Here is a 144,179-nt window from a genome sequence, read left to right as displayed (position 1 = left end):
ATGATGTACTCTTGTAGCGTGGTCCAACTGAAAGCTGGATCCTTAAACCTCTTGGGACGATTCCCGCCCTAATATAGCTCTCCAATGATTGAACCTCCCACCAAGAGACAATCTGGTCCCTATAAATCTGGGTTAACTCGTTAAAGGCTGCCCCATAGGACGGTATATATCTTTTCTGAGTAAATTCTTTGTCTGAAAAGACATTTCTAGCTTCAACCAACCATTCATCAGTATTTAGGCCCGTAGATAGGAACCCTGCCATAACTATGTTAGTAGGTAATACAGCAATCCCAATTGATAGATATAGTTAACAGCATTAAAATTAATCCTTTATTGATTATTCTAAAAAGAGGAAACCAATCCCTCTGATTAAATATTTTCAACTCACAAAGCCTTCACCATGTATAGTCATATGCGTGCCCAGATAGCCTAAGGCAGTTCATCCCGCATTTAGAACATCATGGTGGAGGCCACTAGTTCAAAAACAAATAAACAAACCAACATAATAAACAAACACAAAGTGATTATGCCAGATCAACGGACATTGGTCCAATTTGATAGAAAAACTAAGGCATAAAAAACTAAATATACCTAACAGAAATTCATCAATTGTTATATGATACTGACAGCGGTCAGATACCACAATTATAGACATATATTAGGCATATAACAGGAATGGTTCAAAAACAAATAAACAAACCAACATAATATACAAACACAAGGTGATTATGCCAGATCAACGGACAATGGTCCAATTTGATAGAAAAACTAAGGCATAAAAAACTAAATATACCTAACAAAAATTCATCAATTGTTATATGATACTGACAGCGGTCAGATACCACAATTATAGACATATATTAGGCATATAACAGGAATGGTCTCACCAACTCCTTCCACAGATAGGGGGCAGGCAGTCTCTCCTTTGGATTCCTAGGTTCAGCATACTGATCCAGCATTCACTCTCCCTGTCCAATCAGGAGACCATAAAATAACAAATTACCTGCCACCCCAAACTCCCGTCCTAACAAGGACGGTCCACATCTAATGCAAGGTTGGACCCCTAAGCTGACCCTGTTAGCGTCCCGACGCGTTTCGTCCACATCGACTCCTCAGGGGACATATTAGAAACATCAGGTGAGTTGTCCCTCCTGATTGGAGGAGCCACATTAACGCCATGTTTAAAAGACCCCATTGTATACGAGCCAGACTCTTTTGACATCTGAGGCATGTGAGGGCTGGCAGTGAGGACCTGGTGTATTTCTAATATGTCCCCTGAGGAGTTCCAATAGAAGCGGAGGGGCGAAGATGAGCGGGACGTAACATCCCGCCCACCTCCTTCCTTCCTCATAGCGGCCGGGAGGCAGGTAAGGAGAGCTTCCTCGTTCCTGTGGCGTCACACAGAGCGATGTGTGCTGCCGCAGGAACGAGGAACAACTAACTTCGTTACTGCTGCAGTAACGATAATTGAGAATGAACCCCCACGTCACCGATGAGCAATATTGCACGTTTTTGCGACGATGCAAAATAGTTCATCGGTGTCACACGCAACAACATCGCTAATGCGGCCGGATGTGCGTCACAAATTCCGTGACCCCAACGACTCTGCATTAGCGATATCGTAGCATGTAAAGCCCCCTTTATTCATCCTGAACGCAGCAGTCAGGATCATATCCTCTCCCACCACTATGCTAATTCCTTTACGCTGTGCTAGTCATCGCACTGGTTGCCCATACGCTACAAAGTCCAACATAAAATTATCACACTCACCCACAAAGCTATGTATTGTTCTGCAGGCCCTCACATCTCCTCCCACATATATGTCAATCACCCTACACTTGAATCTCCAAGACTTCTCACAAGCTGCAACAATTCTCTGGAATGCACTACCAAGGACAATTTATTTATCTAACTCTTCCCGTTTGGCCCTTACAAAATTCTCTTCCAAATCTGGTTCTTTTTATCATCTGTTTACACACCCTCCATGCACTTGTTGGAGGTCTATACCTGTACTTGTACATACTGGTTTGTGACCAGTTCATGCAGCGTTATGTGAATACCGTATTTATTATATAGATGGCTGGACCAGACAAGACAAGCACTTTTTACCATTTACCTTGAGCAGGACCCTCACTCCTCTTGGTATCTGATGAACTATGTGTTTTCTCTATTATACCTTTAGTGTCTATACAAGTACCCTCTGAATTGTAAAGTGCTGCGGAGTATGTTGCTGATAAGGAAATAAAAAATATTATTATTTTCTCTTATGACAGTTTATTTCAGAAAGATAGCTAAAATCATAGGTACACTAATTACAAAGATGTGGATTTACCTTTATTGTACATTACATTTCTGTATGGCTATAACATCCTTTGTGCCACAGTGTTACACCTTCTTCTGATGGACTCTAAATGCTGCTCTTTCTTCCCAATTATTTTAAACACGTCTTGAATTTTTCCTCCATTTCATTACGTGCATGACCTCGATCCACTATTCCCACTTGGACCACATCTCATAAAAATGCCAGCATGACCCATTTTCAACCATGTATTTTTTTTCCCAAGGGCTTCATATAACATTAAATCCAGATATTCCACTGGTTATTTCGTAACTAAAACTTTCAGCTACAAATAACGACCTGATATGTGGAGACACGGGGGTCAGGTGGTGCTCTCTTCCGCTGGCATGGCTGTCTTTAGCAAAACCGAACTGACTAGGGCTCTTCCCATGCAATGCTCGCACTCTTTCACTGTGGGCAGAACACTACTCAGTCAACACAGGGTGAGGGTACCGCACTCCGGTAAGACTTTGTTGATTCACCAACAGGCCACAGCATATAGTACATTTCCAGCAAGAACACGCGATGGTGCAAGTGACAGAGTCTCACCATTTCATTGGCTTGTCAGGGATTAGAACATCTGCAAATTCGAGGTATCTAGGACCATTACTCCAGACAGCAGCACCCGGCTTTTGGCAGGCACCCAGTGAGAGGAAATAGCGACAAACTTAGGAAGCTAGAATATATACAACCAATTAGAGACGGTGTGGCGCCCTGGACTAGCCAGGTCATCACAGGGACTACAACACGACACCCCCACCCCGAGATAGGCACATCAGTCAGACACAAATCCTTGTTGCCCCCCTCCAGGGGCTGATGTCCACACCAGGTGGGGTGGAGCCAGGCGGTTGGTCCCACCCACTGAGGAGTTCAGTCCTGGAGGCGGGAAAGGAAGTTAGTTCAGCTCGGGCAGAGCTCGAGTGCAGTTAGGGAAGTGGTAGTAGAGGAGCAAACTGACTGTGTCCGGGTACGTGGCCCGGGCATCGAGAGCAAGGTTGGCAGACGGTGGTGGCCGTCTGCAGGAGAGGCAGATCAACGCGGAACCATAGGACCGGGGATGGGCCTTGGCCTGCCGGTACCGAACCGGGGAGCAAAGTGAAGTCAGCACAAACCGGCAGGGCCTGCGGACCCCGACCAGGCTTGGAGTCGCCGTTAAACAGGTCAAATCCATTAGTGACCGGAACCCCAGGGGTTTCCTAACAGCCAAGACCCGATTGAAGGCAACCGTCCAACCAGCAAAAGGGAAATACAGCTACCACCACAGCTAGAGTTCCCAGGGCCAGAGCCTGCGGGCAAAAGGGCTCCTCCGGCACATATACACGCTGGGGAGCGGGTTACCAGTGGGAAGCTATCGGGACCGAACATACACAAAAGGTGCAGGGAAAGGCAGCCACCACCACCCGTCTGGGAGAAACCACAGCAGCCGGCTGCGGGGCCCGTCCATCCAGCCGTTTGTTTTACCAGAGACTTTGCATCCATTTGTGGCTGAGTGAGTGCTACTGTGCCATCCGGCACCGCGCTGCGCAGTCCAAGTGACCCTGCTTCTTGCCAACCCTGCCTCCCCGTCACCTCACCGGGTCCCGGGACCACCAACCCCTTACCCATGGAGGGGAGAGAAACATCCCAGCTGCTCCCTGCCATCGCTCCTGGGATCCCCGTCAATAGCAGCGGTGGTGCCCAACCTCACCACAACCCGTGGGTGGTGTCACGGACCAAATCCCCAAACCGAACTACCCCCCCCCACTTTTCACTCACGGGCGAGGAGCGCCGCTCGAGTGCCCGGATCCGGCCCACCGCTCGAGCAGCAGCAGCGCCGGACCCGAGCGTGGTGAGCGCAGCGCCCCGCCGCCTGCGACAACGGCACCACCAAAATCAAATAGAAGCGTGCTACCACCCATAGATAAACAGACAAATGGCACACAAAATTTATGGGAAATTGGGCACAGCTTGACCATAAATACACTGGAAATCCAGAATTTAATGGACAACAACAAATCTTGTTGTCACCCATTAAATTCTGGATTTCCAGTGTATTTATGGTCAAACTTAGGAAGCTAACCGACAAGAGCGAAGTAGACTGATGAGCAAAAAGAAAACTTTTGACTGTCAGGCTCCATATCTCATCAGTCACTACAGCTTTGAGTGTGAGACGAGAACCGGGTTTTGGCCGTTACAGCCGGAAGGAAGACTTCTGAAAGCCGCGCGCCTAGCGGCGCGCGAATTTTAGCCAGTCTTCTTCATTGTGAGCGTGAGTGAGCAAAGTGTGAGCAAAAGTAAGTGTGAGTAGAATTGTTTGTATTTAGTTGTTTAATTACTTAACATTTGTTTAGTGCTATCCCCATTAGAAAATGTGCTCCACTATTGCTAATGCGATCCAGTGTACATCTTGTCTCATGTATGCAGTCCTTGAAAAGCCGTTCGAGGGTGCATACTGTTGTTCGAGATGTGCGCAAGTTGCACGTTTGGAAGCCCAGATACTGGATCTAAATGAGCAGCTGGCAACTCTGAGATGCATTAGCAATATGGAAAGGAGTGTGCTGCTCACTGAGCAGCAGCTTGCTGGGTCAGATGTGGGGGAGGATCGTAGTAGGGAGCGGCAGGACGGTGAGGTAGGTAGCTGGGTGACAGTTAGAAAGGGGGGTAAAGGGAAAAGTGCTAGGAAGGCTAGTCCTGAACTGACACACCCCAATAGGTTTGCAAACTTGGCAGATGAGGGGGATGTCATTACAGGGGTAGCATTGCTGCAGCAAGGCATGACCTCTGAACGCCAGAGGAGTGTCTGCTCCAGTAAGGGGGGGAATAGGAGTGCAGGGCAGGCAAGACAGGTACTGGTAGTGGGGGACTCAATTATTAGGGGGACAGATAGGGCAATCTGTCACAAAGACAGGGATCGCCGAACAGTGTGTTGTCTTCCTGGCGCTCGAGTTCGGCACATCGCTGATCGGGTTGACAGATTACTGGGAGGGGCTGGGGAGGACCCAGCGGTCATTGTACACATTGGCACAAATGACAAAGTTAGAGGTAGGTGGAAGGTCCTTAAAGATGATTTCAGGGAATTAGGTTGTAAGCTTAAAGCATGGACCTCAAAGGTGGTATTTTCGGAAATACTACCTGTGCCACGAGCCACACCAGAGAGGCAAAGAGAGATCAGGGAGGTTAACAGGTGGCTCAAGAATTGGTGTAGGAAAGAGGGTTTTGGGTTCCTGGAGAATTGGGCCGACTTTTCAGTTGGCTACAGATTCTATGCTAGGGATGGGCTGCATCTTAATGGGGAGGGTGCAGCTCTGCTGGGGCAGAAAATGGCTAGAAGGTTGGAGGAGTGTTTAAACTAGGAATGGGGGGTGAGGGTATTCACTTTATGGAAGGGGAATGTAGTGCAGATAGTGACCAGGGCACAAGTAATGAAATTGGGGGTGGTACGGGGGGAAGGGTTAGGACAGTCAATACAGTAAGCAGGAATATAGGTACAGAGTCATACGTAACGTGCATGTACACTAATGCCCGAAGCCTCACAAATAAGGTGGAGGAATTAGAATTAATATTGTTGGAAGAAAATTATGATATAGTGGGGATATCAGAGACATGGCTGGATGAGAGCTATGACTGGGCTGTTAATTTACAGGGTTATAGCCTATTCAGGAATGACCGTACAAATAAGCGAGGGGGAGGTGTGTGTCTATATGTAAAATCATCCTTAAAACCCATCCTGCGTGACAACATATGTGAGGGTACTGAGAATGTAGAGTCCCTATGGGTGGAGATAAGGGGGGGGAGAATGAATAATAAAATACTGATAGGGGTGTGTTATAAGACGCCGAATATTATGGAAGAGGTAGAGAATCTCCTCATAAAGCAAATTGATAAAGCAGCGAGTCTCGGAGAGGTAATTATTATGGGGGACTTTAACTATCCTGATATAAATTGGGGAGCAGAAACTTGCAGTTCCAGCAAAGGAAATAGATTTTTGATAACAATGAAAGATAATTACCTTTCACAAATGGTACAGGACCCCACAAGAGGGGGAGCACTACTAGACCTTGTACTAACCAATAAGCCAGACCGCATATCAAATATACAAGTTGGGGGTTACTTGGGGAATAGTGATCACAAAATAATAAGTTTTCATGTATTCTTTAGTAAGATGTATAGTAGAGGGGCTACAAGGACACTAAACTTCAAGAAAGCAAATTTTAAACGGTTGAGAGATGATCTTAGTGCAATAAACTGGGATGATGTACTAAGTAATAAAAGTACACAAAGCAAATGGGAGACTTTTATGAGCATCCTGAATAGGGCTTGTGCAGAAAATATACCCTATGGGAACAAACATTCTAGAAATAGGAGGAAACCCCTATGGCTAAATAGAGCTGTAAGGGAAGCAATAAAAGAAAAACAGAAAGCCTTAAAAGAATTAAAGAGGGTAGGTAGTGATGAGGCATTATATAATTATAGAAAATTAAATAAAATATGTAAAAAGCAAATTAAGTTAGCTAAGTTTGAGACAGAGAGACTCATTGCGAGAGAAAGTAAAAATAATCCTAAAATATTCTTTAACTACATAAACAGTAAAAAACTGAAAAGCGATAGTGTTGGCCCCCTTAAAAATAGTCTTGGTGAAATGGTGGAAGGGGATGAGGGTAAAGCCAACCTGCTGAATGACTTTTTTTCTACGGTTTTTATACAAGAAAATGCCATGGCAGATGACATGACCAGTGATGCCATAAATTCACCCTTGAATATTACCTGCTTAACCCAGCAGGAAGTACGCCGCCGCCTCGAAATCACTAAGGTTGACAAATCTCCGGGCCCGGATGGCATACACCCCAGAGTTCTACAGGAATTGAGTTCTGTGATAGATAGACCATTATTTTTAATCTTCTCAGATTCCTTAATAACAGGGTCGGTATCGCAGGACTGGCGCATAGCAAATGTGGTGCCAATATTCAAAAAGGGGACAAAAACTGAGCCAGGAAATTATAGGCCGGTAAGTTTAACCTCTACGGTTGGTAAAATCCTTGAGGGTTTCTTGAGAGATGCTATACTGGAGTATCTCAAGAAAAATAACCTTATGACAGAGTATCAACATGGGTTTATGAGGGATCGATCCTGTCAAACTAATTTGATCAGCTTCTATGAAGAGGTAAGTTCAAGCTTGGACCAGGGAAATGCAGTGGATGTTGTGTATATGGACTTTTCAAAAGCTTTTGATACGGTGCCACACAAAAGGTTGGTACATAAAATGAGAATAATGGGGATAGGGGAAAATATGTGTAACTGGGTTAAAAACTGGCTCAGTGATAGGAAACAAAGGGTGGTTATTAATGGTACGTACTCGGACTGGGTCTCAGTTCATAGTGGGGTACCACAGGGGTCAGTATTGGGCCCGCTTCTTTTCAACATATTTATAAATGACCTTGTTGGGGGCATGCGGAGTAGAATTTCAATATTTGCAGATGATACTAAACTCTGCAGGGTAATCAATACAGAGGAGGATAATTTTATATTACAGGGAGATTTATGTAAATTGGAGGATTGGGCTGAGAAGTGGCAATTGAAGTTTAATGTAGATAAATGTAAGGTCATGCACTTGGGTAGAGGAAATAACATTTATGATTATGTACTTAATTGTAGAACACTGGGTAAAACAGACACAGAAAAAGACTTGGGTGTATGGGTGGATGGTAAACTTCACTTTAGTGGACAGTGTCAGGCAGCTGCTGCCAGGGCTAATAAAATAATGGGATGTATTAAAAGAGGTATAAGTGTTCATGAAAAAAATATAGTTCTACCTCTGTACAAGTCACTAGTGCGACCGCACTTAGAATACTGTGTACAATTCTGGTCACCGATATATAAGAAGGACATAGCTGAACTGGAGAAGGTGCAGAGAAGAGTGACCAAGATTATTAGAGGAATGGGTGGGCTGCAATACCAAGACAGATTATTAAACTTGGGGTTATTTAGTCTGGAAAAACGAAGGCTTAGGGGAGATCTAATCACAATGTATAAATATATGAGGGGACAGTACAGAGACCTTTCCAAAGATCTTTTTACACCTAGGCCTGCGACTGGAACACGGGGGCATCCGCTACGTCTTGAGGAAAGAAGGTTTAATCATAATCACAGACGAGGATTCTTTACTGTACGAGCAGTGAGACTATGGAACTCTCTGCCGCATGATGTTGTAATGAGTGATTCACTACTAACATTTAAGCAGAGCCTGGATGCCTTTCTTGAAAAATGTAATATTACCAGTTATGTATATTAGATTTTATGACAGGGTATTGATCCAGGGAACTGGTCTGATTGCCGGATGTGGAGTCAGGAAGGAAATTTTTTCCCCATTGGAACTTGTTTGCCACATTGGGGTTTTTTTGCCTTCCTCTGGATCAACATGTTAGGCTACGGGTTGAACTAGATGGACTTAGAGTCTCCCTTCAACCTTAAAAACTATGATACTATGATACTATGATACGACCTTCATTGTATAGACAATCATCTTGCCTATCTCATACATAAATTTGACTTGCAATTTTTAGCATATGATTAGTTGTTAGAGATGAGCGATCACTAAAATGCTCGAATGCTCGGTACTTGATTTGAGCAGATTGGATGCTTGGACGTACTCAATTCGAGTAATTATATTCACACATAGCATTTTTTTCTGTGTTTTAGTGCTTTCTCATTGCTTTGTAATCACCTCTAACCAGGGCCAGATTATAGGCGGGGCAGGCGCACGGCTATTTATTTGTATCTGCGGGCACAGGCAAACTGTGGGCACAGGACGCTGATTGACCCCGGAAGTACCAGCGCTTGCACTTCCGGGGTCAGAGGTGTGCCAATAAGCTCCCTGCTATGTGCTGCGGCCGTCATGGGCGTACCCAGCGAGGGGCGGGCACGGTGTAGTGGGTCAATGTATCTGCTGTCCCCGCCCCGCTCCTCAGCACTGTGTACATGCCAGGCACACTAGCAGGAGCAGGAGGCAGCGCACTGTGCTGTGCCGGCTCTGCTGTGTGCTGTGTGCATGTACACAGTGCTGAGGAGCGCGCCGCTGCCGATGACCGCAGCTTCCTTCTTCCTATTCAAATGTATTTGCGTCTTTCATGGTGGTGCTGTGGATCCCTCCCTTCTGTGCTGCTGTCCTTGCTCGGCATTCCACCTTCTTAGGTTGGGTCGGGAGGCAGTGGAAAGTGGAAATTCTTGGGATTGAGTGGAAAGTGTTGGTAGAAATGAATAATGGAGATTTTAATGTGCTACTTTAAATAAGAAATCAAATTAACTTGTAAGAAGTAGCAGAAGAGCAGAGAATGCAGTATCTTCAGCTTGAGCTGTAATTTAGAAATATGGTTATGGCAGATCAGTAATTATACAATCATATCTCATACTACGTTTATATTATTTTCAGAATACACTAATAGAGGAGAACTAATGTGCATATTTTTTTACTCAGGGACCATGGTCTGTAAATCTTCATACACTAGATCTCTGTAAGAACCATTTTCTTCTTCATCTAAACAGTTACATAGTAGAATATTGTGCAAGAGATGTCAATAGTGTTGAGTGAGTAGCTAACTATTCGTACTCGCTATACTCATAACAAATAATGTCTGATGCTCGCGTATTCATCCCGAATAGCGTGTGCAATACAAGTCAATGGGGAATACTCGCAAAGTAATGAGTAATCCAAATTCCGCACTATTCGCTACTTGCACGAATAGTACGTCATTCGGGTTACTTGTTACTTGGCGAGTTTTTCCCCATTGACTCACATTGCACATGCTATTTGGAACGAAGATGCAAGTATTAGACAATATTCGTTATGAGCATAGCTACTACAAATAGTTAGCTACTCGCTCATCTCTAGTTGTCGATTTTTGTGCTATTATAAAAATCTCAGTCCTAGACCCCTCCTTTTCTCCCTATACACAGCTGATGACAGATAATTGTACACATCATCTCCTGACATCACCCCTGAATTACTGCAAAATATCAGTGATTATCTGTCCACTGTCTCTAACATCATGTCTTCCCTCTATCTAAAACTGAATCTGTGAAAAATTGAATTTCTCATGTTTCCCTTCTCTACGAACCTACCAAAAGTTGAAATTGCCATTTCTGTTTGTGATTCTACCATAAATCCCACGGACCACACCCGCTGTCTTCAGATTAGAGTTGACTCAGATCTCTCCTTCACTCCCTACATCTGATCACTTGCTCACTCATGTCATCTCCAGCTCAAGAACATCTCTACAGCTCGACCTTTTCTCACCTTCGACTGTCACTCTTACTGTCGCTCTTACTCATTCTCGCTTTGACTACTGCAACTCTCTACTAATTGGTCTCCCTCTCACTAAACTCTCCCCCCTCCAATCTATTAGGAATGTTCATATTTCTGTCCAACCACTGCACTGATGCCGTGACCAATTGTTAATCATTGCACTGGTTGCCCATCCGCTAAAAAATCCAATATAAACTATCACTCGCACCCACAAAGATCTCCATGGTTCTACACTGCCCTACATCTCCTCCCTCATCTCTGTCTATATACCACCCTACATATCCTGTCTATTCAGCTAATGACCTAAGACTAACATCCTCTAACATCCGAACCTCCCACTACCATCTCCAGGACTTGTATGAAGAAGTGTTGGGCCAATATACTGTATGTAAACCTATTATACTACATGGAGGGCTGTGTGGGGGTCACAGTTGGGGATCATACTGTGTATGAGTCACCATACTTTGCCGGTGTGGTTGTAGGTCAATATAGTAAGGCCATAATACTGAGGAATTCACTGTGGGGGTATCATACAGTATTTGTTGGGCACTTTTGTTGACATCATACTCTATGGGTTTAATGAAAGGGGAATCTAAGGTGTAACATTACTTTGTACGGGCTGTAAAGTTGTAAGATATGTTCTTAAGTGACCCTGCCAAGTATTAACAAAATATATATATATTTTTTTATTTTGGATGCGAAGGGGGGCAATTACAACTTTTGCTATGGTGCCCCATGATTTCTATGTACGCCCCTGGTGTCAGAATATACTGTACCTGCAACCGAGAGGTGAGGAAGAAGTAACCAGTAACTACATAAGAGGAGATAAAAGCCCATTGAGACCGGTAGGAGAAGTCAAAGAATAGATTCCCAAATAGTAAAGTACAAAATACACAAAGGTACAGGAAATAGGAGTTCATTTTTATAATTCTTCTGACCTTTCAATTTAATATTGTGATCTTAGAGTGAGCAATTACTAAAAAAATCCAAATACATCTGGATGATAAGAATTAGGGGTACTTTGCACGCTGCGACATCGCAAGCCGATGCTGCGATGCCGAGCGCGATAGTCCCCGCCCCGTCACAGCTGCGATATCATTTTGATATCTGCCGTAGCGAATATTATCGCTACGGCAGCTTCACATGTACTCACCTGGTGTGCGACGTCGCTCTGGCTGGCGACCCGCCTCCTTGTTAAGGGGGCGGGTCGTGCGGCGTCACTGCGACGTCACGCGGCAGGCGGCCAATAGGAGCGGAGGGGCGGAGATGAGCGGGATGTAAACATCCCGCCCACCTCCTTCCTTCCGCATATCCTACGGGAGCCGCGGTGACGCCGGTAGGAGATGTTCCTCGCTTCTGCGACTTCACACACAGCGATGTGTGCTGCCGCAGGAACGAGGAACAACATCGGACCGACGCGTCAGCGTAATTATGGATTACACCGACGCTGCACCGATACGATTACGACGCTTTTGCACTCGTTAATCGTATCATCTAGGATTTACACACTACGATATCGCCTGCGATGCCAGATGTGCGTCACTTTCAATTTGACCCCACAAACATCGCACCTGCGATGTCGTAGTGTGCAAAGTGCCCCTTAGAGGTGGTCATGCCATTAGTGCAGCCAGGGGCTAAGAGGTAAGAGGGCCACATCTACCTTCAAAGCAGGTGGAATTGTGCATTATGATCTATTGGACTATAAAGGGCCCATAGACTGTTCTTACACAGGGGCGTCTTCAGTCTGTGTCCGCTCCTGATAAAATACTTATACTCTTGGAAGTCTTGGACTGGAAGCTTCCAGAATAACTCGGGATGATGTCCTCCATGGTGCTGAGAGACAGGCCCTGAGTCATCAAGTGTTTTTGGCACAGTTTGAAAAGTTGCAATACGAAGTTACGCAAAAATATTGCTGCTTTTGCTGTTTTCAAGGCAGTTTTGGACACCTCTGCCAAAGTGAAGATCTTCCGACAAATTCTTCAATAATAACACCACCTTAGTGATGTAACTAATGCCAGATATGTACTCCAGAACCTGACTGGAGTGACATTTCTGGCGAGGCACACCTTGTAGGTGCGCCTTACTCATTAAAGGTTACTCATTAAACCCTCAAAGTTTATTTTAATCAATAGATCTAGGAATAATAAGAATTTCCACAATTGCATGTGTTTAAATAAATGTTCCTGTGCTGAGATAATCTTATATATGTGTCCCTGCTGTGTACTGTGTAATGGCTGTGTCTGACCGTACAGAGACATGATCTGATCATACCATAGGTCCTTGGCAGGGGAGGAAGCATTGTTGACAGGTTTAGGCTTTCCAGATGTTCATCATTTATGAGTTTCCGTAAGTTTACAACATTTTGTGTGTGATGTGAGTTAGTTTTATTGCACACAATTTTTGTGACTTTTTCAGTAATGGGCTTCCTTTTTGCTTTAAAGTTCAAAAACTCGTCCTTTTTAATTAAAATTTATGAGCAACAGCTGCCATTTTTGTAGCAAGAAAACGACAATGTAAGAAGAAATAAGAAAAATGGCTTAAAAAAGATGCAAACGATGAATCCAAGCCAAAGTATATATGAGTATTGTCTCTGTACATTTAGGCAGCAGAAATCCTCTTGTCTCCAGTAGAACAGGTCCCTCTGATATGTGTTGGGTCTTTGAAATAATAATAATAATTAATAATTTTATTCATTTATATAGCGCTATTAATTCCACAGCACTTTACATACATTGGCAACACTGTCCCCATTGGGGCTCACAATCTAAATTCCCTACCAGTATGTTTTTGGAATGTGGGATGAAACCCACGCAAACACGGGGAGAACATACAAACTCCTTGCAGGTGTTGTCCTTAGTGGGACTAGAACCCAGGACCCCAGCGCTGCAGTGCTAACCACTGAGCCACCGTGCCGCCCTTGTGATGTAAGACTTCAGCCGGTGACATCACAGACGAGGTTCTGGGAGAAGTCTTGTCTTGTGATCATTGCTTTACTCACTGTCAGTTGTGATAGCCACAAAGCGCTTTATTCTATCATATATTTTTTTTAAACACTTTGGCAATGTCTCGCTTTGGCTTCATTGCCCTAATCCTCTTATTGCCCCTGATTAAAGTCATTGCCAGAACGCTACCTACACTGAATGCAACAAATTCAACCCAGGACCTGAAGAATCCCAAGGGCGATAAGTTGGAGGTGTCGATCTCACTGATTGAAGAAGTACATGAGAACATCCCTACACCGGTCAAGTTGGTCCTGGCTGCCCTGGCTGCCTTTGTAGTGGTCAGCTGTATTTTCCTGAGTTATTGCCGGGACTGCTATGATAGGGTTAAACAACGAAATTTGTTTAAAAAACCTCAAGCAGAAGACAAGTGATCCTGACCTGAGGTAGCATTACCATCATAATTATGTAGGTCAGAAATAAAAAAATGGACAATATTAACCCCTTCTTGTCTTTTTTCTTCATTTATGAATAGTCGTGATTAGAGATGAGCGAACCCGAGATTCTGTGTTCGTATGAAACACAGACTTTACTAAAAAAAATAGAATTTGGATTGTGAGTTCGGGTGCTTTACATATGAAAAACACGTGAGCATTGCTGTGCTTGGGTACGCTCGATGCTCAGCCCAGTGCGAACCGGTTGCAGTGTTTGAACGGCTCACACTGGGGGTAACAAAAGCGTTATCGGGTGTAGTGTGCACCCCCCAAAAAAATGGAAATTCCTAATAATGCTCACCCGGAAGTGATATGTTTATGGCTGGCTGCAAGTGAGCGGTGAACCAAACTGCCCAATTAGTGACTTCCATCGGGGTCAGGTCAAGTTCAGGTCCCAAATCAAACAGGGTGAACCCACCGAACCAAACTTCCATAGGACCGGTCATGTCTAGTCGTAATAGTTTGCATCTGTTCACACTTGTCTTATTCTGTTAGGAGGTGTTGGTCAATTTACATGATATATGTAGTACACTCCTTTCTGACTGAGCTATCCTTCAAACAATCCAGGACATTTTTAATTAGATATGGATTCTGAGTGCACTAAAAATTTTAGCCTTTTCGCCCAAGAGAGTCATATAAGGTTAGGGATCTATCAAAGGGGTATGCCTTACCATGGCTGATTGGCTCTCATTAATTGGCCAATTTGTGAGATAAAATACATTCATATTTTAACATTTTCTATAGCAAATATGCATTTCCAATTTCATATATTGAATGTTTGCATGTTATAGCATTTCAAAGTATTTTCCTACTCATTGGTCTTATTGGTCAAGATATTTGAAACTCATTTTTGGATATTACCCCCCCCCCTCCGATCCCCCAAATTGTTTACAGAATCTGCAGATTTCATTAATTTAAAGGAGTTGTTATATATATATATATATATATATATATATATATATATATATAATATATTTATTTTTTTTTTTTTTTCTGGAGCGCACTGGTTTTCTACCGCCTGGATAAATGATTGCCAGGGGATGGTGGGCTTTGGCAGCATGGCTGAGCTGCCGACCCAAAATGTACACTCCTACATGATACAAGCAGAGGCGTCTTTACTTCAGAAAGGCAGATGCGATCTGTCCAATGTCAGAGCTGATAAGATGCATAGTCAAAGCGCTTCACTTCTTGTTCCGGAGTTGCCTAATCTTGGCAACGAGCTGTGCGCTACAGAATTGAGTTTTTTTTTGTTTCTTGAGAATGAAGAGGGTATTTCAATGTAAATTGCAAGTTGCTTGTTTTTAATCATTTGATGAACTGAGACCACCCCATAAATTGATTTATTTATTATTTATGTTTTTATTACAGGATTTGAGTGGAACAACCTCCTTGTCCAGAATATCAAAAGCAAATATCAGCATCACTCATTGTAAGAACCGACTCCGTGGCCGTAATATATTACTTATTACATGTATTTACTGAACAATAAAACCAAATGCCGATCTTGAATTTCTAGTTGTTTCTGATTCTTTCCAAAGTAGATTATAGCGAGAAATCACAGATAAGAAAACATTTGCTAAACCCTGAGGTGGTTATAGTCAGATCGAATAGTACTCATTAATTAGCTAGAACACATGGGGGATATGTGCACAGGGGATACTCACCCAGAATGGTCCTTGTCTCTAATACCTTTCACAATCCCATTTCCACATATTCATATTTGGGACAATTTAAGAGACATTTTAAAGGGAACCAACCAGAAGAATTTTCATGTCTGAAGTAAAGCCAGTGCTATACTGGCGCTAGGATGCTGAATTCAGGCATATCTTCAGTTCTGAAATTGGATGTTTTATTGCAGTAATATTTGGAAGTAAAGTTCCAGCAATGCACTTCTATTTGATTGACAGGAGCAACAGGGGTGGGGATATATGGGTCAGGTCTTTCTATCTATTCTTGCCCCTGTTTGCCTGCCTGGCCTTCCTCCTCCTGTCTCCATCTTAGACTTTAATTCCGGTGCCTGCTTAACATTTATCATTATTGTAGCAAACTCTTCACTAAGATGGCGTCGGAGTCGGTGCATAGCCTTATCTCCGGCGCCATCTTCATTGGACTGATGGATGCACGATGCATTGGCTGGCGCATGTGCCCTCGCATCCTCAGATCCTATTGTGACCGCAGGAACAGAAGTGGAGACCGCCCACCCCCAAGAACAACTCCCTGCACCTGAGCGCAGAAAGGTACCCAGAAGACGAGACGCACACTTCTCAGGAGACCAGGGAGTTGATTTTTGGGGCAGTCTCCCGTTCTGTTGTGACCACGCACGCTTCCGTGGTCAGAACAAGAGCTGGGGATGCGACACTGGCATCGCACATCAGTCAGTCCAATGAAAGAAGACAGAGTTTTGACAAAGATGGCACCGGAGATAGCATTATGCGCAGGCATCGACTATGACCGCATCTTAGTAAAGAGTTTCCTACAATACTCATCCAAAGGGAAACCTACTTTCCTTGCAAAAACTGACACACCATTCCAGCATACCAGTGGTGAGGAGACTTATAGCTGCAATGCTCCTCTGGGAAATATGCATGTTGTCCCTTCAGTGAGGAAGTAGACAAATTCTAGTGCCACCTATTGGAGGTGGCAATCCTAAAAGTCAAAAGTGACCCTTTAACTAGCCTTGTCATATGACTTAGGAGTTATGCCAGATCAGAACCAGTCAGAAAACAGTTCCACATTGCGTCCTAGACACACTGTGCGGAGGAATCGTGACAATAATATAAATATAAATTTTGTTATATTTTTAGTAGCAAAACAGTAACAATGCAGTGACTTGACAAGGATCTGCATAACTAATCATATGCTAAATAGTTGCAAGTCAAATTTATATATGAGATAGCCAAGTGTCACATAGAGTTTTGCACAAAATTTGCTAACTGTAATGATGGCATTTCGCGCTGTTCAGTTTACAGATTCTGACACTCCGCCCGATGGTTTCTCTGGTGTCTGGGATCAACACAGTCCGGCTTGGGTGTCAACCTGCTGTGTGCTGATTCATAGGCAGGCTTGCAAGACTTAAGGTCCAGTCACACTAAACAACTTACCAGCGATCCCAACAACGATAGGGATCGCTGGTAAGTTGCTAGGAGGTTGCTGGTGAGATGTCACACTGCGACGCTCCAGCGATCCCACCAGCAACCTGACCTGGCAGGGATCGCTGGAGCGTCGCTACACGAGTTGCTGGTGAGCTCACCAGCAACCAGTGACCAGCGCCGCGTGGAAGATGCTGCGCTTGGTAACTAAGGTAAATATCGGGTAACCAACCCGATATTTACCTTGGTTACCAGCGCACGCAGCTACACGTGCAGAGAGCAGGGAGCAGCGCACACTGAGCGCTGGCTCCCTGCTCTCCTAGTTACAGCACACATCGGGTTAATTACCCGATGTGTGCTGCAGCTAAATGTGCACAGAGCAGGGAGCAGCGCACAATGCTTAGCGCTGGCTCCCTGCTCTCCTAGCTACAGCACACATCGGGTTAATTAACCCGATGTGTCCTGCAGCTACATGTGCACAGAGCAGGAGCCGGCACTGACAGTGAGAGCGGCGGAGGCTGGTAACAAAGGTAAATATCGGGTAACCAAGGACAGGGCTTCTTGGTTACCCGATGTTTACTGTGGTTACCAGCCTCCGCAGAAGCCGGCTCCTGCTGCCTGCACATTTAGTTGTTGCTGTCTCGCTGTCCCACACAGCGATCTGTGCTTCACAGCGGGACAGCAACAACTAAAAAATGGCCCAGGACATTCAGCAACAACCAACGACCTCACAGCAGGGGCCGGGTTGTTGCTGGATGCAACACACAGCAACATCGCTAGCAACATCACTGCTACGTCACAAAAGTTGTTCGTTAGCAGCGATGTTGCTAGCGATGTTGCTTAGTGTGACGGGGCCTTTAATCTCTCCTGGTATGTTTGCTCCTTAGGCCTCCCCACAAAATGTGACTAATCACATCTGCTCCTCTCCTATTTATGCTGGTGGAAACCTTCTGTGATGCCCTGTACTATTCAGGTCATCACAGGGTACTGCACGCTCTTTCTCTTCAGTGCAGGATTCAACCCCTCATGGTTCTGGGTCTCCATCATGCAGTACTGCCTCCACCAGCATTCACAAATCCTAGATACACCTTGCACCACACCCTGTCAGGCACACCAGTGGGCTGCTTAAGCAGGAATAGGGCCGCCCACCCAGGGGTCAGGCAGGGAGGTGGGAGGTCTCAAGTGAGTTAAGTGGTATCCCTCGAGCTGTGAGGAGCTCTGAGGAAGCTGGGAGTTGTAGCTCCCAGAGGAGAAGAAGACTAGGTCGCAGATGGTGGTCTGGACCTAGAAGAGTCGGACCCCCGGTCACAGGGGATTGAGGCTAGGTGCCTGGGACCTGTCTTGGATGACGGTCAGCAGCCTGGGCCTAATCGCCGGTCCAGGACCGAAGGCACGATGGGGTACACGGACCCTAGGTCAGGGAGAAGCTTCAGGCGACCTGGCAATTAACCTGCGGAGGACAGGACCTTTATGAACTGTTCCCACTAAGCTCAGAGATCGGGGGCACTAGCGCAACGAGGGGGATAGGGCTTTCCAAAAAAGCGGCCCACTGAAATCCCAAGCGTGAGATCCTGAGAGCAGGCTCCTTCACTTAGCCATAGTGGGGAGCGGGGCCCGGAAAACTCCAAGCTGATGGGCCACAAAAGACACTCTAAATTTGTGCCAGGAGGCAGGTCACGGACCACCAGGCAGTGCTGCAGGGGACTGGACCCGGACGAGCTCCCCTCAAGAGACAGCAGCAGTCAGAGACTTGGTTTACCCTGTTGTCAGCGTCTGCTTTATTGCTGAGTGAGTACCCGTCTGACCCCTGCAACCAGCGAGCCTGCACTCCCCCTGTGCCCCACTCCACTGGTCCAGAGTCCCGGGGCCTACCTCTACCCGGGGAGGGTAACGTCATCTTGCTGCCCCATTCCAACATCCCGGGTACTCCCAACACAACCGCAGCGGCTGTACTCCCAATTACCGTACACCATGGGTGGCATCATAAACTATATATACCTCCCCTGTAAATACCTCCTTTTTCATTTGAAGGCGAAGGCGGGGACATAAAAAATGTCAGTGATTGGTCATCTTCAAAATTGTAATGGATAGAGCTTTTGACAGTTTTGACGGATGGTAATAGCCGAAGATGGTATCGCTTCCCACAGGCGGGACGGCTCCCGAGAAGGATGATGAGGGGAGTAGTGATGGCGATGGCCTTTGGCGCAGAGGCGCGGGGCGGCGGCGCTGGTAATAAGAGTCCAAGTCAAATGCTGCGGTTCCAGGTGACTTTACTCACTCTTTGTGCTGCTCGCCCGGGTAGTACTGGTTACCCGCTGTGATGTGCCCCGTCGACCTCAAATAAGTTAGAAGCAGTCAACGGTGTTTGAAATAAGAATGTTCTATGTCAGAGTTGACTTTCCAGCCGTGAGGAACCTGGGCTGAGTGCTCCGCTCCAAGCCGCAGGCCCCGTGAAGAGAAGAAAGTGGTGATGGTGTCATGTCCCAGAACTGGTGTCCCGGGTAGACTGGCTGAAGATTGTGTGAGTTTGCTCCTACTTCTACCCCAAGTGGAAGCCCCCCCCCATCCCCAGTCTCTGGCTTCAGTGACCGGGGAAGTCCCATGCCTCGTGATGGCCACCCCCCTATCTACCCTGAGCCATCCCTCTCTGTGAAAAGGCTCCTAAGCTGTATGTAAAGAGTGAATGTAGAACACCTGTGGTTAAACCCCTCCTTACCCGAGGCGAATATCTCACCTTAAATAAGGTGCAATACTCTGTGGTGACTGAAACCTCAGGGGCGCCACACATACAAGAAAGTCCCTGAAGAAAATCTGATCCAACAAACTAATTTTAATTGTTCTTTTTCTTCATTCACGAGGAATAAACAATGTTATATTTACATATGAAAGAAAAAGGCTCAATGCTTTACAATTAAAACAATCGGTTTCTTTATTTTTTACTTTTTAAGGCCTATATGTAACACAATAAAAAATGTAATGGCATTAAATATTACCCAACAAAATCACACAATGTGACATTTAAATATTGAATGTACATAAAATATATACAAAGCCATTATGTAGAATCCCATCCCTGCTTCCAAGGAACAATAATAACATGTTACTTTTTCTTCTATCGAATTAATAAAATATGAAAAATAAAATTAGAATGGAAAAATAATTTTGTGTTTCTACTTTTTATTTTTTTACACATTTGGTATGAATGTTTAAATTTATATCAGTGAGTGGAATCCACACGATGGTAAAGGCCAAAACCTACATGTATCAGATAGTGGTCAAAATGCAGTCCAGTTCGGCCCATGAAATGACTGCGTCCAGCATGTCAATATAAAGCTCGTATATTTTTTTTTATCTTAGGGAGACAATATGTACAGGACTAGTGAATTTTAAAGGCTTCAAAAGTATAAAGTTATTATCATTTTTTAGTACAAAATAACATTTACCCTTAAAGGCTATGCATACCTTTGGTTTGATTAAAAATCTCTTAAAATAGTCTTCGTTAAAATTCCAAAATAATTTTGTCTTTTACCCAGACAGCTGGTCAGTAATATCTGCTCTTGGAGGTAATTGTGTTGGAGGTTATATATAGTAGGAGAGAGTGAGGAAAGCATTCACATTATTATGGAGGGCAGAGAAAACTGTTACAAGTGTGTCACGGCCTGATATGATCTTGGGGGATCTGGGATCAGAAGGGTACAGCGCATTGTGGATCGCAGATCCACTTTAGTGCCCACTCATCATTTACACTGAGTTGGAGCATCGTCAGCTACTGAAGGGGTTAAGGTTCATTTCTATCCTGCAGTGATCTAACAGGTACTGTGGTTGTAACCTCAGCTGCATCCACTCCCTTCTGCTATAAATAGCTACTCCTCACTCCTCGCTATGCCGGCTATAGCTCATTCCTAAGCTGACCATGTTGAAGGCATGATATGATCTTGGGGGGTCTGTGATCAGAAGGTCACAGCATACTGTGGATCGCAGAACCACTTTAGTGCCCACTCGTCATTTACACTGAGTTGGAGCATATTTCATTCTATCAGGTACTGTAGGGGTTAAGGTTCATTTCTACCTTGCAGTGATCTAACAGGTAGTTGTAAACTCAGCTGTAGCCATTTCCTTCTGCTATAAATATTTGCTCCTCACTCCTCTCTATGCCGGTTATAGCTCATATCTATGCTGTCCACGTTGACGAAGCTTGTTGCTGCATAGCTGTGGTGTCATTTCTATTGCAGCTGTCGAGGTTCCTACAGAAGAAACCTAGGAATGCTTTTTGTTGTGTCTTTCCCCACCTGTTTGACTTACCTACCTCATGTTATCTTATTGTAGCGGCAAGACTAGTGTCTCTCTGGCCCTCACTAGTCAGGATGAGCTCAGGGCCAGTGAGGGTCTAGGAATGTGACAGGGGAAGGACCCATCTAGGGACATTAGGGTGAGTGTTAGGAGGTAACCCCGTTCCTCTCTCCCTAGCGCTAAGGCTACCCTTCATCTTGCATCGCTTGCCTGAGGTTTTCCCCTCCCCCGGTGTAACACTATTCAGGTGTTGCGACGTCCACGGGGCAGGACACTTGGAGTCACATTGAGGCAAAAATAAGCTAGAATAACAGCTGTAGAGGGGAAAATTGCTCCAGGAATGAAGCTGCATTAATACATGGGAGATGGGAAAGGCAGCAGCGTCCGGGATATATTAAGGAACAGATGCACAGCATGATGTAAGATCAGCCTGCAACCTACTCATAAGGGGGTATGAAATGAATGAAGACCTACAAATTGAAATCTAAAATTTAGTGCAATTTTATGTAAATAGTAGTCACCACTAATACAAGTAAAATGAACTTCCAAAGGCGTCCATAGGCTTTGGAGAGAATTTTAACATCTCTTTCATCAGGTGGTACTCACATTGTCAACCCAAGGAGTAAAATTTGCCGTATTTTACCTTTGTTTGATAACTATGTTATATTTTCTTGCAAATCTTTTGTCAATTTTCTGTCTCATTGCGGCAGGCATTTTTGGAAGAAGTGACAGAAGAGGAAGTTGAGTCACGTTGATCATCACCGTCCAATAAACTTCTCAAAAAGGAACGATCGAGGGTTTTATCAAGCGTTTCGCCTATGATTAATATTTCCGTAGGTAAAATAAAGATTATTGTAGACGCTGGCTGCTGCTCTAGAGTCTGATCGTTTTGGCTGTAAATCATTTTTGAAGGCTCAGAGTTATTTTTTTTTTATTTATGGCTTTTTTTTTCCTTTTGTTGAAAATCGAAACACTTTTTTTTTCAAGATGATAAAAAAATAGAAACTTATAAAATAAATATTATTCACTCATTTATTTATAAAGCTTTGCACCTGGGGAAATGTATTAAAAAATAACTGTATTATTATTATTATTATTATCATTATTATTATATGTATTTATCTATTTTTTTCTTCATGAATCAATAATGCTTTGTAATATATCTTATGGGGAGAATCTGCTTCTTTCTTCTCATGGATTGAGTTTTTATTCCCAAAATTCTCAATTTTTGGGTAAAATCTGATGTTGCAGAACTGATACAAGCAGAATATCTATTGGACTGCCTCTAGCTCCTCCGCCTACTCCTCCATAGAATTTTAGAAACACCAATTGTCGTCTCCTATCTCAGTAATGGGAAAATCTGTCTTCACTGAATACAGATTTTATAGCTGACTTGAGAGCAAAACATCAATTTAGGAGCAGAAAGAAAGTAAATTTCCCTGATAAGATATATTACCAAGTTTCTTATTTTTATGTGTACTATTTATGAAATAAAAATTAAAACAACAGCTTCTCTTCAAATTGTGCTTGTTAAAGATGGAAAAAAAAAATATTGTCCAATATCTTAATGGAGAATTCTGAATTATCAAGAGTGAAGTCCTGAACTAATTTCTTAGCCAGAAACAGAGAAATCTTACAAAGAGCTACTTGGAAACATAAAGTTGAATAAAACTGTGTAACATGTCATATTTGTATTGTGGGTTTTTTTTCCATACATTTTTTCTGTGGAGTGTTATAGTACCAGCAAAGTGAATGAGAATTTTTTTCAGTCTCCTGCACACTGTGATTATTTTTTTTCTGCAGATTTCAGCTTTTAGAGTGTTTTTTTTTAATCTGCAGCATTTTATTTTTTTTCATAATTTTTGCAGCTTTTTTTTTCTACTCAGTCAAATGAATGGGGGTAAAAAATGCAATTAAAAAAGCATCAAAAACATTGCAAAAATTCATATATTTTACACAGCATAGTTCCTTCCTAGACTTAATACTAAATGTGTGAACACAGCCTATATCATTCATATATTTAGTAAGATATTCATCTTATAACATCATCTTTCTTTATGACATGGCTTTGTCCTTGGTGGCTTCTATGTAAAGGAATTTTCCAAGATTAAAAAATCATATAAGTTTTTCTCTAAAAAAAAAAAAGTACTGCCCCGTTCACTGGTTCAGTGGTTTTAAAACTCAGCTCCTTTCACTCCAACTAAGGTGCGAAATCAGTCAAAAATTCACATTGCATTTTTGTTCTTTTTTTGGGAAAAAATTTAAATTTGTTTTTCCAATGCTGGACATGAGTTTTGTATATTTTCAAAATACACCATTAAAGAGAATCTGTCACCAGATTTTTGTTATTCCATCTGAGATCAGAATGATGTAGGGGCAGAGACCCTGATTCCAGCGATGTGTCACATACTGAGATGTCAGCTATCATTTTCATGATATCACAGCTTTCTCTGCTGCAGATATAGCAGTTCTCTGAATGCTGAGCCACCGATTGTCAGCTTTTTCCCCACATGCTGCATAGGCAGAAATTAGTGGTGGGATTATACAGAGCTCATGATTTTGAAGTACTACGTGGCAGCAGGTTCAGTCAGCCCATCCATCCGTCCTTTTACCTATCTATCTATCTATCTATCTATCTATCTATCTATCTGTCTGTCTGTCTGTCTGTCTGTTTGTCTATATATATGTCTGTCTGTCTATACGTCTGTCTGTCTGTCTATACGTCTGTCTGTCTGTACGTCTGTCTGTACGTCTGTACGTACGTACGTCCACCATGTTTCCTAAAAAAATAAATCACTGTCTTATATTATTTTTGACCCTAAAAAATGCGCTAGGGCTTATTTTTGGGGTAGGGCTTATTCTTGGGGAAACATGAGTTGAGGATAAGTCCCCCCCCCAAAAAAAAGCAAAAAACGCAGACCCCGCCTTCTCAGGAGAATCATAATTACCAGACCCTGGACGTATGTGTCACTCCAAGGTTCTCCTGCGATCTTTGGCGGGCGCTACCAATAGGTATGCTCCACAGTGGTCCTCCCCTGTTTCCGGCTGGAACTCACACACAAACATCAGATTGCACACACACACACACATCAGATCACACACACATCAGATCACACACACACACACACACACATCAGATCACACACACCAGATCACACACACACAATCACACATCAGATCGTCACACACACAACATCTGGTGATACCTATTGCTTCCAACCCGCAGGGGAACTTGGGACGCAGTGCCTCGGAGTGCGAAGACCTGTGGTGGAATACAGAGGGAGTCACTTCCTGGTTGTTGAGCAGAGGGAGTCACTTCCTGGTTACAGTGCAGCTGAGAACAAGTTTTGCAGAAGGCTTTGAGTAAGAGATGATGTAGCACAGTGTCAGGCACAGTCAGGGAACCCTGAGGTAACCTCAAGAGGTCCGGGGCCTACGGCTCACTCCGGTGGGCTGAGTCGTGCACCATCAGGGCCATAAAGCGGACGACAGTGGGTTGAAGAGGGGGGCAGATTGAGGATTTGTTCCAAGATAAGAGGGGACAGGTCAAGAAAGAGTACCCTAGAAACAGAAGAACTAGAACCTTGACGGGTGAGGCCGTGTCTGTCATAAGAACGTGAAGAATAAACTGAGTAAGTTTGGTTGTCAAGTGAAATCTGTTGTTGCGTGGGTCTGTATATTTAGTCTATGATGAGGACAGCAGCTGGGTGATGGACAGCAGCCTGAAGAAACCAATAAGTGTTGTGCACCCCACCCGAAGTCACACCCATACACGACCCAATGTCTGTACCTTCCTTCATATCTATCATCTATCTAGATATATATGATAATCCCCGTCTGATAAAACAGTGATTTTATAAAAACAACAGCAAGTAGCCCAACAAGTGACACATCATAGGAATCAGGATCTCTGTCTGTACACTATGCTGCTGTCAGACTAAGGGGTACTTTACACGCTACGAGATCGCTAGCATTTGCTGGCGATGTTGAGCGCGATAGCACCCGCCCCCGTCGTACGGCCGATATGTGGTGATCGCTGCCGTAGCGAACATTATCGCTACGGCAGTGTCACACGCACATACCTGCTCTGCAACGTTGCTGTGACCAGCGAACCGCCTCCTTTCTAAGAGGGCAGTTTGGTCAGCGTCACAGCGACGTCACAGCAGTGTCACCGAACCGCCGCCCAATAGAAAAGGAGGGGAGGAGATGAGCGGCCGGAACATGCCGCCCACCTCCTTCCTTCTGCCTTTTCCGGTGGACGGAGGTAAGGTGATGGATGTCGCTCCTGCGGTGTCACAAACAGCAATGTGAGGTGCAGCAGAAGCGACGAACCACATCGCTACTGAGCAAAAAACGATATTTTGTTTTAGGACGACCTCTCCATGACCACCGATTTTTCCCTCTTTTGCGATCGTTTACGGTCGCTCAGAGGAGTCACACGCTGCGATCTCGCTAACGAGTCCGGATGTGCGTCACAACCACCGTAACCCCGACGATATCTCCTCAGCGATATCGCAGCGTGTAAAGCACCCTTAAGAGGGAAAATAATGGTAACAGATTCCCTTTAGAGTTGACACCACTTCCCCTTTGTACTGGGGACTCGCACAAATAATCGGGTAGTCCCTAGAGATAGGCCATCTAGGTATATTCCACATTTTAAAAAACTTTACAAAAATTACACCGATTTTTTTTTACCAACCACAAGGAAATTGACTTCAAGTATATCCAATTCAATATTCTACTTTTTTTGGTAGTTCAAAAATACTATAAAGGTGAGTATGTACTGTACATGTTGTAATGCGCTGTTACATCATATCATGTATTTTACTTTATTTACTTTTTTTATTGAATTATAAAATAAATTAATCCTCTTTAACATTAAAACAAGCCATCAAAGTCACGCAGGAACTATGGGCTTTTGCCTTCTTCCATGGGCACTTTTCAGTGGTCTTTTGAACATGCCATGGGGGCCCCAGGACAAAGACCCTCAACAATCAACAGGCAATCTAAGTGCTTGAAAAATGTAAAAAACTGATCTAAGATTAGTTTGCTCCCACAAAGGAGTCTACATTCATACATAATTATCGAAAATTGAAATAAAATTGATTTTACCAGAAAAAATCATGCAACCAATTCCCAATCCATTGGAAAATCACAGTCACTGCATGATTTTGGCGTGTGGAGCTGTACCTGAAATGTTATAGCTGATCATTTTAATTTACATTAGGGTTCTTTATTATTTATCTTCTTTTTTATGTTTATTTTATATGGTGTAAATCCATCAGGCTATATAGTTAAAGGGGTAGTCTGTTTAAAACAAGTAAACAATAAAAGGCCATCAAAATGTGACAAAATAAAAAAAATCCTAATACTCCCCTCTCTGGCCATTCCACTATTCACCTCCATCCATCTGGTCCTCGTTGCACCTTCAGATCAGTATTGGCAGTGCTGAAATCCCTGAGGTCTTGGTTGCTAGGTTGAGACTTCCAGATTTGATAGACCCCAGAGTGTTCTGCACATGAGCCCACAAACGTTGCAGCCCATGACGCCAAGGAGTGTGCCGCAACACATGTTCAGAACCCTTCATGTCTAGCAAATCCAGAAGCCTCAGCCTAGTAACCAAGGCCCCAGAATTTACAGCGCTACCAGGCCTAGCAAATCCAGAAGCCTCAGCCTAGCAACGAAGGCTCCAGAGTGTACAGCACTCCCAAGCCTAGCAAATCCAGAAGCCTTAGCCAAGCAACCAAGGCCCAAGAGTTTACAGCACTGCCAGGCCTACCAAATCCAGAAGCCTCAGCCTAGCAACCAAGGCCCCAGAGTTTACCGTGCTGCTGATGCTAAACCGAAGATGCGACAAGGACAAGAAGGGTGGAGGTGAGTAGCGGAGGGGCAGAAGAGGTGAACGGTGAGTATAAGCATGATTAATATTTTTTACTTATTACAGTTATTGAAGAGATCCCAGAGCACAATAAGGGGCTTTAAAGGGGATTTCCACTACTAGGACAATCCTTTCCCATTCCATATATTTCCTCCACTCAAAATAAAAAGGCTTATAATCATCTCCTGTGCCATCGCTGTTCCAACAGTGCTGGTGCTCAGGCTCATGTGAGGTTGTGATGTCACGCGAGCCTCACGCCCATTCACTGCCGGCTTCTCTCTCCCTGCCTTCAAATGTATGAGTACTCATCAGGAAGTGAGAGTTGCGATTGCCACTCACTTCCTATTAATTACTTATATGTCTGAAAGCGGGGAGAGAGAAGCTGGCGTGAGGCTCGCGTGACATCACAACCTCACGAGTCCCAGGAATGCAAGCACTGACTGCTTGAACAGCGCCGTATGGGAGGTGAGTATAAGTCTTTGAATTTTAATAGGTGGAACCATGTGGAACGAGAAGGGGTTGTCCTAATAGTGAACAACCCCTTTAAATTCGCAAAGAACAACTTCTCCGTGAATTGAATTTCCCAGAAATTATTCGAACAAATGAATTCAAAGTTTTCCTGATGCATTCATCTTTACTGAAAATCCAGATAACCATCCCAAAATTTCTTTTAGGTAGTCCTCTCTGATGGAGAGATCCATGGTGGTTTCTTGAAGGTACCCTGAAGGTTCCGGCTTGTATCTCAGATCTTGTGTTGTTCGTATGACCTATCCGAGAACCTGTGCAGCAGGAGGGCGCCTTTAATGTGGCCAAAAGCTGGATTGATCACCATCACCAAAGCGAAAAGTGCAGCCTAATAAAATCCCGAAAAAATAAAATGACCAATGCCTGCTATATCTGCATGCAAAAAGCCACATCCAAGTAAAGCAAAATTGTAATTTAGACACAAAAAGTTAAAAAAACAAACAAAAATAAACCAAACCCCAAACACTCCAGAATTACCAGAATTCATCTCCTCCGCTGCTTCTTGTACTCGCTCGTTCTCGGGTTTTCAGCCGTAACATTTCCATTACACTTTTAGCATAAATGTCCCTTAGATTTACGTTTATGTCGGATTCAGTACTGATGTTTTTCATTAGCTTCTTTAAGGCCTCTCTTTGCCTCAGAGCTGCTTCCTTCATTTTTAACGTGAAGTAACAAGCAGCAAATCGGTCATTGATAATAGCTATTGGCAATGCTAAAACTAAAATCCCAGATAAAATGCACAAAAATGCCACGATTTTACCAAACGTGGTGTCCGGTCTGATATCTCCGTAGCCTACAGTTGTCATGGAGGTTGTCGCCCACCACCAGGCACTGGGGACACTTGTGAAAGTTGTGTCCGGGACGTTATACTCAACGGCGTATTCCAAGGCAGAAAATATAGAAATGCCCACCGACAAGAAAAGGAGGAGAAGGCCGACTTCTTCATAACACTGAGCGATGGTCATTCCTAAAGACTTTAAACCTGAAATGTGAAAAGACAAAAATCAGCTATTATCATTCATGTTATCATAAAAATCTTAGGGTTTTTCAGGATAAGAAAATATATAATGCTACACAGAGTTTTGCTCAAAACTTGCTGAGTGTCATGGTGGAATCAGACGTTGTTCACACTCCAGATTCTGACACTCTACACTATGGTTTCTCTGGTGCTTCTGAGTTACACAGGCAGGCTCGGGCATTGACCAGCTGTGTGCTTTTTTAATGGTCAAGCTAGCAAGAGTTAGCCTCTGCCAACCTACTGGTTACCTCTGGGATCACATGTTGTTGGAAACCTATCACATTTACTCCCCTCCTTTTTAAGATGGTGGAATCTGTCTTCCCATGCCGACTATAGTTTATTGCTATGTTAGTCTGTGAGCTGTTGTGTCCCAGTCCTGCTGGTGATTATATAGCGTGGTGCTTGGAGTTGCTGTGGTGTTCTCTTGTCGTCTTGTTGTTTCTTCCCTGCACTTATTTTGCTCCTTACCTCTTATTGTCTTATGTAAAGTTTTGGTTTCCCCTGTTTGTCTATCTGTGTTGGTTTTATCACACTCCTGTCATGGGCCTCTTCTGGAGTAGGGGGTATAAGATCAGGGCTGGTCTGGAGCAGGGTCAGGAAGGCGGCTCAGATGTCCTCACCTTTAGATGTAACGCTGAGATAAGGAATAGTTATGGTCCCACTAGTCTGAGGGCCAGTCTAGGAGCCCCTGCCCCTCCTCTCCCCAGTCACTGTCACACATAACTGCACAAACTGAATCTGTCTAAAATAAAGTAAAGATTGTCATCAATCCCCCATAATACCGCCATACAGGATATATTTTTCACTAACCTGTACCCTAGATTAATCCCTGCTCTGACTGAAATCAGTTCTCCATGTACTGAATTACTGGCACTCCTGTGATAGGCTGGTGTGCAGGGGAGCAGACAGTGGTGGTCTGGACCAATGATGAGAGGGAGGTGTGTCTCAGACTACTGTAGACTCCTTGTAGACGATCAGTATTTACTCATAAGGAAGTTATCAGCTATTAGAAAAATACTAATGTGGTCCCAAAGTGTTTCCAATTAAGAATCCATACTAAACACTTCAAAAGACCATGTTTAAACAAATGTATCAATCATTATTAACATGATTAAAAACATAAACACTAGACATAATAGACATATTTAAAAATTGACAGAAAACAAGGTGCAGGATAGAGGGTCCACCATAGTTCATTCATTTATAGCATCACAGAATATTTAGTTCATGATAATATTCTCATTTATTTATAGTATCACAAAGCATTAAGTTCATAATAGTGCTTCACTAATTTATGTGTACCAAATATTATAATCTATATATCTCCTCTTGCTCCTCAATATTTAAAGGGTTAAATCTCTATTTCATCACTATAATATTCAATACATCAAACCAAGAGGATATAAATTGTTTTCCTTTATAGTATCACAGAATATTTAGTTCATGATAATATTCTCATTTATTTATAGTAACACAGAACATTGAGTTCATAATAGTGTTTCACTGGTTTATGTATACCATATATCAAAATCTATATGTCAGGAGTCCCCTGACGAAGATACGTTGAAACGATCGTTGGAGTGGTGTGGGGAGGGTCTGCCTAGGTAAAGTATCCTAAAAAACTAACCAACTGCTTATTTGTTCCTTCCTCTTGCCTGGGAGGTCTCTGCTAATTCCTCTCATGGGAACGGAGAGAGAGGATTTCTACTTTTTTCATATATCTTAGATCTGGGAATTCATATCCTCTGGGTTTGATGCATTGTATACTATAATGAAATAGAGATTTAACCCTTTAAATGTTGAGGAGCAAGAGGAGACATATAGATTTTGATATATGGTATACATAAACCAGTGAAACACTATTATGAACTCAATGTTCTGTGTTACTATAAATAAATGAGAATATTATCATGAACTAAATATTCTGTGATACTATAAAGGAAAACAATTTATATCCTCTTGGTTTGATGTATTGAATATTATAGTGATGAAATAGAGATTTAACCCTTTAAATATTGAGGAGCAAGAGGAGATATATAGATTATAATATTTGGTACACATAAATTAGTGAAGCACTATTATGAACTTAATGCTTTGTGATACTATAAATAAATGAGAATATTATCATGAACTAAATATTCTGTGATACTATAAATGAATGAACTATGGTGGACCCTCTATCCTGCACCTTGTTTTCTGTCAATTTTTAAATATGTCTATTATGTCTAGTGTTTATGTTTTTAATCATGTTAATAAAGATTGATACATTTGTTTAAACATGGTCTTTTGAAGTGTTTAGTATGGATTCTCCTTGTAGACGATGTTGCTAAATTGTAGTCACAGATCACAGCTCTGTCCTAATGGAACGATACTGCAGCCAAACAAAAAAAAAAAACTGAGGACATATATCACAAAACTTATATGATAGATTTATAATATATTGTATTATCTCACAAGTGGACATTCAGTGTAATAAGTTCCTACAACTGTTGCACAATAAACCATCAGAAGACTTAAAGTGAACCGGTCAGATGCAATATGCGCCCAGAACCACGAGCAGTTCTGTGTGCATATTGCTAAGTCCTGCCTAACTGTCCCTGTATCTAGTAGCATAGATAAAGAGATCTTTAGAAAAGGTAATTCTAAATATCTTTTATCATATGCTAATGAGTGCAGGGACTAGAAGTAAGGGCGTTCCTTCCCTTGACTAGTCTGCCCTCTTAGCATGGTAGTACGCCCACAGGGGCGTGTTAACATGCTACTCAATGCAGCATCACCAGTGGTGACGTGCGTACCTGACAAACAGCTGAGTGGTGTGGCAGCTCACATATGAAACAAATTATCAATGATGAGATTAAATTCTTAAAGACGTGATCCCCAACTTTTCTTACCTTAAGAGCCACATTCAGTTCTGAGAGAGGGTCACAACATCAAGAACCCCAAGAGGTGACATCCAGTTCCTGCCTCTTTTTCTTTTATAGTATTATTATACAGAGTTCCCATAACTGGTTTATCAATTGCCAAAGTCTTCCCACAGAAATCACACAGAGGCAGTATACTTACATCCAAAGGGTTGTGTCGCTACCCCCATCCAGCATTGTCGCATCACTCACTCCCACCATGCTGTCACATCCAGCTTCAAGCATCATTCAGCTTCAAGCATCATTCAGCTTCAAGCATCATCCTATCTCCTGCCTAAACCCCTAAGGAAAGTATATACTAATCCAGATCTACCCTTCTCTGCGGGACTACTCACAAAAGTCACCATAAGGAGTTCTTAGCTGTTTGCTAGACCTATTGATAATGCACCAAGCTGGCATGCAGCCACAAGACATAATTCACAGGCCCACAAGCCAATTGTGTCTTCTAAGCCACAGGTTTGGGACCCCTGCTTTAAAGGGTTGGTCTAAAATAGCTACAGTGTATATCATAATTGTCGGATTGCTGGATGTCCACCTCTGATACCCCCACCAATCAAGAGAACAGGAACTCATGTCCACCAGTTGAGAAGAGTGGTGGTCTCACATGCACACTAGCACTCCATTCAATGTCTATGAGACTTACAGAGATTGTTGCATACTCAATTCAGCTATTTCCATCAGTTTCATAGACTTTAAATGGCCCATCGCTCCATTGAATATCCTCTGGAATGGGTGCTCAAGTCTTCTGTTGTAGTGCTTGTTGGGGCCTCAGCAATTTATCACCTACAGTGGCATTCAAAAGTTTGGGCACCCCTGATTAAAATTACCTCAACCATTAAACATGGGAGTGGATCAATCATGCTTTGGGGTTGTGTTGCAGCTCATGGCACAAGAAACAAAAGGGAAGAATGGATTCAGTGAAATTTGAACAAATTCTTGATGCAAAAATAACACCATCTGTAAAAAAGCTGAAGCTGAAGAGAGGAGAAAAGAGGATGGATTCTACAATTGGATAATGATCCTAAACACCGGTCAAAGTCCACAAAAGACTACATTAAACGGCGCAAGTTGAAGGTTTCACAATGGCCCTCACAGTCCCCTGATCTGAACACTATTTAAAATCTGTGGCTAGACCTCAAAAGAGCAGTACATGCAAGACGAGCCAGAAATCTTACAGAACTGGAAGATAAGCCAGGAATCTCACAGAACTGGAAGAGTTTTCCAAGGAAGAATGGATGAAAATCTTTCAAACAGGAATTGAAAAACTCTTGGCTGCTGCAAAAAGCATTTACAAGCGTGATACTTGCCAAACAGGTTGCTACTAGATACTAACCATGCAGGGTGCCCAAACTTTAAAAATGGCCCATTTTCCTTTTTTGTAAATTTAAAAATGTAAAAGATAAAAAAAAATTTCCCCCTAAAATATAAAGGGAATGTGTCATCTTTAAGTTTGGCTTTTCAGAGATCATTTAATCTTCAACTTGCCTACTTGACCAGGAGTGTCCAAAATTTGCATGCCACTGTACATTATGCTGTGCATGGGTGCTAAGTGTTAAGGCCCCATCACACGCATCAATATATCATGCGATCGCATAAGCGATCGCACCCGCCCCCGTCGTTTGTGCATCACGGGCAATTTGTTGCCTGTGGCGCACAAAGTCGTTTACTCCATCACACGTACTTACTTCCCGAATAACCTTGCTGTGGGCGTCGAACAACATCTTCCTGAAGGGGGAGGGACGTTCGGCGTCACAGTGACGTCACACAGCGGCCGGTCAATAGAAGCGGAGGGGTGAAGATGAGCGGGACGTAACATCCCGCCCACCTCCTTCCTTCCGCATTGCCGGCGGGACGCAGGTAAGCTGTGTTCGTCGTTCCCTGGGTGTCACACGGAGCGATGTGTGCTGCCTCGGGAACGATGAACAACCGGCGCGCAGAAGGAGGAATGAAAATGAACGACGTGTCAACGAGCAACGATAAGGTGAGTATTTGTGCTCGTTCACAGTCATTCGTAGCTGTCACACGCTACAATATCTCGAACGATGCCGGATGTGCTTCACGGAATACGTGACCCTGACAACATATCGCCCGATATATCGTAGCGTGTGACGCCGCCTTAATTTACGAAGCTCCCTGACCCCCAATCCCTTTAATACACTGCGTTACAGACAACCAATTACATATTTTATGATTTTGTGATGTTTTGATATCTTTGCCCTTTGGTTGTTTTTTTTATCCTAATCCCAACAAAGTATTAGGTATAATGAGTTCTGGATTCTAGGTGGGTCAGAAACTGTTTGCAATATCTCGTGGAGTGGAATGGTTATGGTCTTAGGCTATGTGCCCACGCTAGAATGTCCCTGCGGATTTTTTTGCCTGAAAATCCGCGACTTTCGCGGCAAATCCGCACCCGCGGATTTGCCGCGGATTTACCGCGGATTTGCCGCGGATTTTGATGCGGATTTTTTTTTTTTTTTTTCCCCATTCAAAGCCAAAAATCCGCACCAAATCTGCACCAAACAATTGACATGCTGCAGATTTTTCCGGATCAAAATCCGCGGCAAATCCGCCGCGGAAAAATCCGCAGCATGGGCACAGCATTTCCAAAATGCCATTGAAATGGCTTGGAAGTGCTGCTGCTGCAGATTTTCGGCAAATCCGCGGTAAATCCGCGGCAAAATCCGCGGTAAATCCGCGGTAAATCCTGTAGCGTGGGCACATAGCCTTAAGGATAACTCTTGGGTTAATTCTTAGGATTTTCATGTAGATGACCTGGTGAAAGAGTTCTTTCTATTCGTGATGTTAGAGAATGAGAGTTTCTGAGGGTTCGGTGGCCCTTCATAGAAAGGGGTGGTACTCTCATGCCCTGGTGTTGGACTCGATTTGCTTGTGGGTCAACAAGGAAGGAAACTAACCATTCAGCAAGAGGTCACCAGATCGTGTCTTAAAACCAAGGCATGACGGTACCACCCCCTTCTATGAGGTGCCACTAAACTCTCAGAAACCCTTATCATCTGACTGTCAAGGTCGTCTCTCTTTGACAGGCTCAGTACCAGAGTCTCTTATTACCATCGTTGACTCAACACATTAAATGTGTCTTTTTTTCCTTTCGGCATATGCGACGTTAATGTCAGTTTTCTTGCCGGCAGCAAGCTGATTACCTCGGCTAAGGTGTTTCCATTTATTACCACTCCCAACCTGGAAAAATACCCTCTGCTCCTAACAGAGGGTGCCGGTTGTTCAGAATTCATTCTGGAGCTTGGTCTGGAGCATTGAGGGTTTTTCCTGCTGCTGCTGTGTACTGTCGTTTGGTGTGGAAGTTACCCTCATTTCTTAGTTACAATCTCCTTACCTCCTTGTTTGTTCTTGTGTGAGTGAGCATGCTTGTCATCCCTGTCTGTCTTATTAGTCGTTGGGTTTTTTTGTGACCACAGTCCTGGCCCATCCCCTGGGTGGTGGGTGTGGAGGGAATTACACCAGGGCCTGGACAGGAGTCAGGGACATGCTGGGGGCCCAGACCCCACCACCTTTAAGTGTACGTCTGGGTTGAGAGAAAGCTCAGGGTACATTTAGTCTGAAGGCCAGTGCAGGTCTCTCCTTCCAGTTACCACTCTTGGGTCTACTGTGACACTGACATCGCTGATGGAACTCTTCCACTGCGCGATCTCCATGAAAATCCTATGAGTTATCTCAGGACTTATCTTCAGGACCATAAGCATTCCACTTCATGAGATATTGCAAATAGTGCCTAACCCACCTGGAACCTAGAACTCGCTCTACCTCATACTCCCAACACAGTATTGTAAAGTTCGTATGGTGACCCAGTGATTACCATGTAGGACCATGGGTTAAAATCTAACCAAGTATATGGAGGTTTTATCTCTGTAGTCACAAAAAATGCAGTTTTTGGATACCTTTATGGCATCATAATATAGAGGAATAAAGGATAACCCCGGAGAGAAGTTCTGCATTTGTGATCATCCGAACTAGAAATATGCATAACCTTACGTCAAGAACTTTTTTTTTTTCTTTTTCGTTTTCTTTCATGCTCTGGTGACTATTGATACATATGTATTTCCTTTTGACCGTGTTCTGCCACAGACCTGCTCCTCTGGGAAGCTGCTGAGAATCTTAATAACCGAGCGCCGGTGGCATCAGCGCGGCAATAACAGCCAAGGTTAAAGGACGAACAAACGTATTTAATAATAATTATTTTCTCATATATTTATTCATTGCGTTTACATAAGAGAAAACTGAATATGCTTTAATTATTCATGTTTGGGGCCATACGGAATCTAATATGAATTAGCTTGAATTTCATTCTGCAGGTTTTTCGTATTAATATCTATTGGACATTTGTTATTGAAAATTATAATTTTCTTAGTTGGAATAATATTAAACAAAATTAAGTTTTGAAGACAGATGTATCTGGGCACAAGGTATATTTTCTCGTAATCTCTAAAATCCTGTGGTTAATTATTGGATCCGGATTTCAAACAGTTTCCTCTGTAGTGAGGATCTATCAGAAGAATTTCTCTTATGTTCCCTACCAGACTGTTCTCTGCAGTAATTAAAGGGGTTTTCCCCTATAATGAATACATTTAATGGATCCTGACTACAAACAGTCTTCAACAAACAAGAAAATAGCCCCCAAATTAAAGGGGTTGTCTACTTTTAGAACAACCCCTTCTGATTCCACATGATTCCCCCAGGGAAAATAGTAAAGCCTATACTTACCTCCTGTACCGGCGCCGTTCTAGTGGTGCCGCGGTTCATGTTCCCGGGGCTCACGTGGAGTTGTGACGGAATGCAAGCCCTACATCCATTCAGTGCCGGCTTTTGTCTCTCCGCCTTCAGAACAAATGAGTAACTCAACAGGAAGTGGACGTTGCGGCTGTGTTCACTTCCTGTTGATTGCTCGTTTGGTCCGAAGGTGAGGAGAAGGAAGTCTGACTGATTGGACGCAGGGCTCTAATTATGTCATAACCCCAAGGGAGCCCCGGGAATGTGAGTCCGAACACTGCTGGAAGGGCAGCGCTATGGGAGGTGAGTATAGGCTTTATTATTTTACATGGTGGAAATATGTGGAATCAGAAGGGGTTGTCCTAGTAGTGGACAACCCCTTTAAGAAAGTTTAAGACTACTGCACTTCAAAAACAGCTTATCTGTGTTTGGATCTGAAACCTTTTAAGGGACTTTCCATTAAATCCTGTATCATTAATACTTATCCTATGGGTTCGCCTATTCAAGCACATTAATCAGAAAAATGTAATCCGATATAAAAAAGGATAGCACTCGGACCAATGTTATTCCATGAGGCGGTGCAGACCTGTTTTTTTTTCTCAGGTGTATTCAGCATGAGTAATCACATCATGCGAGAAAAAATCTGATGCCATATTGACTATTAGTATCGCATCCGATTTTTACAGATAAATTACAATTCTGTAAGATATTAAATTGTAAATGTGTCCCAATTTGACTGTAGGAAAGTGAGGGACAAAGGCTCCTGTGTTGTCCCTCATGCTAGGGATCTCAAGGATATCCCTAATCTCAGGGTTACCCCTAATGGTGGAGATGACTGAGTCTCATGCCTGGCTATGCTCCTGCTGAGAACTGATCTTTTTCCCCCACTCACCAGGGAAGAAAGGGGCAGGAGTGAGATGGAAACACAGTTAAAGACAGACAGGGGAAAGCCAAAACTCTGACACACTAAAAACACACAGGAACTAACAGTGAGCGACTCAGGAGAAAAGCAAGAGCAGAAAGGTAGCGACAAAAAGTCAACAAGGCTTAACTCCACAACTGCACACAACACTGAGTCCTACAACCACCAGTTAGTCTGGATCACAACACCTCACCAGACCAGCTAAGATATACTATAGCTGGCACTAATGGAGGTGTCCAGCCAGCATACATAGGGGGAGAGCCAATGTGATTAACTCCCACACAGCATGCGATCAAACATGATTCACAAGAAGATCAGCAGAGATTAACTCTTGCAAGCCTGCCTATGAACTACTAATCTGTTGGTGGACCCCTGAGTCAGCCCACGCTCATTACTGATTTCATAGAAGTTATCAGGCGAAGTGTGACCCTTGCCTAAAGGGGGCTTTACACGCTACGATATATCTAACGAGATGTCGGCGGGGTCACGTCGTAAGTGACGCACATCCGGCATCGTTAGTGATATCGTAGCATGTGACAGCTACGTGCGATGGTGAACGAGCAGAAATACTCACCTTCTTGTTCATCGTTGACACGTCGCTCATTTTCAAAAAAATTGATTGTCCGGTTGTTCATTGTTCCCGAGGCAGCACACATCGCTCCGTGTGACCAGGGCCGCCACTAGGAATTTCAGGGCCCCATACTGGCAACATTTTCGGGCCCCCTTGGGACTCCGCCCAGGCTCCACCCCCAGCTCCGCCTCCACCACGCAAATTTCCTACAGTCTCACTGCCACTTTTGCAAAAACATGTATGTATGTATGTATATACAGTATAATATATATACAGTATATATATATATATATACACAGTCATAGCCAAAAGTCTTAGCACCCTTGAAGTTGTTTCCCTCAGAAAATTACACAGACAGACTGCATACACAGACAGACTGCATACACAGACAGACTGCATACACAGACAGACTGTATACACAGACAGACTGTATACACAGACAGACAGACTGCATACACAGACAGACTGCATACACAGACAGACTGCATACACAGACAGACAGACTGCATACACAGACAGACAGACTGCATACACAGACAGACTGCATACACAGACAGACTGCATACACAGACAGACAGACAGACTGTATACACAGACAGACTGTATACACAGACAGACTGTATACACAGACAGACAGACTGTATACACAGACAGACTGCATACTTTGACAGACTGCATACACAGACAGACAGACTGCATACACAGACAGACTGCATACACAGACAGACAGACTGCATACACAGACAGACTGCATACACAGACAGACAGACTGCATACACAGACAGACAGACTGTATACACAGACAGACAGACTGTATACACAGTATACATAGACAGGCAGACAGTATACACAGATAGTATACATAGACAGCTACATATTGCACACTATACAGGACACACATATCTTATACATAACACATACAGGCAGCACATAACACATACAGGCAGCACATTACACATACAGAGAGCACATAAAACATACAGAGAGCACATAACATATACAGACAGCACATAGCACATACAGACAGCACATATAGACAGCACATAGCACATACAGACAGGACATAGCACATACAGACAGCACATAACACATACAGGCAGCACATAACACATCAGACAGCACATAACACATACAGGCAGCAAATAACACATACAGGCAGCACATAACACATACAGGCAGCACATAACACATACAGGCAGCACATAACACATGATTCACATTATACTCACCTGCCCGTGATGTATTTCAGCGCCCTCCCGCACATCTGAGCTGAGGCAAGGCAGGGGTTGGGGTTGGCAGGCCCCCCCCAGTCTGAGATCAGCTGACCACCCCCCCGGTCTGAGATAAGTGGGCCCCCTTGGGTTGAGATGAGTGGGTGGGCCACCTCACCATCTCACACACCTCCCGTCGAATGTCTTCAGCTGAGCTCACAGCGCTTACCTGTCCCCGCTGGCTGCCGCGTCCTCGCCAACTCTGCCGCTGTTACTTGCAGGAGTGTAATGAGGTCGCAAAGTGATGACCTTACCACACAGCTGCAAGGCCCAGCGATGACGCGCTCTGCTCTGCTCCACTGACCCTGCCTCTACTACAGCACATGGCTAATTTGCATGCTCCGCCCCGTCGCATGAAAATTCATCATGTAAGGAGGTGAAGCGACACCGTCAGGCCCCTCTGCTGCTGCTGTGACTGGGGCCCAGTGAAGAGAAGGGGCCCGTCCTGCCGGAGGCTTAATAAAGATAAGTATTTACCCCAGGCCTGGCCGGGCCCCCTCTCTTCAACGGGCCCCCTACACCAGGCAAAGTAGTAATGCCTTGATGGCGGCCCTGCGTGTGACACCCCGGGAACGATGAACACAGCTTTCCTGCGTCCCGCCGGCAATGCGGAGGGAAGGAGGTGGGCGGGATGTTTACGTCCCGCTCATCTCCGCCCCTCCGCTTCTATTCAAACAGAGCTGTGGAGAAGAAGCGCAAAATAGGGTCTTATCTGATAGACAGGTGGGTATAAAGAGTAAGACAGGTACTCACCTGTTATGGTTGTGACAGGCACAACTCCTTATAGGCATAAAGCAAATTAATGCATGAAGTGGCCAGCCGCAGCCCCGATGTTGCATCCTCCACATCCTCCGCTTCTATTGCCAGGCCACTGTGTGACGTCGCAGTGACGACAAACGCCCCTCCCACTTCAGGAAGTGGATGTTCGCCGCCCACAGCGAGGTCGTTTGGAAGGTAAGTGCGTGTGACGGGGGGCCACGACTTTGTGCGACATGGGCAACAAATTGCCCGTGCCGCACAAACAATGGGGGCGGGTGCGATCGCAAATACGATCGCACAACTAATTGCAACGTGTAAAGCAGCCTTAAGAATCGGTGATAAATAAGTGATGATTTATCCCCCATCGAACAGAAAAATGGGACAATGAGTTCCTCTTTTGTATGAATTGGAGCAAGTCTGAATGAAGTGGTGGTCACATGCAAATTGCCCCTACACTAAGAGTCTAAAGAACGGACAGAAACAGCAAAAATAGAAAATCTTGCACAATTAATATGATTCATTGCTTTATAGAAATAGTTCATATAATCATAATGTACATAGCTACAACGTTGGTGATGCATTACAACACAGAAATAAGCAAGCCTGGAAGCCTGGTCCTATAGTTAGAGTTGTATTAAATATTTAGGATGAAGCCTTAGTATATTAGGAAGTAGCCTTAGGCTTGGACAACAGCGAAGAGTCTTCCACTAAACTTAACACGACGGCACCAACAATGATCCTCAGCTTATTAGTTCTTATAAATCAACACATTGGGTGACAAGAAATTTTTGACCAATCATTGCTTTCTTCACTGATCTGCAGTTAGATAGTCTATATCATTTCTTATAATAGGATTATTATTATTATTATATTATTATAAGGATATAGAGCGAAGGAATTCTTGGGAAAATTCTTTTTTTTGTGTAAATATTTTGCTGTTGCGGCAATTTTAATCTAATTCCATGTCTTTATAATTGTGAGCTAAGGAATCATGAAGAATTTTAATGGCAAGGAAGGATAAAACAATATGTACCAGAGGTGGGAGAGAAGAACACTTTGGTAAGAAAGAAGCATCTTCAAAACCAAGTCCTTTAAGGGTCTTCTCAACTTCCGTTTTTTTATGCTATTTTTTTTATGAAGTCATTCTTCAGAAATCTCTACTGATCAGCTTTTATTGAAGCTTCCATCATCAATATATCTTCGCAATAGGAAAAATGTTCTATCACATACAATTTTATCTAATGAATTACTTCCAAGGAATTCATAAATTGTTTTGGTTTCCTGAGAAATAGAGGGGTTCCAACATTGGTATTAAACTAGGCCAGACCTGGGAGCCACCTCTGGTCCTTTGGTTATTTTGGTCCAACCCATAAAGATTGACATGAATGGGTTTTAAACATTGGCATACCAACTATGACTTTGTGGAGACCAACGACAGATTCCTGTGATACTTAGCCTGTGTCTCAGCTTAGCAGGTGTGATGATGTCACTAGATTGTTCTTTCCAAGAGTATAGGTGTAGACTGAGGCTCCATGAAGCAGGAGCAAAGTTCACTTTCTCCCGGTAGCCATGCTTTCAATAAGGTGGCTGGATAGCAATCTAACAGTACTTACCTGCAGATTAACCCTGTATGAGGGTTAATAATGTTTGAGGACTTGACAGGTTCTCTTTAATGTTCTGCAGTGTCTATTTATAGATACAGTTAGGTCCAATAGGTGGACGGTGACCGAATCTTTGTGATTAAGACTGATTAATGAATTGTATCTTGTGGTGAGCCCTCTGTATTTGCTCTCGTGAAGTCTTCTCCTCCTGGTAGACTAGATGGTCAGCCTTTTTCTTCCCCTGAGGAAGCCTCCTGTATGGAGGCGATACGCGTGGGGTAACGCTGCCAAAATAACCCACCCTTCTTTACACAATTTGTCTGTACCCTGCTATGCTTGCGCCTTTACCTTTTGGGATAGTGAGTATGGGCCTCTTAATTCCCACCGAATAGGGCATTTTTTACCACTGCAAGGTTAGCATGCACAACTACGGCACTTTGTGCCTGTGCAGTTTCCTTATATGTATGCGTTAATTTTTGCTTGCTCCGCATCTTGTGTGCTACGACCAGGACAACTGACCTTCTGGTCTGACAGTGTCACTTTGTGTATACAGAGGCTGACCTACAATTACTATCTGCACCGGCTAAATATAGACTTTGGCTACCATCCTGCATAATAATTGTTATACTTCGGCTGTACCTCCCTCCGTACTTTGCCTAGATATTGAATGTTTAATATTGATTAGCTCACTTGGTGGATACAGGGGCTGACCTATACATACTGATTGCACTGGCTAAATATAGACATTGGCTACCATCCTGCTTTATAATAATAATAATAATAATAATTTTATTCATTTATATAGCGCTATTAATTCCATAGCACTTTACATACATTGGTAACACTGTCCCCATTGGGGCTCACAATCTAGAGTCCCTATCTGTATGTTTTTGGAGTGTGGGAGGAAACCGGAGTACCCGGAGGAAACCCACGCAAACACGGGGAGAACATACAAACTCCTTGCAGATGGTGTCCTTGGTGGGATTTGAACCCAGGACCCCAGCGCTGCAAGACTGCAGTGCTAACCACTGAGCCACCGTTACAATTGTTGTACTCTGGCTGTACTTACTCTTGTATTTTGCCTAGGTATTGAATATTCAATATTGATGAGCTCACTTCAGGGAGTCTATATTTGCCACCCATTTCCACACCTTGTGCATATGCCATAACATGCTAGTCCTGGGTCGGATTCATACCCCCTGGCTCTAGTGGGAGTGCCCTTCTATCTGTGACCTAAGGGGCCCCATTGCCTTCACTCCTTCCTTATCCGCCACCGGATGATGATAAAATGTGCTTACTTTACGGCGCCCTAACCATATCTAGATAATATTTCTGTGCATGTTACATAGCAGGCCGCATTGAATACAAGAGGGGTTTAAATATTTTTGATACATTTGTATAACCATTGTCACTGTGTTTTTTTGGCTTGGGGACACATGTCTGTTTTTAGTGTTTTTAATAGTCACTTTGTGTGCCTCACTCCCAGTGTGGAGATCCATGTATTGTCTTTCTGTAATAAAGATTCTATTTTTATATGATACAATCTTTTGGTGATCCCTTTATAGGTATACCTTTCTCTTTTCTTTGATTCATGTAACTGTATACCTGGAGATCCCATAAGGTGGTGCCCTTCCCTCCTATATACTACCTGTATGAGGGTTAATAATGTTTGAGGACTTGACAGGTTCTCTTTAATGTTCTGCAGTGTCTATTTATAGATACAGTTAGGTCCAATAGGTGGACAGTGACTGAATCTCTGTGATTAAGACTGATTAATGAATTGTATCTTGTGGTGAGCCCTCTGTATTTGCTCTCATGAAGTCTTCTCCTCCTGGTAGACTTAGATACTGAAACACCCACTTCCTGAAGAGTGTCCTTCACTTGGGTCTATGTAGTGAAGGGTTTTTTCTTCATGTCACGGGGTCCTTCTCCCATATCACACAATAAACAGAGCGAAAGATGATTGAAGAATCCAAAGAACATTTATTCCAAGCAAGTCATAAGGTCCATCAAATAATACACCACACAGATGGTAAAGTAGTCCAGTAATGCGATAAATGTCCCATGGATCAGTCACAATCCTCCAGCAGGCCTTTTCCAGGGAAATTGGGGTTTGTCAACGGCTCTCTGGGGTGTTACCTGTAGCCGCAGCTTCTCCCCCTGAGGATGAATCTTCCAGCTTGTCTCTTGTCCTTCCCAGCCTGACTGAATAATCTCTCAGGTAAGCAGAGAGTTTGGGTGGATCCCAGGCCCCCCTTCCCCAGACTTAGGGACAAAAGCCCGGCAGAGGGTGATTAACCTGCAAACAGGAGAATGTACACAGAATGGACAGAGCACCACGCCTAAAATACGAATCTACACAAAATTTTAACCAACCCCCCCATATTCCACCATCACACTTCACCATGGAAAGGATTTGGCAATTATCCATGACTGTGGTCTTCTTTGGACATCCAGGCATTTTTGAGTGTACTCTTTTTTTGCAGAATGTACCAAATTTGGCCACCACTAAGAGTTCTGATACCTGATGGATTTATTCTTTTCTTTCAGCCTTATGGTGTGTTTCTCTTCCATTGAGAGCTCCGTTGACTGGTTATTGTTGGTTCAGGGAAACATATTCTAAATTCAAATGCCACACCTGGAATCAGCTCCAGACCTTTTACCTGCTTAACTGATGATGGATTAATGAGGGAATAGCAGATGCAGACCATTAGGAAGCTGTTCAGATAATCGTCTAATTATGTTTGGTCTTTACATATTAAAGAGCTGTAATTCCTAAACCCTTCTTCCAATTAGGATGTGAATACCCTCAGATTAAAGCTAAGAGTCTGCCCTTGATGCCCATATTGATCAGATAACTATATTGTGAATATATTTAGGTAAACAACTAAAATGCCAAATATTGTGTCACTATCCAAATATTACTGGACCTAACTGTATGTCAATGAACCCATTCCTACCCTCTCTGTATGAACGCACGTTGGTATGATAATCTTGTATTGTATCCTTTATTGTACCAGCTTTGAAAATTTGCTCTAAAGAAAAAACAAAAAGTAAAAAAGAAATTGTCCTGATTTATCACATCCATACTATACTTATTAGTCAGATAATCAGAGGTGGAATAAATATTGAACACATCACCAATTTTCTAAGTAAATATATTTCCAAAGATGCTATTCACATGAATTTCTCACCAGATCTCGCTAGGAACCCATCCAATCTACAAAGGCAAAGGGATCAAACAATAGATGTCCATAAATTTAGTGATGTGTAATAATGTGAAATGAAACAGGGAAAGCATATTGAACACGCTTAGTGAAGTGTTATAAATACTTTGGAAAAAAGCCTTTATTGGTGATGACAGATTCAATACACCTCTAGTATGGAAAAATTAGTCGCCTGCATTGCTTAGGTGAGATTTTGGTTAATTCTTGCACACAAACATTCTTCAAATTCTGAAGATCCCTTGGGCTCATTCTAAGAATTGTGAGCTTTGGCTCCTTCCATACATTTTCTATTAGATTTAGGTCCGATGATCGGCTTGGCCATTATAGCAGCGTTATTTTCTTTTTCTGAAACCAATTGAGAATTTCTTTGGCTGTGTATTTAACACTAGAAGTCCCAGAGAGGGATCATTTAACATTTCTACCTTTGGAATCCAGAGACGGGTCGAATGACCTGAAGGATTTTAGCTAACATCCTTTGTTGAGGTGGATCAACACAATTGCCCCCTGCAGATTCCTCAGGCAATGGCCACATTTACGAATGAAAGGATGCTAATTGGAGCCATCAGAGTTGTCAGTTTGGACTAAGGGTCATTTGACCCTCTTTCGGGACTTCAGGGGGGGAGCTCGAAATTTCTGGGACTTCTAGTGTTAAGATCATTGTCTTGCTGAAATGTCACCCTCCTTTTATCTTCATCATGGCAGCAGAGTTTTATCAAGAATGTGAAGGTACATTTTTCCAATGCCGTATGCAGAAAAACAGCCCCACACCATGATGTTACCTCTTCCAAATGTCACTGTTGATGTTTTTGGGGTGATATGGTGTGTATTATGGCATCCCAAAATTTCAATTTTGGTCTCATCTAACCAGACTATGTTCTCCCAATATTTCACATGCTTGTCAAAATGTTGTTGAGCCAACGTTAAATGCTCTTGAACATACTTTTTGTTCAGCAATAGAGTCTTGCGTGGTGAGCGTGCATACAGGCCATGGAAGGTGAGTGCATTACTTTTTGTTTTCCTTGAAACAATTGTACTTGTTGATTCCAGATATTTCTGCAGTTCTCCACAGGGGGTTTTTAGCTCTAAAGCCCACTTTACACGTTGCAATTAGTTGTACAATCGCATTTGCGATGTGACACGCCCAGGTTGCATGCGGGATCTTATGAGATTGCACGTAGGTCGTTCATTTGCTGTCACACGTGCGTTAGTAGTCTATGTTAAATTGGTCAATTTTGTGTGCGATCCTTTAGATCATGTGTTCTGTGACGTATGCATTGGGCACCTTTTTTTTTTTTTTTTTTTTATTTATTGACTTGCCAAGCGTGTGTAATGTGTAGGGATGCGTTTTTACTATGTCATCTGCCATTCAGCTCTGCTACATGGCCGCTAACAGCAGACACAGACAGCCATGTAGCAGAGCTGAATGGCAGATGACAGCAGACACAGACAGAGCCGCACTGTCAGAATGAACTCGGGTGAACTTCACCCGACTTCATTGTCATGCTGCGGCTCTGTCTGTGTCGCGCCCTGATTAGCGGTCACCAGTGAAGGACTCACCGGTGACCGCTAATCCCCCGAGTGACTGAAGTTAGCAGCCCTCTCTCATATACTCACCAATCCCCGATCCCCGGCACTGCACGGCGTTCACACTGCTCCGGCGGCTTTTACTGTTTTGAAAAAGCCGGCCGCCCATTAAACAATTTCGTATTCCCTGCTTTCCCCGCCCACCGGCGCCTATGATTGGTTACAGTGAGACACGCCCCCACTCTGAGTGACAGGTGTCACACTGCACCCAATCACAGCAGCCGGTGGGCGTGTCTATACTGTGTAGTGAAATAAATAATTAAATAATTAAAAAAAACGGCGTGCGGTTCCCCCCAATTTTAAAACCAGCCAGATAAAGCCATACGGCTGAAGGCTGGTATTCTCAGGATGGGGAGCTCCACGTTATGGGGAGCCCCCCAACCTAACAATATCAGCCAACAGCCGCCCAGAATTGCCGCATACATTATATGCGACAGTTCTGGGACTGTACCCGGCTCTTCCCGATTTGCCCTGGTGCGTTGGCAAATCGGGATAATAAGGAGTTATTGGCAGCCCATAGCTGCCAATAAGTCCTAGATTAATCATGTCAGGCGTCTATGAGACACCTTCCATGATTAATCTGTAAATTACAGTAAATAAACACACACACCCGAAAAAATCCTTTATTAGAAATAAAAAACACAAACATATACCCTGGTTCACCACTTTAATCAGCCCCAAAAAGCCCTCCATGTCCGGCGTACTCCAGGATGGTCCAGCGTCGCTTCCAGCGCTGCTGCATGGAGGTGACAGGAGCTGCAGAAGACACCGCCGCTCCAGTCACCTCCACGCAGGTAATGAAAACAGCCGCGCGATCAGCTGCTGTCACTGAGGTTACCCGCGGCCACCGCTGCATCCACCGCTGGATCCAGTGACAGCGGGTAACCTCAGTGACAGCAGCTGATCGCGCGGCTGTCTTCATTACCTGCGTGGAGGTGACCGGAGCGGCGGTGTCTTCTGCAGCTCCTGTCACCTCCATGCAGCAGCGCTGGAAGCGACGCTGGACCATCCTGGAGTACGCCGGACATGGAGGGCTTTTTGTGGATGATTAAAGTGGTGAACCAGGGTATATGTTTGTGTTTTTTATTTCTAATAAAGGATTTTTTCGGGTGTGTGTGTTTATTTACTGTAATTTACAGATTAATCATGGAAGGTGTCTCATAGACGCCTGACATGATTAATCTAGGGCTTATTGGCAGCTATGGGCTGCCAATAACTCCTTATTACCCCGATTTGCCAACGCACCAGGGCAAATCGGGAAGAGCCGGGTACAGTCCCAGAACTGTCGCATATAATGTATGCGGCAATTCTGGGCGGCTGTTGGCTGATATTGTTAGGTTGGGGGGCTCCCCATAACGTGGAGCTCCCCATCCTGAGAATACCAGCCTTCAGCCGTATGGCTTTATCTGGCTGGTTTTAAAATTGGGGGGAACCGCACGCCGTTTTTTTTAATTATTTAATTATTTATTTCACTACACAGTATAGACACGCCCACCGGCTGCTGTGATTGGGTGCAGTGTGACACCTGTCACTCAGCGTGGGGGCGTGTCTCACTGTAACCAATCATAGGCGCTGGTGGGCGGGGAAAGCAGGGAATACGAGATTGTTTAATGGGCGGTCGGCTTTTTCAAAACAGTAAAAGCCGCCGGAGCAGTGTGAACGCCGTGCAGAGCCGGGGATCGGGGATCGGTGAGTATATGAGAGAGGGGGATAGACTGACATGGACAGAGAGTGAGGGACAGAGATAGTGACGGACTGACAGAGATTAGTGAATGACAGACATTGTGAGGCGCTTCAGAACGCAGCTTTTCAGCTGCGCTCTGAAGCGGACCTTTTTTAAGCTGCGGTGCAGAGCGCACACCTGCGCACATAGCATCAGACACCAAAATCGTATGAGGGATGTCACACGTTACAATTGACTAGGTTCGTGCAACAAAACGCTCAATTCTAGAGAATGATACGATGTGTTTGCGATCAACGGTTTTGCGTTCAATCCTGATCGCAAGTAGATGTCACACGCAGATACCTCACAAACGATGCCGGATGTGCGTCACTTACAACTTGACCCCAACGACGGATTGTGAGATATATTGAAGCGTGTGTAGCGGGCTTTAGACAGCTCTTCTAATAATTTTTTTCACTCCTCTGTCTGAAATCTTGAGGGGGGCACCTGGCTGTGTTCAGTTTCCAACATTCACTGGAACTGTCAATAGTTTATAGATTCTTCTGTAACCAATCCAATGTTTTGCAACAATAAGATTGAAAAGTTATGAAGACAGCTCCTTTGTTTTACCCATCATGAAATGTTTCTTGTGGTGTGGCACTGTCATTGTCATCTCCTTGTTTTTGGAGACTAGTTACAGCCTCTTATCTCTATCGGGTTATCCACATTTAAATGTGGTTTTGTTTCCTTCAGTACCTAAATGGTTAATGTCAGTTTTTCTGCTGGCTGCTTCTCCAGCACTCTGTAGCTGAGCGTGTCAGCTGCAATAGCTTTGTAGTCATGCCCTTCAGGTTTAAATAGAGGTGTGTTAACATGTAATCCCTGCTGAATCAACAAAGCCATTTGTTCTCTGGCCACATTGGTGAAAGGACCTGTGAATTCTTTTTCCTGCATTTGGACTTTATCATTTTGTTGTTTTCCCCCGTTCGTCTTTCCTTTTCCTGTGTGTATTAGTGCAGTGGTGGAGCTAACGTCTGCCACCAGCCAACACACTAGCCAGGACCACCACAGGGTTTTTCTTAGGGTCTCAGGTTCCTGTTCGGCAACACTTGAGTAAACTGTATAGGGCCTGGTTAGGAGCGTAGGGTCAGTGGCCGATGAGTGCAATAGGTGCCCATCTACCCCTTTCACTAGAGTTAGGGGCCGCTTTTGTTATTGTGTCTCCAGTGTTTCTCCCTACCTGTTGTACTGTTGTTTGTATTTGTGTTGTGCGTCCAGACTTCAGTTGGTCTGAACGTGCCCCCCACACGTCAAAGTATGACAGGCACCTTGGTAATGAGATACCGTTTTATATGCCATCAGTTGAACCACAAAATATTATTTTTCACAAAGTAGCAGGATTGCTTCTAATTACTGATAGATTTTATGTGCTGTCATGGCGTTCCATAGCTTTTTGCACCACTCTTTCTACATTTATTAATTTATTTTTTCCCTGTGTCATTTCTCATTATTACACATCACTTAGTTTATGGACATTTATGGTTTGATTTATTTACCTGTGTGGATTGGATGGGTTGCTACTGACGTCTGGTGAGAAATTCATGTAATCAGCACCGTTAGAAATATATTTACTTAAAAAATTGGTGACACATTCAATACTTAGCTTTTTATTTAGTAATTATGTATTTTAAGTATTCTCATACAGATTGTTAATTTTTTTATTTTCAAGGAGGGTGGGGAAGTGGAGAGGAGGGTGAGGGTGTTTTATTGGACAGAGTTGAAGGACTTTCATGACCTGATTACCACTGAGGAAGCAGAGACCCGAGCGTATTTCAAGGATGAATTTATTTTCTTAAAACATTTGCAGAATATTAATGCAATCTTTAGGTGTTCTGTACGGAGCATGTATTCACTAGAGACATTTATATGCTGGATTCTGGGTTCTAGGTTCTTGTGGGAATACGTTACACATTTTTCAAGCATACAGATCACTCCCACAAGGGATAACTGGCATTATAATAATTTTTAGAAGTAAATGAGATACATTCAAAGAATAGAATCTGCTTAAAATCACATTTACAAGTGGAACACAAGGAATGACTGTAGCCAGACTCGAGAGATTCATTGTTAAAAATTAGGGTGGCTTTACACGCTACGATATCGCTAAAGCGATCTCGTTGGGGTCACGGAATTTGTGACGCACATCCGGCCGCTTTAGCGATGTCGTTGTGTGTGACATTTATGAGCGATTTTGAATCGTCGCAAAAACATTCAAAATCGCTCATCGGTGACATGCCCCCTATTCGCAATTATCGTTGCTGCTGCAGTAACAATGTTGTTTGTCATTCCTGCAGCAGCACACATCACTATGTGTCACACCGCTGGAACGACAAACATCTCCTTACCTGCATCCACCGGAAAAGGAGGAAGGAAGAAGGTGGGCGGCATGTTCCGGCCACTAATCTCCTCCCCTCCTTTTCTATTGGGCGGCGGTTCAGTGTCGCTGCTGTGACGTCACTGTGACGCTAAACGAACCGCCCCCTTAGAAAGGAGGCTGTTCGCTGGTCACAGCGACGTCGCAGACCAAGTATGTGCGTATGACGCTGCCATAGCGATAATGTTCGCTACGTAAGCGATCACCACATATCGTGCCACCGACGAGGGCGGGTGCTATCGCACACGACATCGCTAGCCGATGCTAGCGATGTCGTAGCGTGTAAAGCCACCCTGAGCAAATTGAAAATATCAAGGCTTTTCTTTTTCCTAAAGATAAAAAAAAAAAATATGGATATAATTTTTTTGGTTTTTACACAGGTCACTATAATTGCTAATATAGCTAACACTGAGAAAATAGGAAGTTCCTTTTAAAATGCATTTACAGCCTCTCAAATACCACTAAATTTGGCAATGTGAAAATCTTCTTACATCTGAAATAATATACAGCTCTGGCAAAATTGAGAGACCACTTCCGTATTTTCAGTTTTTCTGATTTTTCTCTTTATAGGTATATTTTTGAGTAAAATTTAAATTGTTCTTTTATTCTATAAACTACTGACAACGCCTCTAAATTTCCAAGCAATACATTTTGTATTTATTTTCTGAAAATGAGAAATGGTCAAACTAACAAAACAGTGCATTGCTTTCAGACCTCAAATAATGCAAAGAAAACAAGTTCATAATCATTTAGAAACAACAATACTAATAATGTTTTAACTCAGGAAGAGTTCACAAATCAATATTTTGTGGAATAACCATGATTTTTAATCACAGCTTTCATGTGTCTTGGCTGCTTTCCACCAGTCTATCACACTGCTTTTCGGTGACCTTATGCCACTCTTGGCACAAAAATGTAAGCAGTTCTTTGTTTGATGGCTTATGACTATCCATCTTCCTCTTGATTACATTCCAGAGGTTTACAATGGGGTTCAGTTCTTAAGTATCAGCTGGCTATGACAGGGTTTGATGTGGTGGTCCTTCCTCCACACATTGAGTGACTTAGCTGTGTGGCATGGTGCATTGTCCTGCTGGAAAAAAACAGTCCTGAGAGTTGGGTAACATTGCCTGAGCTGAAGGAAGCAACTGTTTTTCCAGGATAACCTTGCACGCGGCTTGATTCATACATCCTTCGCAAAGATTAACCTGCACAATTCCCGCCTTGCTGAAGCATCCTCAGATCATCACCGATCCTCCACCAAATTTCACAGTGGGTGCAAAACACTGTGGCTTGTACACCTCTTGTGCCGCCCCGACAGCGGATCGAACCGCTCGGGTCTGTGCAATGATTTGCGGCTCAAGGGTCTCCGGACCTGGGGGCTCGGGGCCACTTCTTAAAACATAAAGTGGGTATGTACAGGGGAGGTATAGTTTGTGATGTCACCCGTGGTGCGCGGTAAGGAAGGGATACTGCTGCTGCCGTTGGGAGCACCCGGGGTGATGGAGTGGGGCAGCAAGGTGTCGTTGCCCTCCACGGGTAGGGGAAGGTCCCGGGACTCGGTGTGGTGCCGTGGAATGCAGGGGGTCACTCAGGTACTCACTCAGTCAATAAGCAGACGCTGACAACCGGGTAAACCAATTCTCAGGGTATCGTTGCTGCTTGAGGGGAGCTCATCCGGGTCCCGTCCCCTATAGTGTTGTCTGGTGAACCGTGACCTGCCTCCTGGCACTATGTTTAACTTCAACGTGGTGGCCCAGTAGTCTGAAACTTGCGGGGCCCCGCTCCCCACTTGGGCTAAGTGTGGGAGCCTGCTCTCAGGGCTCACGCTTGGGATTTTCTAGACTGTATGGTTGGAAGACCCTATCCCTCTCGTTGCGCTAGTGCCTCGATTCTGGAGCGGGTGGGAACAGATCATAAAGGATCCATTCTCCTCAGGTTAATTGACGGGTTGCTTGAAGCTTCTCCCCGACCTAGGGTCCGTGTACCCCGCCATGCCTTTGATCCCGGACCGGTGACAGTGCTAGGCTGCTGGCTGTCCTCCTCAACAGGTCCAGGCACCTTGTCTCAATCCCCTGCAACCGGGGGTCCGACTCCTCTAGGTCCATACCACCGTCTGCAACCTAGACAGCTTCTGTTGGGAGCCACTACTCCTAACACTACTCCTAACCTCCTCTCAGCTCCTCACAGCTCGAGGGCTACTTCCTGACTACCCACTACCAACTGACTACACTACTCACCTCCCCTTCCTGACCCCCCCAAGTCGGCGACTCTATTCCACTCAAGCCATCCACTAGTGTGCCTGGTGGGTGTGGTGCAGTGTGTATCTAGGATTTGACTTGCTGTTGGAAGCAACACTATAGGATAGGGACCCAGAACCATGAGGGACATGGAATATTGCACGGGAGGACAGGGTCGTCACACTCTCCAGGTCTCCTTCCCCAAACAGTCCTCAGAGTTGGGGGAACATTGCCTGAGCAGAAGGAAGAAAACATTTTTCCAGGATAACCTTGCATGCAGTTTGAGTCATACGTCCTTTGCAAAAATGTTTATGAATTTTCTTTACCTAATTTTCAGCTTTGCCAAACACTTTGTTATCTAATGGTTAGACGGAGACCTGGAGAGGCGTACAAGCCATGGTGTCTTGCACCCACTGTAAAACTGATGTGTTGGTGTGACGTCTCAGGTAGGTATGAGTTTGTAGACGGCAAACATGTAAGTTTACTTTTATTTAGGGGTTAAAAAAAATTCAGAAGTGTGTCCAAAAAAGTGGAAAACTTTTTGCGCCATTTTCCGAAACTCGTAACATTCTCATTTTTCGGGATCTACGGCTCAGTGACAACTTATTTTTTGGGTCTTGAGCTGACGTTTCTAATCATACAATTTTTGTGCAGAAGCTACATTTTTATCGCCTGTTATTGCATTTTGCGTAAAATTTGTGGCGATCAAAAAACGTAATTTTGGCGTTTGGAATTTTTTTTGCCACTACGCTATTTACCGATTAGATTAATTGATTTTATATTTTGATAGATCGGGCGTTTCCGAATGCAGCAATACCAAATATGTGTATTACTTTTAGGGTTTTTAATTTTTTTCAACTTTTTTTTCAACTTTTTTTTTATTTTTCTAGTCCCCCTAGGGGACTATAATGATCAGCTGTCTGATCGCTCTTCCATTTGTCCAGATCACAGCTACACAGCTGAGGTCAGGAGAAAAGCTGCTTTACTCTCACACTCGGCAGTCTGCCGGCAGTGAGAGGAAGTGACTCATGATAGCTATAGGAGTCATCACATGACCCTGTGCTACCATGGCAACCACCGGAAGTCACGTGATCACGTCATGTGACTTCCGATAGGGGTGGGTAAGTTAAGCTTTTGGCGGCGCACAGATACATCTCGTTATCAGAATTTGACAGCGAGATGTAAGGGGTTAATAAACGCGAGTGGAGCGCGATTCCACTCGCGCCTGGCAGGCACACATGTCCGCTGTTGAAATCAGCTGATATGTGCGTGGATCGACGTGGACTGCTCACGGCAGCCCGCGGGTATTAACCTCACACGATCCATGACGTACCCAGTACGTCATGTGTCGTGAAGGAGGTTAAAGAGGTTGTCCACTACTTTTACATTGATGGCCTATCATTAGGTGCTGCTGAAAAGGCTGCATGGGTAATTAGTGCATAAAATCTCCATGCATTAATTATTCTAACAAAACTGCTGTTAAATGTTTAAATTGTGTAACAATACTATTAGTATCAAGTTTCTGGTGATTATGTCCACTCATTTAGTGACAGAAAGGTAGTTAAGTTGTTGCTTGTGGACATAACCATGGATACCTAATGTCCTGCAATGCCCTGCACATGAGGTAAGAGACATGGCTATATCTGGAGAACTATACTACATTTCTAATTGGAGGTATTTGCTAATACAGTGGAATCTTGGATTAAGAGTAACTTGGTTTGAGAGTGTTTTGCAAGACAAGCAAAGCTTTTTACAAATTTGTAACTTGGTTTAAGAGCAATGCTTTGCAAGAAGAGCAAATACTCATCGTGTACACTTCCGGTTCTGTCCATTCAACGCGTTCTGACCCGCGCTGGAGGTAAGTTTCTGTACATACTGTATGTACTGTATACTGTACACAGTATACCATTGTACAGTACAGTATATACTATATAGCATATCTATCAATTTGCATTTGTGGATACACTATTGCACTTTATTTCTGCTAACCAGTGCAGCACATTGCTTATACTGTACCTCTCGCACACCAACAATTCTATTGTAAGCTAACGTGCAGTTCAATTTGCTTTATATGTCTTTTACGGTACAGTATTTTGTATTAGTGTATTATAATAATTTTACAGTCAGGGCCAGAAATATTTGGACAGTGACACAAGTTTTGTTATTTTAGCTGTTTACAAAAACATGTTCAGAAATACAATTATATATATAATATGGGCTGAAAGTGCACACTCCCAGCTGCAATATGAGAGTTTTCACATCCAAATCGGAGAAAGGGTTTAGGAATCATAGCTCTGTAATGCATAGCCTCCTCTTTTTCAAGGGACCAAAAGTAATTGGACAAGGGACTCTAAGGGCTGCAATTAACTCTGAAGGCGTCTCCCTCGTTAACCTGTAATCAATGAAGTAGTTAAAAGGTCTGGGGTTGATTACAGGTGTGTGGTTTTGCATTTGGAAGCTGTTGCTGTGACCAGACAACATGCGGTCTAAGGAACTCTCAATTGAGGTGAAGCAGAACATCCTGAGGCTGAAAAAAAAGAAAAAATCCATCAGAGAGATAGCAGACATGCTTGGAGTAGCAAAATCAACAGTCGGGTACATTCTGAGAAAAAAGGAATTGACTGGTGAGCTTGGGAACTCAAAAAGGCCTGGGCGTCCACGGATGACAACAGTGGTGGATGATCGCCGCAAACTTTCTTTGGTGAAGAAGAACCCGTTCACAACATCAACTGAAGTCCAGAACACTCTCAGTGAAGTAGGTGTATCTGTCTCTAAGTCAACAGTAAAGAGAAGACTCCATGAAAGTAAATACAAAGGGTTCACATCTAGATGCAAACCATTCATCAATTCCAAAAATAGACAGGCCAGAGTTAAATTTGCTGAAAAACACCTCATGAAGCCAGCTCAGTTCTGGAAAAGTATTCTATGGACAGATGAGACAAAGATCAACCTGTACCAGAATGATGGGAAGAAAAAAGTTTGGAGAAGAAAGGGAACGGCACATGATCCAAGGTACACCACATCCTCTGTAAAACATGGTGGAGGCAACGTGATGGCATGGGCATGCATGGCTTTAAATGGCACTGGGTCACTTGTGTTTATTGATGACATAACAGCAGACAAGAGTAGCCGGATGAATTCTGAAGTGTACCGGGATATACTTTCAGCCCAGATTCAGCCAAATGCCGCAAAGTTGATCAGACGGCGCTTCATAGTATAGATGGACAATGACCCCAAGCATATAGCCAAAGCTACCCAGGAGTTCATGAGTGCAAAAAAGTGGAACATTCTGCAATGGCCAAGTCAATCACCAGATCTTAACCCAATTGAGCATGCATTTCACTTGCTCAAATCCAGACTTAAGACGGAAAGACCCACAAACAAGCAAGACCTGAAGGCTGCGGCTGTAAAGGCCTGGCAAAGCATTAAGAAGGAGGAAACCCAGCGTTTGGTGATGTCCATGGGTTCCAGACTTAAGGCAGTGATTGCCTCCAAAGGATTCGCAACAAAATATTGAAAATAAAAATATTTTGTTTGGGTTTGGTTTATTTGTCCAATTACTTTTGACCTCCTAAAATGTGGAGTGTTTGTAAAGAAATGTGTAAAATTCCTACAATTTCTATCAGATATTTTTGTTCAAACCTTCAAATTAAACGTTACAATCTGCACTTGAATTCTGTTGTAGAGGTTTCATTTCAAATCCAATGTGGTGGCATGCAGAGCCCAACTCGCGAAAATTGTGTCACTGTCCAAATATTTCTGGACCTAACTGTATATGAATACAGGACATTACATTGTATTACTGTAATAAGTTTGTATAAATGCAGTAAATTTTTTTGGGTTTTGGAACGAATTGTCTGTGTTTCAATTATTTCCTATGGGAAAATTTGCATTGTTATAAGCGTAACTTGGTTTAAGAGCTCAATCCTGGAACCAATTATACTCATAATCCAAGGTTCCACTCTATTATCATTATTACACCTACTACATATTAGGATAGGATCTTGGAGATGGGATTAACCCTTTAAAGATGGATTTGAGCAGACATACAATTGATGCATCCTGCACAGTGGCTCAAGTGGAACCTGAACCCCCTTTACCTCCAAAGTTGCACCCAGGATCTGCTACAGATACATAATGGGGTGGATAACGAATTATTGGAATGACCAATATAAGGGCACATGTAATGTTTTTTTCACCAGGAGCCATCTTCTGCCTGTGTCCACATATTGTTTCCCAAAAGTAAATGTCATTGTCTTGGTAAATTAATAAGCAAAATTATTCTCCAGCCTCACAATGTGCGGCCTCTGTTCTGCTTTGTTTCTTGCTTTTCAGATTCACACCTTGTTGACACTGAGAAGTGATTTTTACTTACTCCTGAATAAAGCAAATTTAGCAGATTTTAGTATAAGCATATAAATCAGGTCTTCTGTGTGCACACAAAGAAGACATTACACATCGCCTCCGTAAAATGTGGCGACAGAAGTTATAAGATTGCAGAACAGAGAATGATTGAAACGCTTTTTACCCCTGGTTTAGGATGAGAAGAACATTATAGACAAAGTACAACGTAGTGTCGTGCCCAGGAGTATGGGGTACTCGGTCCCAGGCGGTATATGTCTTGGGAATGTCATTGGGGTGGCCGTTGCCTGGGTACGTGCTCTGGGTGTTTTTTGTAATGGGGTGTATTTACAGGGGATTTAGGTTAGTGTTCATACGTGACACCACTTACAGCGTTGTGGCTATATACATATGGAGCCGCCGCTGCAGAATGTCACTACTGGGGCTGCTGGTAATTGCAGCCTGGATGGTAGACCCTCCGCAAGCAGGGCCGGGCCCCAGAGGATGGGTGTTGTGATGGGCATTGGAAGAAGGTAGCCCACACAGCGGTATAGTGCAACAGGTTTTTACTCACTGCTGGTAGGTGGTAACAGGTTAATCGAGGCCGGCTGGTTTCACCTCCAGGTCCCCTTCATCCCAGTGCTAATTTAGTACTCTGGTATCTTCTTCCTCTGCACCTGTCTCTGGTAAATAGAGCGTAGAGCAATTGGGGGTCCCCGTCCGGTGGTTTCTCCACTTCTGTTTACCTGACGGTAGCCTGAACCCTGTGGGATTGGAGTCTCTGGTCCTGTCCCCGGTTCTTCCTTTGCTACTGAGTCTTCGGATTCTTAGGGTCAACAAGGGCCTCGATGGTCCCCTCGCTGTGCAGGTGTTAACAGGTCGGCCTGGAGCTCTTTCCTGTCCTAGAGTCCTGTACCCTGTCTGTTCGTAGTTCCGGGAGTACTCCACCGTACTTCACTGACAACTACTCTCCTGGGTACCAGCTTACCAATAACCCGGGTCAGAACATCTCCTCACGTCCACCTTCACTCTCAGACTTTCTCTGACTACTCTCCTCAGTCTGCCCCTCCCACCTAGTCCACTAGTGGACTGGTTTGGCTCCACGTCTAGGCGGCCATCCATTGGTCCGACCCTAGCTATGTACCATTGTATGGGGGATTGTTGGGGGAAAACTGGGATTACCTGGGTTTTTGTTGTTACCGGCACTGGTCTCCCGGGGCCCTAGGGGGTAGGCCCTGCATCCTTGAGGGGATGCAGAACATTTTAGCACCCTGATGGCTTCAGGGCGCTACAGTAGCAAATATACAGGGCTTAGAAAAATATTCATACCCAGAGAACTTTTCTACATTTTTTCACATTATAACACAAATTTCAATGCATTTTATTTTGATTTTATGTGACATACCAACAAGTATTTGTGAAGTGTAAAGAAAATGATCCCTGTTTTTCAGAATATTTTAAAAATATAAATTGCATTTGTATTTAGCCCCCCTGAGTCAATGAACGGCCATGTGCAGTAACTGCTTCAGATCTTTCGGGGGATGTCTCTACTCTATACCAGCTTTGATCATCTAGAGGTGACCTTTATGTCCATTGTTCATTGCAGAACAGCTCTAGATCAGTGAGATTGCATGGAGACCTCTGTGATCAAAATTTTTAATTCTTATCACAAATTCTCAATTAGATTTCGGTCTGGATGGTAACTGGGCCATTCACACACACACACACATGAATATGATTTGATCTAAACCATCTATTGTAGCTCTGGCAGTATGTTTAGGATCGTTGTCCTGCTGGAAGATTAACCTATGCCTCAGTCTCAAATGTTTTGCAGCCTAGGTTTTACTCCAGGATTGCCCTGTATTTAGATCTGTCCATCTTCTTATCAACTCTGACCTACTTCCCTGCCCCTGCTGAAGAAAAACCTCCCCGCAGCAGGATGCTGCCACCACCATGTGTGACGGTAGCAGTGGCGTAACTAGAGTGTGATGGGCCCCGGTGCGAAAGTTGGACCTGGGCCCCCCTCCGGACGTTGGTCAGATGAATGGGCACCTGTAGCGTTTTAAATCCTGTCCTGTCTCTAATGCATAATTAAAAAAATATAAATAATTTTAAAAAAATTCTACTCATCTTGCCTCTGCTCCCACATCACCAAGTGTCCTCTGTAGCGAGCGCGGAGTGGCCTGCAGCTGACATCGGAGTGCGTGCTATAGAGCATGACAGTACTACCATGCTCTGCCCCCAGTCACGGTATGGACGTCAGCTGCCAGCCACTGTTTGCCCGGCAGCGTGTATCGCAGTGCAGGGACCTAGCGGGTCTATGTGCTGTGATGCATTTTAGCCCTCAGACGCTCATCCAGCTGAAGTAGGAGCTGGGGTCGGCTGGTCCCCTGTACCTTTGGGCCTGGTAACAATCTCTGCGTCTGTGATTGTTAGGCCCCTGCCTGCTCTCCTCACCCCAACCACCAACTATTGGCTGCTGAAGTCAGCTCACGTATTGTAAAGATAAAGCACCCTCCCAGGACACACTGCATCAAATCTATTTTAGGCTATGTGCTCACATTGCGTTTTTATGTGCAGAAAATCTACACATAAAAACGCATGTTTGGAACAAAAAAAAGCAACTGAAAAAAATGAGCATTTTTTATTGCGTTTGCGTGTTTTTTCACCTACTTCTTTTTGAGCGTTTTTTAGTCATGGCAATCATGGGGGTTCAAGCGCTGTACCCCCGCGGTCGCCAGGTCCTGGCTCTCGCTGCTAGGAGCAGTACCCGTGCCGCTCTCGGCAGTTTAACCCTCTAAATGCTGCAATCAATGTGATTGCTACATTCAGAAGGCAGGGAGAGGAATCGCTTACCCCTCTCTGGTGATCGGGTCCCTGTAGTGCAATCACAGGGATCCGATCACTGCCATGGCAACCCTGGGTCATCACCATGATGACCCCGGTTTCCTGAAGTATGGATCGCCTCACAAACCAGGGCACCTACGTCACCAGAGTTCCCTGCAACAAGGTCCCGTGGTAAAGATCATGAGGCCTAGATGCAGGAAACCCTGGTGACATCACAAGGTGAACTGAGTTCATGGCGGCGGATCTGCAGGACTCCCCGGTGATCCGCAGGCATGAACTCGATTCACCGTGTGATTTCACCAGACTTCCCAGAAGCAATGTCCTGCAGTAAAGACTGAGATAAGGAAATGGCTGCAGGGAGCCCCAGTGACGTCAAATAAAGCATATAACACACAAATATTCAACGTGGGCATTACACATGCGTTTTTTCCTGCATTTTTCACTGACTCCATTGAAGTCAATTGGTTAAAAAGCAGGAAAAAAATGCAGAAACAACTGACACACTGCTTCTATTTTCAGCAACAAAAACTGCAAAAAACAGCGTGGGCACAGCAAGTCAGGATTCTCAGACTTTGCTGAGATGATTTTTCCTTGCTTTTATAGATTAAAAAAGCAAGGAAAAACGCATGAAAAAAGCCACATGTGCACAAGGGCATCTGTGTATGTAGCAGAGCAGTGCACAGTAATTTAGCTGGATTTAGATACAGGACCTGGCTGTGCGGCTTTCATCAAACTGCTGCAAACACTCCCCCCCCCCCCCTCTGCTCACATTGTGCCTGATTCTGTGGGCTGGCCCCCATCACCTGATCAGCCTCATCCCCCCCCCCAAATCCCAAAGTGTCCAAAGCAGCATACATTATTACATTAAGATAACATAGAACGTAAAGAAGGTCAGATGCACTTTCCTGCCACAGCCCACCCCTCTCCACATGATCGCACATCAGTAAATAAATAATCAGACGCTGTCGGTGACTGCACAGAGCGATGGAAGGGAGGCAGAGTATATACAGCCTGCGCTGCTGCCCTTACCTGTTATATCTCCTGCAGAGGCCGGCAGCACAGTGTATAGTACTCACGTGCAGAGACTGGAGGGGGCAGAGCTCACGCTGCCCGGCCGCTGCTACTGAAAATGCAGGAACCGCTCTCACTGACAGGAGCGGCTGCTGATCTGCAGCGCGGGCCCCTAACCTGCGGGCCCGGTCGCAATCGCGACCCCTGCGACCGCGGTAGTTACGCCCCTGGACGGTAGGGATTGTGTTTTCAGGGTGATGTGTAGTGTTAATTTTCTACCATACATGCATCTTGTATTTAGAAAAAAAAGATTCACTTTAGTTTCATCTGACCAGAGCACCTTCTTCCACAAGCCATGTAAGTGACAGCTAGTATGTGGAAGAAGGTGCTCAGGTCAGATGAGACCAAAGAAAATATTTTTGGGATAAATGCAAAAAGTTAGGTGTGGTGGAAAAGTAACACTGCACATCACCCTGAAAACACCATCCCCATAGTTAAACATGGTGGTGAAAGCATCATGCTGTGGGGAGGCTTTACTTCAGCAGAGGCAGAGAAGCTGGTCACAGTTGATGAAAAGATGGATGGATCTAAATACAGGGCAATCCTTGAGGAAGACTCGCGTACAGAGCATTACATTTAAGAACATGGGCTTGTTATGAACTCTATGAGAGTTGATGCATCAAAGTGTTTACAGCATAAAACTGGCATTTTTATTATTATTATTTATTTATAGAGCACCATTAATTCCATGGTGCTGTACATGAGAAGGGGGTTACATACAAAATACATATACAAGTTACAATGAAGAAAAAACAAAAAGCCAGCACCAAATGTGCACTACAGCACTAAACATTCCAAACTGTACTTATTATAAAAAATTGCAATTTTTTGCCAAAAATCTCAAAAATTTTTTATTTTATTTTTTTTTTCTTCATTGAATTGGTCGGTGGTTGACCTCCACCTTGCTATGCACCCCAATTTGGGATGTATTCCATCTGTCTGGATTTTGGCGGTTGGTGACTGTTCACATTAAGTCATCAGGCTTTGTCCACAGGCTATTTACTTCATGCAGCATTTGCTTGGACCTGTCCCGCCCACAGCCATGACTCAGTCATGGGTACGGGATTGAAATAGACCAGGTGAGTGCTGCTAAGAGCAGTTCTACTATTCATATGTGAGGCCGTATGGCACATTTTATAAAAATATTTTAGTGTAGGACTGCTTCAAATGAGATTTGCCGTGACGTGGCGAAGCAGCTCAAGAAATTGCAATTTTTTGCCAAAAATCTCAAATTTTTTTTATAATAAGTACAGTTTGGAATGTTTAGTGCTGTAGTGCACATTTGGTGCTGGCTTTTTGTTTTTTTTTTTTTATATACAAGTTACAGTAGACAGACTAGTACAGAGGGAAGAGGGCCCTGCCCTTGCGGGCTTACATTCTATAGCATTATGGGGAGGAGACAGTAGGTGGGGTGTAGATTGCACGGTGGTGGGGCGGCAGCTCCGCACGGTGGTCGGGCGGGAGCTCTGCACGGGGGTGGGGCGGCAGCTCCGCTCGGTGGTCGGACGGCAGTGAGTTCATTGTAGATTGTAGGCATTTCTGAACAGGTGGGTTTTCAGGTTCCGTTTGAAGTTTGCAAGGATAGAGGATAGTCTGATGTGTTGAGGCAGCGAGTTCCAGGAGACTGGGGATGCTCGGGAGAAGTCTTGGAGTCGGTTGCGTGAGGAGCGAATGAGAGAGGAGGAGAGAAGGAGATCTTGGGAGGACCGGAGGTGACGTGTTGGAGTGTAGTGGGAGATTAGTTCAGAGATATAGGGAGGAGATAGATTATGCACAGCTTTGTAGGTAAGTGTTAGTAGTTTGAATTGGATACGGTGGAAGAGTGGGAGCCAGTGGAGGGACATGCAGAGAGGAGAAGCGGGGTGGTATTGAGGAGAGAGGTGGATCAGTCGGGCAGCAGAATTAAGGATGGACTGGAGAAGGGCGAGCGTGTTGGCAGGGAGGCCACAGAGGAGGATGTTACAGTAGTCGAGGCGGGAGATTATGAGGGCATGCACTAGTATTTTTGTAGATTGCGAGTTGAGGAAAGGGCGGATTCTGGAAATATTTTTGAGTTGAAGACGGCAGGAGGTGGTGAGGGATTGAATGTGTGGTATGAAGGACAAGGCAGAGTCAAAGGTCACTCCGAGGCAGCAAATTTTTTGTACTGGCGAGAGCTTGGTGTTATTTATTGTAATACATAGATCAGGCGGAGAGTGTAGGTGAGACGGAGGAAAGATGATCAGTTCAGTTTTGGCCACATTGAGCTTTAGGAAGCGAGAGGAGAAGAAGGAGGATATAGCAGATAGACATTTCGGGATTTTGGACAGCAGAGATGTGACATCTGGGCCAGAGAGGTAGATCTGGGTGTCGTCAGCATATATGTGGTATTGGAAGCCAATGGACTTTATGAGTTGTCCCAGGCCAAATGTGTAGATAGAAAAAAGTAAGGGTCCTAGGACAGAGCCTTGAGGGACGCCAACAGAGAGATGGCGGGATGAAGAGGTTGTGTGAGAGTGGGAGACACTGAAAGTGCGATTGGAAAGGTATGAAGAGATCCAAGAGAGGGCAAGATCTCTGACACCAAGGGAAGAGAGGATCTGTAATAGGAGGGAGTGGTCAACGGTATCGAAGGCTGAGGACAGGTCTAGAAGTAGGAGTATGGAGAAGTGCTTGTTAGCTTTAGCAGTAAGTAAGTCATTCGTAATTTTAGTCAGGGCAGTTTTGGTAGAATGATGTGGACGGAAGCCGGACTGCAGGTTGTCAAACAGAGAGTTAGAGGAGAGGTGGGAGGAAAGTTCAGCATGGACATGCTGTTCCAGGAGTTTTGAGGCAAGTGGGAGTAGTGATATGGGGTGATAGCTGGTAGTAGAGGTTGGATTGAGGGAAGGTTTCTTTAGGATGGGTGTAACTGTTGCATGTTTAAAGGCAGAGGGGAAGGTACCAGTCGTTAAAGATAGGTTGAAGAGATGGGTTAAGGCTGGAATAAGGATAGTGGTGAGGTTGGGGAGGAGGTGGGATGGGATGGAGTCGAGTGCACAGGTGGTGAGGTGCGCTTTTGAGAGAAGACGTGCAAGCTCTCCTTCAGTGATGGTGGGGAGGACGTTTATGGGGGAAAAACACCTTGGTGCCACCTTCATCACTGCTTTTGTACCTGTTTTGTTTTTCAACTTTTGTGCGTTTTGCACCTTTCCTTTTCTTATTTGCACCCAATTAATTACCTAATACATACCTTTTTCTGTTCTGTTTGGAGTCTAGCAATTCCAGTCTTTTTCAGCCTGATTCATCAATTGTAACTATTTTTGTGCAACATTTGCCACAGCTTGTCTGCAGTCACACCCAGGTGTATTTTTGAGTTCACCATTATTTTAGCACATTTTTACAACAAGATAGACAGGATAAAAATACACTTTTTGACTTTGCCCAAAATTCAAGAATTTTGTGCGCCATTTTGATGAATTTGGTGCCAAATAAGACCACAAGACAAAATGAAAAGTGACTTAAAAACCCCACAAATAATAAAGTGAGTTCTTTGAATAACTGCAAAATTTTTGTGCAGTGCAAAGTTACGCAAAATGTTAACAACTTTTGGCATTTTTAAGCAAGTTTCAAGCATCTCTGCCAAAATTGCCAGAGCTGGGGAGGGGATGGTGTGTGGCTACACCATCCCGTGAAAGTCATAGAAAGTGGCGGTGTTTCTTATGAAAGAAACATTTCTCTTGTCTTAGACAAAATACCGGTGGATATACTCTGGTCGATTATAATGAACAAGCTCTATGAAGACTTGTTTCCCTATAATCTATTGGTCTAAACAGGTTGCCGATCACCAAATGAACAAGCAAAATGCTTGTTCGTCGGGTGAAATGATCTTTTGTGCTGCATGAAAGATCATCGTTTTCAGCAGCACATTGTCCTGTGTAAACGAGACTTGAGCTGCTAAATACAATGGTAACCTACATGCACAGAACAATTTATTGCTGATCGTTCTGTGCGCATCTGAATTGTACTCTGGTTACCTAAGGAGGGTATTAAATGACCACCGCTCAGCAAAATGTTACCGTAATTTGATTGTTTAACACCTTCCTATAGGATGGTGTAGTCCCTGTCGTAAATTAAGGATCATTTGACCCTCATCTTTGCAAATTTGTAATAAAACACCATACACACTGGAGATTAAAATTATCCAGTGACCAATATTTACCTATTTGAACAACTGCACAAATAGAAAATCACACAACATTGTGTCTAAATGACATTGGTGTTGTCAGGCTAGGTACGGGAAGTACCAAGCCAACTGCGAAAGGGAAGGGATACCTTCTGTCTAGGGAAGGGGGACAGGGTGACACCTGACCAAACTTACCTCTTGCGCCTGGCTCCCCTCACCACCTTAGATAGGTTCCGCACCTATGCGCTGAGCAGGAATCCTGACCCTGAAATAGACACTAAGTAGGGAGCAGATGGGATGAGTGCTTAGTCAACACCCACTAAGCTCTAAAGAAGTCACAGGGAAATACACACAGGGGAAGTAAACAGATAAGTTATCTCCAGATGACTCAGGGAGAGGAACTGCAACAATAACAAAGTTTCTTAAGATGAACACAAGCCGACTGCTTGCACTGAAGACCTATAAAGAGTCATTAAACCTATCAGCAAGGAGGAATGAGAATATTTAAAGACACAAAGGGAAGTGTTCATGATTAAGAGCTGAAAAGGTGAGGAAATCCACAGGGTCCTAAAGAGAAAGGGATTAACCACAAGCAGGGAAAAAGGCAAAGCCAGAGAACAGCATGTGTAGCCAAAAGCTGTGACCTCCTACAGTCAGATACCACAGGTCCGTCTGTGAAGCATTACATACCTGTGTAGTCTACTAGCCCAGACTTCATCTTCTGCTGCTTTACAGTTCTAAGCATTACTTATATCACACAAATATGTAGTGCCTAAAAAAAATCAATTAATACACAAACAACAGTGCTATAGACTGACCAGATAATGCCAAGACTGAGGGGCACTGCAGCCAAAATTTGAGATGCTGCCACCTGACTGCAGGCCCCCTATGCTAATTTTAGGTGGTTTCTCCCCCTGGAAAGACTCACCAGCTACCCCCCCCCCCCGGCTCCTGTGGTATGATCTGATCGGATATAAGTCACTGCGCTGCCCAGCTTCCGGTCTCTTTGTTCCTGGACCCGGACCTGTTTGGGCGGCCGGTGGAGTGTACCCGCTTCGGAGGGCGGTAAGAGAGCTATCAGCAGGGAGGGAAGAGTTTTGCCCACAGCGCTTTAGCTGTGAGCGGCTCCCTCCCTGCAGAGGCACAGGTGATATGGCCGGCGGGCGGTGTTTTCAGGGAAATACCCGCTCGCCGGTCTGCCTGTGCTCGCAGGCTGACACAAATCCCCCCATCAGCAGGGAAGGAAGCGTCCGACTCACAACGCTGTTAGTTGTGAGCGGCTTCTTCCCTGCTGAGGCACAGGGGACATGGCCGGCGAGCGGTGTTTTCAGGGAAATACCCGCTCGCCGGTCTGCCTGTGCTCGCAGGCTGACACAAATCCCCCCATCAGCAGGGAAGGAAGTGTCCGACTCACAACACTGTTAGTTGTGAGCGGCTTCCTCCCTGCTGAAGCACAGGTGACATGGCCGGAGAGCGGTGTTTTCAGGGAAAATACCCGCTCGCCGGTCTGCCTGTGCTCGCAGGCTGACAAAAATCCCCTCATCAGCAGGGAAGGAAGCGTCCGTCTCACAACGCTGTTAGTTGTGAGCGGCTTCCTCCCTGCTGAGGCTCCAGCTGGGTGTGCCGGCGAGCGGCGTTCTGAGTGAACTACCCACCCGCCGGTCAGCTGGAGCCCGTCCCTCAGTTTGCAAAGAGCGCGAAAGCGCTCTTTGCTTAAGGCACCGCCCACCCGCCGCCCTACCTCTGCCAGCGGTGGGGGCGAATGCAGACTGTGAGCCGGCGCGGTCCCTGATGCAGCGCAGGTGGAAGCGCTGCAGTAGGGACCCGCCAGCTTTGTGTGAATAAAAAACCCCGTGCCCCTGATCCCTCCACTGCCCTGTCACCGCTGCCCTGTCATAAATAAATAAATTATACATACAAAATAAATAAATTACAGCCTCTGATGCAGCTCGGATTGGAGGTGCTACATTAATGTATGTGCTGACTGCTGAAGTCAGCAGAATCCACATCCCTTATTGGTATCCCCAGACAAGTATTAAAAAAAAAAAAAAAATTATAAATAAAGAATAAATAAATTAAATAAATAAATTATAAATAAAATAATTAAATTAAGTAAATAAATTATAAATTTTGAAAAAAAAAAAAAAAAAAGCTCCCTTACATTAGTGCCAGCTTTTTTCTTCAGAATTAACCCTTGGTGCTGTCCCGCGGCGGGATTGATGAGCATCTGAGGTACATTGGACAGCGGAGTGCTGTGGGAATTGGGCAGGAACATCTGGAGTCCGGCCGCCCCCCTTTTATTCTGCACAATCTGGCAAGCACCATTACGTGGGATTGCGGGGTGGAATAAGCGCCCTGGGGGGGTCACGTGATGTCACCAGGCAGCAGGTTTTCCGCCCTATTCAACATTCTGTATTTAAGTTATCATGAGTCATGACCGGCACTATAGGGGTACTGAGGAAATCATACACCCGCCTTAATAGGTGCTATAGTAGCTGCCATTACTACCTCTTGTGGTCGGCATTCCGCAGTCGGTTTGCTTTTACTGTAAAGAACCCTTCTCATTTAACTGCGGTAGGTGGAAGTAATGTTCCAGTCCTGTATGGTGACCAGACACGATTTATGCATAAAAATGAGATCTCCTCCTCCATTCCTTGCAATAATCTAGTTGTCTCCTTGAACCGACTAATCTCAGAATGTTTACCCACCGCCTTTTGATAATAAAAAAAAAAAAAAAAAAAAAAGTTGAGCAGAACTGGATCCCAGATTTTAGTTGTGGCCTGTCAAGTGATTTATAGGTGGGTTACATTATGTTGGGCGCACAGGATATCACCTCTCCTTGGTATACATTCTAACTTAGGGCTGTAGTTAACAAGGCGTAAGCTATGTTCGTCATTGATAACTTATGGTAATAGCAAAGCGTATTTCTGTGCATTTTCGTGTTTGTTGGAGTTTCAGTTCAACAGACGGAAATGAACAGGTGAGATGCAAAAATTGTCAATTTTACGCAAATGGATAATTATGCCCGCTAATATTTCCTGAGCAATTATGTCCACATAAATAGCCTCAAAAAAAAAAAAAAATACACAATTTTAGTTTAGGTCTCAGGTGTGCACAACTGACAAGTGCTTTCCCATGTGTTAGTAGACAACAATCATTCTAATACTAGATTATAGAGGGTGTCAAGCAGCTTCATTATTTGAAGCACCTATTATGAAATTTAAAAAAAAAAAAAAAAATATGGAAAAGCCCCTCCCTTTTGGGTTTGACTTTGTTTTGGAAGGTTTTGCCGCATGGAAATAGCGTTTATCGGCTATTACCCATCATATGGAGGTTTATTTTTCGGCCCCTGCGGTTCCTTAGGTATGAACTTCAACTTTGCGGTTAAGGTCATTTCTATTGCTGTCATTGTTTCCAAGGCGCCTTTCCTAGGCTTTCCAGTGTAGGACTAAGCGGCAGGGTCATGTTACCCGGTATCGGTACATTGGTCCAACCCTAGGTGCGGTAAGTTTAAACTTTATTTTCCGCTACATGGAATCAGGCACCTGAAAAGGAGGAACTGATTGGTAGCTGAATTTTCTTTAAGCTTCAACGGCTACATTCGCTTCAAGAGCAGTAACGGTTGAATCGATAGGGGGTGTATTTAACAGCAGCAGGTCTGGCTGTTTGGGTTTGTTTTCAACACAACGTTAAAAAAAAAAAAAAAAAAAAAACTGTCTAACCACCTGTTTACAACTTTCCTTTTCAGTAGAGGGCTGTTTAGGCTTTTCGGTTTTTAGAATGCGCATAAGTTAACGAAAGGCTAAAGTCATACCAGGTATCCAGTTGCCGTGATAGTATGGTTTACTCCCTATTGATTTTCCAATTCCAGGTATCCTCCTTAACTCCGTCCGCTGGCAGGTCCAAAGGGTTTTGATTCTTTAAATTCGTAATGGTACTCCCATCAAAAAGAGGCCGAGGACCCGGCCTCTCGTTACAACACAGACATGATGGGCTTATAGTAGGGTATGCAGCGAGTGGGGTTTACCAGGGGGGTGAAAAGCATGATGATTTTCAAGCGATCCCTTGCTAGTGTATAACCGACAGTATTTGGTGATTCTACTTCACTAACGGGTACCATTTTTTCCTGTTATGAGCAAACTGGTATGGGGTTTTTTGCCCTGAAATTTTTTCAGTTGGGGAACTGGACCGGCGTGAACAAGGCCTGGTGGGACCCACGGTATGAAATGGGTAGTGGTTTAGCGGCAGGTGGGTGGATGTCAGGAGGCCTAATACTCCTGGCCGTTTGTTGATCTTATAAGGTATTGGGCTGGGTGGTTACGTCCATTGTGGTCTTGATCTTAAAGCTTAGTCACACAGGTTGAAGAAAGGCCTAGGTCTATCTAGCCAAGCCTGTCTTTCCTCACAGTTTTGGGATCTTTTTCCCCACCTCTGGTTGGTATGCCTAAGGTGTTAGTGATAGCCCTCAGATGAACAGGGATGACGGGGAGCAATTTTTAACCATGAAGATTTTTTCCCATATTTGGCGGGCAATTTTATGGCAGTGAATTGGTGATGGTTGTTATTGTGGGTGCGTTAGTTGTAGTACCTGGGTTGTAAACACCCCCCCCCCCCCAGAACTGGGGTGTTGCTGAAGCTTTGGGGCAAGTGTGTATGAGCGTGGTTCCAATGGGATGGGTTTGGCAACGCAAATGCATTTTGAGGAACGTCCGTACTGAGTTTGTTTTATAAACCGTCACTAGTAGAAGGGCAAGAGGCTACTGACTGTCATATAGGTTAGCGTAACATTACATACGTTTCAGATTTGCGTATTATAAAGAAAAAAACGCGAGTTCTTGCTAAATCAACCCCAAGGGAAAGGGGGTCTGCTGTTTAAGAGAATTTTGATGGTTTCGAGAGTTTTTTCCTTTCTGACAATGTTTTCCTTTTCAGATGTAAGTCGGCCTCGGTTTCAAGCTTAGGTCATGCCCATACTTTTCGGGCAGCGGGAAAAGGTGATCCTCGCTCTGACGGTTGGTCCGTGTTTTCTATTGGCCCGGATGTGCTTGGAGAAGTTGCCGGGAGGTGGTTGAGCTGAGTGTGCTACCTGAGGTGTTCAGGATTGTGGAGCCGCCCTCCACAGTTGACTTGGCGACACAAGTAGATGTCACAGATTTGGTCTCCTGCAACCTAGCTGCGCTTCGCCTCGTACCCTCATCTGATCAGAGATGGTACAACTTTTCCTGTTATTTTCCTAATTTAAGATGGGCAAGGCAGAGGTGATTTTCAGCTCATATTGGAACGTATCCAAGGAAGGATGTGTTACGGGGCTGTCCTTGGTGCACGGGCAACCAGTGCCTACCTAAGCTGATCGTGTAAAATATATATATATATATAAAAAAAAATTGGTGTGGTACCGCCAGCTGGAGGTTATTAACTTTGCTGTCCTTATGAGGGGGCGGGTGCATTTTCCATGATGCGGTTTTCGGATGGATTAATGGTGGGAATGTGTGAGGAGATGGCTCAGGTATTGTGTTTTTTGGGGGGGTCGCAGCTTGCTAGCGCTGTGCTGCTCCTTGGCAGAAGGGGTAGGAAAAGTGGTGGTGAAATACCCGCACCGGATGGCCGGTGGCGGAAAATTTCCCAAAACCCCATGGTGTTGGCTGGTAATGCCTAATTTGAAAGCTGTGACCATAATTTATGCCAAAGTAAAAGATGAGAGTGTTTTTTCCCTATGCCTCTCCATAAGTGAAAAATAAAAGTAATTTAATTTATAAAGAACTGTGTGGTGTCTTTCTAGGGGGGAAAAGGTGGTGTTTGGGTCCTGGCAGTCTTGGGTATCAGGGAACAAGCACTCTCCACTGTGAGCACCTTCATGAGAACATTTCCATTGTACACATTGACAAAAAATGGACAGTATCTGATGGCAATGATGTAAATGGATCCAAATACTGAAGTGCGAAGGTAACAGCTGCAAACGATTTGAATGGCAGACAAGTCATGCTGGGATCACTTACAATGCAGCTAATGGCATTGTGCTACTGACACTGAGCAGATATTACCGGTGAAGTCTAAAAAGACAGCGCAGGCATCATAATTGCATATTTAGATTAGGATTTAAGAACTAATTACAAGTGGGTAACAACTTGAAACAGGAGGCAAATTGTACAATATTTTACAGGGCAAGTCTACTTCTCCATTATTGAAAAATCAGAGTTTAGATTGATATGTCAATGAGGACTACTTGTAGATCTGCAGCTTCTGTCACTTCAGCTCTATTCTCTGCCTCGTGTTGCCCCTCTTTGCTTAAAGGGGTTATCCGGCTTATTTTGCTTTTTTTTAAATTATTTTACTATTGGGCTACATTGGGGCAGGTAAGTAGATAGTGACCACTTACGTGCCCCGCTGTCAGCCCCTCTCCCCCGGCTCAGAGTGGTTATGTGACTGCTCCTACCGTGATTTTGCTGCTTCCCATCATTAAATGTCAACATGGGCTGGACATTGTTGACATGCAAATCAGTGAACAGCAAGATGCCGCCCTGCTGGGCAGGTACAGTGTGATGATCCCCCGCTCCCCTCCCTGTGCGCTGCTATCTGTGCCCTGTAGTGATGGGCAGCTCTTTTTGGTGATCTGGTTCCTATGGTTCCGCTCACCAAAAAGAGCCAGATCTTTCAGATCGTTCTCGGCTCCTTATTAAATATGTGTCCACCTCAGGTGAACACATATTTAAGATTATAGTAACGCTGCCAAAACCCACCCAACCCGTGGCCAAACCCTGCCCACTTACAAGCGACCAATTATAATGTTGAGTAGGCGGAGCGTAGCCATGGGTGGGCGGGGCTTCAGCAGCGAAAAGAGCCGTTTAGAGATTTTAGTGGCTTTCAGTGGTGATCGGCTCCTGTCGGTCACAGAAGAGAGCCGAATCTTTGTGTTGGATCGTTCACGACCAACACGACATTACTAGTGCCCTATATGTGCTAGACAAGCAGGGTTGCCCTCTCTGTCTAGGACACCATGAGTGCTGTTAGCCCGACAGTGTATTCAGCTTATTATGTTGTATGGTGCCCAGGCAACTGTGACCCCCCTCCCCTGTGCACTGTCTCTGTGATGAATGCAGCCTCCCGTGCTCCTCGCTTCTGAATACAGTCAGGGGCAGAGAGCAGGGATGTCACCTGACACCAGCGAACAACAGCACTGAGCTCTGCATCGCTCGGCTGTAAGGACGCTGCAATCATCACAGCATGGAGAAGAGACAGCATGGGTGAAAAGATAAAGCAAGCGGGGGGCAGAGAGGAGAGTGCAGGGCAGACAGAGCAGGGGGGCAGAGAACAAAGTACAGGGGAGTGCTGGGGGGGCAGAGGAGACAGCTCAGGGGGAGAGAAGAGAGTGCATGACGGGGGATTATATATAATATATTATATAACTCTAGGTGTGTGTGTGGTGTGTGTGTGTGTGGTGTGTGTGTGAACTGTGTGTGTATATATCCTATAGACTCACATTAGGGGCTATATATAATTTTCATTACATAGTATCCATTTATCAGGTGCTGGGGCAGAATACTGACAGGAAATGTGTGTGCAGGGGGCGGGGCTGGACAGTGAGGCCGGGCGGTGCCAGCTATGACTGTGAAGTTCGGCAGTCAAACATGTCATGTTTGGTTGAGCTGAATGTAAACAAAGAGCTGTAGAGAATAAAGTGAAAAATCAAGAGGAACAAAAGTTAAAAAGCAAAAAAAATAATGTAGGGATGTTTTATATGACAATACAGCACAGATTAGCTTAAAATGTTTTTTGGAGTTTATGTCGGAGAACTCCTTTAACTCAGGACTCCTTTGCCTGAGCATAAGCATTACAAAGACCATATAAGTTGATATGTTGAAGTCTCACAGCATAGAGGCTGTCACTCAAACAGCAGGAGGCAGCAAAGGGCGGGGAATAGAGCTGGAGTGACAGAGGTTTCAGATCTACAAGTAGCTCTTTAGTTACATTTGCATATCCATGCAAACATTGATTTTTCAGTAACAACAGAAGGGACAGGCCATGTAAAGGTAATGCTGATCTTGTCTGTTAAAGAGCTACATGTACATATAAATAGTTTGGAAGATGAAATCCTGATTGCAGATTTTTTTTTCCATTGACCCAAATTTGCAATTAGATAATTGGAAACTGCTCTGTCATTGTAAAACTTAAAATGACACTCTATCCCTATTGCATAAAAAAGCAAAAAACAATGGCTACATTTAGAAAACAATTTCAATTAAAAAGCTTATTTTTTTGAACATGAGGCTCCAACAAAGTCATATGTGTTTCCACAGTTACCAGTTAGAAGGAAACCTTGTGTATAGCCAAGTATGGAATCATGATTGACCCTCTTCTGCAAAAGTGGGTTCATAGGAAGTAGAATAAAAGCCAGATACCGTATTTTTCGTTTTATAAGACGCACCTCAAATTTAGTGAGGAAAATAGGACAAAATAATTTTTAATATTAAAATGGGGATCCATCTTATACTCCTAGTGTGTTTTAATCCTAATTCTCACCAGTGGAGATCAGTGGTGGTGGAGCAGCTCAGGAAGGTCACAGGAGGCAGGGGATTGTTGCGGGCTCAGAAGAGGGGATATTGCAGCTCAGGAGGCGATACTGTGGGCTCAGGCGTGTCGCCAATGACTTGCCGGTGGGCTGCGAAGGTGACACTGCAGTGGAGTGATTCTGGAGGGTCACAGGACGGGGTGTCTCGGCGGCAGGTGCCATTGATCTGACGGAGGGCTCCATTGAATTGCCTCCAGTTGACGAGATGGACTTCAAGAAAATGGCAGCGGAGGTGGCGTGTGTGCAGATAGGACCCCATGGGCATTTTCTTGAAGTCCATCTCATCAATCTGCGCACGAGCCACCTCTGCGACCATTTTCTTGAAGTCCATTACATCAACCGCAGTTGATTCAATGGAGCTTAGTCAGCTCAATGCACCCACCGCTGAGAAACTCCGTCATGTGACCTACCTGAGTTGCTCAACTGCAGTGACACCCCCGCAGCCCGCTGGCAGATCAATGGCGCCTGCCGCGACACCCCCACAGCTCGCCCGCAGATCAATGGCACCCGCCACGACAACTCTGAACCCGTTCTGGGACCCTGTCTCTTATGAAATTCAGTAGTTAATAGTTACATAGTTACATAGGTTGAAAAAAGCCCTAGGTCCATCTAGTTCAACCTTTTACATTACGTAACTAAATCATTTATAACCGACAATGTTGTGTACTGAGGAAATCATCCAGCCCTTTTGTAGTACCTCTTGTGGTAGGGCGTTCACCAGTCTGACTGCTCTAACTGTAAAGAACCCTTTAATATTTAGCTGTCGGAATCGCTTTTCTTCCACTCGCAGTGAGTGCCCCCTAGTCCTTAGTACTGTCTTTGGAAGAAATAAGTCATGTGCCAGTCCTTTATATTGACCACACATGTATTTATACACATAAATGAGATCTCCTCTGAGACGTCTTTTTTCTAAGCTAAACATATCTAACTTTTCCAACCTCTGATCATATGGGCGGCCTCCATTCCTTGTAGTAGTCTAGTTGCCACCTCTGAACTGACTCCAGCTTCTGAATGTCCTTTTTAAAACATTGACCCCAAAACTGGATCCCATATTCCAGATGTGGCCTTACAAGTGATTTATAGAGGGGTAACAATACATTGGGATCACGGGATCTAATCTCTCTTTTTATACACCCTAAATTTTTGTTTGCTTTAGCAGCTGCTGCCTGACATTGAGTGCTGCTGCTCAGCTTATTTGTAATGAGAATACCCAAGTCCTTCTTGTTTGCTTTTGCAGCCCCTTTTTTATTTTAAGTCACAAGTCTTGCATGCAAAAGTGCTCAAAGTTTTTAAAGTTGATGATAAGATCCAAGAAGAAATAGAAGATTAAATTCTGTTTAACTTATATATTCTCACTTTCGTTCTTTTTTGCAAAGTCATTATCCCATGTAATATATACAGAAAACATTTTCAAAGCTTATAGACATTGGACATGGTCTGATCTACTTCACAATCCTCCCCGGGGTGCGATCACACGATAGTTATAAATACTTGGATGTGCTGAGAAGAGATCATGTGCACCATAATATGGAGAGCTCACATTATCAGAAATAGTTCATTCTCTGGCCGCGCTTTCTCTGAAATTCCAATGTTCATTTCTAAATTTAAGACTCAACAGAAAAGACAAGGGGTTAATCTGTTCTGCAGTGGAAGAAGTGACAGGAGTGCAGGAATTAATCCTTGGTAGTGATTTATTAGTCTAGACTAGTCTAGTCTTCTTCAGGAGTAAAATCACACAAAATAAAATGTTTGAGTTATTGTCCTGATGAAGGAGATTGTCATTGTCTGAAATGCGTAGACTAATAAGTCACTACCAAGGATTCATGCACTCCTGTCATTTCTTCCAAGGCAGCGCAACCCCTTCTCTTCTCTCTATGGGTCCTTCCTCCCGTCACAGTCACGTGCCTTTGTGACGCCCCTGGACTGTCAGGTCGTCACAAGGTACTGCACACACTGCCCTTCCGTGCAGTATTCCAAGTCCCTCATGGTTCTGGGTCCCTAGCTTATTGGTGTTGCCTACAACAGCAAATCAAATCCTAGATTCACCCTGCACCACACCCACCAGGCACACCAGTGGACGGCTTGAGTGGAATAGAGTCGCCCATCTGGAGGGTCAGGGAGGGGAGGTGAGTAGTGTAGTCAGTGAGTAGTCAAGAGTAATAGTGAGAGGAGGTTGGGAGTGGTGGCTCCCAGGAGAAGCTGTCTAGGTTGCAGACGGTGGTCTGGACCTAGAGGAGTCAGATCCCCGGTCGCAGTGGATTGCAGCTAGGTGCCTGGACCTGTCAAGGAGGATGGTCAGCAGCCTGGCACTATCACCGGTCCGGGACCGAAGGCACGGCAAGGTACACAGACCCTAGGTCGTGGAGAAGCTATAGGCAACCCGTCAATTAACCTGAGGAGAACGGAGCCTTTATGATCTGTTCCCACCCGCTCCAGAATCAGGGCACTAGCACAACGATTGGGATAGGGCCTTCCAAACAAACGGTCCAGAAAATCCCAAGAGTGAGTCCTGAGAGCAAGCTCCCACACTTAGCCACAGTGGGGAGCGGGGCCCGGCAAGTTTCAGACTACTGGGCCACCACGTTGAAGTTAAACTAAGTGCCAAGAGGCATGTCACAGATCACCAGGCAACACCATAAGGGACGGGACCCGGACGAGCTCCCCTCAAGCGGCAGCGATACCCCAAGATTTGGTTTGGCCCCACTCCATCACCCCGGGTACTCCCAACGGCAGGGGCGGTACTCACAATTACCGTACACCATGGATGGCGTCACGAACTATATGTCCCCTGTAAATAGCCCCTTCATTATTTGAGTGTGGCCTCTGGCCCACCGGGTCCAGAGACCCTCGAGCCACAAGTAATCACCTCCCCCCGGATCCGAGCGGTTCGACCGCTGCAGGGGTGGCACACCTTTGTCCTTGCTTGCCCTGAACTCACACTATTGTCACCACTACAATAATACAACACAAGGTGGGGGAGACAGAGAAAAATAGACACAAAAAGGAAAAACACTCCAAACTACTCCCATGGCGCTAAACAGCACAGCTTCAATTGTCACGACTCCTCAGCTTCTTCCAGAGACAGGCTCCTTCCAAAGTGATTGCCAATAGAATGAGAATCTATAACCAGCATCAGATGGTAAGACTCGTGTTTTTTTATAGTGAATAGGAGTGGTCAGAAAAGAGCTGCACCTGAGATTAAGGCTCCAAAGGAAAGCCAGATAAGAAGAGTCTTTAACCCCTACAGCACTAAAGAAAAGTAGATTCACTCAAATACAAGTTGTAGACATGCACATAGTCAGGTGTTGTGACCTTCTGGTCCCAGACTCGCCAGAGGTCACCCCAAAGTGCGACATACACAGGAAAGAGCATTTATACCAATGTTTTCCTCGCTGCTCCTGCCAGGTAAGACCCTATTGCGGCCTTTGTCTTGGAGCATTTACATGTCCCATACTTCAAAATCTGACTTCCACTCTGCAAGGACGTATATATGTTGCCACGTCTCACTAAACGTCATCGCTAGCAACATCGCTGCTGAGTCACGGTTTTGTGACGCAACAGCAATTTTGTTAGCGATGTCGCTGTGTGTGACATCCATCAATGACCTGGCCCCTGCTGTGAGGTCGCCTGTCATTGCTGAATGTCCTGGACCATTTTTTGGTCGTTGCTCTCCCGCTTTAAAGCACACATCGCTGTGTTTGACAGCGAGAGAGCAACGATCTGAATGTGCAGGGAGCAGGGAGATGGCTTCTGCAGACGCTGGTAACCAAGGTAGACATCGGGTAACCAAGCAAAGCGCTTTGCTTGGTTACCCGATATTTACCTTGGTTACCAGCATTCGCAGCTTCTAGAAGCCGGCTCCCTGCTCCCTGCACATGTAGCTAAGGTACACATCGGGTAAGTATAAGCAAAGCGCTTTGCTTAGTAACCCGATGTGTACTATGGTTATCAAGCACAGCATCGTTACATGAGTTGCTGGTGGCTGATCTCTGATTGCTGTGGAGATCTGCCTGATTGACAGCTCACCAGCGTCCATGTAGCGACACTCCAGCGATCCCTGCCAGGTCAGATCGCTGGTGGGATCGCTGGAGCGTCGCTAAGTATAACGGTACCTTAAAAGCCCCTTTACACGTAATGACGGATTTAACGATATATTGCCGGGGTCACGGATTCCATGACGCACATCCGGCATCGTTAGCGACGTCGTTGCGTGTGACAGCAAGGAACGACCGTTAACGATGGAAAATACTCACCTTATCGTCCATCGCTGACACGTCGTTCCTTTTTAAAAAATCGTTGATTTTTGCAAGACACAGATGGTTCGTCGTTCCCAAGGCAGCTGTCACGCTCCCCGGGTCCCCTGCTCTGCTCCCCGGCTCACCTGCCACGCTCCCCGGCTTCCCTGCGTCGCTCCTCGGTTCTTCTGTCCGGTCTCCGCCGCTCCCCGGTCTCCAGCCTCCATTGCCTGTGGTTCCCAGGCGTCCTGGTCCCCGCTCCCGGCGCCCGTCGGCTTCCCAGCCCCAGCCCGGCTCTGCTGCTTCCTCCTCACCGCTCCCTGCCCTGGCTTCTGGCACCCGGGCCTCGCGCATGCGCATTAGGGCGCGCGTGCGGTCATTGACCCTTTCTTAAAGGGCTAGCGTCCACTAACAGGAAATTGGGTACACAGGTACAGGGTATAAAGGGGTTAAGTGTCCAAGTGGGCGGGGCCTGTTCTTCGTGTTTCCCAAGCTAGGAGTCAGGTCTCCTTGTGTTCCTGTGAGATACTCACCTCTCTCTCTTCTAGAGCCGATCCTGCCTCGCCATCCGGTCCTGCCGAATCCCGAACCCCGAACGCTGCCTATCTGCCATCCTGACAGTCCGTTCCATCTCTGATCCCTGCGGTGACACGTCTTCTCGCTCCATCGGTTCCGGACTCCGCCTGACAACATCTCGGCTTCCGAACCTGAGCTCCGTCACCCGGACTACCATCAGTGACTCCGTGGTCCCAGGGACTTCTCCATTCTACTCTTGTGCACAGACTGTCCTGCTACCTGTAGTGCTTCAGCTCCCGGACCCCTTACCATCATCAAGGAGTTCGGCCCAGTGGATCCACCTCCTGGGTCTGCCCGTCCACCTGGCCCTAACAGTAAGAACAGGCCATGGATCCCGCTGAAGCACTAGCAGCCTTGCAGGAGGAACTCACACGCCAGCGTGAGACTCAGACCCGCATGCTGCAATTCATGTCTTCTGTGGACGCCCGCCTGAACACGCTACAAGCGTCAGTTACATCTTCAGCATCTCGGGCTTCCACTAGACAATCCACGGCTCCAGCCCCCGTGGCAGCCTCTTTGGATGCTTCCAGACTTCGTTTGGCCTCACCACCCCGGTACGCCGGAGACCCCAAGACCTGCAGGGGTTTCATAAACCAATGCTCCCTCCATTTCACGCAGCTGCCGCATTTGTTCGCCTCCGACCAAGCCAAGGTCGCGTTCATCATGTCCCATCTAGAGGGTGAGGCACTGGCGTGGATGAACCCCTTGTGGGAAAAGGAGGATCCTGTGACCACGAACATCCAGGAGTTCCTGCAGGCATTTCGTGGCACCTTTGACGAGCCCGGACGCGCCTCCGCGTCTGCCTCATCTCTTCTCCGGTTACGTCAGGGGACTCTGACGGTGGGTCAATACGCCATCCGTTTTCGCACCTTGGCTTCGGAACTCGGGTGGAACAACGAGGCTCTAACCGCCGCCTTCTGGGAAGGTCTCTCGGGTCGAATTAAAGATGAGCTGGCTGGTCGTGACGTACCGTCCATCCTGGATGCCCTGATTACCCTAGCGACTCGAGTGGACATTCGCTTTCAGGAGCGATCCAAAGAGGTGTCCCGTGAGAGACGTCCGGTACGGCATTCCTCTCCTCCGCAGAAGCCCGCCGTACTTCAGTCAACGGCATCTGGTGTCTCCGTCCACGAGCCCATGCAGATCGACCGTGTGCGGCAGTCTGAACAACGCCGAGCAGAGCGGCTCGCCAAGGGCCTCTGCTTCTACTGCGGAGAGGGCACACACCTGCTACGCTCCTGTCCAGAGAGGCCGGGAAACTCCAAAGCCTAGGGTTGGTAGGAGAGGCCACCCTAGGTGCTGGGACTCTCTCAGACCCGGTTACGTGGACCGTTCAAGTGACAACGGGAGAGACGCGGTTCACGGCTGAGGCGTACCTCGATTCTGGGGCAGCAGGCAATTTCATCCAGCAGGCCACGGTGGACAAGTACCAGGTGCCTGTTACTCCACTCGACAAACCCCTCGTGATTGCCTCTGTAGATGGGAGACCCCTCTCTGACACCATCTCGTGGATCACCAGGCCGGTCGAACTGCGTATCGGTGCCCTGCACACCGAGAACATCGCTCTCTACGTCCTTCCACACATGTCCCATCAAATCCTGCTGGGACTTCCCTGGATACGGACACACGAACCATCAGTCAGCTGGGGCACTGGTGAAATCACCCGATGGGGCTCTTCTTGCCATGAGAACTGTCTGAAGACCATACAACCCATCCGACGACCTCCGGTTCCAGAGTCCCTACCGGGACTACCCTCGGCCTATTGGTCCTTCGCGGATGTCTTCGACAAAAAGGAATCAGAGGTACTTCCGCCACATCGTCCTTACGATTGTGCCATCGACCTGCTCCCGGGAACTACACCACCTCGAGGACAGATATATCCTCTGTCTCCAGCCGAAACAAGGGCCATGTCTACTTACATCACAGAGAGCCTGGCAAGGGGATTCATTCGGAGATCCTCCTCTCCTGCTGGAGCAGGCTTCTTCTTCGTTAAGAAGAAAGAAGGTGACCTACGCCTATGCATAGACTACCGGGGATTAAACCAAATCACCGTGAAAAACAAGTACCCCCTGCCGCTCATCCCCGAATTGTTTGATCGGCTTAGAGGAGCTCGTGTGTTCACCAAGTTGGATCTTCGGGGTGCCTACAACCTGGTCCGCATCCGCTCTGGGGACGAATGGAAGACCGCGTTCAATACTCGCGATGGGCACTATGAATACTGTGTGATGCCCTTCGGCCTGTGTAACGCACCAGCAGTCTTTCAGGAATTGGTGAACGACGTGTTCCGGGACCTTCTTTACATCTGTGTGGTGGTGTATCTTGATGACATCCTGGTCTTTTCTCCGGACCTCCAGACCCACAGAGAGAACGTGCAGCTGGTACTACGACGACTGAGGGAGAATCGTCTGTACGCCAAGTACGAGAAGTGTGTCTTCGAGCAGTCGTCTCTTCCCTTCCTGGGTTACGTCATCTCCGATACCGGACTGCAGATGGATCCGAAGAAGGTCTCTTCCATTCTCAACTGGCCTCCTCCTTCTGGACTAAAGGCAATCCAACGCTTTCTGGGATTCGCCAACTATTACCACCAGTTCATCCCTCACTTCTCTGCTCTGACTGCTCCTCTCTCCGCCTTGACCAAGAAGGGGGCTAATCCAAAGGACTGGTCACCTGCGGCCGACGTCGCGTTTGGCTTTCTGAAGCGGGCATTTGCCTCCTCTCCTGTGCTCCACCGTCCGGAGTTAAACCGACAGTTCACCTTGGAGGTGGATGCCTCCTCCTCGGGAGCCGGAGCAGTGCTCATGCAGAAGTCCTCCTCCGGGAAGATGGTGACTTGCGGTTTCTTCTCCAAGAGCTTCTCAGCGCCTGAACGCAACTACACCATCGGTGACCGAGAACTATTGGCAGTCAAACTGGCTCTGGAAGAATGGTGCTACCTTCTGGAAGGAGCAGTGTACCCCGTTATTATTTACACGGACCACAAGAACCTGGAATACCTGCGGTCTGCTCAGCGACTGAACCCACGGCAAGCCAGGTGGTCCTTGTTCTTTGCCAGATTTGATTTCCAGCTCCATTTCCGACCCGCGGACAAGAATGTACGCGCAGATGCCTTGTCCAGGTCTTTCATGCCCATGGAGCAGGAGGAGGAGACATCCCAGCCCATCATCTGCCCTAGTAAGATCATTCCGGTGACTCCTGTCACCCTGGCCCAAATACCGCCCGGGAAGACCTATGTCTCTGAGACTGACAGGCAAAAAGTGTTACACTGGGGCCATGCCTCGAAAATAGCCGGTCATGCTGGTCAGAAGAGAACATGGAGTACGATTGTACGTCATTACTGGTGGCCATCCCTTCGCAAGGACGTCGCTTCTTTTGTCTCAGCCTGCTCCTCTTGTGCCAGGAATAAGACGCCCAAACATCTGCCATATGGCCGTCTTCTGCCTCTGCCTATACCCTCTGTACCGTGGCAACACATTGCGATGGACTTTATTACGGACTTGCCATTGTCCTCCGGACACACAGTCATATGGGTCGTGGTGGATCGGTTCTCTAAAATGGCTCATTTCGTCCCTATGGCTGGACTGCCCTCTGCCCAGGAACTCGCTGACGCCTATGTACAACACATCTTCCGGTTGCATGGCTTTCCATCCCACATTGTGTCCGACAGAGGAACTCAGTTCACCTCCCGCTTCTGGAGGGCTCTCTGCAAACATCTGGGAGTGACTCTGGACTTTTCTTCAGCCTACCATCCTCAGTCGAACGGCCAAGTGGAACGGGTCAATCAAATCTTGACCTCCTTCTTACGTCACTACGTCAACGCCCATCATGACGACTGGTCCACGCTTCTTCCTTGGGCTGAATTCTCCCATAACCACCACGTCAGTGAGTCCTCCTCCAGCTCTCCCTTCCATGTCGTTTACGGACTTCAGCCTTCCGTCCCATTGCCTGTATCCTCTTCCTCGGATGTCCCTGATGCTGATGCTGTAGCCCATGACTTTGCAACCATTTGGGACTCTGTTAAGGCGTCCCTTGGACGTGCTTCCCTGCGGATGAAGAGACATGCAGACAAGAGGCGTTTGGACCCTCCGTGTTTCTCTCCAGGGGATCTCGTCTGGCTTGCTTCCAAGTACGTCCGATTGAAGCTACCATCCTACAAGCTGGGACCTCGCTACATGGGGCCGTTTAAAGTCCTCAGCAAGATCAATGAGGTCTCCTACAAGCTGCAGCTCCCGGCCATGATGAGGATACCCAACTCCTTCCACGTCTCCCTGCTCAAGCCGGTTGTCCTTGGTCCCTTCTCCGCTGCTGCCAGTTCGGCTCCTCCTCCTATTGCCGATGACGACATCTATGCGGTAAGGGATATCGTGGCCATGAAAACTGTACGGGGCCGACAGTTCTTCCTGGTGGACTGGGCAGGCTATGGTCCTGAGGATAGGTCCTGGGAACCCCGGGAGAATGTGGGTACTCCTTTGATCCGTGCCTTCCTGTCCCGGTTGCGGGGAGGGGGGCGTGGGGGGGGGTACTGTCACGCTCCCCGGGTCCCCTGCTCTGCTCCCCGGCTCACCTGCCATGCTCCCCGGCTTCCCTGCGTCGCTCCCCGGTTCTTCTGTCCGGTCTCCGCCGCTCCCCGGTCTCCAGCCTCCATTGCCTGCGGTTCCCAGGCGTCCTGGTCCCCGCTCCCGGCGCCCGTCGGCTTCCCAGCCCCAGCCCGGCTCTGCTGCTTCCTCCTCACCGCTCCCTGCCCTGGCTTCTGGCACCCGGGCCTCGCGCATGCGCATTAGGGCGCGCGCGCGGTCATTGACCCTTTCTTAAAGGGCCAGCGTCCACTAACAGGAAATTGGGCACACAGGTACAGGGTATAAAGGGGTTAAGTGTCCAAGTGGGCGGGGCCTGTTCTTCGTGTTTCCCAAGCTAGGAGTCAGGTCTCCTTGTGTTCCTGTGAGATACTCACCTCTCTCTCTTCTAGAGCCGATCCTGCCTCGCCATCCGGTCCTGCCGAATCCCGAACCCCGAACGCTGCCTATCTGCCATCCTGACAGTCCGTTCCATCTCTGATCCCTGCGGTGACACGTCTTCTCGCTCCATCGGTTCCGGACTCCGCCTGACAACATCTCGGCTTCCGAACCTGAGTTCCGTCACCCGGACTACCATCAGTGACTCCGTGGTCCCAGGGACTTCTCCATTCTACTCTTGTGCACGGACTGTCCTGCTACCTGTAGTGCTTCAGCTCCCGGACCCCTTACCATCATCAAGGAGTTCGGCCCAGTGGATCCACCTCCTGGGTCTGCCCGTCCACCTGGCCCTAACAGCAGCACACATCGCTATGTGTGACACCTCGGGTACGATGAACTACAGCTTACCTGCGGCCGCCGGCAATGCGGAAGGAAGGAGGTGGGCGGGATGTTACGTCCCGCTCATCTCCGCCCCTCCGCTTCTATTGGGTGGCCGCTTAGTGACACCGCTGTGACGCCGCACAAACCGCTCCCTTAGAAAGGAGGCAGTTCACTGGAAACAGCGACGTCGCTAGGCAGGTAAGTCCATGTGACGGCTCCAAACAATTTTGTGCGCCACGGGCAGCGATTTGTGCGTGTAACACCCCCTTAAGGGTTGTTTCTCCACCCAGCACTTAGCTTAATTAACAGGTCACTGTCTATGAGATAATGAGCTATCAATCAAGTTAAAGAATCTGTTGCTATATGGAAATACAAAGGCAGAGGCTTGGGAAGTGCTATATCATGCTCAAAGCACTTAATACCTCATTTGCATGGGAATGAAAACACTAATTACTGGAGATTGCACCTGAGAAGATATTAAGGTCTTGGTGGAATTACATTTCAAAGACAAAAATGTCCATATATGTGGTTTACTGACAGATTTCCTTTATATAAAGCCAAGCAACAAACATGGTTCTCATTCATATAATCATATATGCATAATGTCTACCTTGACAACAATGATTAAGTTTTTGGAATATATAAAATTATTATATTAGTTACATAGTACCGTTTAAAAAAAATACATATCTGTCAAAGTCAACCACGGAGCTAGATATGATAAAGGGAATGGTGTAGAGTAGAGGTCCCTAACCTGTAGCTAGGGAGCCACATGTGGCTCACAGGCCCTTGATGTGTGGCTCACGGCTGTCTACCAGCTAGGTGTATTAGCACAAGGTCTAGCAAACAGTTAGGAAGAGCTTGTCTCCAAATGGTGAAGAATGTAAGAAGCCCCACACAGAAGAGCTGATATGGATGGCCATATACAGTGGAACCTTGGTTTACGAGAACAATCCATTCTGGGAGTGTGCTTGTTAACCAAGTTACTCGTTTAGCAAAGCAAAATTTCCCATAGGACATAATGCAAGCTCAGACAATTTGTTCCACAACTTGTTCAATGTCCCATCCTGGTCCCCTATTGTGCCATTCCACACCTGCACAAAAGTGCACAAACACACACAAACACGCACACACCCACATATTATGCTCACCTTACCTTCCGTTCCATCGCCGGCCTCCCTGTTCTTGTAGTTTGCTGGTACAGGTTGTGCATCAGGTAACCATCGCGACTGATGCCGGAGCTTCCGCTGCCAGAGCGCTGACGTCAAAGGCATGAGCCGCTTGCCTCTGATTGGTCAGCGTGCTGCCTTTGAGAAGCGGATGACAACAGAAGTTCCTCCATAGTCGCGATGGTTACCCGATACACATCCTGTACCGGTGAACTACAAGAACCAGGAGGCCGGCAAGGGAATGGAAGGTAAGGTAAGCATAATATGTGTTTGTTTGTTTTTGTGTGTATTTGTGCAGACTTCAAGAGTGGGTCAGAGTGTGGTGAAAGTACGGAACCGGAAGTGTGTGCGGTGAGTATTTGCTTGTACTGCAAACTGAGTTAAAAATTTACAGCAAGCTTTGCTCATATCGTGAAATACTCGCACACCAAGTTACTCGTAAACCGAGGTTCCACTGTACTGGTCTTCAGGGATTTAGAGATAATATAAGTATGGTAGGCTGGAGATAGGATGATACTACCTGTCAGAGTAGGTGATAGAAGCTGAATGACAGTGTGGTGGGTGTACCTGATGCAAGAATACTGAATGAGGGTATTGTGGGAACCCCGGGATCTTCGAATACTTCTTCGATGCGATCTCTATGAAAAAGCTTTGGTTGTCATGATATGTTGTGATATGATATATTATGAGGGCTCTGGTGGGTGGATGTGGCTTGCAACACTCTCTCAGAGGTGAATGTGGCTTCCAAGGTCAGAAAGGTTAGGGACCATTGGTGTAGAGGTACATCCATGATGCAAATTTCAATCCACCCTAAAAGATCAAATTTTGTCTCCAGATCCAGTCCTAAAATGACTGGATCAACATACAAACATACAACATACAGAGCAAGAACTTTACAAATGTACATAAGTATTTACAGTAAATTTAGAAAGTGATGGCACAATTGAAATTGTTCCAGAAAATGAAGTATTTATCCCAAAAATTATTGCAATTACACATGTTTTGTCATACACATGCTTATCTAAGAAGAAATGAACATCCAGCGGACAAAGGCAGGAAATATAAATCTCTGTGTTTATTCACTTCTTTAAAAATAGTCACAGTGGTCCAGGCACCAACAGATCTCACGGGATGAAGGAGCCAACGCGTTTCAACACAAAAAGTAGTTATGTCTTATTCATGAACGATGCATGACAAAATGTGCACCAGGGAAACAATACAACGGATTGCCCTGATTCTAGGGAGAAAGAAGCGGGGTCACCTCCTAAGACTCACCTGAGGCTGATCCCTGCACTCCCTAACGTCACAGATGGGTCCTTCCCCCCATGCGCCGTCACGTGCCTAGGCCCTCGCTGGCCCTGAACTTACCCTGACTAGTGTGAAGGCCAGCACCACTACAATAAAACATTAAAAGGAAGGTAAGACAAACAGGGGAAAGACACAACAAATAGTTCTCAACAGCTACACAAGCAAGATGCTTCTCATCTGAAACAGAAACAACACCTCAGCTTCTCCAGAGCCAGGTTCCTCCAAAGTGGTCAATGAGCTATAGCCGGCAAGAGATTGAGGAGTGAGTTTATATAGACGAAGGGCATGGCTGTGTGACGCCCTGGCCTATCAGGTCGTCACAAGGGTGCTGTGCAGCCTGCCCTTCTGCATGGTACCCGCTCCTCCTTGGTTACCGGTCCTGTCCCTTTGGTTTTGCTAAGAACAGGTATACACAAATCCTGAGGAACAATCTGCACAACACCCACTAGACACCCATTGGGCAGCCTGAGGGGAATAGAGCCACCCAGATGGAGAGATGGTAGAAGGAGGGCCAGAAGTGTCAGTTGGTAGTCAGTGCTCGGTTCGAGTGCAGCGGTGACAGGAAAAGGTCACGCCGCGGAGCTGGGGCTCCTGTACCCGTCCCAGGTGCCAGACGTTGGCCTGGCCTGGAAGGAGCTGGAACCCCAGTCGCAGGGGGTAGTGGCAAGGGGCATGGTACTGCCACGGAGGGCAGTTCTGCGGCCTTGTGCTACAACCGGGCAGGGGCCAGGGCACAACGGGGTACGCGGACCCTTGGCTGGGAAGTAGCTTCACGTAGCCCAGTAATTCACCTGACGAGGACGGAGTCTTCACGAGCCGTTCTCCACCCGCTCCAAAATCGGGGTACTAGTGCAACGAGGGGGATAGGACTTCCCCAAACCGTCCAGAAAATCCCAAGCGTGAACCCTGAGAGCAAGTTCACACCGTTAGCCACACGGGTGAGCGGGACCCGAGTAGTTTCAGGCAAAAGGGATCCACAAAGAGTAAACACAGTGCCAAGGGACAAGGCTTCAGACCAACCAAGAACGCCAAAAGGGCACGGGCCCAACGTGCTCCAACACAAACCTGCAGGGCATTCAAGACTTTAGTTTACCCGTTGTCAGTGTCAGAATTCCTGGACTGTGTGAGTACGTTGTGCCCCTCTTCTCCCGATGGGCCCCCAACCTTCCATTCCCGAGTTCCCGGAACACCTTTCCCCGCCCACGGAGGGGTTAACATCTCAAGCTGCCATCCCATCGCTCCCGGGCGCTCCCCCAAACGCAGCAGCAGTGGTATCCCATGATGCCACGAACCGTGAGTGGCATCACGAACTCTATTTTTCTCTCCTTTTGTAAATATCTTTCCCCCCTTTTTCATTTTGAGTGACCGCGCGACCCTGCCTCGGTTCCGGAGACCCCTCGAGCCCCTGCGGATCCGGATCCGAGCTGTCGCGGGGGTAGCACAGCTGCAGCTTAAACAAGACAAGACCATAATCCCTTCAGCACCGAGTGGAACTAATATGCTCCTAGTCAGGATAAGCGATGAGTGGACTCTTAAACGGATCTGCGATCAAAGAAGGATGCGACCCGCCCGGGGCAGTGAGTAAGTAGAGATGATGGCGCTACACTTAGATTACAATACTGTATACTGGTCTGGACTGTAGAACAACCTGACCGCATATAATAAAGGCAGAGAGATACAAGAATATGCACTGCAATTCCTGTCTTCATGATCAAAAGTGTCCCATTGCAATTGTATTGATAACCATATTATCACAATAAAAGGAACATTTTCAATGCTACAATTTAAGGGTGAATTACCGTGCCTCGATATCAGGATGTTCACATTATCCTCTAGCAGGATTAGCCAGCGGCTGAAACAACCTCTCTGGTGCTATATTGCTAGAAATGAATCACAATAAAACCAAAGGGCTGCTAAGCCCTGTCAGTGAAACTACTGTCAATTATTTCAATAAGTTGAATGAGATTATAGGAAAGTCATTTTTTCACAAAACGCACAACTCTTGTCACTGGCCAGTGAATTTTATTGCAACTGAGCCTTACTTTTAAAGGGAATCTGCTTACAGGTTTTTACTATGTAATCGGAGAGCAGCATGATGTAAAGGCAGAGACACTGATTCCAACAATGCGTCACTTACTGGTGTGTTTTGCTGTTTTAATAAAATCAGTGTTTTATCAACAGGAGATTATCAGTAGAGGACTAGGTGTCTCATGTCTCCTGGTCCAAGCCTTCCTTGCCACTGATTAGCAGCATTCTAAAACAAAAAATGCATGGTGTGACTGTAGGATTGTGAGGGAGAAAGGGCTTCTATACTGTCCCTCACACTAAGGGACACTAACCTATCACTGTCCTCAGCATTACCTCTAATGGTGGAGATTCCTGAGTCTTGTACCGTGTTGTACTCTTAAATAAAGCTAAGCTGTCCCCCACCACAAGAGATGTAAGGGGCTGTAGTGTATGCAAAATAATAGACAAGACAGACAGGAATAACAGAAGGTCAGTCACATTTCACACCCTCAGGAATAAATACTAAGAAACTAAAGTGAAGTGAAGTGCCAGTGAAGCAATGCAACAACACAAAGACACAAAAAGGTTTACACCTAAACCACTCGCAATAATATATGACACAATGACCAGTAAACCTGGGTAAATCCACCTCTCCAGACCAGAACAGACAAGCTATAGCTGGCACTATAAGAGCAGTCTAGCTTGCATATATAGAAGGAGAGTGAATATGACTGGTTCTCCCATAGCATGTGACTAAAGAAGATTAACAACCAGACTAGCAGAGATTAATTCTTGCTACCCTGCCTGGGAAAAACAAACCTGTGAGTTGACGCCCAAATCTACCTGCCCTGATTAGACATCAGGAAAGTTAGGAGGCAGAGTAGAAGAATCTGGAGTTAACACAGACCCTGATACTGACATGACATTTGACGAAGCTTGCAAAAACCTCCTTGTGACATATACATTATACGCAGAAATCTGCCAGTCAGTGGTGTGGGCGGGATATACAGGGCTCAGCATTCTGAGATCTATCAAATCTGCTGCACCCAGTAAACAAAGTGACACTTTGCTGGAATTAAGATCTTTGTCACTGTGACGGGGTCCTTCTCCCATATCACACCATCAACAGAGCAAGAGATGAGTGACAATCCAAAGACCATTTATTCCAAGCAAATCAAACGGTCCATACAATAATCCACCATACTGAGGGTAAAATAGTCCAGAAACAGAAATATAATCCAGAAAGCGATAAATGTCCAGGTCTCTCTGAGAATCCGCAACTTCAACCCAGAGAATCAATCTTCTTCCTTCTCTCTTCAAATTCTCAAACAGACTCCTTCTCTCTTGTGCTCAGCCAGACTGACTAATTCTTCAGGTAAGCAGAGAGTTTAGGTGTATCCCAAGCCCCCCTCCCCCAGACTTAGGGACAGAAACACTACAGGGGGTGATTACCTACAGACAATACAATGTACACACAAGGAATACACAGAATGGACTGTGAACCCCGCCTAAAATACGAACCTACACATGATACACAGCCCCCCATATTCCACCATCATAGTCACTACATCATGCTGGTGCCAGCTTATATAGCAAAAACCTGCTGACAGATTCCCTTTAAACAAAACTAAAACTAGATACAGCCATTTAAGTAGAGTTGCACTACTTCAGGAATACGTATATATTTTTTATCTAATTTCATGCAACTCCTCAAAATAACTATACAAAGTTAACCCCTTCACCCCCGAGTCTGTTTTCCTGTTCATGACCAGACCACATTATTCAATTTTGACCAGTGTCACTTTATGATGTAATAACTCTATAAAGCTTCAATGGATCCCAGTGATTCCGAGAATCTTTTTTCTTCATGACATATTGTACTTCGTGATAGTGGTAAACTTAGGGCGACATTTTTTGTGTTTATTTGTGAAAATATCGGAAATTTGTTGAAAATTTTGAAAAATTTAGCAATTTTCAAACTTTCAAGGTTTACAACCACAGATTTTTGTCACACAACATAGTTAATGAATAACATTTACACTTGTGTACTTCATATCAGCATCATTTTTGAATCATACATTTTTTTTGTTAGGAAGTTAGAAGGGTTAAATGTTTATTAGCTATTCTCATTTTTGCAACAAAATGTACAAAACCAAATTTTTTAGGGACCACATCACATTAGAAGTGACTTTAAGGGGCTTAGATGACAGAAAATACCCAAAAGTGACACCATTCCAAAAACTGCACCCCTCACAAGGCTCAAAACCAAATCCAAGAAGTTTATTAACCATTTAGGTGCTTTACAGGAATTAAAGAAATGTGCAAGGAAAAAATGAAAATTTTACTTTTTCCCACATAAATTTTATTTTAGCCCCTAAATTGTGCATGGTCACAAGAGTAAAGGCCCCGTTACACGCAACGACGTACCTATCGATGTGTCGCCGGGGTCACGGATTCCGTGACACACATCTGGCATCGTTAGCGACGTCGTTGCGTGTGATACCAACGAACGGCCGTTAATGATCAAAAATACTCACCTTATCATTGATCGTTGACACGTCGTTCATTTTCAAAAAATCGTTGATTGTTACAGGACGGAGGTTATTCGTCGTTCCCGAGGCAGCACACATCGCTACGTGTGACATCCCATGAACGACGAACTACAGCTTACCTGCGGCCACCGGCAATGAGAAAGAAAGGAGGTGGGCGGGATGTTACATCCCGCTTATCTCCGCCCCTCCGCTTCTATTGGGCGGCCGCTTAGTGACACCGCTGTGAAGCCGCACGAACCGCCCCCTTAGAAAGGAGGTGGTTCGCCTGCCACAGCGACGTCGCTAGGCAGGTAAGTATGTGTGACGGCTTCTAATGATTTTGTGCGCCACGGGCAGCGATTTGCCCGTGACGCACAAATGACGGGGGCGGGTACCTTCACCAGCGACATCGCTAGCGATATCGCTGCGTTTAAAGCCCCCTTTACAGGAGAAAATGTACCATATAAGTTTTTGTGCAAGTTGTCCTGAGTATTTCATTGATACTTCATATGTGGTGGAAAACTACTGTCTGAGCGCACAGCTGGGCTTGGAAGGGAAGGCACACCATTTGAATTTTGGAGCGCATAATTGACTGAAATCGATAGTGGACATTATATTGCATTTTGAGAGCCCCTGATGTGCCTAGACAGTGGAAACCCCCATATGTGACCCCATCTTGGAAGCTAGACCCCTTAAGGAATTTATTTAGATGTGTGATGAGCACCTTGAAACTGACAGGTGCTTCACAGAATCATGAAAATTAAAAATACATTTTTTTTCTCCCACTAAAATGATGCTTTATCATCAATTTTTTTTATTTTTACAAGGGTAACATGTGGTGGAAAACAACAGTTTAGGTGCACAGCATGGCTCAGAAGGGAAGGAGCGCCATTTTGGCTGGAAGAGATTGCAAACACCATATTACATTTGAAGATTCCTTGACATGCCAAAATAACAGAAAACTAAAAGCGACCCCATTTTTGAAACTACACCTCTCTAGGAATTCATTTAGTGGATTAGTGAGCATTTGTAACCCTCAGGCAATTCACAGAGTTATATAACATTGGGCTGAGGAAATGAAAATTACTATTTTTTCCACTAAAATGTTACTTTGGCCCGATGTTTTTAGGTTTTAAAAGGGGAAATGGAAGAAAATGAATGGTAAAATGTGTTTGGCACTTTCTTCTGAGTACGGTAATACCCTATAGACCGAAAAATTACTTCTTTAAAAACAATTTTTATTTATCAAAGTTAAAATAGTTAAATGAAGCCATATCTCATAATATCATGTATAGCTATATTGGTCAGTGAGCACACACCAAAGTCGTGCAGAGATGAATACACTCTGATAGGGTTAATAATCTAATGTGAGGGATAGCCCGATGTAGATTTATTTATTGATTTAGGGATGTCAATAAGATATTAAGCTAGGGGCCAGGCTGCAAAGCCCTAATCTCACTCCTTCCTGGCCGCGGAGGTTAATACACCATAAGGTTTTGGGCGCCCCCGCTCAGCGTCGGCTATCCCTAATAACCCCTATAACTGACTGTGTGCCAATAAATGTCCCATAGCCCAAAGGGGTGCAGGTAGTGCTGAAGTCAGAGGGGTTCAGTCACACATTGTGCATAGTCAGTACACAAGTTATTATTAGGTATTATTGTTGGTCATATGAACAGTTCCCAATCGGAACTACATATACACAGACTCCCATTTAGAGATATATGAAAGGGGGTCTAGAGTAGGTATTTAAGACTACTAATTAGTACAACCGACCAACAGATTAATTGTGGACCCGTAATTAATTAAGTCCCAGTTAGGGTAAACTTATCTTGCTGGAGAGTGAACTCCCAGAAGAAACCCGACGTGTTTCCCCCACTTTGTCTGGGGTTCATCAGGGAATGTTACCACACTGTGAAAATTCGCTAATTCCAGGTCACCTTATAGTTTTTAGTGTCCTGTAAACAGATCCCTTTTAGGTATTGGAGAGAATCATGTAAGGGTCCTCTTGTCCTGTGCCAAGGGATCTTTTTCAGCCCCGTACTGACAGGGTGGGTTGCTGAAGTCCCCTTGGCACAGGACAAGAGGACCCTTACATCATTCTGGGGAAACACGTCGGGTTTCTTCTAGGAGTTCACTCTCCAGCGAGAATAGTTTACCCTAACTGGGACTTAATTAATTCCCAGCTAATGAAGGGAATAGTGTTCTGTCCCCACTTAAAGGCGATGGAAGGTGCGTAGTTGTGAGAGGTTGTGATAATCTTACCTTCGTTTTTCCTATAGGTGGGGCAGACAGGACCAGAGCGCTCCAGAGTGAAAACATGCACATGCTGAGATGAAACAATGGTGGTTTATTTTCTCCAAAGGTTAGGACATGCAGAGTGCAGTAATCCAAGTACTTGGCATTGTAATTCTCAGTGATGCTTGCCTCTGAAGCTACTACGTGGTCAGAAGACTTTGCTCCTAGTAGCTCCAATCCAATATGGGAAGTTGTTCTCACAAACTCTGCTTTGGAAATGAACATCCCAGGATGTGATGCAAGAGGGTCATCAGACACTCCCATGGGCTGGACAAAAGAAACAGAGGAGCCGAAAGGTCTGACCAGTAGATGGCAGCAGAGACAAGCATGAAAAACATTAAATAACAGTTTTAACGAAGACAAATAGAAACAGCACAAATAGCGCGATCAGCTGTATTCAGCGTTGGCCGCGATTAACCTCAGTGACAGCTCAGCTGATCGCGCTATTCCCTTCATTAGCTGCATGGAGCTGACAGGAGCGACGGTATCTTCTGCAGCTCCGGTCACCTTCATGCAGCACAGCTGGAAACGACGCTGGACCATCCTGGATTACGCCGGACATGGAGGGCTTTTTCGGGCTTATTAAATTGGTGAACAAGGCAATTTGTTAGTGTTTTTTTTCTAATAAAGGATTGTTCGGGTGTGTGTGTTTATTTACTGTAATTTACAGATTAATCATGGAAGGTATCTCGAGGAGACGCCTGACATGATTAATCTAGGACTTATTGGCCGGGTACAGTCCCAGAACTGTCGCATATAATGTATGCAGCAATTCTGGGCGGCTGCTGACTGATATTGTTAGGCTGGGGGGCTCCCTATAATGTGGGGCTCCCCATCCTGAGAATACCAGCCTTCAGCCGTATCGCTTTATCTGGCTGGTATTAAAATTGGGGGGGACTGCACGCCGTTTTTTTAAATTATTTATTTATTTTACTGCACAGTATAGACACGCCCACCGGCTGGTGTGATTGGGTGCAGTGAGACAGCTGTCACTCAGCGTGGGGGGGGTGTCTGACTGCAACCAATCACAGGCGTCTGTGGGTGGGGAAAGCAGGGAATACGAGATTGATTAATGAACGGCCAGCATATTCAAAGTAATTGTTGCCGCGTATTCTCTGCACAGCTGTTCCTCACCGCGCTGGTGATCGGGGAGCAGTAAGTATGAGAGAGGGCCGCTCACTTCTGTCACTCGGGGAATTAGCGGTCACTGGTGAATCCTTCACAGGTGACCGCTAATCAGTACGCGGCACACAGACAGAGCCGCGGCATGACAATGAAGTCGGGTGAAGTTCACCCGAGTTCATTCTCATCGCGCAACTCTGTCTGCTGTCAGCCGACATGTATCAACGACATTGTGCAACACACACACGGACATTCCACACGGACATTCCACGTACACATACACGGGCATTTTACACACAAACACGGACATTTTACACGTACACACGGCTCGCCTTTGCCATCACACGGATGCCATACGTACCGGAGAAACGCCCCAAAAAAACGGAACACTGACCCGAAAAACGGACCGTAAGACACGTACGTTTTTTTTGCGGAAGTGTGTTTTAGGCCTTAGAGATCATTTTATTTTTTAACTTGCTTACCCGTTCACAATAACAGTAATATTGATCAGGGGTGTCCAAACTTTTGCATTCCACTGTAAATATACAATATAGTTATTGTTCCTATGAGCTGTGAACACTTTATGATATAATGTTTACGATATTTCATGTATCTCTGCAAGTAAACAATTGTATAATTTCCTATAATTAATCTGTGTAGACTAGTGTGGGCAGGGGCAGGGGATGCATCCGCTCCAAAATAGACCCCTATGCACATAGCGCTTGTGAACTCATTTTATCTGCTCTAGGTAACTCAGCGACTTAGGAACATTTCATAAAGTAAAGCATTTATTCCTCAGGAGATTATGCTAATCGTCCACATTTTAAATTAGTAATTAACATTGGGCTGTAAATAACATCTGAAGTGTGCGCAGCTGTGAGACACGGGTACAAGATGCAGTAATCTATGCTATGACTATAGGAAGATAATGGCCGGCTATTCACGAGAACTGCATGTGGCAGAATATAAAGGTACAGTATATTTTACCAAGTAAATGAGTATTTCCATATTTACTATTATAGTGCATTGAAAAAGTTTCCATACCTTGTGAACTTTTCCACATTTTTTCACTCTACACCTACAAACTTACATGTATTTTATTGGGATTTTATGTGATATATCAACAACAACTAGTAAGCATTTGTGAAATATAAAATAAATTGTTTTTTAAATATTGTAAGTACTGTATATACTGTATATCTGAAAATTGTGATGTGCACTTGTATTCAGCCCCCTTAAGTCAATACTTTGTAGGACCACCTTTTGCTGCAGTTACTGTTGCAAGTCTTTTGGGGGATGTCTCTACCTACCTACCGTTTACATCTAGAGGCTGACATTTTGTCGATTCTCCTTTGCAAACTAGCGCTAGCTCAGTGAGATTGGATGGAGACGTCTGTGAATAGCAATTTTTAAGACTAACGGGATTTAGGTCTGGACTGTGACTGGGTCATTCACACACATGAATATGCTCTGATCTAAACCATCCATTGTAGCTGTAGCAGTATTTTTATGTTGTCCTGCTGGAAGGTGAACCAACGCCCCAGTCTCAAATCTTTTGCAGCCTCCAACAGGTTTTCCTTCAGAATTACCCTGTATTTAGCTCCATTAATCTTCCTATAAATCTCTGACCAGCTTCCCTGCCCCTGCTGAAGAAAACCCTCCCCACAGCATGATGCTGCCACCACCATGTGTGATGGTGGGTATGGTGTTTTCAAGGCAATTTTCTGCCACTTTGAGCGTTTTACATTTAGCCTCAAAAGTCCTACTTTAGTCTTGTCTGACCAGAACACATTCTTCCACATAATAGCTTTGTCCCCTACATGGCTGTTTCCTAACTGAAAACAATTTTCATATGGCTTGCTTTCAAAAATGGCCTTTTTTAAACATCTTTCTAAGGCTCTATGTTTTGCAACAAATGTTAGTGATAGAAATACCCCTTTAAGGTGCAGAAACTTCAAGTTACTCCTTAAATAGGTTGGCACTAATTATTTTCTTGATAGCCTAGTCTTAGGAAGTGAAGTGAAGAAAAATCTGATCAATGTTGATGCGACGGCATGGCACCCTGTTGATCAGCCGTTACCGGCAGTGGTCGGACGTTCTCTGAAGCTGTTGGAACATAGTAGCTCTGTTATTTCTATAGTGTCCGCAATCGGTTACTACCCCAACTGACCACTATAGTCTAGATGGAGCTTCTTTATTCCAGCAATATGCGAGAACTTTTGTCCACCGCTGGCACCGGTAATGGCTGATCAATGGGTGGACTTGGTGAATATTCCGGGCATCTTTTGAGCTTTCCTTTTAACTTGTATTACAATGTATGGAGCATCTTCTGAGTGGAAAACGCCAGAAGAATGGACAAGTTACTGCTTTTAACCAATTACCAATTTTTTAGAAACCTGAAGTGGTTAACAGATGATCAAAAGCCTGAATATACAGTATAAACAGAGGGTCGTTTTTACATAGAAACATAGAAATGCTATTGGGTATTTTTCTGTGTATATTTTAGTTGGTTTTACGCCTATTTCCTCAGCAGAATCGGCCTGAAAAAGACATTGTGTGCACATAGCCTTACTATTAACAATCGGACAAAATGCAGACATCAGTTGTCCAAGCTGAAATATGCCCTTATGTTATTGTCACACACATGACTTGCAGGGTTCACCTACTACCTGGTAAGCCTCCAGAAGATGTTAAAACACACCGGGAACACAGGGGTCACGATACTACGGGGGACTCTGCCACTAGAGAGAGGGGTGAGGTTACTACGGGGGACCCTGCCACTAGAGAGAGGGGTGAGGTGACACCTCCTGAACTTACCTCGAGCTGACTCCTGAGCTCCCTAGTGTCTCTATACAGGTTCTTTCAACCTATCGCCAGATACCTTAGGCCCTCAGGTAGCCCTACACTCACCCTGGCTAGTCAGTAGGACAATGAGATGACTAGACTCACCACTACAATACAGAAACACAAAGTTAGGAATACAAACAGGGGAACTTGACATACAAGGAAAAACACTCCAGGTTGCATCAGTGCAGCAACCACCATAGCTGCACACAAGACAAACTTCTTCCAGAGCAGGCTCCTTCCAAAGTGGACCACATAGAAATGAGGATTCTGTTTCTATCACAGGCGTCATGTGATCAAATCACATGACATAAATAGGGAAGGGGAGTGATCTCAAAGAGCCACACCTGAGATTGGAAGCTACAGCCAGCAGCCAGGCTGGAAAGGGTGCCTAACCCTTACAGCACAACAAGCAAGGAGATGTTATCAAATAACAGTAGTAAACCTGCCAGTGGTAAGGCGCTGTGACCTTCTGACACCAGATTCACCCAGGATCTCCCACCGAGCGAGATACACTCATGGCAGTTATACTGTATAAAGTAGACTTCAGCCATCGTGCACACACGGATCCGCAATAGCAACAATACATTGATACAGCTCTGCTATAGCCACAATACAGAGATAGAGCTTCACTACAGCTATAGAACACACAAAGCTTTATTATAGCCATAATACACTCATACAGCTCTGCTACAACCAAAGTACACCCACATACATACACACACACATACACAACTTTGTTATAGCCATAGTACAAACACATATACGCACACACAGCTCTTCTACAGCCATATGACACAGATAGAGCTCCATTACAGCCATCGTACACACACAGTTATGCAATAGCCACAATTCACTGAAACAGCTCTGCTACAGCCATAATACACACATGCACGCAACTCTGCTACAGAAATAATACACAGATAGAGCTTCACTGCAGCAATCGTACACACACAGCTCTGCTGCAGCCATAATACACTCATACAGCTCTGCTGCAGCCATAATACACTCATACAGCTCTGCAACAGCCAGGATACATACATGCAGGCAACTCTGCTACAGTCATAATGCACAGATAGAGCTTTAATACAGCCATAGTAGACACAGCTACACTACAGCCATAATACACTTATACAGCTCTGCTACAACCATAATACACAGACAACTCTGCTACCCACAGAAGGCACACAGCTCTGCTACAGCCATAGCACACAGAGCTCTGCTACAGCCATGCTTGGCTGTGAACATCAGCTCATCACACATCTCAGGCTGACCTGCTGGAGGGCAGAGGATACACTGGCAGCCTATGGAGTACAGAAGAATGAAAGTGCAGATGCTGCAGCATTGTAATTAGAGTTACAGGATATGATTCCAATAGCAACAGAAAGATAAATACAGCAGAGAGGTGAAGGGGGAGCTAAGAGGGTAATAACTGCAGTGATCCATATAGAAAAATGTAATGTCAGATCTAATTATATGTATAAAGAATAATTAAGAGGGAAAATTCTGATATCGGGAATCATCCTCTAAGTTATTATGTTTCGATGAGGCTCCAGCATCAGGAGAATCTGAGACATCTGATGTGTAAGGAGCCTGGGGGCAAAAATCAATCATTCAAAGCAGAGAATGGCTCCATATATTCACCTATGGGGACTCCGGGGGCAGGGAGTCTACTTATCTATTGTAATCTCTCTATTATCTATCTATCCATTATCTATCTATCATTGTCTATCTATTTATCTATCTATCAGGTTTCTATAATGTATTTATCTATCTATCTAATATATATCTATCTATCTATCATTAATCTACTGTATCTATTTATCTATCTATCTATCTATTATCTATCTATCTATCTATTATCTATCTATCTATCTATCTATCTATCTATCTATCTATTATCTATCTATCTATCTATCTATCTATCTATCTATCTATTATCTATCTATCTATCTATCTATCCATGTATCTATCTAACATGAATCTATCTATTATCTATCTATCTATCCCTCTATCTATCTATCCCTCTATCTATCTATCTATCTATCTATCGATCTCTCTATCTATCTATCTATCTATCTATCTATCTATCTATCCCTCTATCTATCTATCTATCTATCTATCGATCTCTCTATCTATCTATCCCTCTATCTATCTATCTATCCCTCTATCTATCTATCTATCTATCTATCTATCTATCTATCCTCTCTCCATCTAGCTAGAAAATTGGAACAGCACTTAATAAATGAGAGATAGGTGCAAGCCCTCCCCCCCTCCCCAAATACCATATATCCAAAGGAAGATAATATATTAGAAAAAATAACAGGCAGCACTCCAGAAAAAAAAATAGGAAAAAAGTGGACTTTAATAGCCCATGTGGAGTGGCGATCTTTATCAAGGTCGGAAACTTGTCGCCACTTTTAAATTGTTTCCAACCTTGATAAAGATCGCCACTCCACATGGGCTATTAAAGTCCACTTTTTTCCTATTTTTTTCTAATATCTATCTATCTATCTATCTATCTATCTATCTATCCCTCTATCTATCCCTCTATCTATCTATCTATCTATCTATCTCTCTATCTATCCCTCTATCTATCTATCTATCTATCTATCCCTCTATTATCCCTCTATCTATCTCTCTATCTATCCCTCTATCTATCTATCTATCTATCCCTCTATTATCCCTCTATCTATCTCTCTATCTATCTATCTATCTATCTATCTATCTATCTATCTATCTATCCCTCTATCTATCCCTCTATCTATCTATCTATCTATCTATCCCTCTATCTATCTATCTATCTATCTATCTATCTATCTCTATCTATCCCTCTTTCTCTCTATCTCTCTTTCTCTCTATCTATCTATCTATCTATCTATCTATCTCTCTCTCTCTATCTCTCTATCTATCTATCTATCTATCCCTCTATCTATCTATCCCTCTCTCTATCTATCTATCTATCTATCTATCTATCCCTCTATTTATCTATCTATCTATCTATCTATCTCTCTCTCTATCTATCCCTCTATCTATCTATCTATCTATCCCTCTATCTATCTCTCTATCTCTCTCTATCTCTCTCTCTGTCTCTCTCTATCTATTATCTATAATCTATTTATCATATATTTTTATCTGCATCCAATCTTAAGATCACTCTTTTCTTCCCAGTTCCAGACCCTAGATAATGGCCCCTCAGCACAGTTTATGGTGGTCCTTGCTCCCCATTTCCAGGTGTGTAATTGCACCTGGCCTAGAATAACCACATCCATAATTTACAGCCCATGAATTCTTGATTCGTGACTTTACCTGTTGAGTGTCTTCCCAGCTTCAGCATCCTCAGCGATCTCAGAAGCCGCAGAATCTGCACGATCCTCCCCACGTTCTCAAGGTCGGTACTCTCACCAAAGCAGGATTCCACCACCAGTGTGATGTAAAAGGGCAGGATGGCGATGAAGTCTATGATGTTGACCACGCTCCTCATGAAGCGACATTTCTCTCTCACACATAGAAACCTGAGCACTAACTCCACTGTAAACCAGGAGACGCAGATATACTCCAGCACATTGAGGAGAGGTTGGTCTATGGTGTTGACCTCAGAAGATATCAGAACCATGTTAGCTATGGAGACCACCACAAAAGTCATAGAGACAGTGCCAAAGGTCTTAGCTGCTACAGAAGATCCAGGCTTCTCCAGGACATCCCAGAGCTTCTGTCTCAGGTCTTCACATGCCACCCCTGTGAAGTCATCTTCTTCAGTCTCAATTTCCTCCTCATCCTTCTTAATGTCGAGGGTCTCGATCTTCAGCTTCTTCCTGAAGTACCTGTCCCTGCAGCAGTGGTCAATGCTCAGCTCATCGATCCCCCAGTACTCGATCTCCTGGAGGAAGGACACGGCGCACAGCTGCTCCATCACATGCAGGCGGCCAGTCTTGTAGTAGTTCATGATGTACTCAAACATTTGGGAGCTCCGGTCAAAGAAATACTCATTGTCCATCAGGTTGGCGTCATCACACAGGTCAAACACCTCGTCCCCCCATGAGGTGGCCAGCCTGCCCAGGCGAGTCTGTGGATGGCTGGATAGGGTTTGCTGTGAGAGGACGAATCTGCTGCCCCCCACATTGATTGTAAAGTGGTCTCTGGGAGCCGCAGAGTAATCGCTGCAGAAGACGCTGGAGTCCAGAGATAAAGCAGAGTCGGAGTCTCCGCAGGCGGCAAAGGACATCGGCTTCTTCAAGTTACTGCTGCCAGGATGTGGGGGCATCCGGAGACCCCCGTCATCATCAGATGGGACGTCAGAGCAGAAGAGATGTGGCAGCATCAGTCCTGGAGCAGGAGCGGTGTCTGCAGACCTGCCTGCTGCCTGCCGCCGCTGGAGTCGTGACTACCTGTCTGCTGCCTGCCTGGCGGTCCGCGCTCATGGAGGCAGGGGAATGGCTGCTTTTGTCTTGGCCTCTCCCTCCCTTTAGAGTAGAAAACTTCTGTAGACTCAAGTGCACAAAAGACTCAGCAGCAGCGGATCACATCAGTATGGAAAAGGGGCTCTGAAAGCTTCTGAGCATTGCTGAGGGGACAGTGCTGAGGGCTTCCAGCACCCTCAGGGGGACAGTGCTGAGGGCTTCCAGCACCCTCAGGGGGACAGTGCTGAGGGCTTCCAGCACCCTCAGGGGGACAGTGCTGAGGGCTTCCAGCACCCTCAGGGGGACAGTGCTGAGGGCTTCCAGCACCCTCAGGGGGACAGTGCTGAGGGCTTCCAGCACCCTCAGGGGGACAGTGCTGAGGGCTTCCAGCACCCTCAGGGGGACAGGGCTGAGGGCTTCCAGCACCCTCAGGGGGACAGGGCTGGGGGCTTCCAGCACCCTCAGGGGGACAGTGCTGAGGGCTTCCAGCACCCTCAGGGGGACAGTGCTGAGGGCTTCCAGCACCCTCAGGGGGACAGTGCTGAGGGCTTCCAGCACCCTCAGGGGGACAGTGCTGAGGGCTTCCAGCACCCTCAGGGGGACAGGGCTGAGGGCTTCCAGCACCCTCAGGGGGACAGTGCTGAGGGCTTCCAGCACCCTCAGGGGGACAGGGCTGAGGGCTTCCAGCACCCTCAGGGGGACAGGGCTGAGGGCTTCCAGCACCCTCAGGGGGACAGTGCTGAGAGATTCCAGCACCCTCAGGGGGACAGGGCTGAGGGCTTCCAGCACCCTCAGGGGGACAGGGCTGAGGGCTTCCAGCACCCTCAAGGGGACAGTGCTGAGGGCGTCCAGCACCCTCAGGGGGACAGGGCTGAGGGCTTCCTGAACCCTCAGGGGGACAGTGCTGAGGGCTTCCTGCACCCTCAGGGGGACAGGGCTGGGGGCTTCCAGCACCCTCAGGGGGACAGTGCTGAGGGCTTCCAGCACCCTCAGGGGGACAGTGCTGAGGGCTTCCAGCACCCTCAGGGGGACAGTGCTGAGGGCTTCCAGCACCCTCAGGGGGACAGTGCTGAGGGCTTCCAGCACCCTCAGGGGGACAGGGCTGAGGGCTTCCAGCACCCTCAGGGGGACAGTGCTGAGGGCTTCCAGCACCCTCAGGGGGACAGGGCTGGGGGCTTCCAGCACCCTCAGGGGGACAGTGCTGAGGGCTTCCAGCACCCTCAGGGGGACAGTGCTGAGGGCTTCCAGCACCCTCAGGGGGACAGTGCTGAGGGCTTCCTGCACCCTCAGGGGGACAGGGCTGGGGGCTTCCAGCACCCTCAGGGGGACAGGGCTGGGGGCTTCCAGCACCCTCAGGGGGACAGTGCTGAGGGCTTCCAGCACCCTCAGGGGGACAGTGCTGAGGGCTTCCAGCACCCTCAGGGGGACAGTGCTGAGGGCTTCCAGCACCCTCAGGGGGACAGTGCTGAGGGCTTCCAGCACCCTCAGGGGGACAGGGCTGAGGGCTTCCAGCACCCTCAGGGGGGACAGTGCTGAGAGATTCCAGCACCCTCAGGGGGACAGGGCTGAGGGCTTCCAGCACCCTCAGGGGGACAGGGCTGAGGGCTTCCAGCACCCTCAAGGGGACAGTGCTGAGGGCGTCCAGCACCCTCAGGGGGACAGGGCTGAGGGCTTCCAGCACCCTCAGGGGGACAGGGCTGAGGGCTTCCAGCACCCTCAGGGGGACAGGGCTGAGGGCTTCCAGCACCCTCAAGGGGACAGTGCTGAGGGCGTCCAGCACCCTCAGGGGGACAGGGCTGAGGGCTTCCAGCACCCTCAGGGGGACAGGGCTGAGGGCTTCCTGCACCCTCAGGGGGACAGTGCTGAGGGCTTCCAGCACCCTCAGGGGGACAGGGCTGAGGGCTTTCCGCACCCTCAGGGGGACAGGGCTGGGGGCTTCCAGCACCCTCAGGGGGACAGGGCTGAGGGCTTCCAGCACCCACAGGGGGACAGTGCTGAGGGCTTCTAGCTCCCTCAGGGGGACAGGGCTGGGGGCTTCCAGCACCCTCAGGGGGACAGGGCTGAGGGCTTCCAGCACCCTCAGGGGGACAGGGCTGAGGGCTTCCAGCACCCTCAGGGGGACAGGGCTGAGGGCTTCCTGCACCCTCAGGGGGGACAGTGCTGAGGGCTTCCAGCACCCTCAGGGGGACAGGGCTGAGGGCTTTCCGCACCCTCAGGGGGACAGGGCTGGGGGCTTCCAGCACCCTCAGGGGGACAGGGCTGAGGGCTTCCAGCACCCTCAGGGGGACAGTGCTGAGGGCTTCTAGCTCCCTCAGGGGGACAGGGCTGGGGGCTTCCAGCACCCTCAGGGGGACAGGGCTGAGGGCTTCCAGCACGCTCAGGGGGACAGGGCTGAGGGCTTCCAGCACCCTCAGGGGGACAGGGCTGAGGGCTTCCAGCACCCTCAGGGGGACAGGGCTGAGGGCTTCCAGCACCCTCAGGGGGACAGGGCTGAGGGCTTCCAGCACCCTCAGGGGGACAGGGCTGAGGCCTTCCAGCACCCTCAGGGGGACAGGGCTGGGGGCTTCCAGCACCCTCAGGGGGACAGTGCTGAGGGCTTCCAGCACCCTCAGGGGGACAGGGCTGAGTGCTTCCTGCACCCTCAGGGGGACAGTGCTGAGGGCTTCCAGCACCCTCAGGGGGACAGGGCTGAGGGCTTCCAGCACCCTCAGGGGGACAGGGCTGGGGGCTTCCAGCACCCTCAGGGGGACAGGGCTGAGGGCTTCCAGCACCCTCAGGGGGACAGTGCTGATGGCTTCCAGCACCCTCAGGGGGACAGGGCTGAGGGCTTCCAGCACCCTCAGGGGGACAGGACTGGGGGCTTCCAGCAGCCTCAGGGGGACAGGGCTGAGGGCTTCCAGCACCCTCAGGGGGACAGTGCTGAGGGCTTCCAGCACCCTCAGGGGGACAGGGCTGAGGGCTTCCAGCACCCTCAGGGGGACAGGGCTGAGGGCTTCCAGCACCCTCAGGGGGACAGGGCTGAGGGCTTCCAGCACCCTCAGGGGGACAGGGTCAGTGCAACCAGCAGCCTCAGGGGGACAGGGTCCTGTGCATTCAGCACCCTCAGGGGGACAGGGTCCTGTGCATTCAGCACCTTCAGGGGGACAGGGTTCAGTGCATTCAGCACCCTAAGGGGGACATGGTTCTGTGGATTCACCACCCTCAGGAGGACAGGGTACTAAGCAGTCAGCACCCTCAGGGGACAGGGTTCTGTGCAAGCAGCACCCTCAAGGGGACATGGTACTGTGGATTAAGCACCCTAAGGGGGAACAAAATTTTGTGGATTCTGGGGAAAGGGCTCTATAGATTCAGCACCCTCAGCGGGAGAGGTTTCTGTGGATTCAACACCCTCATGGTGGGCAGGCTACTGTGGATTCAGCACCATCAGTGGGACAGGGTTGTCTGGATTCAGCACCATCAGGGGGACAGACTTATGTGCACTCATCACCCTCGGGGACAGGGTTCTGTGGATTTGTGACGCCCTGGCCTATCGGGTCGTCACAGGGTATTGTGCATTCTGCCCTTCTACACAGTATTCACATCCTCCTTGGTTACAGGTCCCTGGCCTTTGATGTTGCTAAGAACAAGCTAATCAAAATCCTAGAAACACTCTGCACCACACCCACCAGACACACCAATGGGTAGCCTGAAGGGAATAGGGCCGCCCACTTGGGGGGTTGATAAGGGAGGATTAGGAGTGTCAGGAGCAGACAGTTGAGGAGTGACTCTCGTGAGGAGAGGTCACAAGTCAGTTGGAGGAGGTTAATAGCTGGGCTCCTTGTTACTGCTAGGTGGCAGACGTTGGTCTGGGCCTGGTAGGAGCTGGAACCCTGGTCGCAGGGGATTGTGACAAGGGGCATGGAACTGCCGAGGAGGGCTGTTGGCGGACTTGTGCGATATCCGGGCAGGGGCCAGGGCACGTGGACCCTAGGCCGGGAAGTAGCTTCAAGCATCCTGGTATTTCACCCGAGGAGGACGGAGCCTTCAAGATTCGTTCTCCACCCGCTCCAAAATCAGGGTACTAGCGCAACTAGGGGGATAGGACTTTCCCAATACACAGTCCAGAAAATCCCAAGCGTGAACCCTGAGAGCAAGCTGACTCTGTTAGCCATACGGGTGAGCGGGACCTGACTAGTTCTACACTACAGGGGCCAAACAGTAGAAAGGTGCCAAGGAAAAGGCCACAGGCTAACAAGCAACACCAACGGGCACGGGATCCAGGCATGCTCCCTCCCTGCTGCAGCGGTACTCAGAACTTTGGTTTACAAGTTGTCAGTGTCAGCGTCATTGGACTGAGTGAGCACGCAGTGACCCTTTCCTCCCCAAAGGTATCCCTTCACTACAATCACCGAGCCCTGGGGCATTTCCCCTACCCATGGAGGGGTTAAACACCTGACTGTCATCCCATCGCCACTGGGTGCTCCCAACGGCAGCGGTGGTACTCCACCTTACACACACCGTGGGTGGCGTCACAAACTTTAAACACACAGCCCCCTGTAAATACCCCCTTTTTATTTTGAATGGCCGCACGACCCCCGGGTCTGGTGTCCCTTCGAGCCACCGCGGATCCGAGCAGTTCTGGCTGCTGGCGCTGGATTCAGCACCCTCAGGAGGACAGGGTTCTGTGCATTCAGGACCCTCAGGGTGGACAGGGTTTTTGTGTAATTTTTAATCCCATTTACATGCACTGCTCTCTGTTTTCAGCACTGTCACAGTTCTCTACTTTTAGCACCATTAGTATGGACTGTATTCTCTGCTGTCAGCACCATTAGTATGGACTGTAGTCTCTGCTGTCAGCACCATTAGTATGTGTGGCGCCCTGGACAAGCCAGGTCGTCACAGGTACTACACCAACACACCCCACACTCCCGGTCAGGCACACCTAAGTCAAACAAAAACCCTTGTTGCCTTCCTCCAGGGGCTGATGTTCACACCAGGGGGTGGGCCAGGCGGTTGGCCCCGCCGACCAAGGAGTTCACAGTCCTGGAGGCGGGAAAAGAAGACAGTTCAGTTGAGTGTTGGAAGTGAAAGTGGAAGGAGGGAAGTAGCAGTTGAGCAGACAGAAAGTGGTCCGGGTGTGTGGCCCGGAGGGATCAGCAAGGTTGGCAGACGGTGGTTGCCGTCTGCAGGAGTGGCCTATTGGAGCTTACCGTAAGGACCGTGGACGGGCGGTGGCCCGGCGGTACCGGACCGGTACGCAAAGAGAAGCCAGCACCATCCGGCAGGGGCTTGCGGACCCCGGCAAGGCTAGGAATTTGCCAAATCCGTTAGCGAAGGGAACCTCCTGGGTTTCCCAGCAGCCAAGTCCTGACAGAAGGCAACAGTCCAACCGAGAGAGGGAAACACAGTCACCGCCAAGGCTAGAGTTCCCAGGGCCAGAGCCTGCGGGCAAAAGGGGCTCCTTCAGCACCCATCCAAGCTGGGGAGCGAGTTACCGGTGGGAACCCATTGGAACCGTTTACACTACACAGGTGCAGGGAAAGGCAGTCACCATCAACCTGCCGGGAGGAGAAACACCGCAGCCGTCTGTGGGACCCGTCCATCCAGCCGTGTGTTTTACCGAGAACTGTGTCCTTATCATTGGCTGAGTGAGTACCACCGTGCTGTGCGGCACAGCGCTGCCCCCGCAACCCTGCACCTCGCCAGGCCCCGTAACCCGCCTGCCATCCATCCCTACCCCCGTCACCGGGCCCCGGGACAACCAACCCCCTACCCACGGAGGGGAGAACTATCATCCAGGCTGCTCCCTGTCATCGCTCCCGGGATCCCCGTCCAGAGCAGCGGTGGTGTCACCAATCTCACCACAACCGTGGGTGGCGTCACGGACAATATCCTATCCCCACAATCAATTCCCCACCCTTTTCACTCACGGGTGAGGAACGTGTCAGCACCATTAGTATGAACTGTAGTCTCTGCTGTCAGCACCATTAGTATGGACTGTAGTCTCTGCTGTCAGCACCATTAGTATGGACTGTAGTCTGTGCTGTCGCCCTCCATACACAGGACTGGAAGGAGCTCACATAGCAGGAAAGTGGATGCACATATCCTAGGGACGTTCCATCCAGTAATGAATGCTCCGGGCTGTCAGTCTCTATAAACACATGCCACAGGACAGAATGGCTTCATAGAAACAGCTTCTTCTATAATTGCGCAATTGTTTCTGTGGTGCAAAGAGACACGTGAAAATGGTTTGAAATGGCACCAATTGTAATATTTTTGCTCATTAAGAGTAAGAGTCAAATGTTAAAAGGAGGTAAATATTGATTTCTTGTTTGTGTGTTATAATTAATTGATACTTGCAAACAATTCCAGCAGAAGTGCAATATGTTACCTTAAAGGCTTCTTCTAGGACATTCATAGATAGTTATATTAGATAGATCGATACTGTAAAACTGATGTGAAATGAAGAACAAATAATAGAAAAAAGAGAGAGAAAGAAAAATAAATGAAAGAAAGAAAGAAAAAGAATGAAAGAAAAAGGAAGAAAGAAAGAAAGAAAAAACAACACTATCTCTCCAGCATCTGTCCATTAAACTACAAGGAAAAGAAGACGGCAGAATTGATAAATGCACTTTACCTGAAAGACAAATCTATGACTTGAAGATGTTGCTACAATCATCTTATAAGGAAAGTGAATTACTTGCATTTATTGAGTCGTCAATGAAGATTCTAGTTACTGAGGTGGTCTCATCTTTATTATGTCATGATTCTGGACCCCAAAAACAAGCCTTTATAATAAACAAAGGTAGATCTGGCCTGTCCATGTGTTACAGGGGTGACTATTTGAATGGCTTTGTTTAATATAAGCATTTATTTTCCTGTCACAGATGGTAAAGGGGAAATGAGCAGATAAAAGTAACTTTAACATGAAAACATGGCTATTTGTTGGGGATCCTGAGTCCACTGTGACTATTTGTTGGGGATCCTGAGTCAATTGTGGCTATTTGTTGGGGATCCTGAGTCCACTGTGGATATTTGTTGGGTGTCCTGAGTCCACTATGGCTATTTGTTAGGGGTCCTGAGTCCACTGTGGCTATTTGTTGAAGGTTCTGAGTCCACTGTGGCTATTTGTTGGGGATCCTGAGTTCACTGTGGCTATTTGTTGGTGGTCCTGAGTCCACTGTGGCTATTTGTTGGGGGTCCTGAGTCCACTATGGCTATTTGTTGGGCGTCCGGAGTCCACTGTGGCTATTTGTTGGGGGTCCTGAGTCCACTGTGGCTATTTGTGTGTGTGTGGGTGGGGTCCTGAGCCCACTGTGGCTATTTGTTGGGGGTCCTGAATCCAGTGTAGCTATTTGTTGAGGGTCCTGAGTCCACTGTGGCTAAGGTTCTGAGTCCACTGTGGCTATTTGATGAGGGTCCTGAGTACACTGTGGCTATTTGTTGGGGGTCCTGAGTCTACTGTGGCTATTTGTTGAGGGTCCTGAGTCCACTGTGGCTTTTTGTTGGGGGTCCTGAGTCCACTGTGGCTAAGGGTACCATCTCACTAAATGACGTACCAGCAATTCCGACCACAATATGACCTGGTCAGGATCGCTGGTGCGTCGCTACATGGTCGCTGGTGAGCTATCAATCAAGCAGATCTCACCAGCGACCAGTGACCAGCCACCAGCGACTCGTGGAAGCGATGCTGCGCTTCGTAACCAAGGTAAATATCGGGCAAAATGCTTTGCTTGGTTACCCGGTATTTACCCTGGTTACCAGTGCACACCGCTTATTGCTGGCTCCCTGCACTCATAGCCAGGGTACACATCGGGTTACTAAGCAAAGCGCTTTGCTTAGTTACCCGATGTGTACTCTGTCTATGTGTGCAGGGAGCCAGCACTGGCAGCCTGAGAGCCGCGTACGCTAGTAACCAAGCTTAAAAATGGGGTAACCAAGCAAAGCACTTTGCTTGGTTACCTGATGTGTACCTTGGTTACCAGTGTCCGCAGCTTCCAGCTCCTTGCTCCCTGCACATTCAGATCGTTGCTCTCTCGCTGTCAAACACAGCGATGTGTGCTTCACAGCGGGAGAGCAACGAGCAAAAAATGAACCAGCACTGTGTGTAACGATCAGCGATCTCACAGCAGGGGCCAGATCGCTGCTCAGTGTCACACACAGTGAGATCGCTAATGAGGTCACTGCTGCGTCACAAAACCTGTGACTCAGCATCGATCTCGCTATAGATCTCGCTAAGTGAGAATTAACCCTAATTGTTGGGGGTTCTGAGTCCCCTGATGTTCCCCTGATTTTTGCCCACACCCTCACATGCTGTGAATTCAACATTCCTTCTACTATATTAACTGTCATTGGAGGTAACTCCAATGTCCATTTAACGACTTAAGGTGCACATTTACCATAAAGAAGCCCTTAAGTGTTTCATTCTTTAAATTTGTGTATATATGCATGTAGTGTAGTGTGAGTGTTAATATAATCCACTATGTTCCGTGCATGATGAAAATAATTAAAGAGCACCAAAATGAGAATATTTTCATGGAAAGTGTTTCTATTTTTCTGTGGTATAATGACACTCCTGGGCCGGGGCCATGGGGTGACTCGTTACTGGGCCGCCGTTTCGGGGGTTTGGGATGGGACGTCGCAGTGGAGAGACCTGGTTCCGTGACCCTGGCGGTGTCATCAAATAAAGGTGTAGGGGATAATGTTAGGTTCATGACTATGCCACCTGTGGTGTGTGGCCAGGTATTAGCCGCTGCTGCGGAAAATCTCTCTCTTCTGGGGCAGATGGTGATGCCAAATTCCACCACCCGCCCGTCCCCAGGACCAGTCTCCTGCAACTCTCCTTTCTCTCTCCTCAGACTGTCAATTCCTGTGTCCTGTGAGAAATTGTTCACTGACTGTGTGTGTATCGCCTTACTCCCCGTGTCCAGCCCCTCCCCTCTGGGTTTCTGACTAGTGAGCAGAGGGTCCACTACATTAGTGATGGCCACCCTCCAATGTCTCTACCCCGGCCCAGTCCTGGTGAGAGGGCAACTAAAGCCCGCTTTACACACTACAATATATCTTACGATGTGTCGGCAATGCATATGTGGCATCGTAATGTACATTGTAGTGTGTAACAGCTACGTGCGATTGCGAATGAACGGTAAAATGTTCATCGCACGCACGTCGTTCATTCCTCATGAATTGAACTTCAGGTTGTTCATCGTACCCGGGGTAGCACAGATCGCAGTGTGTGACACCCCGGGAACGATGAACAGATCTTACCTGCGTCCTGCGGCTCCCGGCCAGCAATGCGGAAGGAAGGAGGTGAGCGGGATGTTTACGTCCCGCTCATCTCCGCCCCTCCGCTTCTATTGGCCGGCTGCCGCGTGATGTCGATATGACGCCGAACGTCCCTCCCACTCCAGGAAGTGGACGTTCGCCGCCCACATCGAGGTTGTATGGACGGGTAAGTACGTGTGACGGAAAATTATCGTTTGTGCGACACTTTCAACAAAATTGAACGTGCTGCACATACGATGGGGGCGGTTACGATCGCATACGATATCGTATGCAGAATCGTAACATGTAAAGCAGGCTTAACTGTGTATGGTGGTGAATTCTGGTAGTTTACTGGTGATGACCTCCTCCATATGCGAGATGAATACGGCACCTCGGGTAAGGTGCAGTACCCTGTGGCACCTGAAGCCGCAGGGGCACCACAATAACATAAAACAGATGATCTACATCTTCATCCTCTCACTTTTCTTTTGCTCTCATGACTGTCGCCACATTCCCACAGCGCAGCTCCGAGCTCTGCACCTTCTACAACATAAAGATATTATTAGAAGACTTCACCAGATGTCACATTGTATCAGTTTTTCCATTTCAGTCTGCTATAATCAATTCCGTCTGTAGAGCAATGGGGGTCCGATTTAATGCGTAAACTGCAGTAATTCTTATATAACCAAGATTATCATTCAGATCTGTTCATAAAGAAATCTCCATGGAAAGACAGTGAATCACTAATGAAATTCAATATCCGGAGAGACGGTTGGGTTTTCGGCGCAGGTGCTGTCTCCGATCTGTCGAATGGATTGACTTGCTAATCAACTTATTGGAATGAGCTTAATATTCGCAAAATAGACAAAGTAGAAGCCAGGTGCGGTGATAATCCTGGTACTGGGTCAGGTCCCATGTGTAAGGGATGAATTTTACTTGTGCATTATAGGAATGTAAAATTTATAGTAGTTATATCAACACAACACATTCCACTATAAATAATAATCACACAAACATTATGTTGTCAAGTTATAAACTTGTCATATATGGAGATCAGTGGTGCTACATAGGCACTGCTTATCTCTTCCTCTGAAACTTAAAGGGAACCTGTCGCCAGATTTGTAGACTATAAAGCTGCGGCCACCACCAATAAGCCCCTATATACTGCATTCCAGAATACTGTATAAGAGTTCAGGTTGCTCTGTATAACGTAAAACCCCTTTTATAATATTCACCTAAGGGGGGCGGTCCAGTCCCATGGGTGTCGCTGGTCTCCAGTGGCACCTCCTCTCTCCGGTCCGGAGCCTCCTCTCTACAGCGATCACGATCCTCCTTCTGAGGCCCATGTGCATGATGCGTCCTATGTCATGCATACTAGCCGGCATTGAGGTCCTGCGGAGGCGCACTTTGATCTGCCCTACTTAGGGCAGATGAAAGTATTGTAGTGTGCATGCGCGGGTGTTCTTTAACCTTTCCTCATGCCTTCACATTGCAGTACTTTGATCTGTCCTCCGCAGGGCAGATGAAAGTGAGCCTGCGCAGGGCCTCAATGCCGGCTTGTGTGGATGACGTAGACACGTCATCCACACTGGGCTGGGTAGAAGGAGAACGGAGATTGCAGCAAAGAGGAGGCACCGGACCGGAGTGCAACGACACTCATTGGACCGGACCGCCCCCTAGGTGAGTATTATAATGTCTGTTTTACGTTATACAGTGCGGCCTGGGCTCTCATATGCAGTATTCTGGAATGATGTATATGTGGTGGCCTCAGGTTATAGTTGCCAAATCTGGTGACAGGTTCCCTTAAAGAGGGGGCTCAATGGACGTAGTCACAGTGTGTCAATGGGTCTCCGTTCTAGCTTTCCCAGTGCTAAAAGCCCACATTTCTGACATCTTTGTACTCCTATGAAGCCTAGCCACATTTGCTATACTCCCTCCTCTACAAAAAAACAAACAAGCACACAAAATAATAAAAATAAATATAAAAATTGAATATAGCCCTAAAAAGATAAAAAAAAAATGTCAGGCCCTCGTTGCCTTAAGGTGCATCAATGAAAAATTGAAAAAGTTATGGGTCTCAGAAAATGGTGGCGTCAACAAAATTGTTTTTTTTTAAATATATTACTGAATTTTTGAAGCTAAAAATGTAAAAAGGAGAAAAAGTATGTTATCAGCATAATCACACTGTCCTAAAACATTATATTGTCGGGTCAGTTTGATGATCCATTTCAGAAGGCGTTGAGTATAGTGGTTGATGGTGTATGTATCACTGAGGTGGCTTACCTCAGTGATGTAAATCCCAGGAAGTCTGCACCAGTAACACTTGGTTGCGAAGTAGTTTGCTTGTTGTAATTCGGGATTTAGGAGTGACCAGAGAGCCTGGGCGGGGAAGGTCGCTCCCATACTCCTGCCTGGGTCTTGATGGCTTTATGAAAGGCAGCTGGACTAGCTCAGTATGGAAAGTTTTGTGCTGAAGTTGGGGAAATACTCAGTGTTATAGCCTGAGAGGTTCCTGTAAAACTGAGTTGGTGAGATTGTAAGAAGGTGGTCTCGTATGGAGACTCACCCCTGAAGACACCGACCATATTATTTTACTGTAATGTTATAGTACTCTATTTGATGTTAGGTATTTGGTGATCGCTGGTGCTGTCTGCAATGTAGCAGGGCCGAAGCAGTGTGACGGCCAGCACCACCTAGCGCTGAGGTCTGGTAGGACTTTATTATATGTGTAATGTAAATGTTTGTATCTTATGAGCCATGCCTGGACCCAATGAAGCGCCTGCAAGTGTGCAACAGCCGCCATCGTATCTGACGCCACCCGCATCCCCCCGCTTCTACATGTCCTTTTTGGCTTAATAAATGAAGATTTGTATTTGGTGAGTGCCACCATTTTCCTTCTTTTTTTTATTGATGAGTCATATAGTATGAAGTATTACAGTGTAGTAAGAAGATAGAAAGTAGGAATGTTGTATAGAGAAGATGTATCAGAGGTAGAAATGTGGTTAGTTAAATGCTGCTGGTTTGGATGCTGGGCTGGGTACCTCAGCCGCATCCCACGGCAAGGACACCAGGGGTTGAGGAAAGGTTTAGCCCCTGGGAGGAGTCTTAGAGGTTAAGTTCCTGAGACAGGAAAAGGGAGCAGGAAAAGATGGCTGCCTCAGAGAGAAGGTGTGTGTTGTGTCGGGTTTGGACCGGTCCCCCTACAGGCAGGTCCTTGTTGGACGATGGGACTTCTGGGCAAATGTAGGGGTATGTGGAACCCTGAGGATAGGAACAATGTAGAGCTGGGACCCTAAGAAACAGACAGGGCTACGTCAGTCTGCTGTTAGAACACAGCCTATAATAATAATAATAATAATAATAATAATTTTATTAATTTATATAGCGCTATTAATTCCACAGCGCTTTACATACATCAGCAACACTGTCCCCATCGGGGCTCACAATCTAGAGTCCCTATCTGTATGTCTTTCGACTGTGGGAGGAAACCAGAGAATCCGGAGGAAACCCACGCAAACACGGGGAGAACATACAAACTCCTTGTAGATGATGTCCTTGGTGGAATTTGAACCCAGGACCCCAGCGCTATAGAAGAAGAATCAGTGCAGGAGTGAGCAGATATGAAAGAGAGAGAGGGAGAATCTGGATTTGTTGTGACCCGTGTGAGAAAAACCTCTTCAATAAAATTAAAAGTTACATTTGAGAGAAACCCTATTGTGTCGCCTCCTTTCTTGGAACGGAACCCAGGGGGCTGCACCTGGACACAAACCAGGCCACAACTACAGCGTCCCCTGCTATATTGTTAGGCTTAGGCCACACGGGGATTACTGCGAGTCCTCGCATGACACTCTGCTCACGCTGGCAGCACAGCGAGAGCCTAGTGTTATGCGAGGGTTATGCGATTTTGGTCAGATCGTGCGATCAGACCACAGTTGCGGAGGGGGGTTGACGCTGCGGAGGGGAGGGATTTATCTCCCGCTCTCCTCCGTTGCCAGCTATGGCGATTCTCACCCTGTACTCACGGTACACCGGTATAATGCAAGAGCAGTGCGATATTTCTCTCGCCCCATAGACTTGCATGGGTGCGAGTGGAACAGGATCGCATTGCACCCGCAGCATGCTGCGACTGTTTTCTCGGTCCGAGTAGGGCTGAGAAAATAATCGCTCATGGGAGCATAGAGTAATATTGGTCCGAGTGGAATACGATTTTTTATCACATTCCACTCGCACCGTTTTTCTCGCCGTGTGTCCTAGACCTTATAAGATCAGTTGATTTACTTTACCTTAAATAGAGGAAAGACTGTTTTGGTTTTTCATATGTGCAGAAGAATGGACTGTTTCTTGTATGCATTTGTGCTGAAGTAAGCTATTTCATTGTGGAAGTGAAAAGTTCATGAAGACTAATAAACTTTACTCTTGCTTTAACGTTAACATCCACCATACATGTACAGCGCATGTCGGAAGCAGGTGTATGGAGCAGGCTAATGTGGTGAGCTCACCCCATACCCGGCAGGTAATATTTGTTAGTTACAGCTACTAACAATTGTTAACCTGTTATATTTCGCTATCAAACTCTGACAGCGGGATTTAACATGGCCTCCATTTTAAGTGCCCATTGATAGTCCTGTGTCGTAATCGCGGGTCACTGATAGATTGCTATGACAACAGGGAGTGTGCTGAGGACCTCCACTGAAACCTGCCTGTGGCCGGGCTTCAAAGGAGACTGTTATTTCTGCTATGTACAGCAATGCTATGGCATTGCTGTATATAGTACAAGCAATCAGACTATCGCAGGTGATATCCCCATAGAAAGATTATTAAAAACAGTGAAAAGTTAAAAAAAGTTTGAAAAAAATTGAAAAACATGAACGATTAAATCCATTTTTCCCCATTAAAATTAAAGGTAATAAAAAAATAAAAAATATAGTGTTTTCACGTTCAAAAAAGTCCAATGTTTGAAAATATAAAAATAATTGACACGATAGCTAAAAGTTTTAACCAAAAAAATTCAAGCACGCCAAAATTATGTTTTTTTTGGTCTCTGCAATACCAAAAAAATGCTTTAACAAGCGATCAAAACATCACATCTATCCAAAAATGGTATCAGTTGAAACATTGTCTTGTGCCACAAAAAAATAATCCATCGCACAGCTCCAGCGACCAAAAAATGAAAGTATAACGGGCCTTGAAAAATAGCGAGACGACCTCCCCCTCATCAATTTATTTTTTTACAAAGTACTGATTTTTTTTTCACCACTAAAAAATTAATAAAAATATTGGACATGTTTGGTATCGCCATAATCGCACTGATGAGGAAAATCATTTTGCATGGTCATCTTTACCACAAAATGTACACTGTAAAAACAATTGCTCCACATTTGGATTTTTTTTCCCCATTTTATAGTGGGCTTTATGATGAAATGAATGATGTCATTGAAAAGCACATCTTTTCCTGCAAAAAACAAGCCCTCATATGTCTATGTGGACAGAAAAATAAAAAAAGTTATGGGTCTCGGAACAAGGGGAGAGAAAAAATGAAAACGCAGAACCGGAAATTGGCCCTATCATGAAGAGGTTAAAATTCTGGACCTTTACATATTTAAGCAGCTACTAGAGAGCTGAAACCCCATAAACACCATAAAAAACTAAACCCAAAGGAAATGGCAGAAGTTCATTTTTTTTCACAATTTCTGGGTGCATATCGCTAATCCCTGCCTAACCGTCCCTGTATCTAGTAGCATAGATAAAGTGATCTTTAGAAAAAGTATTTCTAAAGATCCTTTATGATATGCTAATGATGCCAGCGACTAGTCGCAAGGGCGTTAGTTCCCTTGGCTAGTCGGCCTCCTTAGGATGTAAATATGCCCCTGTGGGATTGCTACTATGCAAATGAATACGCAGCGTCAGAGGATGGTCTTCTCTGCTGCCACCGTGTCTGAGTCCTGGATTTTAGCTCAGTGCGCATGATCCCTGACTACTGGTCATGCGCACTACATGGGTTTTAAGCCAGGATTCGTACACTCAGCTTCATAGTGCGCATGACCGAATATTCGGGATCATGTCCACTGAGCCGAAATCCAGGAGTCTGATGCAATGGCAGCAGAGAGGTGAGCATGACCATGCCTTTGACGGTGCGCTGCATTTGTTAGCATGTTAGCACACAAACAGGGGAGTGCTTACATGCTAAGGGAGCCGACTAGCCAACGGAAATAGCGTCCTTGCGACTAGTCACTGGCCTCATTAGCATACAATAAAAGATCTTTAGAAATCCTTTTTCTAAAGATCTCTTTATCTATGTTAGTGTATACAGGGACAGTTAGGCAGGGATTAGCAATATGTACCCAGAACTACTCGTGGTTCTGAGTGCATATTGGACCTGACCTTTAAAACTTTCTATAGAATGATCGCAAGCAGAGATCTTGAAAATGGTGGAACATTGATATAAAAAAATATATAAAATTGTATAACTTTACATTATATAGTGAATAAACTTTATTATCCAGAATAGTAGCGCTAAGTGCAGAATAATATCATCTCAGAGTATGGTTATGTCATAAGTCTATGATTACTGCCCTGACACTGACACATTTATTACCAGGTCATTATTACATTATACAATGTAACTTTGTGGGTTATTGAGTTATTTCCAGCACCTAGAGCAGTAGAAACATTGACAGATTTATAAGCGATGTGTCTGGAGTAGAAGTCATGCTTTATAATTGATTTGATTCTGCTGAACCACCAAAGGGCCTGATAACGTGCTCCACCATCTGCAGCGTCAGCTCCGCTTTCCGAGATTTCACATGATGCCCTCAGCGTTCAGGGATCAGACGGAATATTTACTCTCCTAGTGCAGGGGTTATTTTCTAGCTATAGTGGAGTAATGTCACATTTACATCACTTTTATATAATACAACCCAATTTAACATATAGTAGTTAACATATTACATACATTTAACTCAGCAATTTCAAACCTTCAGCAATGACCAGATTAAGAAGATCCTCATACTGAATTATGGAGAAATGGAGCTCAATGGAAGGGGCAAAGAGGATAATTAAAAAAGAGGATGCCATGATTATTTGAAGGGGTAGTATCAATGTAATTATGAATGTGCCAAGAAGAAGAAGGAACCCCCAAACAGTAGATAAGACATGAAGGACGATTTATTATGACGAGTTTAGTACATGCTGGTGTGCCGCCCCAGCAGCGGATCGAACCGCTCGGATCCGGGGATAGTGTCCGTTCATGGCTCGAGGGTCTCCGGACCTGGGGGCTTAAGGGCCACATTCTAAAGTAAAAGGGGGATATTTACAGGGGAGTTATAGTTCGTGACGCCACCCGTGGTGTGTGGTAATTGGGAGTACCGCCACTGCCGTTGGGAGTACTAGGGGTGATTTAGTGGGGCAGCAAGGTGTCGTTGCCCTCCACGGGTAGGGGTAGGCCCTGGAACTCTGGATAATGTTATTTGGTGCCGGTGAAGGGGGAATCACTCAGGTACTCACTCAGCCAATAAGCAAACGCTGACAACCAGGTAAACCAAGTCTCTGGGTGCTGTTGCCTCTCAAAGGGGAGCTTGTCCAGATCCCGTCCCCTGCAGTGCTGGCTGGTGATCCATGACCTGCCTCCCGGCACAAAGTTTAAATTCACCGTAGTGGCCCAGTAGTCTGGAACTTGCTGGGCCCCGCTCCCCACTGTGGCTAAGTGTGGGAGTCAGCTTTCAGGACTCACGCTTGGGATTTTAGTAGGCTGCTTGTATGGAAGGCCCTATCCCCCTCGTGGCGCTAGTGCCCCGATTCTGGAGCTAGTGGGAACAGTCCATAAAGGCTCCGTTCTTCGCAGGTTAATTGCTGGGTTGCCTGAAGTTTCTCCCTGAGCTAGGATCTGTGTACCCCGCCATGCCTTCAGTCGCAGACTGGTGATAGGACTAGGCTGCTGACCGTCCTCTTTGACAGGTCCAGGCACCTAGCCTCAATCCCCCGTTACCAGTGGTCCTTCTCCTCTAGGTCCAGACCACCGTCTGTAGCCTAGTCAGCTTCTCCTGGGAGACACTACTCCCAGCCTTCTCCGAGCTCCTTCACTTTACTCCTCCACTTTGCACTACTCTTCACTCCTCACCTCCCCTTCGTGACGCCTAGGTGGGCGACCCTATTCCACTCAAGCCGCCCACTGGTGTGTCTGGTGGGTGTGGTGCAGGGTGTATCTAGGATTTGATTTGCTGTTGGAGGCAGCACTGTAAGATAGGGACCCAGAACCATGAGGGATTTGAATACTACACTAAAGAGAAAAAGCGTGCAGTACCCTGTGATGACCTGATAGTCCAGGGGTGTCACACTTGCACTATGCCAGTCTTGCTGGAATAGAAGGTGCTGAATTCATTAAAGGTAACCTGTCAGGTGCAATATGCACCCGGTACCACGAGCAGTTCTGGGTGCATATTGTTTATCCCTGCCTAACTGTCCCTGTATACACTAGCACAGTTAAAGAGATCTTTTGAAAAAGTATTTATAAAGATCCTTTATGATATGCTAATGAGCGCAGGGACTAGTCACAAGGGTATTAGTTTCTACTGTCATTATGCCCTCTTAGCATGTTAACATGTCCACAGGGGCGTCCTAACATGCTATTCAATGCTCACTGCCCAGCATCATCATCGGCAGTGACGTGCGTACTGTGCTGCCCGAGCAACAGCCGACGGGCTGCTCGTATCCGGATCCGCAGTGGCTCAAGAGGTCTCCGGACCCAAGGCGGCGTCGCGCGGCCGCTCAAAAATGAAAAGGGGAAGAAAGGGTGGATTGGATAGTGTTCGTGACGCCACCCACGGATCGTGGTAAAATGGGATACCACCGCTGCTGCGTTTAGGAGAGAGGGAGAGCGCCCGGGAGCAATGGGATGGCAGCTGGTGATGTTAACCCCTCCATGGGCAGGGGAAGGTGTCACGGGGCTCGGTGATGGTAGGCTGGGGACCCATTGGAAGCAAAGGGGCACAACGTACTCACACAGTCCAGAGATGCTGACACTGACACCGGGTAAACCAAAGTCTTGAACGCCCTGCAGCTCTAGTTCGAACACGCTGGGTCCGTGCCCTTTTGGTGATGCTGGTTGGTCTGAAGCCTTGTCCCTTGGCACTGTGTTTAGTCTTGGTGGATCTCTTTCGCCTAAAACTAATCGGGTCCCGCTCACCTGCATGGCTAGCAAGGTGAGCTTGCTCTCAGGGTTCAGGCTTGGGATTTTCTGGACGGTTTTGGGAAGTCCTATCCCTCTCGTTGTGCTAGTACCCCGATTTTGGAGCAGGTGGAGAGCGGTTCATGAAGATTCCGTCCTCGTCGGGTGAATTACTGGGCTGCATAAAGCTACTTCCCAACCTAGGGTCCGCGTACCCCGTCGTGCCCTGGCCCCTGCCCAGTTGTAGCAGAAGGCCGCTGAACTTCTCTTCGTGGCAGTACCATGCCCCTTGCCACATCCCCCTGCGACTGGGGTTCCAGCTCCTTCCAGGTCAGGCCAACGTCTGGCACCTGGGACGGGTACAGGAGCCCAGCTCCGCAGTGTGACCTCTTCCTGTCACTGCTCACTGATACTCTCTGACTACAACTGACACTTCTGGCCCTCCTTCTACCATCCCTCCATCTGGGTGGCCCTATTCCCCTCAGGCTGCTCAATGGATGTTTGGTGAGTGTGGTGCAGAGTGTTCCTCAGGATTTGTGTATACCTGTTCTTAGCAACACCAAAGGGATAGAACCCGTAACCAAGGAGGAGCAGGTACCATGCAGAAGGGCAGATTGCACGGCACCCTTGTGACGACCTGATAGGCCAGGGCATCACACGTACCTGTGTCCGTTGCACCGCCTCAGAAAGCCGGGCTTAGGGTCAATGTGCATGATCAGAATGTCCCCAGAACTTCCAGTCATGCGCACTACAGCAGTTTGAACTCAGGACACGGACACTCGGCTTCATAATGCGCATGACTGGAAGTCTGGGGATCATGCCCACTGAGTCGAAATCTAGCATCGGGCACTGTGCCAGAAGACCATGCTGGCATTCATTTGCATGTTAGCACACTCACAGAGGTGTGGTTATGTCGCGGGCGGAGGAGGGGACGCCGCGCTCTCCCTTCTGCTCGGGTCCGGCTGGCACCGCGGCCTGCTGCTGCCGCTGCTCGGTGGCTCGAGCGATGGGCCGGATCCCGGGGACTCGAGCTGCGCTCCTCGCCCGTGAGTGAAAGGGGTTGTTTTTGGGTGTGGGGATTGTTTATTGTCCGTGACGCCACCCACGGTTGTGGTGATTTGTTAGCACCACCGCTGCTCTGTATGGTGATCCCGGGAAGGATGGTATGGAGCAGCCAGTTGTTGTGTTGCCCCTCCGTGGGTAGGGGTTGGTGATCCCGGGGCCCAGTGATGAGTTGGGAGGTGCAGGGCTTGGTGGGCGCAGGGACGCGGGGGCAGCGCTGTGCCTTGCGGCACTGTGGTACTCACTCAGCCTGAGACGATGACACAGTTCTCGGTAAAACACTCGGCTGGAAAGACGGTTCCCACGGACGGCTGCACTTGCTTTCCCCAGTAGGTGACGGTGACGGTCCCTCTGTCCTGCACCTAAGTTGACAATGGTTGCGATGGGTTCCCACCGGTAACCCGCTCCCCGGCTTGGATATGGGCCGGAGGAGCCCTACTTTGCCCGCAGGCGCTGGCCCTGAGAAACTTGTGCCCTGGCGGTGGCGGTGTCTCTCTTCAATGGTTGGACTGTTGCCTTCAATCGGGGCTTGGTTGTTTGGAGACAGACGTCCCCTTCACTGATGGATTTGGCAAATTTACGGCGACTCCTAGCCTTGCCGGGGTCCGAGAGGCCCCTGCCCTGGTGCTGACTGTTCTTCGTATACTGCTCCAGACCGCCGGATCACTACCCGTCCGCGGTCCTTCCAGCAACCTCCGAGCAGCCCCACTCCAGACTGTCACCGCCGTTTGCTGACCTTGCTGACACTGTCCGGGCACACAGCCGGACCAACTTCAGGCTTTCTTACTGACACTTTTACTCTTTTCTTCTGTTCCTCTACTACTTCACTTCCACTTCACTTAACTCTTCACTCCTCTCACTTTTTACTCCTTCTACTTCACTCCCCTAAACTGCACTCTAGCTCTGCCTGAGCTCACTGCCTGGTTCTCCCGCCTCCAGGACTGTGTACTCCTCGGTGGGCGGAGCCAACCGCCTGGCCCACCCCCTGGTGTGAACATCAGCCCCTGGAGGAAGGCAACAAGGATTTTGGTAGCTTTGGTGTTCCTAACTGGGGTGTAGGGTGTGGTGGTTTGATGACCTGTGACCCCTGGCTTGCCCAGGGCGTCACAGTTACATGCTAAGGGGGCCGACTAGCCAAGGAAACTAACGCCCTTGTGACTAGTCGCTGGCCTCATTAGCATATAATGAAGGATTTTTAGAAATACTTTATCTAAAGATGTCTTTATCTATGCTAGTGTATACAGGGACAGTTAGGCAGGGATTAGCAATATGCACCCAGAACTACTCATGGTTCTGGCTGCATATTGCACCTGACAGGTTTTCTTTAAGAATCATGCAAATTTGATTGGTGACTCCAGCAGGACCATTTTTGCTGTACAATACACCAGCACGTTTGATGACTTGGATGGGCAGACATGACCACCCTCTGTCTCACTCTGGGTCCTCCCCAGCTACACCCATTTTGGCAGAGCTGATTAAAACTGGCATGTAAGGGCCAAAAAAAGATACGCAAATTTTTTCGACTTTGCAAAGCCTTTATGTCACATTTCTGGCATAAAAACTTTGATGAATCAGCCTCACTGTGTCCTAAAAAGTTACTGGCCATTATATTGTTATTCCCATATTAGATATTTATAGCATATCCACAGGGTGCTGAACAGGAGTGCAGTCCATGTCTGGAAAAAGTGCAATATCCACACCCAGTCATTGTTTTTTATTTGTTTGAATTTACATTTTACGGTATAAATTTAGAAGTGACCCAACCTCTAGGACCTGCCCCATCAGATGTGTCCTTCCTTACAGTTCCTCTTTGACACCACGAGATGAGTGGTGAGGGATGACTGGCTTTAAAGGGAACCTGTCACCAGGTTTTTCCTATTTAAGCTGCGGCCACTTACAATAAGCCCTTATATACACAGCATTCTAGAATACTGTATATAAGTCCCCAAGCCGAACTGTATAACTTAAAAAAGACAGTTTACTATACTCACCTGTGGGTGCGTTCCAGTTTTATTGGCGTCACTGATCTTGATCCAGCAGCTCCACTCTTCTTGCGATCGTCGCCCTCCTTTCCTGATTTGTGTGGATGATGGATGCTACATCATCCACACAGTGTCCTCCATTGCGCTCCTGCACACAAGCACTTCTCTCTACCCTGCTGAGGGCAGAGCAAAGTATTTTAACGTGCAGGCATTTGAAAATATTGAAGACTGCCCGCACATGCGCAGTACAATACATTTCTCTCAACAGATTAATGGTGTAGGAAAGTGGTGAAAAACAGGCAAGTGACTGCAGAAGTCCTGCAGTAAAATGTGGTGGCTGCAGATACTAAGGCTTCAGTTTGCACACTAATGTGCATACTAAATGCTAAAGGTATCCATGTGTGAATTACAAATTCAATATGCTCAAAATCATATAAATAAGCCACAGATGTTTTGGAATTTGATGAAACAAAATGGTAACTTTTCAGGCACATGGATTAGTGGTATAGCTGTAGGAGTAAGAATGAAGGATAAGCTTAGAAGAACACCATGTCCTGCCTATGGTGAAGCATGGTGGTGGCTCGCTGATGCCCACAATTAAGCACAGTGGTGGCTCGCTGATGCCTACAGTGAAGCATGGTGGTGGCTCACTGATGACTACAGTGAAGCATGGTAGAGGCTCACTAATGACTACAGTCAAGCATGGTGGTGGCTTTCTGATGCCTATACTGAAGCATGGTGGTGACTTGCTGATGCCTACAGTGAAGCATGGTGGTGGCTTGCTGATGCCTACAGTAAAGCATGATGATGGCTCACTGATGTCTACAGTGAAGCACAGTGGTAGCAAGCTGATGCCTACAGTGATACATGGTGGTATCTCACTGATGCCTACAATGAAGCACAGTGTTGGCTCACTGATACCTACCGTGAAGCATGGTGCTGGCTTGCTGATGCTTACAGTGAAGCATAGTGGTGGCTTGCTGATGCCTACAGGGAAGTATGGTGGAGGCTTGCTGATGCCTACAGTGAAGCATGGTGGTGGCTTGCTGATACTACAGTGAAGTGTGGTGGTGGCTTGCCGATGTCTCCAGTGAAGCATGGTGATGGCTCGCAGATGTCTACAGTGAAGCACGGTGGTGGCTTGCTGATGCCTACAATGAGGTATTGTAGTGGCTTGCTGATCTCTACAGTGAAGCTAGGTGATGGCTCGCTGATGCCTACAGTGAAGCATGGTCGTGGCTCATAGATGCCTAAAAAGTGAAGCATGGTGGTGGCTCGCTGATGCCTATAGTTAAGCATTGCAATTGTTCAGTGATGCTATGCAGCTGATTGGCATCCTCTGGAACCAGAAACCTTCAATGTGTGGAAGGCAAGATCATTTCAATAAAGTATTAGGAAATCCTAAGAGAAAACACCATGTCTTCTGTGAAGAAGCTGAAGCTCGGGTATCTTAATATCAGTCAACAGAACAATGACCTTAAGCCACCTCAAAGCTTCTAGGCCCACGAACAGGCTATGTTTTCAGGATTTCAAAGTGTGATTACATGTGCAATACTAAATAAATCCTGAAAACAAGATTTGTTGGTGGTCCTTGAGGACTGAAGTTGAAGAACTCTACTCAGTGCGAAAAACCCTTGTTATGAAGGGGGTGAATAATTCTGAGACTACAATAAAAGTGGCATTTGGTATTGAATTTGGAGAATCAAATTATTATATAAGATTTGTTGAGTTATTTACTTTTTTCTTGTTTCATTGGTTTATTTGAACTAGCAGAAATTTGTACATTTTGTTAATAAAACTATGTGTCATTTATTTTTGTTTAATAAAGTATTAGAAAATTATCCCTTTTTCTTACTTTTTTTAAGATAATTTCTATCTTTGTTATTCTTTGGATGAAGATCAAATATAAATTGAACAATGATTAAACAACAAAACAAACAAAAAGCAAGCGATGTCCTTATATTTGCACATCACTATTTTTAGTGTTCTCCACATTGCGATGTGATTGAAATTGTTATGCAAACTCCCCGAGTCTGCACCTCCAGAAAATGATGAATTGACAACAGCGGAGCGTGGAAGGAATTCTAATTTGTACATTGTGCCCCAAAGAATACTTACAAGTAGCTGAAAAAGCAACATCACCTGCAATGCATAATAAAATGTTCACAAGATCATAGTATCATAGTATCATAGTTTTTAAGGTTGAAGGGAGACTCTAAGTCCATCTAGTTCAACCCGTAGCCTAACATGTTGATCCAGAGGAAGGCAAAAAAACCCCAATGTGGCAAACAAGTTCCAATGGGGAAAAAATTTCCTTCCTGACTCCACATCCGGCAATCAGACTAGTTCCCTGGATCAATACCCTGTCATAAAATCTAATATACATAACTGGTAATATTAAATTTTTCAAGAAAGGCGTCCAGGCTCTGCTTAAATGTTAGTAGTGAATCACTCATTACAACATCATGCGGCAGAGAGTTCCATAGTCTCACTGCTCGTACAGTAAAGAATCCTCGTCTGTGATTAGGATTAAACCTTCTTTCCTCAAGACGTAGCGGATGCCCCCGTGTTCCAGTCGCAGGCCTAGGTGTAAAAAGATCTTTGGAAAGGTCTCTGTACTGTCCCCTCATATATTTATACATTGTGATTAGATTTCCCTAAGCCTTCGTTTTTCCAAACTAAATAACCCCAAGTTTAATAACCTGTCTTGGTATTGCAGCCCACCCATTCCTCTAATAATCTTTGTCGCTCTTCTCTGCACCCTCTCCAGTTCAGCTATGTCCTTCTTATATATCGGTGACCAGAATTGTACACAGTATTCTAAGTGCGGTCGCACTAGTGACTTGTACAGAGGTAGAACTATATTTTTTTCATGAACACTTATACCTCTTTTAATACATCCCATTATTTTATTAGCCCTGGCAGCAGCTGCCTGACACTGTCCACTAAAGTGAAGTTTACCATCCACCCATACACCCAAGTCTTTTTCTGTGTCTGTTTTACCCAGTGTTCTACAATTACATAATCATAAATGTTATTTCCTCTACCCAAGTGCATGATCTTACATTTATCTACATTAAACTTCAATTGCCACTTCTCAGCCCAATCCTCCAATTTACATAAATCTCCCTGTAATATAAAATTATCCTCCTCTGTATTGATTACCCTGCAGAGTTTAGTATCATCTGCAAATATTGAAATTCTACTCCGCATGCCCCCAACAAGGTCATTTATAAATATGTTGAAAAGAAGCGGGCCCAATACTGACCCCTGTGGTACCCCACTATGAACTGAGACCCAGTCCGAGTACGTACCATTAATAACCACCCTTTGTTTCCTATCACTGAGCCAGTTTTTAACCCAGTTACACATATTTTCCCCTATCCCCATTATTCTCATTTTATGTACCAACCTTTTGTGTGGCACCGTATCAAAAGCTTTTGAAAAGTCCATATACACAACATCCACTGCATTTCCCTGGTCCAGGCTTGAACTTACCTCTTCATAGAAGCTGATCAAATTAGTTTGACAGGATCGATCCCTCATAAACCCATGTTGATACTCTGTCATAAGGTTATTTTTCTTGAGATACTCCAGTATAGCATCTCTCAAGAAACCCTCAAGGATTTTACCAACCGTAGAGGTTAAACTTACCGGCCTATAATTTCCCGGCTCAGTTTTCGTCCCCTTTTTGAATATTGGCACCACATTTGCTATGCGCCAGTCCTGCGGTACCGACCCTGTTATTAAGGAATCTGAGAAGATTAAAAATAATGGTCTATCTATCACAGAACTCAATTCCTGTAGTACTCTGGGGTGTATGCCATCCGGGCCCGGAGATTTGTCAACCTTAGTGATTTCGAGGCGGCGGCGTACTTCCTGCTGGGTTAAGCAGGTGATATTCAAGGGTGAATTTATGGTATCACTGGTCATGTCATCTGCCATGGCATTTTCTTGTATAAAAACCGTAGAAAAAAAGTCATTCAGCAGGTTGGCTTTACCCTCATCCCCTTCCACCATTTCACCAAGACTATTTTTAAGGGGGCCAACACTATCGCTTTTCAGTTTTTTACTGTTTATGTAGTTAAAGAATATTTTAGGATTATTTTTACTTTCTCTCGCAATGAGTCTCTCTGTCTCAAACTTAGCTAACTTAATTTGCTTTTTACATATTTTATTTAATTTTCTATAATTATATAATGCCTCATCACTACCTACCCTCTTTAATTCTTTTAAGGCTTTCTGTTTTTCTTTTATTGCTTCCCTTACAGCTCTATTTAGCCATAGGGGTTTCTTCCTATTTCTAGCATGATTGTTCCCATAGGGTATATTTTCCGCACAAGCCCTATTCAGGATGCCCATAAAAGTCTCCCATTTGCTTTGTGTACTTTTATTACTTAGTACATCATCCCAGTTTATTGCACTAAGATCATCTCTCAACCGTTTAAAATTTGCTTTCCTGAAGTTTAGTGTCCTTGTAGCCCCTCTACTAGACATCTTACTAAAGAATACATGAAAACTTATTATTTTGTGATCACTATTCCCCAAGTAACCCCTAACTTGTATATTTGATATGCGGTCTGGCCTATTGGTTAGTACAAGGTCTAGTAGTGCTCCCCCTCTTGTGGGGTCCTGTACCATTTGTGAAACGTAATTATCTTTCATTGTTATCAAAAATCTATTTCCTTTGCTGGAACTGCAAGTTTCTGTTCCCCAATTTATATCAGGATAGTTAAAGTCCCCCATAATAATTACCTCTCCGAGACTCGCTGCTTTATCAATTTGCTTTATGAGGAGATTCTCTACCTCTTCCATAATATTCGGCGTCTTATAACACACCCCTATCAGTATTTTATTATTCATTCTCCCCCCCCTTATCTCCACCCATAGGGACTCTACATTCTCAGTACCCTCACATATGTTGTCACGCAGGATGGGTTTTAAGGATGATTTTACATATAGACACACACCTCCCCCTCGCTTATTTGTACGGTCATTCCTGAATAGGCTATAACCCTGTAAATTAACAGCCCAGTCATAGCTCTCATCCAGCCATGTCTCTGATATCCCCACTATATCATAATTTTCTTCCAACAATATTAATTCTAATTCCTCCACCTTATTTGTGAGGCTTCGGGCATTAGTGTACATGCACGTTACGTATGACTCTGTAGATCAGTAGCACAAAAACTGAGCAGAGAATCCTCCACCTAAAAGTTGGCAAAGACCCTTGGATGTGAATATGTAATTTGTATCTTTCTCCTCTATCTTTGTGTAAGCTTCATATTACGGTCCGATAATCCAGAATATTTGACATTTATGGGGTCCTTACTATACCCGAATATTTTATTATACTTTGTAGCTTTCCTTGAGCACTATAATCACTTTGTCGTAGTCCTAGCACCATTACCAGCTTACGGAGGTCCTGACGTCAGAGAGGTCCACCACCATCTTGGAAAGAAAATACTGTTGCTTCCTTCTGTTTGCCAGTTTGTAGTAAACTGTTTATTGGCAGATAATTCCTGGTGAATTACATTTAGTTAAAAGCTAATAAATAATGAAGTAGAGCTAGAAAGCTAGAAAAGAGCTCTATGTCGAGCTCCACACTTATTGTTATGTAACAAGTGTCTGTCATGATTCTTTCTACCAATTTATCTGGATGCAGTGAGTAACAATTCAGCCATCCAGTCTTGGACGTTGAGCTGTCAGTATGGTGATAGACAAAACAGCCATCCAGTCAGGACTGGGGCATGTCTCCTCCGTGTGCCTCCTGTTTGTGTAATTACCTTGCTGTTTTGCTGCCTCTCTGTTTTCAATTACTGCCAGTCGTAGCTTTCGCTCAGTGGCGTCTGTGTGCCTGTTGTTCCTGTGCTAAGTCTGATATATTTGTTACTCAATCTTGGACCTTGCTTCTGACTATTTATTTGCCTAGCCCCTTTGTCTTTATTAGCTTCCTTTCTGGAAATTTGACCTTGGACTGTGACCTGTCTAAGCCTTTGTCTTACCCCTTTCGTTATTGATAGCCCTTCTGGTATCTGACCACGGAGACTCTTGACTACCCAGCCTCATAGCTAGTCCATGAGTAGTGACTAGAGTCCGCCATTTTTTCTTCCCACCAGTAAGGATTCTATTCCTACACTAGGCTTGGGTCATTGATGATCTGGCCACGGAGCACTAGAGACTTGAAACATTGCTTTCCGAGTTGCAGTGTCTGTTATGTAGTGCAATGAGTGCTTTCCAGAGCCATCCACTGCCGTCAGTAGCTTTGACTCTTGTATCTTCTGATGTGCAGTTGGTTTCTCCTGAATCAGTAATGGCCCTCCCTGACAAATTTTCTGGGGAGAAAGACCAGTTTAGGGTATCTAGGGAGAGCTGCAGGCTATTTCTTACCCAGTGACCCAGGTCATCAGGGAATGACAATAATAGTAAAGGCAATAGTCCAGCTTCTTAACCAAAGACTACACCCATGATAAGTACCACGTGTCTTCGTTTAAATAATTCTTGTCCTTGATTGGAGTGTATATGGTGTTATAAATATATACAGTATATATATATATATATATATATATATATATATATATATATATATACACAGTACAGACTAAACGTTTGGACACACCTTCTCATTCAACGAGTTTTCTTTATTTTCATGACTCTAAAAATTGTAGATTCACATTGAAGACATCAAAACTATGAATGAAAACATGTGGAATGAAATACCTAATAAAGTGTGAAACAACTGAAAATATGTCTTATATTTTAGGTTCTTCAAAGTAGCCAGCTTTGCTTTGATTACTGCTTTGCACACTCTTGGCATTCTCTTGATGAGCTTCAAGAGGTAGTCACCGGAAATGGTTTTCCAACAGTCTTGAAGGAGTTCCCAGAGATGCTTAGCACTTGTTGGCCCTTTTGCCTTCACTCTGCGGTCCAGCTCACCCCAAACCATCTCGATTGGGTTCAGGTCTGGTGACTGTGGAGGCCAGGTCATCTGGCGTAGCACCCCATCACTCTCCTTCTTAGTCAAATAGCCCTTACAGAGCCTGGAGGTGTGTTTGGGGTCATTGTCCTGTTGAAAAATAAATGATGGTCCGATTAAACGCAAACCGGATGGAATAGCATTACGCTGCAAGATGCTGTGGTAGCCATGCTGTTTTAGTATGCCGTTAATTTTGAATAAATCCCAACCAGTGTCACCATCAAAGCAACCCCACACCATCACACTTCCTCCTCCATGCTTCATGGTGGGAACCAGCCATGTAGAGTCCATCCCTTCACCTTTTCTACAAAGACACGGTGGTTGGATCGAAAGATATCAAATTTGGACTCATCAGACAAAAGCACAGATTTCCCCTGGTCTAATGTCCATTCCTTGTATTCTTTAGCCCAAACAAGTCTCTTCTGCTTGTTGCCTGTCCTTAGCAGTTTTCTCCTAGCAGCTATGAAGGCCTGCTGCACAAAGTCTCCTCTTAATAATTGTTCTAGAGATGAGAAGGTGTGTCCAAACTTTTGGTGTGTACTGTATATATATATATATATACATATATATATAATATTTTGTTCTCTCATAATCTAGTTGGTATGATTAAGGGCAATAATTCATCTGAAACGCGTAAGCAATTTTTATGAAATTTTAATGCTTACCAATAAATAGATGTTTTGATTGTTATGGATTTCCTCATTCTACTTACTGCGAGAGCTGGACTATTGCCTTTACTATTCCTGTTGCTACATGGAAGTTGACCCAGGAGTTTGTCCATGCACCACACCCAGGCAGAATACTTGCCTATGTGGACTGTGAGCTGATGACCCCTTTTTTGTTCTAATTTCTTTAGGGAATGAGCCTGAATGAATAATCATAATAACGAATAACGTTTGGAACACCATTCTAAGTCTGAACTGGGTGCAAAAAACCTAAAAAAACATCACTATGGGGAGATAAGGTATGCACACCAGTGACTATGTAAGGGGAATACATGGAATAGCAGAAACTGCTGTGTGAATACTGACTTGAAAAATCCAATAGCTATATGAAGAGTGAAAATGTGAAAAATGGAATCTGCATTACTGCCATGAACATATGAATCAAGAGAAATTTAGCTACTGAATTGATCAATGCAATAGAGCCCCAACACTACGCCAAAGTATTTCTCTACGTTGGGGTCCCTAGCTTGTGTGTGTCCTCTCATGCAGTTAAAAAACTTACCGTGTATGGGACGCTGAGACCCAGGCTATTTATGCGTATTATATGGATTGGCAATAGGTGTGGTGGGGAGGGTTCACAAACGAAAAACTACTAACAATAACGAATAACGTTTGGAACACCATTCTAAGTCTGAACTGGGTGCAAAAAACCTAAAAAAACATCACTATGGGGAGATAAGATATGCACACCAGTGACTATGTAAGGGGAATACATGGAATAGCAGAAACTGCTGTGTGAATACTGACTTGAAAAATCCAATAGCTATATGAAGAGTGAAAATGTGAAAAATGGAATCTGCATTACTGCCATGAACATATAGCATATAGCTATTGGATTTTTCAAGTCAGTATTCACCCCAACGTAGAGAAATACTTTGGCGTAGTGTTGGGGCTCTATTGCCAATCCATATAATACACCACACCTATTGCCAATCCATATAATACGCATAAATAGCCTGGGTCTCAGCCTCCCATACACGGTAAGTTTTTTAACTGCATGAGAGGACACACACAAGCTAGGGACCCCAACGTAGAGAAATACTTTGGCGTAGTGTTGGGGCTCTATTGCATTGATCAATTCAGTAGCTAAATTTCTCTTGATTCATATGTTCATGGCAGTAATGCAGATTCCATTTTTCACATTTTCACTCTTCATATAGCTATTGGATTTTTCAAGTCAGTATTCACACAGCAGTTTCTGCTATTCCATGTATTCCCCTTACATAGTCACTGGTGTGCATATCTTATCTCCCCATAGTGAATGAATAATCATGTCTCTACTACAAGGGGGTCTTTGCACCTTCTTTGCCCACAAACCTCAGAATGGTCATCTGATGATCCACGATGAATCTGACAGAATCCAAGTCGCAGAGGCAAAAATTATGAACCTGACACAGGGGCCACACCACTGAGGATTATAGTACCAAGTTCAGTGGTGCAGTGCAGTGTCGGCATTCTTCAAACGCTAACTTGATCTCCAGTAATTACCTGGTACCAATATTGTAATCACATTCAGCTGAAGAGAATTTCTTAGAAAAGAAGACGCATGGGCGCAGTTTATCAAGACATGGACCTTGAGACAATACAGCACCCGTCCCCACGTCTGACGCACCAACGTCCAGGTTGAGATACATCAGGCTGTATCAATACATGTGCTGACAAGAAGCACTTCTTAAGACAGTCAAAAGCTTATAAAGCACCCTGAGTTCATCTAGAGAAGTCCGTACCATACTTTGTCATGTCAGTAAGCGGTTTTGCTATATAAAATTTGGTGCAAGGGCCACCTGATAACCTTCAAAAGATTTAAAGTGAGGGTCGCCTGTTTACCCTTTTTTATTTTGCATCGAGGGCCGCCTGATGACCCTCTAAAAATCCGGAGTAAGGGCCGCCTGATGAAACTCTAAAAATTTTGAGCAGAGGCCACCTGATGACCCTCAAAAAATTTAGAGCAAGGGCTGCTTGTTTACCCTCTTAAACTATAGAGTGAGGGCCGCCTGATGACACTCAAAAGATTTTCAGCGAGTGCCACCTGATGACCCTCAAAAAGTTTTAAGCAAGGGCCTCCTGATGACCCTCAAAACATTCTGAGCAAAGCCCACCTGATGACCCTCAAAAGGTATTGAGCGAGGGTGCCTTATGACCCTCAAAATGTTTTGTGCGAGGGCCACCTGACGACTATCTAAAAATGTTGACCCCGTTCATATTGTGGAAGATGAAGAGGAAAAGGACAAGAAAAATAAGAAAGCATAAACCGTATAAACTTTTTTGCATGGGAATACACCAGAAAAAAAGGAACATTTGAATTGGCTTTAGGCTCCGCTGCTGTCATACGGTGGGGTTTAGAAGTCTGGGCCAATTCAGGTCTTGTTCATTTTGATGACAGTCAGCCTGTCAGCATTTTCAGTTGACAGACGGATACACCTATCAGTTATCATGCCCCCTGTGGCACTAAAAATCCTCTCTGACAAAATGTTAGTGAAAGGGAAGGCCAGCACCTTCAAAGCGTAGAGGAACAGTTCCTGCCACATGACCAGTTTGGATACCCAATAGTTGTACAGCACAGAGGAATCATGGAGGATGCTGGTATGGTCGGCTAAGTACTCCTTCTACATCTTCCAAAGTTCTCTTTGTACAATGTGTTGAGAAGGGTGAATAACCAGTGTTATCCAAAATGCATATAATGTGAGGGTCACGGGAAAGGCATAGTACATAAAGTCAACCATGTGTGCCAGACACCCAACAGGCAACACTTCCCTGCACCCACCAGAAGAACAACTCTCCTTCTCCTTCTTCTCGTCCTCCTCCTCCTGTTCAGCTCATCCATGCTGAACAGGTGAGATAGAGCTGGTGTGGGTAGTATGTTCTGCAGTGCAGGCAACCATCTCCTGTTCCTCATCCACCTCCTTCTGCTCAGTCTCCTCCTCCTCATTATCACCCAATCCATCTGGGAAGAAAAGATGTGGCTGGGCTTGGGTAGTATCACCCTGTGTAGTTTTTTTCCTCCACCTGGTCCACATTTAAAGCTTTCTCTTTAATTGTGAACAGTAATCGTTTGAGTAGACACAGAACTGGAATGATTATGCTGAGTATAGTATCATCACCGCTCAGCATCTTGGTTGATTTTTCAAAGTGTTGAAGAAACTCACAAATGTCAGACATCCATGGCCACTCGCCAGTTCTTAACAGTGGAGGCTGACCGAAATACCAATGGACATGTTGTAGCTGAAATTCAACTACTGCCCTCTGCTGCTCACACAGTCTTGCCAACATTTGTAATGGGGAGTTCTAGTGCGTGGGCACTTCACTCACCAGTTGGTGAACTGGCAGTTGCAAGTGCTGATGCAGCACTGCCAGAATGGCAGCAGCTGTAGGTGACTTGTGGAGTAGCTCAGTCAAATCTGGGTAGGTTTTCAGAAACTGCTGAACCAAAAAGTTGAGCACATGGGCCAGGCATGTTACTTGTGCGAAGTTGCCAAACTTCAGAGAGGCCACCAGGTTATGGCCATTATCACTAGAGATGTGCAAACCGCCTGAGATTCGGTTCATGCTCGCCGACTGTACTTGTGTTCGCCGAATGGTTTGCCGAACATTTCCGAACTCATTAAATTCAATGGGAGGCAAAAACAAAGGCATAAACAACATCATAAAAAATATTGGATGAGTGACAGTATTAAGCCTGTTGCTCTGAGAACCCTGCCACTACAGGCAAAATACAACTTGGAAAAACAAACTTGAAGTCTTCACGTTTCCAAAAATTAGGGGTAGACACCAGAACAGTGGCATCAATTTCCCCACAGTACCCATAGTGTTTTAGTGCTGCAATCATGCATGGGCTATACATGACAAAAGGTCTGGCTCAGCATTTACAACTTTCAAATCAAGAGGTGGGTGAATGAATGAGTGACAGGTGTAGGTCTCTTACTCTGAGAACCCTGCCACTACAGAAAAGATACAACTTGAAAAGATACAACTTGGAGATGCTACCTGGAGTCTCCACATTTCCAAAAATTAGAGGCAGACAGCAGGACAGTGATATCAATTGCCCCACAGTACCCATAGCGACTTAGTCCTGCCGGCAAGCATGGGTCATACATGACACAGGTTTTGGCACAGCATTTACAGCTATCAAATCAGGAGGTAGTTGAATAGATGAGTTACAGTACTAGGCCTATTGCTCTGAGACCCCTGCCACTACAGACAAGATACAGCTTGGATACCAAACTTGGAGTCTCCACGTTTCCAAAAATTAGGGGCAGACACCAAGACAGTGGCATAATTTTTCCCACAGTACCTATAGTGTTTTAGTGCTGCAGTCAGTCAACTATGGGCCTACATGACACAGGGTCTGGCCCAGCATTTACAACTTTAAAATCAAGAGGTGGGTGGATAGATGAATGACAGGTGTAGAACCCATTATCTATAGTGTCTTTGCTCTGCAGTCAAGCATCGGCCATACACGACACAGGGTCTGGCCCAGCATTTACAGCTTTCAACTCAAGAGGTGCATGAGTGACAGGTGTGGGCCTGTTGCTCTGAGAACTCTCACTACAGAGAAGATACGACTTGAAGACCCATCTTGGTCTTGGCCATCAAGCATGGCCATGCACCAGAGAGGGCTGGTCGTCATGACTTAGGATAAAGCAAAATGGAGGAGGAATAGGAGGTATATTAGGTGGTTCATACATATAAAAAAGCAAAATTATAAAACTCACAGCGGTAGACACACTGTTTGATTGTTGAGGTAGAAAAGTCTTTAGGGATCCATGTCTTATTTATCTTCATGAAATTTAGGTAATCTACACTTTCAGGGGATAGCTGGATGCGCTTATCTGTCAGGACACCACTATCAGTGCTGAAGACACGATTCTGGGAAAACACTGTGTTCCGGGCATAACAGAACCTCCAAGGAATGACTGGTGAGTTCAGGCCACTCTTCCATTTTTGAAGACCAAAATTCAAAAGGGTCCAACTAACCTACCCTGATGACATCGATATTGAGCTCTACAGTCATGGCCAAAAGTTTTGAGAATGACACCAAAATTATATTTTCACATGATCTGTTGCCCTCTGGTTTTTAATTGTGTTTGTCTGATGTTTACATCACATACAGAAATATAATTGCAATCATATCATGAATGAGTACCAAAAGGTTATATTGACAGTTAGAATAAGCTAATGCAGCAAGTCAATATTTGCAGTGTTGACCCTTCTTCTTCAGGACCTCTGTAATTCTCCCTGGCATGCTCTCAATCAACTTCTGGACCAAATCCTGATTGATAGCTGTCCATTCTTGCATAAGCAATGCTTGCATTTTGCCAGAATTTGTTGGTTTTTGTTTGTCCACCCGTCTCTTGATGATTGCCCACAAGTTCTCAAGTTTCCTTTTGTTGGTTGGACGGTTGCCTTCAATCGGGTCTTGGCTGTTAGGAAACCCCTGGGGTTCCGGTCACTGACGGATTTGACCTTATTAACGGCGACTCCCTGGTCGGGGTCCGCAGGCCCTGCTGGTTTGTGCTGGCTTCACTTCGCTCCCCGGTTCGGTACTGGCGGGCCACCGCCCGTCCCCGGTCCTACTGTTCCGCGTTGATCTGCCTCTCCTGCAGACTGCCACCTCCGTCTGCCAACCTTGCTGTAAGTGCCCGGGCCACGTACCCAGACACTGTCAGTTTACTCCTTCACTCCTCTTCACTCCTCACACTTGAATTTCCCTAACTGAACTGACTTCCTTTTCCCGCCTCCAGGACTGTGAACTCCTCAGTGGGTGGGGCCAACCGCCTGGCTCCACCTCACCTGGTGTGGACATCAGCTGAGCTGAGCCTGTGTGTGTGCCGGCGCTCCAGACTCAGCTCATATGCCCAAAGCACCAAGGGCAGAACGCCCTTACATCTCTCCATCAACATTACCACTGGAGCCATTCTCCTTTTAGGACACTGAACCACCTTTGACAGTAAACTCTGTGAAGAAGGCCATGGGCCGAAACATCAGAGAATTTAAATCTGTCTTAATAAGTTCACTTCCTTTGCTTGGCTTTTTAAAAATAAATTTACTTTATTTACGTTACCTTGAGTGTGCAGTGTAACTTTTATGTGAATGTGCAATGACAGGTGCATTGCGAGAGTCATCTGTGCCTGTCTCCTAAATGAGGGATTGGCAAGCACAGCACAGAGGAAGAGGCAGTGGTGTTACCCGCAGGCGCTAATTATGGACCCGGGTATTTGACCCACCTAGTCGGCTTTGATACTTTAATGACCATGCTGGTGATGGTCAGGCTGGCAGTGGTCAGGCTTGTGCTGATCTTAGTACAGCACAGGTTGCAAATGACCAATCTTTTATAGTCCCCACTTTTGTGAAAAAAGTTCCAGACTGTGGAATACCTGACCTTTGGCCTGGGAACTTGCTGCTTATGGATGCTACAGGAAGCAGTTGCCCGCCTTCTCCTTCTGGCCACTCCATTGTCTCTTCCTGCCTGTTGTGGTGCATCCCTCTCCCTCTGCACTGCTGTCCTTGCTCTGCATGGCACCTTCCCAGGTTGGGTCAGTGACTTCATCGTCCACCACCTCATCTTCCGCCTCTGCACTCTGGTCCTATTGACTTGCTGACTTAACAACATCACTTATTGCCAACTGTGCCTCATCACCATCTACCTCTTAAGACACTGATTGAAATTTCCCACATACGTCTTCCTCTGACCCTTGCTGCTCAAATATTTGGCTATAACTACAAACAATGTCCTCATGGTTCACTTGAAACATGCAGGGCCAAAGGCCAGAGCTGATAAATGGAAATGTAAAGAGCTCTTCGGAGTGTTCATGTGCGGGATCACTCATCTTGTGGGACTCACCATGGTGGAAGGAGTATCAGAGTGAGGATTATGTGGTCTAGGCTCTTGGTTAGTGAGACTGGACCATGTGGAAGACATGGTGGTGTTGGTAAACATACTCAATTCAAGAAGAAATTATGAAGAACAAAAAAAGGGTGATAGCATACTACAATAAGATATAGAGGGGGGTTATGTGCTCACCAAATTTGGTTGTGTAACACAACTTCAAAGGCTTGTAAACTGCTGCAGTTTACACAAGAGATGTGACAGGAGAAAATGGAATAAAGTGTGACTTCTATCTGCACTGCTGAAATTGGACAGATGATTCTCGAGATTTATTTTCTATCTTTTCAAAGTTTTCCAACCTCTTTTCAGGAAAAACAACAACCCTGGTCCTGTTCTGCTGCACACATGTCCATTCCCCTAATGATGTTGGAGCGAACTCCATCTTCCCGCAGCCAACCCAGTCTTTTATATTTGGTAACTGTGCCACAGTTGTCACCTGACTTGGCATCCTCGTCTAACTCTTCTCTCGAGGAAACACTCCCTACAGATTGGTTTTGGTGACCCTGATCTTCTGGCTAACGGCTAGCCAGAAATGCCATCAAGCATGGAATATACAGTATCTACTTCTGGCCACCCTCTTACAGCTACACCAACATTTTTACTGAAACCCAAATGGAAAATTAATTTTTAATCTAAAATTCTAGCATTTAGGTTAATAAAAATGTCACGGCATGTATCTAAAAATTCCTAAAAATGCAGGGCTTAAATTTCACTACTAGTCTAATGCTGGAACACCCTAATGTCTAATTGAGCTCTGATACATATGCACAACTTTATTTACACATAGCACAAACACAATTGACCAGTAATAATATATATTTTCTATTAGTCTCATTACAGAAGCAACTCCAGGTCCAGATTTATACATGACATTCTTCTAATCACAGGAAGAGTCATGGGTGACAATTATTTATGTAGCTGATGCCGTACAACCTATTTGCACGCATCACATTTATCAGGTTCCAAGTTCTCATTAAATCAGAATTTATTTTGCAAGGTTAATGAGTTTTTTGTACAGTTCTTATACTTGATAACTAAAAAATGAAAGATCTGTCAAATTGAATTCTTGTCAAAAGCTGCGCTTGTGTCCTGTAATAGCTCCTTGTGAAAGGGATGTCTGCATAAAAAAACAACAAAAAAACAAACTTTTTTTTTAATACAACCTTTCAGGAAACTCTGAATTAACTTACTTTTATCCTTAACTCAGTCTGTTTAATGTCATAATCTAATTTCTTTTCTAATATACTTTAATTAAAAAGTCCCTCTCCCTATCATTCCCTCACTACTCTAACAGCTTTTTTTTACTACATCATTTTTTATGACATTTCACTAGATAATCCCAGTGCATGCTGGGATAGTGAAACAAGTTGTCCTCAGGGGGCAGAGGATGCTGTCCTAAGTATCCGTTGGTTGTTAATTCTAACATATGTTTTGTAGGTTCTTGTCACTGTGCAATATGCACAGTGACAGTGCACTCCCTCAATCAATAATGAGCCAGCAAATGAACGCACTGTCAGTGCGCATTGTAAAAGGAATATTCTGCATACTGGGTGTAATCCTGTGTATTATTCTTTATATATACACTACACTGTATCAATTCTCCTGTCCTGTTTACAGGGTGTAATTTTCAGTATCTATATTATTTTGTATAGTGTAGTATATATACACTGCACTGTATCAGCTCTCTTGCCCTGCATACTGGGTGTAATTTTCAGTATCTGTTTTATTCTGTATATATACACTGCAGAGTACCACGTCTCCTGTCCTGTATACTGGGTGTAATTCTCATTATCTTTATTATTCTGTATATATACACTGTGCAGTACCACTTCTCTTGTACTGTATACTGGTGTAATTTTATTATCTGCATTATTTTGTGTTATGCACTAGTGAGCATTATGGCCGTGGTGTGCTACCCACTGGTGTAAGTAGTCCGGACTTAACTTGTAGGAGCCGTGACTAAGGGCCTACCGGATATTCACCAGAGCCTCTGATAGTGAGGTTGAACTTGGCTGCTGGTAGACACCAAGAACCACTTCAAGGCAATCCCTGGGTCTGCAGTAGCTGACCCGAACAACAGCAGGCAAGACAGAGTCAAAGCCACAGGCAGGAGTCTGGAATGGCAACATGTAACAGAGTCAGAGCCACAGGCAGGAGTTTGGGCTGGCAGCAGGCAATAGAGTCGGAGCCATAGGCAGGAGTCTGGACCGGCAGCATGTGATGGCATCGGAGCCACAGGCTGGATGTCTGGTACAGACAGGACGGCTGGCGCACACAGGACAGATGGTATAGACAGGATGGCTGGTACAGACTGGACGACTGGCACAGATAGGATGGTTGGTAAAGACTAGATGGCTGGTATAGATTGGACGGTTGGTAAAAACTGGACGGCTGGCATAGATGGAACGGCTGGCATTGACTAGATGGCTGTTATAGACTGGATGCTGGCTTAGACAAGGCAACTGGCACAGACAGGATGACTAGCACAGACTGGATGGCTGGCAAAGGCAGGCACACAGACTGATTGGTACAAGAATGCAGGTGAAGACTGAAACACAGGAACATCGACCTAGCAATATCACTAGCACAAACAAGGCTAACTAGCATTGAACAGCAGGCAAGACAGAGTCAAAGCCACAGGCAGGAGTCTGGAATGGCAACATGTAACAGAGTCAGAGCCACAGGCAGGAGTTTGGGCTGGCAGCAGGCAATAGAGTCGGAGCCATAGGCAGGAGTCTGGACCGGCAGCATGTGATGGCATCGGAGCCACAGGCTGGATGTCTGGTACAGACAGGACGGCTGGCGCACACAGGACAGATGGTATAGACAGGATGGCTGGTACAGACTGGACGACTGGCACAGATAGGATGGTTGGTAAAGACTAGATGGCTGGTATAGATTGGACGGTTGGTAAAAACTGGACGGCTGGCATAGATGGAACGGCTGGCATTGACTAGATGGCTGTTATAGACTGGATGCTGGCTTAGACAAGGCAACTGGCACAGACAGGATGACTAGCACAGACTGGATGGCTGGCAAAGGCAGGCACACAGACTGATTGGTACAAGAATGCAGGTGAAGACTGAAACACAGGAACATCGACCTGGCAATATCACTAGCACAAACAAGGCTAACTAGCATTGAACAGGCATCACCAAAAAGGGGACAGTGCCTTTAACATACTGAGGCTCCATGTGATAGGCTGGGGAAGACTATTGGCAGTGCTGGCTCCAGGTTTTCATAGACCCAGGCGTAGGTATCTCAGTGGCCCCATGCAGACAGACACATTAGAGATTTTTTAATATGGTGAAGCTGGCAACAAGCCTCACTCACCTCCACCGTTTGTCTCTCATCCACCTCAGCCCGGGCATGTGGCTGTGGAAACCATGCTGCTTGATGGCCGTCACTTCAACAGACATGTCCTGTTATCAGAGATGTGGAATTGGACTTTGGGAGGGTCATTATTGGTTCATTATTTTCTAAACTCGAATGGGCAAACAAAAATAAATCTTGTAAAACTGTTTAAATGGGTTATTCCTAAGCTATCTTCTACCTTATGGATAAGGATTAACTTTACAATTGCTGCAGATCTGACTGTTGGGTCTCCGACGATCCAGAGAAACTGAGCTCTGAAGATCACCTTGTAAATATGGCTCTGGTCGAGCATACGCACTGCCGCACCATTCACTTGTGGCTCATCAAATAACTCCTTTAATGGAATGATGAGGTGCATGACCAAGTAACGCAAAATTCACTGATCATGGGGAGGGGGGTGTTTTAGTATGTGGGTTGGTGGGTTTTATTACTTAATACATTGGAATTTTATCAATTCAACATTGTGGACATCTGGTAATTGATTCCCTTGGAACTTGTGCACCCATTGATGGTCCAGTACCATTTTTGAAGATGGATGAGTCTCTGAAGAGACCCAACTGAATGACCTGGAGGTCGTGCATGCCATACTTGGATATTATCAGCACTACCTTTGAGAATGAATGGAGTGGAGGTGCGTATGCTCAACTATCGCCTCATTCAGAAGGGGCTCTTTGGAGGCCCATTTTTAGAATCATTGTGAGTCTAAGTTATTGAACTCCAAATGATCGATCCTCTACTGATGTTGAAGGGGTTAAGCCAACATATTTGTGTTATATTAACCCTAGAACGCATACCTGGGGCCTCGCAGGCCTACTAGGTCACTTGTTTTCTATGGTAGATTTCTATGGTTAAGGGGTTATTCCTTTTATATAGTGGATTCCGATACTTTGCGGATGTATTTAATACGAGTTTATAATGCATAATATGTCTCCTGCAGGAGTTTTCACTAAGGTGATGATTGTGGGAAGCAATTTTACAGTATTTTACTAAATATAGAAGTGTAATTTCTGCTCTGATAACATTCTGCCCCGAGCAGAATAACATGGATCACCTTTATTCAAGAGACCTCTGATTATAATGAATCCAACATTTCGAAACTTCCAATCAGGCAACGTGCAGATGTCCAAAAGAGAAATGTATCACTGAATGTTTCCTTAAAGGGAAACTCACCTTGTAAATATCCATGTCCAGCATTCTTCAGGAAAAATTTAAGCACCGTATGATACATTTCACTAAACCAAGATAAATAAGATTCTATTCTCTAATTGAGGCTAAAACAAAAGTCAGAATTCTGTTGGATCCTGTTGACAAAAAGCAGTTTATTATGGAATCTCACATTATGGAACCATTATTCGGACAAATGTTTGACTACTTGCAACTGCTAATTGAGATGGTCTCAATGCTTTTGGCTTATTTCTCATATAATAGCTAATATGACAAAAGACAATGTGTAAAACAGTTTATTTAAAGCGGGCTTTACACGCAATCGTACCCGCCCCCGTCGGTTGTGCGACACGGGCAAATCGCTGCCCATCATGCATAACCTCGCTTACCCCCGTCACACGGACTTACCTGTTCTGCGACGTCGCTCTGGATGGCGATCCGCCTCCTTTCTAAGGGGGCGGGTCGTGCGGTGTCACAGCGACGTCACACGGCAGCCGTCAAATAGAAGCGGAGGGGCGGAGATGAGCGGGAAGTAAACATCCCGCCCACTTCCTTCCTTCCACATAGCCGGTGGAGGCAGGTAAGGAGATATTCCTCGCTCCTGCGATGTCACACACAGCGATGTGTGCTGCCGCAGGAACAAGGAACAACATCGCTAATTAGAAGAAAATGATTTTTTGTTTTAGGACGACCTCGCCGCGGCAAACAATTTTTGCCACTTTTGCGATCGTTTCAGGTCGCTCAAAAGTGTTACACACTGCGATATCGTTAATGAAGCCGGATGTGCGTCACAAACAACGTGACCCCGACGATAAATCATTAACGATATCGTAGCGTGTAAAGCCCGCTTAAGACTTATTTTGTCTTACCCCCAAAATACCACTGCAAAGTACTTGCCTGAAAAGTGTTTACCTTCTAACTTGCTGTCCACTGCTGTCACGATGTGACTGTAGGATAGCAAGACTACTCTAACCTCTGGATTTCCCCTAATGGTGAAGATGAGTCCCATGCCATACTATTTTCCTAATGAGAACTAAACTGTTCCCCCAGGCAAGGAAAGGGTAGGCGTGTGATGGCAACACAAATAAAGACAGCCAGAGAAAAAACAAAATTCAGACACTGCAAACTCACAACAACAAACAGTAAAAGGAGAGAGCAAGAGATGTAAGACAGCAACAAATGGATAAGGGTTAATACCACAACTGCTGACAGCAACAAAGTACTTCAACCAGCAGTAAGTCTGGATCACAACACCTCACCAGTCTAGTATATTATTATTTAATATTATTATTTATTATTATAGCGCCATCAATTCCATGGCGCTTTACATGTGAAAGGGGTATACATAATAGGGGCAAGTACAATATTCATAAACAATACAAGACACAAACAGGTACAGGAGGATAGAGGTCCCTGCCTGCGAAGGCTCACAGTCTACAAGGGATAGGTGAGGATAAAGTAAGTTAGGGTAGAGCTGATTGTGCGGCACTGTATCAGACTGAGGGTTACAGCAGGTTGTAGGCTTGTCGGAAGAGGTGGGTCTTCAGGTTCCTTTTGAAGCTTGTCAAGGTAGGCGAGAGTCTGATGAGTTGAGGCAGAGCTTTCCAGAGTATGGGGGAGGCACGGGAGAAATCTTGGATGCGATGGTGGCAAGAGGAGATGAGAGGGGAGTAGAGAAGGAGATCTTGTGAGGATCGAAGGTTACGTGCAGGTAAGTACCGGGAGACTAGGTCAGAGATGTAGGGAGGAGACAGGTTGTGGATGGCTTTGTAGGTCATGGTTAGGGTTTTGAACTGGAGTCGTTGGGCAATGAGAAACCAGTGAAGGGATTGGCAGAGAGGAGAGGTCAGGGAGTAGCGGGGGGACAGGTGGATTAGTCGGGCAGCATAGTTTAGAATAGATTGTAGGGGTGCGAGACTGTTAGAAGGGAGGCCACAGAGCAGGAAGTTGCAATAATCCAGGCGGGAGATAATAAGGGCATGTACTAAGGTTTTTGCAGCTTCTTGGGAAAGGAATGTACGGATCCGGGAAATAA

At 45.6% G+C, this 144,179-nt stretch overlaps 1 protein-coding gene across 1 annotated transcript; it reads right to left on the bottom strand.

The window, feature by feature from the left end:
- Positions 1 to 27,614: 27,614 nt before the first annotated feature.
- Positions 27,615 to 101,552, bottom strand: KCNV1 (potassium voltage-gated channel modifier subfamily V member 1). The gene is made up of 2 exons (XM_075352942.1): positions 100,478 to 101,552; positions 27,615 to 28,813 (listed from the first exon to the last, which is right to left on the bottom strand). The coding sequence occupies exons 1-2, from the start codon at positions 101,487 to 101,489 to the stop codon at positions 28,305 to 28,307; spliced, it is 1,521 nt and encodes a 506-aa protein (XP_075209057.1). The 5' UTR covers positions 101,490 to 101,552; the 3' UTR covers positions 27,615 to 28,304.
- Between the last annotated feature and the right edge of the window lie 42,627 nt (positions 101,553 to 144,179).

Source organism: Anomaloglossus baeobatrachus, chromosome 6 (genome assembly GCF_048569485.1).
Source record: "Anomaloglossus baeobatrachus isolate aAnoBae1 chromosome 6, aAnoBae1.hap1, whole genome shotgun sequence".
Classification (NCBI taxonomy): domain Eukaryota; kingdom Metazoa; phylum Chordata; class Amphibia; order Anura; family Aromobatidae; genus Anomaloglossus; species Anomaloglossus baeobatrachus.
Note: the sequence above shows the minus strand (reverse complement) of the source record. Positions and strands in the feature narration are given on the sequence as shown.

Excerpts from the sequence above, each read along its gene's own strand:
- KCNV1 (XM_075352942.1), bottom strand. The coding sequence starts at position 101,489 with ATGCTGCCACATCTCTTCTGCTCTGACGTCCCATCTGATGATGACGGG. Across the intron at positions 28,814-100,477 it reads GCTGGGAAGACACTCAACAG|GTTTAAAGTCTTTAGGAATG; the intron begins GTAAAGTCACGA and ends TTCACATTTCAG.